At 44.9% G+C, this 144,179-nt stretch overlaps 1 protein-coding gene across 1 annotated transcript; it reads left to right on the top strand.

Moving 5' to 3' along the window:
* The first annotated feature begins 25,283 nt into the window (after positions 1–25,283).
* On the top strand, positions 25,284–119,185 carry LOC119394204 (uncharacterized). Its single transcript, XM_037661479.2, has 8 exons — positions 25,284–25,524; positions 99,498–99,529; positions 100,762–100,958; positions 103,362–103,489; positions 110,171–110,439; positions 114,355–114,421; positions 116,452–117,103; positions 118,063–119,185. The coding sequence occupies exons 1-7, from the start codon at positions 25,380–25,382 to the stop codon at positions 116,658–116,660; spliced, it is 1,047 nt and encodes a 348-aa protein (XP_037517407.1). The 5' UTR covers positions 25,284–25,379; the 3' UTR covers positions 116,661–117,103; positions 118,063–119,185.
* The last annotated feature ends 24,994 nt before the right edge of the window (positions 119,186–144,179 follow it).

Raw genomic sequence — 144,179 nt, 5'->3', positions numbered from 1 at the left:
GTTTCACTTTCGTGTTATACCGATTCCTTTGACAGAGCGATCAGCCATCTTTTTTTCGCAGCTTGGCGTTTAGATCGCGGTGCGGCTGAAAGCCCGAATAGATTGGCACAAAGCTGCAAATGCTCTACCAATTCAGTTACGGCGCCGTAGCTCAATTTGTAGAGTGTCGGGCGCGTTCGGTCCCTGCTTGCGGCAAGTTGTCTCTGCGTCCACATTCCTTTCCTGAAATTTATATCAGAATTACTACAGTACACTTAACGCAGTACAATTATTGTCCCCAACATCTTCCTTGGCCTCATTGTCTGCTGCTTTTCATTAAGTTTTATCATTATAACTGTTGTTTTAGAGAAAAAAATATGGCAGCATCGCGCTGCTGGTGCCAAACCTGAAAGAACAATGGAGCTGGGTGGCCTTCCTTTTTTCTATTTCCCTTTCTTTCCCTCTGTTTCTTATATTTGTTTTTTGTACCTGTTGCTTTTTATTTACATCTTTTTCTCTCTATTTATTTCTTTCTCTTTATTCCTCTTTCTATCTTAATTTTCCTTTTCTCTTTTTCTTTCTCACTTTCTGTGCTTGTTTGTCTCTCTCTCTCTTTTTTTTCTTTTTTTTTGTCTTTCCTTCTCTTTCGGTCTTGCTCCCTGTTTTTCTATCTCTTTTTCGTATCTGTTTCTTTCTTTCTTTTTCTCTCTCTTTCTGTCTTTCTATCTTTTTATGTCTTTATTCCCTCTTTATTTCTCTCTATTTTGCTCTTTCTCTTTTTTTATCGCTTTCTTTCGGTCTATTTCTTTCTTTCTCTCTTTCTTTCTCTCTCTTCCTTTCTCACTCACTCTTTCACGTGTTTTCCCGTGCTCCACTTCACCTAGCAGAACTCACGTTTAACGCTCGCACCTCCTGTACTCGGTAGGAGGGCTTGCCCAATTCCTTTGGTGCATACCCGCCCATGGTTTTCTGCGGACACCGAAGATTTTATGGCCGACTCACGAACAGCTCGCTGTTAATAACTTTTGAAGCTCCCCGTCCACGGCCATTGGGAACGTCAGTGAGGAAGATTGTCGTTTGACCAAATGGGGAGATACTTCCAACTTTAACTATCACAGATTTTTCAAGTTTGCCAGGCACTGTGCCAGGATAGATTTCTATAGTAAAAACAAAGCCGCTGAGCTCATGTACTCAACAAAAGATAATTAACGATTGGTATAATCATTTCCTTAAATGAAGGCTCGAGTTCCGAAGTCACTTCTCGGAAAACCACACGCTGCTTGTTCTTATCAGTTGAAGAAAACTGAAACCTTCTCCGCTGAATAAGTGTTGTCAGGCCTATTTGCATAACGGTTGAGTTGAGGAAGCTCAGGTCACAATTTATGTTTCTCACGTTTATATTCTTTTGTTGTTTGTCTGGAGAATTTCCCTCCCGTAGCAAAAAAGAAATGTGTTCTCTGCGTAGGCTCTCATTAATGACCTCGTTGCTACTGCTTACAAAACAGCGGGGAACTCGCTGCGGCCGCTACAGCTTTGAACGTGGCTTGGCCTGGTGCATTTCTTTCTATTTCTTGTTTTGCTGCTTCTTCTTCACTGTTCGACTATTCTGAGACATAAAAGAACGCTGATGGCGCATCTGGAGCGGATTGCTGTAGATTTGAAGTATTCCTTGGCAAGTTTCTGGCCCAGTTCGAGCGCTTTCTAAAAGAAAACAATGTTCAATGGATTAAAAAAGGAATATGGGTTGGCCCAGTTCGAGCGCTTTCTAAAAGAAAACAATGTTCAATGGATTAAAAAAGGAATATGGGTTGAATAGTGCGCAGCGACTTCGCACTGAAACTTTCGGGGGCTTCTTCGAGAGCAGACCCAGAAAGACAGAATATGCTTATGCAGACGCTGACGAGAAAAAATGCCAGAAAAATGCCTTAGGATATGCTTACATTTGCTGTTTTGTTTTATGTCGGGCTCCTTCGTTTTGAATTTGAGAACATGCCGTTCTTGCATTTATTACTAATAACAAAAACAATGATTTGAACTGTTCCGTGTTGACGCATGTAGTATTTGATAGATTTTCAGTTTTATTTATTTATTTATTTATTTATTTATTTATTTATTTATTTATTTATTTATTTATTTATTTATTATTTATTTATTTATTTATTTATTATTTATTTATTATGGACGTCTTGATCACTCTACTCTTGTGGGATATGTAAGATTGTCACAAGCAAAATGAAATTGTACTTCGCTTGAACCTTGGTCCCGTAATTATACGAGTGCGATTCTTGAATGCATAACATATCACTCGGGAATAGGAGATGCCGCTGTATTTGAAGAGTTGCGTAGCACCATCAAACTCGAACCTTTATGTGAAAAGCCTTTTCTACGCGTGTTTATCGGCGTTCATGAGGGACGATATTTGCTGTCTTTTTTTTAGCTTCCCTCACGCAAAAACATTTCTTATACGAGAAACATAGAACGTGCTTTGCAACTATCGCTGTGTGAATGTAAATCTCCGCAAAGGTACATTTTTTTTCTCTACTTTTTGATAGGGGAGTGACATTTCACCATCCGACCTAATCTATGTCTATCTTTTTTTTTCATTTCCGGGGTATGTAGCTAGGGAAATTCGCAAGTATATTTCTGTAGCTTATATTTTATCAGTTTTGGTCGTTATTCATTACATTTGTGTGTTTTCTACAACAAAATTATATTGTCAGCTTCAACTCGGTTACAACAAGTGAGCATCACGCCAAGCACACTCATAGAGACAGGTGCGCGAAAGGTATCTAGGACATTTAATTTATGACAGACTAATACTAATTCAATATTTAACTGCGGCCGCTAAAGTAAATACAGGAGATACACTGCATCATTTTTTCTTACGTCACACTTGCTACATTGAAAACGAGACGAATTCCCAGAATTGCGACAAAGCTGAAGCTTACTCTGTTAATTAAAATGGGTCTAGAAATTCCTCGTTTCATAAAAGAATCTGAATAGACGACACCACTCCGTGAGCAGTGCTGGCCTATTAGCGGCACTCTGTCCTATTCCTTCGTCCTTAGTTACGGAGATTGCCTGGACGTAGCATCGTGGCTATGTCAAGGCGAAGAAAAAGAGTGAGCAAAGTGGAATACCAGAACGCTCGTAAAGAATGCTAATGGCGCCTGCCTGCTCGACTCGCGTTGCCTCTGGCAACGAGAACAGAAATGATGGTGCTGACGGGATACCCTCATTCTCCGTTCATGGTGCTTTTTTCAACACCTTGGCGGTGATTTCAGGTGGGCATCGATGAGGTGGATCAGTTTTACTCTTTCCATGTCCTTATGTCTCGCTTTCCTTTCTAATATGTACGGAGCTGTGCACTGTTCAATATGATGCCATAATTTCAACAAATACACTGCACACTGATAGCATTTTCATAAGAGCACAGGACTGAACACCAGACTCTAGCGAAACCACTATGTTACGTGCTTAATGTATATACGCATATCTCTTTCCTCTCCCCATTATCACCCCTCATCACTCCTTTTTCCCCTTTCCATTTTCCCCTGTGCAGAGTAGAAGGCTAGAGCGCACTAGATCGCACTAGATCAGGCCGACCTCTCTGTCTTCAAATAAATTCTCTCTCTGTCTCTCTGTGTGCACACAACGCAGTTTTGACACGAAGACTTCTGTGATAACTTTGATAACAGCATAATATCTTACAACGAACCCTTCGTTTCCTGGGAGTATTCAATTTAAGGTATGTCCGCTACAATACTATTGGAAGGTTGCTCAAGCACTGCACCATTCCAGTCCATTAACTTTTCTCTCATCGGCACCATATCCCACGCATATACTTTCCTAAGTGTGTAGCCAAGCTACAAATCGCCGAATGCAGCGGGAGTTTCCATATGTGCTGTGCTGCGCCAAAATGGCACAACCGCATGCTGCTGCAACATCATTCGTCAAGTCCAGGTGCAACGCTATACCTTACGAATGGTGCTGAAGACTCGTTTATGACTAAACCCATCAAGCCAATTTGCCATATTCTTCAAGTCAAAGCTTTCTGCATCTAGATCAAAAGAAATATTCCACAATTTAATTTTCCCACTTAACGCTACTGCTTTGCCAAACATCTCACGAGCTGGAAGCACTCTTATCTTTACCAATTTACTTTCTGCTGGAATTTTTATTCACAGAACGACGCATTCATACAACAACAGGCAAACATATATGCGGCAATAAAAAGTATGTGGGTGATCACGAAAGCGCTTTAATTTAATTCGAAGTATCGTATGTGTCTACCTTTCCAGAGTTTCGTGTTAGGTGCGTCTGCTTAGTCGGTCTCTTGGCCGCGTGCAGGAAATCTGCGGGACGATACACACCATGAATTGTATTACAGCTATTTGCGCCAGGGTACATTGATTCAAAGCCATGCTGCGAGCCCTCACAACAGCGCTGCTGGCCAGCAGGCGCACTGCCCTCCTAATACAGATCTTCCATCCATCCCTCTTCCGCATTAACCTCTCAACTCACTGCGAGCCGTAAACATGTTCTCCGACAGGATACACGCGTTCTTATCCCACCGTGTGTCTGCCCCCTCCCCCTTCACCTGACTAGGGCGGAGGAAGCAGCGCTTAGGGGGCTTCGGGCACGGCTGGCCCTTACACCGGCTGTCACCTCAACGTGGAACAAGTCGCATTTACCGCTGTGTGCTACATGTCAGTACTCCTCTATTCCAGTGATAGCCAGTGATGTGCCAGTGACATGCCAAGGGTTGCAGTCGGAACGCTCTCATCACCTCCTACAAGCCGGTCTTCGCTACAGTGACACGACCAGTTATGACCGCTGGATACATACCACAATCTACAAGACCCTGCTTCACTTCATACACAACACCCGCCTAACGGTGCACATCTAATACACATATACACCCAAAATAATATGCATTCAGGGCAAGTCTATGCCGCAATAAAAAATGTTATGCAGTTTTCTGTAATAGCAGATACGCCGGATCTGACAGTTGTATATTCGGCACGAGTGGGTACCGCATATGTGCTTTAACTCACTGTATTTGTACAATTGGTTTGTCGCGCATCCATGTGAAGGTACTTGGCTTATTCTTCCGAACAGTACTTGCCTTGGTGTGTCGGCCTGAATACACGAAATGAATGAACCAATCGGAACCATAGTGTCCATTCATTAAGAAGCGGTCAGCTGCATTCAACTGATATGAGGGCTGGAAACGTTCACGCAGGTATGAAACGATGTTTCCCCTATAGGCTACTCCCATATATGCGCAGGATACAATTTTTCTTAGCAATTTTCATCCCACCTCATTTGCACCTAACGAGAGGCATGTGAGGTAAGACCACTGCAGCAGACGCAACCAGTACAAGCCGACTAAAATATACCGCCGTTTACAACGTGTCGAGTGAGTGTGTGAAACATCTGTATTGAAGGAACAAGCGGATTGAAACGTGGGCCTAAGGCGCACCAGGGGCGGTGGAGAGACCCTGACTCCCAGCCGCCTCTAGGACTCGCTGTATGGTCCATAGTTGTCATTGTAGATCTGAGCTTGGACGAATATTAATCATATCTTATGACTAGACATGGAGGTAGCACTCCTCTTTGATTCTCCGAGATTATCTTCGCTCTATGCCATACGCCTTGATTGTTGAAATAGCTTACATTCATTTTCCAGATTTACCATCAAAACAATTCAATCTTTCGCTGGAGTGATTTCGTCGGGTCCGACTTAAGTCACTAGATCCATGGGTTATTCTATCGCTCACTATTCTTCTGCGCGAATAAAACATGTTCGTGCATTACTCACACCATTCTATAGTCTGTTTAAGGGCAAGCTTTCGAAAATATAACCAACTTGATTGTCGCTTCGCTTGTGCTGCCATTACACCTGCCCGCGTGATATAGGCGTTCAATTCTCGCTAGTTTCTTTTTGTACAGCAGCTGGCTTTTTAAACGTTAGCTTAGATTTTCTTTTCGCTCTCTCCAACACCTACTTTTTTCCGGGAGGCCTTAAATACTGCCATTGTTGTATGGCTGAGAAATATCGCAACTTGTAGGAAGCGTAGATCCGTTATTTCGCGTCTTCCTTGTGTAGTCGAGTCGGTTCGAGTCGGTTCAGTGCTATTGACGAGACCTTCCGTTAATCCAAATGCTGTCAGTTCAATCCAAGTATAACTACAAATGACGCGAATTTTCAATTACTCTTACTTGACAATATGTAAACAACAATCTTGTAAGGTTCTCACATTTGTCCTGTTGTATTAGTGAAAAGATTTAATGAGCTGCGTGCGCTCGTCGTACGTTCGCAGTTTGTTCTTCGTGGTTCCTTAACTCCTGTGCGCATGCACTAACTGTCTTTTCTTCACTGATCATACAGCGAAACCCGCCCGACCGAGATTAGAGCACAAAGTCTTTCAGAGAATCCCTCTGCTTCGATGCGCCATGATTCTGTGTGCGTGCGTGTGTATGTGTGTCTGTTTCCAGCACGAAATATCAGAAAGACCGGGGTTTGCACAAGAAAAAAAGTTGGCTGAAATTATTAACAGCAGGATGATCATATTTCTCATCGCGTCATAGAAAGTGAGCGCGAAGTCTAACATTAACGTAACGAACAAAGTATTTAGCAACGCACCATAAGTGGGAGATATTTTTCGTGCGGAAACATTATCCTCATCTAATTAGTGCCTAACTAGAACACCAATTCCCATGAACAATGCTAAAATAATGACGAAGCTAATCTTGCTAGCGTCTTCTTTTTGGCTACCTTCTGTACATATTATCTCAGTGTTGCTCGTTTCTTGTTTAGTTTCTTTTCTCCCCTATATTTCCTGCCTTTCGACGAAGTCACGTCCTAATTAGGCCATACTGCGGCCCTCATGCACATCTGATAACATTCATTTCTGTTCTGTTTTCTTGGCCGCTTACTTCATTCAATGGAATCGTTTTTTCTGTTTTCTGCTGAGCCCGTATCGATTCTTATTAGCGCTATAATCACATTGAAAGACAGTGATGGCATGCTGCATGAGTGGTTATTACGCCCGGCTTAATAAATCCTCAGTGTGACATGAAGTAATAGTTCCGGTATTCACCAATGGAGTCAACAAAGAAAATGTCACGTACGAAACCTGCAATAAGGTTAGCAAAGAAACATAAAAAGACGCAAATATTATTTCTATTATTTGAACGATCAGTAGAGACTCAGCAAAGCTACAACCTCGTAATTGATATATTTTCTGTTATACTACAGCAAAAATTTCATCGTAGAAAAGGAACAGGTTTAGGACCATCGTAATGCACGACGCTGTCGATGTGGCTTGTGAGTATGACAATGTAGATATCGCGCGCGTATTGGCAAACGAATAAGATTTATTTGAAGTGTTCACTTAGCTTCCAAATCTATTCTTAGCCCTTTGTAGGCTTACCTATATTTTTGACACGATGATATAAAAACCGGCTGTGGTATATTCATATAAACTAAAAAGAAATGGTAGAAAACAAATTTTATCAAAATCAAGGCAGTATAGTTTACTGAACAAAGTCGGTTATATATGTCCCACTGACTCATGAGAATGTTTTCAAAAAGTGGGAAAACACTGTCCAACTGTCTCATGAAGGCACCATCTCGAGATTGCATCAACGGGTATTTGGGATGAAACGGCCGAAGCAAGTGGCACACAGTGCCACTTCTCAAGGTGTGCTGAGGAAAGCTGTGGGGATCTCATTCCACCAGTAGGAACACCACCTGTACCTGCGCCTTTTGTGAGCTGTCATAGCGCTGTGGTCTGTTCCTGTAAAGCTTACTTCACTCACCAACCATTTTTGTTGTCCAATTGCCTGTCCTTGCTTTGGCTGTCGACATTGCCGAGTACGGCTGTTATCCTTGAATATGCTTCTACTTTTCAAAAGGAATATGATATCAAGAAAAATATTTGCACGCACCAATATCCGCAATTGCGCTGAGGAATGTGCGAGGAAATATCGCAGGGGATTGTTTAGATGCATTTATCGGTCAAGTTATTCCGTAAATTTACAAAAGCTCGTGATTACTGGTAACTAAAATCACCTTTCAGAAAACCAGAACAAGACGAAATTATCCGGTATTTTGATTCTTAGGTTCATTCTATCTGAAGAAGAAAATTCAGAAGCTATCATAAAGAATTGGTCGAAATGCAACATCGCTGTAACACTACTTCCACCCTTCGAAAGTGTGGTAAAAGAATTTGCCTCGAGAATACGAAGACTTAGGTAAGTAATGAGTGGAATATCGTTGCGATAATTGCAGCGGGTCATGTGGGAGAAAATTTTTCCTGCAGACGGAAAAGTGGGACGCATGGGTCCCACTGTCGCACAAAGTGTCAATTAGGCCGACTTGGTAAGGCGATAACTGGACAGTGCCAGGAGAGGCACTATTACTGTGGTGATCATAAACTAATTAATGCCCATAGCAACGTCTACACTGCTGTTACCTTCTGTGCAGCTCATCTCAGTAGATATTGGACAGTCCCCTACTCTTGGCAAAAAGAATTATGTCCCATTCCAAAGCAGGTAACGCAACGTAACTAAATTCTGGTCAGTCGCTTTTCTTATTGCGATCTCTATATCTATCACCTTTAGAGAAATCACATCAAAGAGTCCTTATGGTCTTCTATTAGCATAATCGCAGAGAACCATTCCGACGGGCATTTTATTTCGCAACAGGTCTATTACGAATGCGAACCTAAACTTTCCTCGCTTAAGTATCCTCTCAAATTGTGTGGCTCTGGTTTCCTAACTTGGGCACTGCCAATATCTACTGCCGAATGGGTAATCCCACACATATGTATAAACGAAGCTTCAACTGTCAAATGCTTGATGCTATAAAATGTCTGTTGCGTATAAACACAAGTAAACTATGTTCATTTCGTTAAGGCAAGAAAATCTTAAAATAGTGGGCAGTGTGTCCGGTAATCCCGAATCCTTCACTTCATTTTTGAAAGCTTCAAGAGTTCATCGTCGAGATCCTTTAAAAAGGGCTCAGTTCATCTTGCATTCTTCCAATTGGCGTCACTTTTTTTTCCCTTTGACGGCAACATGTGGTCATGCTAGAAGTATATATAGATTACAAATTTACATGTCGAACAGAAAATAGCTGTGTGACAGCGTTTTCTACGTTGCTTTATTTTGCTTTAGCTTTATTGCTTTAGCTGCCTTTATTTGCTGGTTTTGTCGCTGGGTGCAAAAAAAGCAGTGTAGATTGGATGCATTCGACAACTTTCGCCGTCATCATTGGTTGCCTAAGCATCACTTTAGAAGATCATTCACACAGGGAAATTTTTTTCACCCAGAATAACAAAAAGAAGTATTTGGCTGACTTCATGGCTTTATAAGTAAACAATGCCTTATTTTCTGAAAGTCACAGTAGTCGTCCGCATGAATAGAAAATCACAATAAAGTGCATCCCCTTTCTCCTCGTAACCGCTCTCATGCATAAACAACCCGTCATCATCCTCGGAACGAAACTACAATATAGTTTATTACAATCTCTTTGCGAGGGTGCTAATCTCTGCCCTCTATGACATGCTTCATATAAATTTCAGGTGTCTGACGAATAATGTGTCCCTAACAAACACGCTTCACGAAGCACACAACGTTTCCAATTCCCTTTCTGCGATGCAGCTCGTGTACGCAACTGCACCGTGAAAGACGAACACTTGACGCTTGGGGGACACGTGTTACAAGTCTGTCACAGCCTTACTAATGCCTTCATATTTCTGCTGCCAACTTGACTCTCGATGGACGCCTTCGTGGGGAGCTCGAAACACAGTGATCTCTCTCTCTTGTTATTTTATTCTTCTTCATAGCATTCTATTGGAAAGGAAACGGTGTTTTAGAAGCAGTGTTAATTGATCATTGAAAAATATTTCCTGAGTTCAAACTGAGGAAAAGCCATGTACTAATATATTGTAGCACATACACTACCATATGAACTGGCAGTTGGGGTGAAATATACGTTAGAACTATAGTACAAAAAAGCTGCGTACCTTGTGTGATGCCTACCGTATTTACCCCAGAATATCGGCACTAACTTAAGTTGGCTTCTGTTCGCTGTGTAATATAACACAGTAATAAAATATTATTTGTCAAATACGATCCATCTGCCTCACTCCATTAAATCATCCCATTGGATGCTTCGCACACTACTACAGTAAGACAGATAATTTCTCCGCAATTTTTATCCCTTCTTTCTTTTTATCTCTTTACCTCCTATGCTGTGTACGTTAACGAACCTGACACAAGTCCTGTTTACCTTCTTGGCCTTCCTCGCAATGCGCCTTTTTTGTAGCGTTAGCTACACTTGCCTAGCGAGAGCCGATTTCGCGTGGGTCATCATGAGCCGTGCTGCGCGTGCGCGAGGATGAGTGCGGAGCCGGCATCTCACGCGCTCTCCGCCACCGCCGCGCGCGGCTCGCCGCTGCTGGTGGCGGAGAGCGGGAGAAGTGGCGTCGTAGCCGGGCAGACAGACTGGCGCCGGCGCGCGCGACTCGCCGTTGCTGCTCTGTGCATTCGAGAGGGGTGACGTCGTAGCTACGGCGCGCGCAGCTATTCGCCTTCGCTGTGCAGTCGCCTTCTGACAATGCGCTGGTGCCGCTTGATAACGCCTCTGACTGGCGTTTGCAGGTGGGTAACGCCATGGAGAAGGAGAGCTGCTCAACGGCACAGAAGAGCCGAGAAGCATATGTCATCGGATCCCGAAGTAGTTGCCTGGCAATTAGCGGTTCAGCGTACGAAGAATGAACAGGGGAAGGCTAAACGTGCTGCGGAGACACTGGAGGAAAGGGAGGAACGTCTAGCAAAGCGACGTCGCCAGGATGCTGAGCGAAGTGCCCGACCACCTCTGAAGCAGCAACAACAAGACGCCGTCGATGACGTCAAGGCTCGCCGATCGACTGCCTATACTTTGAAACAAGAACAAAATCGAGTTGTCGGACTCACCGTTGTGCGTTCAATGTAACGTCCTAGAAGACCTAAAACACGTTCTCTGCGAATGCAGGCGATACGCAACAGAAAGATCTCTGAAGGCGGCTTTGCACTTTCAACAGGACTCGTGCTTAGAACTGCGGCACATTCTGGGCCCATGGCAAAACACCACCTGTGCGCTACGTGCAACGAAAGCGCTGCCGACTTTCTTGCGGGCCACAAGCCTGACCGAAACTTTGTAAACAGTGTAGTCTATGTATGTATGTGTGGTTATCAGTGTATATATCATAATCATCACCCTGGAGCACCTGGAGTAGCATGTCAGGCGAATAGCCAGGCAAACATATCCAGCTTTTCAATAAAACATTTCTCTCTCTCTCTCTTAGCGAAAGCGCCAGTGCGACTCGGACCTTCGAGACGGACTTCGTAAACAATCCGTTTGGATACGTGTGCGACGTGTGTGAAAGACTATGGCACATGAGAGACTTAACGCTGCTAAGTAGTGCCATGCGTGAAACGTTGAGTTTAGTGGCGGCACCTGAGTTGGGTGAAACCGTGGCGCGTGTTTGTACAACGTGCAAGAACTTGATCGTTAAGCGGAACATTCCGCTCTTTAGCGTTACCAATGGGTATCGTTACCCGGCCATGCCGCCAGGTCTACCGGTTCTGAACGATGTGGCCGAATGTGTGTCATTGGAGCAGCAGTAAGCACGACAATCAATGTAATCCTAGACAATCTGCAAAGCTCAGAATAATTAGCTGAACCTTTGCTAACGCTACGTAAATCCTGGCATAGCCGAGCTACGCCACTGCATTTTTTTTTCTGAATGTCTGCTTATTATGTGCGCAAAAGATGTGTGACCGTACCGCGCTTCGATAGCGGCAACCTTGTCTATGCAGCCGTAGGCATTTAATATGAAAGGAAGCCTACCAATAGATGTCAAGAAAAAGGTACTTAGACTCGTTCTTTGCAGGCCTTGGAAGATAACTCTTCAGCTTCTAAACGCCTCTGTTCAAGAAAAGCATAGTCGCGCCTTCGTTTTCTTCGTATGACCTGTGTCGCCTGTACAGACCCGATGTCCTGATCTCAGAATAAGGCAGGTGTTTTTTGTTTTCAGTTACTTACAGACAGGGTCAGTTTAACGGTAGCAAATTATACTAATCTTCAATGTTTTTAGAGGTTGCGCGCAAGATCTCGGCTCTCGTTTGATCATGTGATAAGAAGTTATTGAAAATCTGTAAGATTCTCTTTAGCTTAGCTGCCAGTTACCTTTTATTTGTGTTAGCTGAATATTTAAATTAAGAAAAGTATACTATTAGCATTTTTTATTCATAACACAGAAAAACGGCTAAAAAACACAGGAAGACAGAGTAAGCAGACGAAGTATAGCACTGTGTGTTTCTAGACTTCGTGTGCTCGTCTCGCCTTAGTCAGCTTTCCGCGCTCTTTCCCTGCACGACCGTTGAAAGTTTTGAAAAAAGCATTTACTTTTTCTTCCTCAGGAAACCATCACCTTATTATTTTAATTTGATCGCACAGCGCGTAATGTATTACAATTCATGGACGTTATATCTGACAATTACCATTTTCCAGCGAATTAAAACCGGAGAGCTAAGTTACCAACTTCGAACGACGGCAAATGAGAGTAAAGCCGAAAGTATTTTTCTGCTCGACCTATTTCTGTATCAAGGCCAATGGTACACATGGTTCCAGGCATAAATGAAGTAAACAGCATAACAGGGCGAAAAAATAGATTGTACATATTCGCTTTTAGTTACGCACACAAAATGGAATACGTTTATTAACTGCTACAGCGAAGCGCTTTGATTGATATTTGTACATAAAGCTAGAGCTTGCAACAAGAGGCCCGAATCTCATTTATGCTAACCACGGCAATGATAACAGGGAACACAAGGAGTAACCTTCTTATGAAGTATACGCCATTCCTCTTCTGTACATACGTTTTGTATACGTCTGTTACATCAAAATATCGATAGAGAGCGCTCCAAGCTGTCAGTCTCATACAATGCTTTGCATGTTTGAATGTCCGAACCTCAATTTTCAACAGCTCGTTTGAAGTTGCGCGAAGCGCTTTTATTAACGATTTCACGAAAATATTTTGTTCCATCATTTCCGTGTTTTTTCTTCTGTGTGATTTTAACAGATGCATCTAACTCAGCCCCAAAACCAAAGTTCGGGAGAAAAGTCGTGTAAGGAGTAAAATGTACTAAAATGTAAATTGAGATTTTGTTTTCAGAAATTTCAGTTTCTAGTTTCGAGTTTTTAATGAGTATGCTTCCTTTGTACAAACAAATGGGGGGACGTCTTTCTTTACGAAGGCCTTGAGGAGAATTGCTCTTTATTTTTTCTTGTTTATTTAAACCTAATGAAGTAGTAGAGGTTGGTGCATTCCGCGGCGGGACTACTCTTTGTCGCTTAGCTTACAAAATGAAGAGAGACAAAAGCAACCATTCCTTCCTTTCCAGAGTCAGTGTTTTGTCTTCATCCTTGGTAGGTAAGCACGTTAGTCCAGAAAGCCACTCGACTTTGTTGTTGCCTGCGTCTTGTTGCTTCAGGACTTCCAGAATTTCAGTCGCAAGCACAGCCTCCCATAATCACTCCCAGTACTGTTCCTTCTTCTTTACTTCGTGTTCACAGGATGTTTGGCTCTGGCAGGAATGAAGTGTAAACCGTTTTCACAAACTAAGCATGCCACCCGGCAGCAGATATATAACACAGGGCACTCAGCACAGAAACACAAATCTTTGAGCTTAGTTGTTGCATACACTAGGTGGAGAAGACTACATTCTTTGTCCAGTGTTCCATGAAAAAACACACTCTTCCAGGTAAATTTACACTGAGTAAGCAAGCGGCCACAGCATAAATTATTTACAAAGAAAAATCATTCAGAGTAAAATCGTTATAGTGATACCTGTGTCGATGCGTACCCTACAGCATACAATCATCCTGTCAATGCAAAGTTAAAAGTTGTCATTAGCATATATATAATCTTATTCGCATGAATGTTCACGACCTGCTACCCCTAAATAACGCGTTGTATCCTTCGAACATTGCATCAATTCTTTGAAAACTCTTTACTGGGACCCCTACAGCAACTGTAGTGTGAAACTTCTCGTTTCAAAGATTCCTTCAACTCCGGGTGCCGCTACTCCTATGTACCTCCTCAAACGACACAGAAAAGCTGCGATGGTCTTGCGCGAACTTCGCAAACTCCCGGAGGAAAAGATTACAGGCTTTATCCACCAAAGAACATTAGCATACATTGAACTGACCTGAATTCCTCCCAACTGGGCACTGCTTACCATGCAACTCCGAAACGACCGAATTTCGTGACTAACTGTGTTTGGTTCTTTTTGTGTATCTCCATTTGAGTGCTTTTACTTCATTTCCTGCTTGCATTTGTTTGTTCGTTTTGCACATTATTGTTATAGTTTCACGTCACACATTGTGCAGAAACATTATATAGACTTGTAGACAGAAATTATTACCAGCAATATCTTCACGATCATGGTCATCATCGTGCGTATCAGCGCATCTATGTGCCGGTTGCCAGTCGATGGCCTCCGCTGGCCCTGCGAATCTCCTCATCATAAATTATCATTTGATTCTCTACCAATCTTGACAGCACTTTTTCGTCCTTGAGAACCGTTCTATCGCTCGTATGAGCCAACTATCTGCCCTACGCATTAGCGACTGTGTGCATGTCTTGCCTCCCCTAAATGTGAATTAGAATATCCGCTAGCCTTGTTCACTGTCTAATCACCTAGGTTGTCTTCTAAATGATACAATTTTCGACCATTTGGTTATACATACTACACAAAAGGAAAACAATGCAAAATTGACAGTACCATAAATGAGGCACTTGAGGACAACGACGGCCTTGTGTACAACCGTGTCATTTTTGTGTGGTTTTCCTTTATTCCAAGCAGCTGTTGTTGTTCTTTTTTTTTTGTTCCTTAACACTATGCCTACGACTTTGCATTCCATCCCTCGTTGCGTAGTTCCTAATGTCTTATGAGTTGTCTGGGGTAACATCCGTGTGCCATCTAGAACAGGTAGAATACAATTATTCAACAGTTTAGATCATGACAAAAATACCAACACATATGATGATTGTTTTCAAGCGCCGCAGTAGACGTGCGAATAATATATATGTGGTGCAACGCCATTCTTATCCGCTGCAACTTCCGTAATTCTGCCATAAATTTTCTTTTTTGTTATCTTGCCAATGTCCGTGCCTTGCCAATAAGTAAAAAAAGAAATAAAAAACCAAACGACCTATTGTGTCCAAACAGCCGAGATTTCAACATTCCAAGCATTCAAAACAACAGAAACAGCTTGAAATCAATATTTTCTTTCTTGCTTGTTGATGGACTGACTCGTAACGTCTAGCTATACCTCGGATTTTTGAAGAAAAACAGGAGCTGCCTGAAATAGACCGGCCTTTGGTGCCACTTGAACGTGCTGTATCGGAAGCTAGCAATCTATATGTTTATCAATGCTGCGAAATTTCAGCGAATTACCGATGAGTATAACGAATTCAGAGAATTCCATTAGATGACTTTCTGTCACCCTTCTTTAAAAAATTTGAAATCAGGGAACGTTAGCCGAAGGCGCCTCACGATTTATGAAAAACATGTGCTAAACTAGAAACGAGCAGTCGGTCGCGGGATCGAATCCCGGCCGCGGCTGCTGCATTTTCGATGGAGGCGAAAATGCTTGAGGCCCGTGTACTTAGATTTAAGTGCACGTTAAAGAACCCCAGGAGCCCTCCACTACGGCGTCTCTCATAACCATATCATGGTTTTGGGACGTTAAACCCCAGTTATTATTATTATTATTCTTAATTAGAAACGAGCAGTCAAGAGAAACGTGTTTGGGAATATTTTTATCAACACTGTTCTCTATGCATGTGCAAAGCAAATAGTGTAGACATCTTTTGGCGCCATATTGCACGAAGCATTTTAGAAAAATATCAAAAACTGTTATTCATTGGGAAAAAAAAACATGACACTATTGCTCTAGATGTACACCGTATGCACACGTTTTTTTTTTTTTGGTTTGTGCTATAATTATAAAGTGCATAACAATAATAAGTGTAGAGGTATGAAGTGTTTCTATGCTGTTCAACATGTGTTGCTTTATTTGTATGAAAGTTATGTACATGCATGTCCAATTGTTTGGGGGCTCTATTGTTTTATTTACATTGAAATTCATGTCGAATACGAATAGGAGTAAGAGCCCCTGTCAGGCACCATTGCCTTTAACTCTGACTCCGTTTTCTGTTTGGGAAAGGAAGACAATAAATATCAATCTGTTCTTGCAATTCTTTTCAAATAACGAGAAAAATGTTCATTATATACGGGGCCTATTATGTTGAACTAAAGCTTTTAAACTAAAAGATATTCCTGACTGCTTTTCACAGACTCTACTGAGAAAAACCAGTTCGCAGTATTTCCAGCACTTGTTAACGACCGCTACAGTAAATTTGGCGCAGGTATTGAGAACAGAATATGCACAGACGTGCGCTATAGTCCTGGCGAGAGGAGGAGGAGGAAAACATTTATTGAGCTATATACAGCGAGAGGTGTGGACGGGGTGAGCCGGATGGGCCCGCCCTTCACAAACACTAGGAGGGATCCCTAGTCCGGTATCCCTGTAGCTGCCGCGGCGGCCCGGGCTCTAGCCACCAATGCCTGTTGGGCTTGGAGGTCGGAGCAGCCGAGCAGGACAGCTTCCCAGTCCTCTCGGGTGGGGTGGGAGTGGGGTGGGTAGGCAGGGTTGGAGGGGCATGCCCACACCATGTGATAGGTGTCAGAAGACTCCTCCGCACAGTGCGGGCGCGCGCCCGAGAAGGCCGAATTGAAATGTTTTAATACTGCCGGGCACAGCACAGTATTGTGAAAAGGCGGAGAAGCCAGCGCTCCTGCGCCTTGGCGAGGCCTTTGCAAACGGGGGGATAGAGAGCTTGCAGAGCAATCTGTATACCTACCGGCAACTTGGTTGACATTGCCGCATTACTGCGTTACCGATAATTCCTATTTCATAACCCGAACAGTGAGATAACGTTCTTAGATTGAAAAGTCGTATTCAATGGCCGTCCTTCGTTAAAAGCATCCCGCTTCTTAGAATGCCATCCTCTGCAGCACCCAGTCGCGCGCCAGCGATTCCCCACTGAAACATACAGCGCTGGATCTCTCCCTCATTTAAACTTTTCACGAAAACGCAGCGTCATTTTGAAAGTCATGCACGAGCCGATAGTAGACTCACCGACCGCTAATGTGACCTGCTACGCTAAAGTCTACAATATACTAGTAAATCAAGAGTACTTATTTTCATTTGAAGGAATAGCTGTGTCCACCGACCTCGATGTTAATACACTTGGTTCACTCGTTTTCTACCAATAGACAGGGGTTATTATTTTTGCATGGCTCCACTTCACAAAGTTTACCCAAATAGGTGCGGGATACGCTGGCGAAATTATAATAATACTAGTAAATAATAATATTAATAATAATTATGGCTGGAGTTTAACATCCCAGAAGCACGAATGATTATGAGAGACTCCGTAGTGGAGGTCTCCTGAAATATCGACCACCTGGGGTCCTTTATTGTTCACCTAAATGTAAGTACACGGGCCTCCGGCATTTTCGCATCCAGCTGAAATTCTGGAAAACCGTGAGATGATCAGTAATGCGGTCGTCAGATAAGTCAGATATAACATATATGTGCTCGCATGATGACGGCCTGATAACTCTTATGGAAGGCAACTGACGACGAACGCAATATGTTCCGTTTGTTGTAAAATGGTTTGTTTAAAAAAAAAAGAACGAAAATTGGCAGAATAATAAATGTATTACTGGTGGCTTGAGGCTCTCGAATAAATTGTAAACGGACTCATTCATCCTAGTGCCGGAGGCAAAGTGGAAGAACGGTATTAACGTTGCTAGGTCTCCTGTTTGTCAACAACGAGTCCTCACGTAATATTTTAAGTTTAGATTTTTTCTATGCAAATTTCATGCCGTAAAGACAGAGTGCCTATACAAAGAAGCACATTTTCTTTTCCTAAAGTGGAATCATGCGTTATTTATAAGCGAATTGGCGTAACCGGTGGCCTACTGCTTCGAATATCTCAGCTGAACCCGTTTAGTTTACGCTTCTTATCACTTTGTATGAATTACTCAAATTGCTTTTTTTTTTCGTCTGAGAAAGTCACTCATGACGACAACATGGCAGATTCACAGGCCTCAGTCAATAATGACATTTATAGTAGCAGCGGCGAATCATCACTTAGAATCAAGTCACCACCTGCATCATCCGCGGTCTATGCTTGCGTATGCCGTAAGATTACTACTTCATTTGCCATCCGTTGTGACGGTTTAAGGAAGAAACATATGAGGCAGTTCGCGGCCCTTTTAGCATAGCAAAAATAAATTTACCCACACACCCCTCCCCCCAACTTCGATAACAAAGATTTACAGTTCTAACCGTTAACATTTTGTTGCTTTATTGTAATGGATACGCAGGTACGAGGAACTTCAGGGGGTGCAGTAAACAGCTAAGCAGTGATAGTTTATTTTTTTTATGGTACGGCGGAACAGTTTGATTACAGAAATCTACTTCCTGAAGTGACCATTTTTCTCACTTCAAGCACACCTAAACATGATAACTTGTGAGGGAATTGAGCCAACCGTGTATATACGCTACTTATTGTAATGACTGCTCTTAAATGAAAACGAAGCACAGGTTCCTCTATTCTTGCGACGACTAACTAGGCGCGCAATTATACTTAGGCGCTGCGGAGACCGGTAGCGAAAGTGCAAGAGGCTTTCTGTAAACGACCGCTGCGTGTTTTAACGAGATATTACCGAGCAGGTAGTGCTCGAAGCCATAAATATTCTGCTTCCGCTGCAAATGGTTGCACCATTCTCGCGAGGGTTTGTACTATAGCCTCACCTGCTCTTAGCGGATAGTTATGGTGCGTCTTCCAAGAAAGGGCTTCGTTATAAATCACCAAAGTATTAGGTCCACAAAAATGTTCGTGATGAGAAACACCGCAATCGCAATTTTCTAGCGACGCAGCGGTATATGTATACGGGAAAATTAATGAATCAGCCAGCTGCCATCAGGCTTAGTTTGGTGCGTTTCCTCTTTGTCGCTTTGTAGTTTTCTCTAATTCTTGTACAGCCCATATTAAGTACCGAACGACTCATGAAAGACCAAAGGTGGGATAAAACAGGATAATCTAACAGCTGAAAGCAGTGGAAATGCCCGAGTATGGTGCCTATAGCATCACAGAAAGCAGTAAGCTGTCCATAATGCCATCGCGGCCAATCTAAGGCTACTTGTCTAGCAAAAAATTCTGACCACTAACTGTACGATACTACTACTACTACTACTACTACTACTACTACTACTACTACTACTACTACTTATACTACTACTACGACTACTAACACTACTACTACTCTTACTACTTAGTACTACTACTACTGCTGCTACTACTGCTGCTACTACTACTACTACTACTACTACTACTACTACTACTACTACTACTGCTACTACCTACTACTACTACTACTACTACTACTACTACTACTACTACTACTACTACTACTACTACCACTACTACTACTATACTCTAGCAACCTAAAGATTCCGCGCGAGACTAGGATTCCCTACTGGTGGGCCAATTCAAACTTCAAATGTCCGTGAACTGCCACGCGTGCGCTTTCGGCGGAGCGCGTGCTGCCTTTGGTAGCGTCTCCACAATGTCCAACGTTTCTTCCTCATGCCGCAAGCTTGGTACACATTATTATTATACACTCTAAAAAAAAAGGGAGCGAGAATGGAGCAACGGGCTCCGTTCCTCCTTCGGAGCAGCGACTTTCTCCTTGCGGACGAGTTACTCGTCGCGCCCTCTTGCGGCAAGCGCCAGGGAGAAACGTTTTCTCACTCAACCACGTGACTTGCGCGCGCGCGCGCATGCGCACGCCGAGTTACATCGTGATTCCGTCTGCGGAGAGCGGACGCTTTTTCGCGCTCGCTCGGCATCTCAGACCAGATTATCCAGTGCTACCGATCTCGGCCAGTCGCGTGCAATTACTTGTACCTAGGATTGATGCGAGCAACACACGGGTGACGTTCATTGTTTTGGGTCTATGTGTTGAGTAACGTGTGTGGCGTTTTTTTTTTTCTTTTTTTATAGGCTCAGCGTGTGCGCGATGCGCCGCATACTTTCGTGTGTCTCGTGTTGTTTGTATACGTTTGGCGCACGATCTGCTTTTGTCATAATACAGTAAGTCCCGCTTCACCAAAACAGTCTGTTTAATGAACACCTTAGACTGTACACCAATAATTCAATTTTTTCGGCGTTAACATACTTGGCAAGGCACGCGTATTTAGTTTTACACAGCACTTATCAACAACAAGCAATATAAAGAAGCATGAAAGTTAATTTTTACAACATTTAGCAACGTGATACCACTGGACAGCGCATCGTGAAAAGTACGATGAACGTATAATTGCTGGAGTTTGACGTGTCGAAAACACCGTATGATATGAGCACGCCGTATGTGGGACACGGATTAATTTCAATCAACTGGGGTTCGTTAACGTGCACCGAACTAAGCACATGGGTGTTCTTGCCTTTCCGCCCCCATTGAAATGTGGCCGCCGTGGCCGCATTTTAAACGTTAACCTGCATCATAATTGCACATATCTGAAGAATAAGTCAATGACTTCTGCCAATTAAGATAAAATTCTCAATCACATGCGTTTTGGAATACGCATGCCATCACTGAGAATTAGGACGGACTTATGCACGCGTGCAGTATGTATCTCTCGTTCTCAGGATTTTGCTTTGGCGTGCGAAACTCAACACAAAATGCCTTCTAATGACAGCTGTGCACAGTAGGTAATCACTAACACTCTCACTCAACCTTTGTGAAAAGAGTATTCCAAATCCAACGCAAGACTAACCACCGCCACAACGACAACTACACAGTTGTCGCACAATGACCGCAATTTCACACGCCAGGCGAATACCGTGACGTAACAGTAGCAGAGCAGCATGTATGTAGAGCGTACTGAAATATTACAGAACAGGTATGAGGGTAGCGTTCTTTTCCATAATTCGCGCGGTGTAGCGCCAGTTTCTCTACTCAAGTAATCGAGCTGCCGCGGCGCCAAGAGCCACTGACAGCGCTCTCGAAGACCACCGTCCGGTGCGAAGCCATCTTGTCTTGTTCTTCGCCACGACCCGCGTTGTAATGTACGTATACACAATGAGACGGCCGTACCGCATCAGAAGCATTGTCACTGAAGGGCTACAGTTGAACGAATCCATGGTCCTCGTCATACTTGTGGTCAACGCTAAATAGAATGTGAACCCGATGTCAACACCAAACCACTCAACGAAGTCCACGCGACGGAGGCTGACCGGCATGTTGCTGATCTTGCGCCCTCCCACAGTAACTATTGAAATAAAGAAATGAGAGAGAGAAATTTCATCTGTGGCCGCTGTCGGAAGATGGCGCTACTTCAAATGTCATCGGAATGGTATGACGCGTCTCAATGTGGTCGTTTTCGCACTAACTTATTCAACTCTGTAATTATATCGTTCATTATTATGCGGCTTAGATTAACTGGTGCGCTTGGCTAAGCCATAGCTACTATTTAATAATGTCGGCGTATATTGTGACGCGCCATGGAATCGTAAAGAGTTGAATAAAAAATGACGCAACCTTTGTGCCACCATGGTCCACTGTAATTCAGTGACTATATAAGGGCCAGCGCTTCATAGAGGGGTATGTGTAAGCGTCTGTACGTATGCGTCTGTAGTGAATGGTTTTATACATGCGAATGAATTGTGTATGTATTGAATTCATTGTGTGTACTATGTATATGCCGAGTGAACGTGTGTGTATCAACTTTCCGGTGTCCTTGAGTAATCCATGAATGGCCCTACCTTCCCGAAATGCCGTGTGCAGTGTCAACGTACGCCGCCTCTGACAGAAACAACTTTTTTTAGTATTGTTTAATCCCTCTAGATGGCGCCAGCTACCACCTACTTCACGGCCGCGGCGCTCTCACAGCTCCACCTACTTATATGAAGTTGAACATCTATCTATCAAAACTATGCTCTGCTCAGCCGGGATTGTTTTGATGTTACAGAATGTACATTTTGAAGCCACAAACGCGTGGATAACGTCGCTACACCGTGTGACGCTTCGACAAATAAAGACAGCAAGCCTAACGTAGTCTCCGGATGAGAGCCCCTTTGCAATATCCGTCTCTTTTAAAGTGAACGCCGTCTCGCTGGCCGAGCGAAACGTACGAGTTCCATCGTTCCGTTTCGCGAGGTTTTCATCACTACAGGTTTGTCTCCTTGATTTTATTGTCATATCGTTCGATATTAAGCTCAGAGGGACCATTTTTTGTGAATGCCAGTGCCGCATACTCTTTATCAGTCGAGAATCGATGCACTCGCTAGGCCTAAATCTATTGCTCGCTTCGCTGGCTGGCGTCAGCCATCTTGATTTTGGACGGTTTCTCCATTGAAATGGAGGAACGGTTTCTCCATTTGAAGACGAAACATTGGGGACATCGCCGTTTCTCCCTTAAAGGAGAGAGGGTCACTCCATTTTTTTTAAGAGTGTATGGCTGAGTATCACTGCAGCCTTGAAAACGAAAAACTGGAGTGAGCCTGTGAAGCTGCTTCTTCAAGAAACTCGGGACGATTTCGCTCTGTGGAGGTGGGCGACCAGCGGAGCTGACGGGTGCACTCCAGTCTCTCTTCTCCACGGGCGTAGCCAGGGGGGGGGGGGGGGTTGGGGGGTTCAACCCCCCCCGAAATTTTTCAGTTTTGCTTGCGTATATATACAAACGCACGCACGAACATACATAAAGTATGGTTGAACCCCCCCCCCCCCCCGAAAAAAATTTCTGGCTACGCCCCTGCTGTTCTCATCCCAGTTCTTCATAAACGCGCTGCTCTTCGGCCGTTCACAAAACGCGCGGCCGCCCCATTCTTGATACGGACGACCTTGCCAACGCAGCGCCTCGACTAGATTGACGTGGTGAAAGACGTACTGGCTATTTTTTTTAACAGCACAGCTGTGTACGCTGGGTGTAAGGTGTAATCCCTGAATTGAAAGAACCTCCCCGAGCGAAGACGTCACTGCCAGAACATGTGCGCACGGTAACAGTTCCTGTGACGTCACACGGCGCAGCTGAACCGGCACGCGCTCTCTTCCGCCTCTTCTTCATCTCCTGCTTCCCTCCCAGAGCACGTGCGCCTATTTCTCCGGCGTGGGATGCAATAACCATGATGTGCGAGGCAACCAGTAGAGAGCGAGAGAAACAAAGAGGCGTAAATATTGAGAAAAAGAAAAATTCTAGGGGAAATATTATCTTCGAGCGGCGAGATTTGAAACCGCGTAGTCACGAATATTCGACTCGAATATTTCGGCATGCGAATCGATTTCGCAGGACGCTTTTACTATTCCAAAATATTCGAACACCACAAAACTTTATAAAAAGAACTAAAATCAGCACAAAGAATTGCGTACTTGTGCTAAATTTCGAAAAGTCTGTGCACAAATTGCCAATTTAGCTTCAGTTGCCACATTGCCCCCCCCCCCCTCCAGCCCCACACACGCACGCAAACGTAATTTATCTTCCACAACTGTTTGTTGAGGGACTCTGTATTCTACGAAGTTTGATCGTGATTTAACGCGGTTAAATGGAAAAATATTTCGTGCAATTTCAAGTTTCATTTGCTCAGCATCGCCTTCGTCTGTCTACTGTGTAGGGCGAAAGGAAAGTATTTACCCCGTAATGCGCTTCTGCAAATGTGCCAGTATTCAAGGGGGACCATTCCAAAATGAAAATTGTCTAAAAATGACGACACCCAGTACTATTCTTGGTCATCCTAAGATGCAACTGCAGTGAACATCCTGCCGATGAGCTGTCATCGCTGCTCCCAATTGGGAAAACATGCTTAGAGGAATAAATCGTGCCGACAAGATTAATACATGAGTTCTACTGTGTCTAGTGAACTCCATTTTTCTTTGTCTAGAGGAATGGTGACATGCACAACGGTGTCGCCGCTCTCTGAGCATATCAAGCAGCCATGCATCGTTCATGACAATCACATTTGACGGCTTATGTGGCAGTGTAGAGCAATAGTATTGCACAGTGCATAACTGACATGTACATTATTTGCTGTACAACAAGCTTACTTTTTCATGTCTGGATTGTGAAAAAACTTTACTTCTTACAAACGTCAGTCGTACTATTCGTATTCTGAAATATTTCAAAAGTTTCGGTTGGATTCGCACCTGGTTTCCTTTATTCTAATTGCTTTCGAAGTTAAAAATTGGATATTGGCACACCCATAAGTGTTAGATTTCTCCTCGGTGCGGTGTGAAGTGAACACGAGTGCGGCGTGCCTCTTTTGAGCATTGGATAATGTGTTTCCAAAACTATTGTTGAATACGCGTACCAGCATTAATGGAAGTGCTTTATGTCCATGTCTCAAAACAGATTGTGCTTGCAGGCATCATTTGCTCCGTAGCATGTGTATGAAAGGATGGGCACTCATCAGGGACCTACGAATTCCATTCCTGATGTTAATGTGGCTGCGTGCCGTTAAATAGATTATGATTCATTCTAGGTGGTTCGCGGTCAGACCGTCGGCGACCCAAATCACGTATGCTAGGATCATGACAGCCGCACGGTAATTAGTAAGAGGTCGTATTAGCTCGACCGAAGTGCCACACGTGAATGGGGGAACGGACTTATTCATTCAAATACGAATAGTTCCACTGCGCTCTCAGTGCACGAGTGGCATTGAGTGAGTGCAAAATACGAAGCAATCCAGGATCCAGAAAAGCACACACGAACTTTGTAATGACTAAATAGTCGAGAAATGTTAACCTATTTGCGTTTTAGCGTGTCACGTCATGGAGCATCAACGCGCGAATAAGCGCGGTCTCACATGCTTCCTGCGCAACTCGTGCCATTATGCGCCGACGATATTCTCTTGCCGAGTGGCCGCAGGCAGTGAGTGCGCGTAGACCCCCTCAGTCCTGCTTTCATCGGGGCGCCCACATCGACCAGTCCCGGACGTGACGTCAGGGACGAGAGGGAAGTGAACTTCCTGTTGCCTGAACGCTCGAAGCGTGCAGCACCGAGGCAAAGATCTTTAACGAAAAAAATCGAGGGAATGAGGAGGAGGAGGGTTGCCAGAGGAGGCGGGGCCAGACTGGGGCTCCGATCTTCTCGTGGTTCGGACTCCGACGCACAGAGTGCAGACCGGTGTCGGCGCGAGTGCACGGAGCCGCATCCTTCCGGTGCGGGAAGTGAGAACGCAACACGCGGAAACATCCGGAGAGTGGCAATGTCCGCTCCACGCTTTCCATCCTGGACTGTCCCGACGGCTACCACAATGTGGCGTGCTGTTTCCCGTCTCACACGTTGGGTCCTGTTACTCGTGTTTCTTGGCGCAGGCTTGGCAGATGCCCTAGCCGTCACACCTCCTACGGGTAAGCTAGTTTCTTTGTGCAATGCTCCTGCGATGCTTCGCGCTTGCCGGTGCGAGGATGCTGCCGTGTCACCGACGCGCAGCTCCTTGACGGTTATTAGATATGCGCGCCCGCGGACAACCTGACAGCATGAAGCGTCCTTTGCAATAACGCATACGGGAGCCGACAAGTGTGAAACCCACCGGGAACTTTAGGCTGCAAGAATTGCTCCGGACCTGTGGTGTATATTCCTATCTGCTCTAATTCGCCGCTGTTGCTCATTTTCTGTGCAGTTCGGCTGCTGAGCATGAGGTGGCGGTTCACTTCTATGCCCTGTGGGCTTATTCCTACGTTACTGTATGACGACAACAGTTGCCCGTCTTTATTATTACGAATGTTGAAGAACTTTATCCAGACGAGATTACTTCCGTCCTCCGTATATCTCTATCCCTTCCAAAGTCTGACTTTGACTCGTCAGACTTTAGTGCTGAATATGCTTTTGTCACCTTCATTTTATGTTAGAGTAGGCGTGCCTAGGAAATCTGACACATGCTAGTAGTGCAGAGGCCATTTTGACGAGCGGTGGAGAGCTTGATTGTGGAAAACGAGCCGTAGCTATACGTCGAATATTTAGAATGTATATGCATATAAAGAAAGGCGCAGTAGCCTGTCCTAATACATTTATCTTCATTTCTTTGTGTTTTAGACGCTGGCGGTGTACCTTCTTTTGCCCACTTTCCAACAGAGACAACACCAGACTCCTGATAACTCCTGCTGTTTATACATTCATAAGCTCGTACGTTGAGATGGAAAACTTACTTGGGAGAGTCAGAAACGGAATCTATTATGGAGAGAACCGTGCGCGTGCCGGTGTCAGTAAGACCTGTGCTGCGCGATACCATGAATTCTTTCACGCGTTCGCGGCAAGCTTTTGTGATGGCCCTAGGGAGGGAGAGAGCAAACTATTGTGGCTGGCTTCCCGCCGCACCTCAAAAGCTGTATCACGGCAAGTAGCAACCTTTTTGCCGGTAAAAGATTTTTCTTCTTCCTTGTAGGGCAGTCAGCTGAACAAGAGGCGCTCCGACTTGTTTGACGCACTTTGTTATTCTGAACGATGCAAACATTCCACTTCACTGTTCTAACCATGCATTGTATAGATGCGCAACGTGAAGTTAATGTCGAAAGCAACGTGTTGTCAGATTTCTGCTGTCCTGGTATAAACCACACACTTCGTTGCAGATGCCGACTTGGTACATTTTGTTCCTTCAAGCACAGTGACGACGCTTTGTAAGCTCTGGGCTTAGTTATTTCTATGTGAATCTGGGCAAATATTCCGTTTTTGAGATAATCTTACATGGCCAACGATGGCTTCATGTTGCAATATCTTCATGTTGCAATAGCGTCTTGGTGTTCTATAACGGAATATGCAAATTATTGTCAGTGAACTTTACAGTATTTGGTTTTGGTAAAGAAAGAGAATTAAATTTTAATCTACGACCGGGCGCGTGTTCTCTTCGCCCAGAGGTGGGTGACTTCGTTATTCCAGGTAGCCATGGAAGGGGGAAGTTACAATTTAATGTGGCCCACGCGTGCTCGAAATTTACGATGAAAGCGATATAGCACACATAGATTTGCATTATCGGAATCCTTAGGCTGCAAGTGTCAGAAATAGACTGAAGTTTCCAAACGTCGCAATAAGCGACACTTCCTGAATCGAATATCAACGATAACAAATTTCTCGCTTTGTCTTTTGGAACTCTTAACTGACTGCAAGAACGTCTTGTCGTATGTACATCAGGTTGACGCCATCAACAGGGTATATGTAGTTTCACGAAAGATAAATTACTTTAATTCCGTAGTTTACGCGCCAAAACGGCTACATGATCACGATGCAAGACACGACATCGAATATTCTCGGTCACCGTGCCCGTTCACGTAATCTAAGCGCCCAGGTGCTCTTGTATTTTACTCCCATCAAAATGCAGCCACCATTACTGGGTATTGGAGTGCCATTTCGCAGGCCTACTGATATTAATGCAGGCGCAAGAAAAAAAAAGTCAGTGCTATGACAAGGACGAATTAGACTAAACCATTTAGGCATCAGTTATACATACACCTTTTGCACACGTTGGCCTTGTCACAATTGCCAGATCTTCCCTACGCATTCATTTTATATGACATAAAGATAAGACCACCTGATCCCCCCTTTCTTTTAGTGTCACGGACGCTCCTGTTGCACACTTGTATGTGAGGTGTCACTTCATGGGCCCAGAATGTCTCGAAACTCATTATCAAAATAGGAATTAGCAAAACGAGAATGATGGTTTTCCCGCGTATCACGTGTAGTTAGCCTTGCCGCGTTTCATGTCGCAACCATTTTAGGAAGATACCAGCTCCCACATATTGCCGCTAGCTGATGTGTTGGCCCGTCTTGACGACAGACCCCTGTCGAAACAGTCAGTGCTGGAATGCCGACCCGAACTGTCTACACACCGAAATTCAATTAAGGCCTTACTGAACTTTTTGCGCGCCAGCGGCCTATTGAACAGGCTTTAGTACTCCCGCTCTACACCTTCCTTTTGTTTATTTGTTCTTTTTTTCGCGCGCCTTCTCTTCTCTCCGCTTTCCTTTCCATCTTTCATTCCCCCTCCCCTTGGTGTAGGGTAGCATGCCGGAAGCTACAATTCTGGTTGACATCCCTGACTTTCTCTCATTTTATTACCTCTCTCTCTCTACCAGCCCCGAACAGTGCAAAACAAAGCTTACCATCTGTGCCGAAATGAGCACTTGGATGGACGACATGTTCGATCAGTACTTGAGCAATGCGCATCTCTGCTGCACTTCAACAACTTTGTAGCCTTATAAAAAAATCCTCGAGGTACTTCGAGTGCATACCAGCATGTCACAGTGCGCAGTAAACTACACGTTTGAAACAGACGCGAGCAATATCAACGTTCCTTTTGAGAAACAAGATTGTACAAAGTAGCCGATGACGCGCAGTTGCCGAGTTCACAATTCGTAAAAAAATCGATGTTGCCTTGCCTAAAGCATAACAATCACATCGCACGAAGGCAATACCTCATATACGTATAAGCAAGCGATCACCTTTCAGTAGGAGGCCGTCGTGGTAACTCAATCAAATGAAATCAAATCAAATTTATTTCAACATACAAGTGATGTCGTGGATGTCAGTGGTCACGGTGCCTCGCTGCTGGCCTGAAGACGTGGGTTCGATCCCAGCCGCGGCGGTCGCAATTTGATGTAGGCGAAATGCGAGAAGTTCATCTACCGTGCGATGTCAGTACACGTGAAAGACCTCCAGGTGCTCGAATTTATCTGGAGCCGTCCACTAAGGCGTCTCTCATAATGTGAGTCGCATTGGGACGTCAAGATCCATAAAGCAACCAGCCAATATTCGAGGACGCTTCTCTTTTGCATTTAAGTCGGCGCTGATCACATGTAAATGTATAGATCATAACTTTTAGGTATGTGGTAATCACCTACGTTAAGTTAGGTTTTAAAGCACATTATCGCCTACTTACACTACAAAGGTGGTAGTATTACTACTCACAGGCGGCGAGTTGTTATTTTCGTCAACTTTAGCTCATCATTGCCGTTGTCTGACAAATGCTACATTTTCAATTATAAACTACAAATAGCATCCCCTGTGCTCTGCTTGGCTTCACTATCTGTTGGCTTCTTATGCTTGGGTCTAACAGAAACAAAAGAAAAAATCTGGATCCTTGATCCATTCCCTTTCTCTCGTCCGGTCGCCCGCTTAGAAATTTAGCGATACTAAATCCTAAGACATTATTTTTTCTTTCCTTGATATCCGTTTTCGTAGTTAGTATCATTCTATAACAACATTTTCTGCATCGTATACCTACTCCTAGAACGAAGATGATTTGTCCGCTCCAAGGAATGAAATTTTATCATCACCATCATCGTTCAGTACCACTAATTTCACGTCCAGTACCTATAGGTTGCTTTTATGCAAGCAACTTATATAACACTTTTAATTTATATAATTAACCACGCACTTTGACGTTTATTAACTCCTGATTTATCATACCATGAGAAAGAGATGCGTACACAGAACATACGGTTGTGGACATTGGCATTGAGGTGGTCACGTCCCAATTTAATATGCTCGGCTACATCATGTACGGTCAGCGTCATTATAACAGGCTTTTCCGTCACGCTACAAAACATAACAAAATTTGCAGCATTCTCAGTAACATATAGCACTGTAACTACAGCAGAAATATAAGCAGTGGACAGTGTGGTCGAAGCCGACAGGAAATGGGGCGATAATGAGAAAACAAAATGTGCCCTCGTTAAGCGGCCGCGTTCGTACAAGAAACAACAACAACAACAACAACTAGAGCATCAACAAGAATCAAACGCGCTCGCCGGTGTTTGCTGAGTGTCGGTGGCGCACCCGAATGGCCTTCGTGCGGAGAAACGCGTAGCATTTATCGGTTTTCCCGCGGAAAGCCCCTGCGGGGCAATTTCAGGCAACGCGCTTCCGGTAGAGAAAAGCCCGAACCGCCACTGCTCGATAATTCGGTAATCAAAAAGTGCGCTGAAAGCTTGCAGGTCTCTCAAGTTACCTGAAGAAAAATCCCAGTACTCCAAGAGCAATCAGGAAAGGAGACCGATCGCCACAGTTTAAAGATTTCTCTTTGAGTGTTAACACAAAGATGTTTTGTCAATGAGCATCAGCATTGTTGAAGCACTTCTGTGTTTTATCAGCGTGACGTAACTTTATCGCCTATCAGCGTGATCACTACGTGGTTGTAACTAAATAAGGAGAGTGAGAAGGGAGTAATCAGGGGCGCACCTTATTATTGTTAAAGTACTGAAGTTTACCTGCGTGCCCTCGATGTAAATCTTCTTTAAGCGCTTTCTATGAGGGTGCTCTGGGAACGGGTAGTGCAGTGATCTTCGCGAATCATAATTCATGCGTTAACGAGGCAAAAATATCAGTTCGAGCCACATCTTACGATGAAGATTTTATCACTGCTGCGAGGCCCATTTTTTTAAATATTTTTTTTTAACCTATGGGACGCATGCGATAGTCTTAATTTTTGTCACTTCTGCTGTTGCACTATATCTTAAACCTTGCATTACTTGTAGTCTTTGTGATCTGTGTTCATGTTCTTTCTTTGAACTTTAGTTCAATTCTTCCTGTCTTCCGCTTACGTCTATTCTCTCGTGCCGTTCGTGTAGAAAAGAGTTGCGCTATTTTTGCCCACTGGTGTCAGTCTGATAGTTCCTATTTTCCTATCTGTACTTTTTATGTTTTCTTTCGCAACAACAACAACAAGAACAAGAACACAACAACAACAACAACAACAATAATAATAATAATAATAATAATAATAATAATAATAATAAGAAGAAGAAGAAGAAGAAGAAGAAGAAGAAGAAGGATAGGGCTCCTACGCATTTGGAGAGGCCACACCAGGTAATGTTTACTGGCGTGTCGTGGGCCGCATTCCTTAGTTTGGTCTCTCCTTGTGTTACTTCCTCAAAGAAGTTTGGTCTAAAGTACTACAGATTTATTTTTTCGTCTTGCTGCTAATGCGCTGTATAGTTTCTTCTTTTCCTCATTTTTGCTGGATATGTTTTTCACCATTCTCGCATTTGCCGGATTCGGAGACGAGCGCATTCACTAACAGGGTCGCTATGCGTGCCCTAGAGTCTCGCGTGCCAAATGAGTGAAGAGACTGCAGTGTATACTGCCCGTCTCTCCTCAATCAGCCAGTCAGCGCTCACTGAAAGCTGCATTGTGGTGATGTCTTCAAAAGTGACCGCCTCTGTACACGGCCCCTGCTCAAGTTGTCTTATCCAACATTGCCAATCTAATTGCAAGCTAATAAAACAAACTGCAAGCATTTTAAGATTGTTGCGCTTGCTAGTACAACATGATTGTCACCTCTTTTAAGTGCGGAGCACTTTAGGGGCTCGGGCTGTCGTATGCTGTCGTCGTCGTCTCATGTCGCTTGGAGTAACGCAGGCAAAACCATGTGTATCATAGCTATCTATAGCATAGTCATGTATAGCAAGGGGCGGTAAAGAGAAGGGAGGCTGAGGAGCAGTGATGTGAGGGTGAGGAGGAGGGCAAGGAGTATCGGTGATCGTTTGGTGCCATCCTATGTCGCCGCTTGGCGTCACACAGGGAAAACCATGGATAGCATAGCCATGTATAGCAAGAGGGCGGGAAAGGGAAGTGATGGTGAGGAGGAAGGGAGAAGGTAAAGCATAGCATAGCCATGTATGGCGTCACACAGGCAAAACCATGCTTAACACAGCCATACATAGCATGACATAGTAAGGGTGCGGGAAAGGTAAGTGATGGCGAGGAAAATAGAAAGGAGGAGAGGAAAGGATAAAGCGTAACATAGCCATCTATGGCGTCACGCAGGCAAAATCATCTATAGCACAGCCTTCTATAAAATAGCCATGCATAGCAAGGGGTGGGAAAGAGAAGTGCGAGTGAGGAGGAGCAAAGGACGAGGGTAAAGAATAGCATAGTCATATATGGCGTCGCGCAGGCAACCCCATGTATAGCATGGCCATGTATAGTGTGGTATAGGAAAGGGGTGGGAAAGGGCAGTAAGGGTGAGGAGAAATAATGTGAGGGTGAGGTGGAGGACACAGAGCGCAACTGCATTCCAAATAAAGGTTTCCTTCCCGCCGTGGACGCCAAGCAGACTGCACGTTTGGAACGCCAGCACCCGCTTGCCCGTGAACGCGAGCGTCGCTGAAGGAAAGGCGAATCACGGCCCCGCATTGCCTGCAGCTTTCACATTGAGTGCAACTACATACTTTTTCGCCTGTTATATTTCCAACGCGTAAGTTTAAGAGGTTAGAAAACATGAACAAGAAAGGGATACTCTATTCTTCCTTTAAACGAACACTGCATAGCGGCTTATTTTGACGGCGTGGGAAGGTGGGCGAAAGTATGCTGTAATATCTCAAGGTATGTGTGGTACGGGAAGGTTCAGCAACGAATATACCTGCTCTACTATACCTTTTCAGAATTTGATTGCAAACGCCAATCGCGAAGCTTCCTTTTTTCGTCGCACGAAACTAAATGCGCGGATTTATTATCTAGACAAGATAACTTATGTAATTTACATGCGCCACTAGTTCGTTAGTTCTGCAGTTCTTCAATACGTTAACGTGATTAAGTGCACTGAAATGAATGTACTCTGTTGCTTTTCTGGTTGAACGAGGTAACAAAAACTTTAATTCTACAAGACAGCGGCCATGTCATCGGAAAGGCTCTTTTGCTTTTTTTCCCCCAGAAGGCTATGTTCGCCTGTCGAAGGCGTTACTAAATTCATTTACATTCCAGAGGACAGAAGTCCATCGATTTGATATAGTTTTTTTTTCATCATGATAAAGTTTATTTTTCTACTTTTCTGCCATGCGTAGTCATAAGAAACTTTAGGCACGTGTTTTAGCTACATTTATATTGAACGTTTCCCAACGTTCCCGAAATTAATGTCATTGTAATTCAAAGGCTTCGTGCAATTTGTTTAAGGTAGAATAGAATTTCACTTAAAATCTCTTCCTAGAATTTGCCTGCATAGAACTCCACTGACACCTCCCCGATATGCGTTGAGCCAATGGCCAGTAAGCTTTGCGACGACTTCTTTAACTCTAGCCTGTTTCTTCGCTCTACCGATTGCATATCTATCGTGGCCCCTCCTCCGTGCATCCCCTTTACGCACTTAATGGTCTCGCAGGCAGCTTGGTCGTTTCGTAAAGAATGGTTTTTCCGGTTTGTAAGCGCCGGACGCAATATTTCTTCGTTGACTCTTTCACCTCACAACGACGGAAGGCTGGCGTTTTGTGCGATAATTGTTTTCTCAACTATCGCTGCCCAACACAGCATTTGACGAAGTTCGCTTAACGCTGGCGCCTGTGACATCACTGGCAACTGATTGGTTTCTACTCGACGTGAACGTGAAGCGCAGCACCATGTATTGAGCACTGCTAGTTGTACAATTATGTTGTTTTTAATGTTTTCTATCCCAAAAGATGGTTGGGTTACAATTATTCAACACGTCTGGCGGTGTGCATACAGTGTGATGGTGATGATAATTAGCACTACAATAAGACCACCAAACCACACTGTGCGACTGCCAACAATTCGGCAAAGGTAGTTTATTTTAGAAATCTCAGTTTGTTTAGTCTAGATTGTTTCAAATAATTTAGTATGAATATGAACTCGTTCTTTTTGTCTTTCTATTTTCCTTCATTTTCTTCCTTTACCGTGTTCGTGTTTTTTTTTTTAATCTTCAGACTTTAACAATTCGTCGAAACTGCGCCCTTCTTCCTGACGGGATTATGTGTCAGCTCCGTTTGTTGGTTCGCTTACATAAAAAATTGGCCGCGTATCTGCGTGCTTCGCTGCAAATATCGTCTAAAGACGATAGAAGAGGCGCTGCGTGAGATACGGATGCCATCTGGCAATACGTCGGGAAACATTAGTGCTGTGTTGCGGGCTGGTAGTCCCAGCGCAGCAGCAGGCGAAGACCGGCGGTGACCAACGCGACCGGCGGCGACGACAGCCAGCCCGAACACGCGGTTTGGCGCGAAGCGCTAAAGCAGAAGAAACATCCGCACTCAACGAGTACTCTCCACACACTCTTTTATTTACACGTCACCTGGGTAAAACAGGAATGCCAGAGCGGCGCCCCGTGGCATTCGTACAGTGCAATACAGAACCGAAACCGAAACACAACAATGAGCTCGTGCAGAGGGCACGGAGCAAGGCAAGTTTCAGCGCAGTCGCATTTTCAGCGCAGCTTAAGAAACTAGGGTCTTTAGAATTAAGTATGTATGCATTTTCTATTAAAGGAACACACCACTTAATACTTACCTAGTGATGTTGCGCCTCAGATATGCGTAATGTTTACTTTTTGATCAACAATGTACACAAGTATGAACCTAGTCAGCCGTTCAAGATGGCTGGCCCTTGGGCAAGTGGCTTGGCCGAGTGGCTGAATCGAGGGACGTGCCGACAAACAGAAAGACAGACAGACCAAAATTTCTCCGTTTAAGTATCCCAAGAAAGACTATCGTCTTTAAAAAGTGCGACCCTTCACGGTCTTGAAGCCTGCTTGTTTTCGTTTAATTAAATGAATGCAGTTTTTTTTTTTTCACCATTTATTGGTGATGGCCACCTCTTTCCACATAATTGTTAAGATAAAAAGCGCCCGTATTGCGCTTGAATGATGGCTGTCAATTCACAATCCACGATATAAGTGAAGGCGACCATTATAACCAGTTGTGCACAGAGCTTATTTCTTTTAACCTCGAATTTCTGATGCGCTAGAACCAAACCACTCAAGGCTCAAGATTTCCTCTTAAATCGCCGGCCACTGCAACCTAAAGCGATGCTAAGAGAGCGGAGCCGTTAAAGCTCGAAAAGGTTGCCGAGACTCGAAAAGCATGGATAGAGTTAAACGCGAGCAGAGTGCATGGGTCATTCGCGACGAAGGAGTCACGAAAACCTGCCATGAACGAATATACACTTCCTTCAAAGATACATCATGACATTCAATAGCAGACAATGTTCAACTCATCGCGGTCGCCCCTGTGCTCGTGGTCCGCCAGCCCTCCATTCTTTGTGATTTTCGTTTTTCTTTCCAAGCTAATGGAATAACGGTGCACGCACTTTCAAGGCTTTAAACGTCCCCAGTTTCAGCGATGCGGCGCTCTCTTCCTGGGCAGCGCACACCAGAGCACGCCCTGCGCTGTCAGTGAATCGAACGCTTCTTCCCCGCCTGCCTGTCAGCTTTACGAGACCCGCTCAACGTGTCTTCCAAGCGCGCTTCATCGATCGCGAAGCCTCCGCGTGGTACGCTCTAACGCAGTTACCCGGCACCGCCACCGTTTGTCCGCTATTTGCCCAAGTATTGTGTCGTTTTCGCCGAGTTGAAAGCTAGAAAGCAACCTTTCTTTACTTTTCTTTTCTTTTCTTACTCAATCACTCAGCTAACGTCGTTTCTTTTCGCGTGAAACTATGTCTACGATAAAAATGAAGCAGGCGCGTTTACGCGCGAACGCGATGTCGCTGACAGAGCCGTCAGTAGCACTAATAAATTGTACCTGTGGGATTCCGCTCGGGGAGCTAAGGAAAAAAATGTACCTCCAGCAGTCTTTCGGAGGAATTCTTCAAAACCTTGTTGTCGGATTTCCGCGGTGAGTAATTAGTTACCTGCGTGTCGTCTGATCCCATCTTACTTCAGCATGAGAGAAGATTCATTTATACAAATACTGCTGCCTACTATGTCAGTAAAGGATTACGTTTAAGTGTATCCTTGCATAACTTTATTATTTCGGGCATTGTTAACTATTGCTAAAAATTAAATACACCACTAGATTACGCAAACCGAGTAACTTCACTATTCCTTTTGCTTACGTAATACATTCTGGCTAAAGGACACAGCTAAAAATCAAACTTATATACCTTTATTTCAAACTCAAAAGAAACACTAATTGCATTTGTACACTAGTTGGGTTCCAGACTATAATCACTAGTGACTAAAAGCGCAAATAAATGAATAAATATTGCTCTTGTATTCAACCAAATTTTCATTCGAGATATAATTGCTGCAATGCGTAGAGCTTTCGTTTGCCTTCTCGATTTTCTTTTAATTTCTACGCAGTACACTCGGTCAGTTTTGTTTGTTGTTGTGGTTGTTGTTTTTGTTGTTCGTACATGCAAGACGCAGCTACCAAATTTCGTGCCTCTATTTTGAAGATGCAATAACCAGAACCTATTAAAACATGTTGTTGGGCTCGTGTTAAAACATGCTGTTGTGCAAAATGATAACAACGCAACGCACGCCGAAGAGGCAAGGACAAGAAACACCGCGAACTTGCAAATACATTTATTTGACGAAGGCAGGACCTGTCCAGTATCGGCGTACCCTGAGAGCGCAAGAATACCGTCCCACGACACTTAACGGAGGGATATTTTATCACTGTGAAACATCGTGTCTTGCGTCAGTTATATAGACACCAGTCATACGTCAACAACCTTGCACTGAGCGGAATTTCAACGTTTTTAGAGTATGATTACATGCACATGTCGTTATATCAGATTACTCTGCGCGAATGTGCTTTCGTACCTGTCTGTATAATGTATGCAAGGGAACTTGCCTTGTTCACATAAATCTGTTTGCATGCTGATGATCATTCTGCTCCTTGTTTCTTCGCCTTGTGTTCCGTTTCTACCATTTTGCACGACCAGAAACAATCGTGAACGAATTGGTCTGTTGGTGGTGCTTCATTTCTCAGCAGTTCTGCGAGCAACCCTGCTTTGTCAAGGAGGAGGAATCAACTTTATTAACATATATAGGGTGGCTCCCCGTGGGCAGCGACCCTTTCGGCCCAGGCAGCGATAGCGAGCTGCGTTTCCTTAATGGGAGTTTTAATAAGCTCCTCCCACGCTGCCCGTGAGAGAGCTCGTTCTGGGGGTAGGAAAGCCTTCACTGCCCCACAATATGTGATGTTATGTGGCTAATTCTTGCGCGCTGCAATTTTTGGCAGATTGGTTTAACCGATCCGCATGTAATTAGCGCCAGCCGATGAGGACTAGGAAATGAGTAAGTTTGAATGCCGCGGAGGATCGTGGCCTGCGCTATCGCGAGGGTTTCATCGGGCGGAGGGTATACTCGCCGTTCACTTTTATAGATATTTGTTATATCATTAAAGGAAGTCGGTGCCTCACCAGGGTAGACCGGGTCCGAGAGACGCGCCTCCCGGTTTGTTGGACCTCGGGCTACGCGGTGCGCCTCCTCGTTCCCAGGGTTCCCAAGATGGGCAGGGACCCACACTAATTCAATAAGTTTGTCACGCTGACAGTTTCTTGTAATCCTCGCTGCTCGGATGTTTATGCTTCCTTTCGAGATATTAATGAAGGCTCTCTTCGAGTCACTTAAAATCATTCGAGCGGAGGCGCTCGTCATGGCGAAATCAATAGCGGTATCTTCAGCTTCTACGTCTGAGGGCACCTGTACCGAGGCGGTATTGATAATCTGTCCCCCTCCAGTCACCACACTTACGGTACACCATTGGTCACTTTGTTTGGCCAAGTTCACGTACGCCATGAATTGGTTGTTCTTGTATTTTTCGTAAAGGTATTTTGCTCTGGCGGACCGCCTTCCGTCATGTCTGTCGCCGATAGCATGTTCTTGGGAAGAGGCTTTACCACGAGCTGACGTCTGATTGCCTGTGGTAGAGAGATACACCCCGCCGAATCCATAACAGGATTTATGCCTAGTCTGTCCAGGACACCTCTACCTGCATCTGTACTGGAGAGACGGGATAGCTGCGCATTTTTGTGTGCCTCAATGAGTTAATCGAGGGTGTTATATATGCCTAATCGTAGTAATCGCTCAGAGTTTGCATATCTAGGGAACCCTAGGGCCGATTTGTATGCCATGCGAATTATACTATTTATTTTTTCTCTATCAGGAAGGCGGAGCTGATAGCATGGGAATCTTTCATTTTCTACTATAGAGTGAGGCCAAATCGGCGGTGATTTAGTTCTCGGAAATGATGTACCCATTCTGCCTTAAATGCATACAATATCGCGATTGGTGGACATGTGTTCTCACGACAGTTATCACGTGAGACAACATTTGCGAATTCGGATAGAGAGGCAGACTTGATGCCTTCAGGCGGTATGCGAGGGCTTATTGGGCAGCAGTCCGCTCGTTAAAAAATCGCGTGATGCGTGGCGCCAGCTGGCAAATCACAGACTGTTCCACTATCGGCGCCGTGGCTACGAGCGGCGCTGATCAGCACACCCAGGGTTTGCATACACGTAATACCCGATATAGGAGACGACAGGACGACTGCCGCCGTAGCTCAATTGGTAGAGCATCGGGCGCGGTTTCCGCAGGTTGCAGGTTTCATCCGTGCCGACGGCAAGTTGTCTTTTCTTCCACATTACTTTCTTCACATCTATATCACAAATACTGCAGTACACATAAAACAGTACAAATAACGTCCCCTACACCTTCCTTAGCTTCGTTATTTGCTGATTTTCATTAAGGTTGGGTCGGACAAAGAAACGTGGCCTTGAAAAAAAAATGTCCCTTCTTTCATGCTACGTGCACATTAATGCGCCAGTGACCCTGCTCAGCGCGGGGTTAAAATTTTGGCAGAGCTTCATTGCATAAGCATGTCTTTATCTCTGATTAATCTGCGGAAATGTAATCTCGCGCCAGGCTGTATTGTATATAAATGAACATGACTCCTTCAAATAAATATGTAGGTAAGTTGACGTTCTTTCCTGTACTTGTTTCTTCGCCACGTACTGCATTGTGACCATTTTGCGCAACGAAGTGCACGAACTACTTAGAACGACTTGGTGTGTTGTTTGAGCTTCATATGTGAGCGGTTCTGTGGGCAACTCTCCTTTGTCATTGTTTTCTTCTCTGCTTTCGAGTGAAGCCACATCGGCGGTGATTTAGTTCTGGTGAACTAAACATGTGGGAATGCGGATCGAGAGGCCCATTGTGCAGGGCCAAGCGTCCATAACTAGCAGCTGCGAAAAAATCCGAGAAGTCTCGCAAGTGGTGAAGCATAACATCATTGCTCACCTGTGCTACTTGTTCCTTTCCAAACACTGTTCGTTGTCGCGCGTTAGCTACAGGCTCTTGCTTCCAATCACCCGTCGTCATTACTGACGTGCTGCTATAACAGTCGGCGTCTTTTCTTATACTCGATCACCTAACGAGCTAGTCGAGCTAATCTCAGTATACTGCTGCCCATCTTTGGCGCCGTTGTGCATTTCGTCAAAGCTATTCTAAAGGAAGTTCGCACTTTCTGCAATGACGCAATCGGTATAGCGTTCTGTCGTAGTGCGAAAACTTATGTGTTCAACTTGAAAATAGTCTTCTGGATTTTACATGCTATAACCACGATATAACTATGACCCACGGCATAGCGGCAAGCTGTAGGATAATTTTGACCACCTGGAATTCAATAACGTGAGTCGAAGCCTAAGTACACGAGCGCATCGCGTTTCAACCATATCTAAATGCGACCGCCGTGGCAGTGGATTGAAACTGCATCCTCGACATTAGCAACACAACAACTCAGCTGCGAAGTTACCTCGGCGCGTACGTTCCATTTCCGGCTTTGAAGACAACATCTAGCTGGTGGTAAGTAAAATTTGCGTGCGTCTAGATTAAAGCTGAAGTTAAGGATGCTCAGGTTGACAGAATATATTGCCGAGCGCTGAAATGAGTCATCCGGCACAGCCAAGTATCGTTCTTACAGGGGCACTGGATCCCAGCAAATTGGGTGTGGAGAGTAAATGCTTAGCGACAAGTACGTTTAGAAACCTATCATTAAGCCCGGTGCCTAAAGAACTCAACCAAGGCTGTCGTTCACAATTTCATCGGCCCGAACATTTTACCAATTACTCCTGGCGTGGCCTTGTACGAATGACGTAGGTAACAAAGCACAGCAAACGATACGTAAGTCAAAACTTACCGGACATTCAATAAAACTAGAGAGCTCTGGTCGTGGCAACGATAAAGGAACGCGGTGTCGCGGTACATCGTCTACCAGCCCCTCTGGTACACTAGCGACCAGACTACCCTCTGAGCTTTTCAACGACGATTAACTATATTCAAATGGCTTTCTATAGAATCTTATCAGAAGGCTATCAATACATCTGTAGAAACGTGACAATTTTTTTTCAGCATTTAAGCACATCTCTCCACTTCCTCGTCTCACACTTCAACTCCGTAAGGAGACAGAGCACGATAAAGAGAAATATAGAAGCACAGGTACAAAAATCCATGACCGCGAATGTTAAAAAAAATGAAAGAGAGGAGTGGCTAAGCAGCTATTTTTATTTTATTTCTGTCCATCACACTGAGTGTGGCGGAACAACAAAGAGCCGGTTATGCACAAACTGAAGTCAGGCTTCACGCCTTAACACAAATTCAATGTCGCATTCCAGCACGCTATACCGTAACTTTACTTTTGCCGATGTTCTGTCTAATGCGCATATCCTTCGAATTCTTTGTTCCGCCTTTTCTTGCATTATAAAACTCCCTGAATCAGGTGGTGCCTTGCACGTATAGAATACAAAATAAAGTCAAACGAACTAAATTCGGGCAACGTTAAGTATGCTCCGGTCAGGCTCGCAAGCACAGGTGGGGATAGTCTTCGCTGCAACATTCGGCAAACTTCTTCAATTTCTCTTTTTGCTTTCGTGCTTCCCATGCTTTCACGCAAATGTAAATGGAACAGTCTCAATGATCGCACTCAGATAACGATGCATTGTCTCTGTCTCTAAGTACTGAGGGAACAGTGTCCTGTGTCGGCGTTGCGACAAAAAGGGTGCAACACCGTATAATCACACGACTAACGATATTCCCCTTGTTTGTGCTTTGCCCGTCTTTCAATCGCTGAATTTTGTTTCTCGTATCGTAGCGCTTATCTCGACCTCATTTGAAACTCTCTTATTTATTAAGTTCGCCTGTTTCCTGCGTTTATTTTATCCACGACGTACGCGTCCTATGTTTTATTACGTCCTTTTTTGACATATATTTATTCGCATGACCTTTACCAGGGTGTCTGAAGCCAGCAATCCCATTAAGAAAAGAAATAAATGAGAGAGAAAGAAACGCAGAGTATCCCGGAAATTCACCGCTGCTAGCAAGGTTAGCAGGCTGTGCCGCTTTCACTTCTTCGCACTTTGATGGAGCCCAGCGCGCGAGTTACACTGGCACGCCGTGTTCGCTGAAGCGGTGCCTTCCTAATTAATGTGGCGTCTCCTCTTTCTATTGTTCCGGCGCCGCCGCGGCTCGTCCCTTTGCTTCTCTTCTAGATTCCCGGTTTTATGTGCATCATTCGTTTATTTAGGTAAATCTTGATTTGATAGAACCAGATATGTATATTTGTTCTTTTTTTTTTCTCTTCAGATTAGTTTGCTTTTTGTTAAACAGCGGAAGTTGAACAAAACCGTACACCTATTAAACTTAAAAATAAGGCCTTATGTTTTAGTACGCAGACTGACCGAGTGGAAGAAGCAGGGAGGGGGAGGGGGGTTGGACACAGAGAAATAAAGGGAGAGAGTGAGAGCTTTGGCTGAAGAGGGGGAGAGGCGCAGGGTTGGTGTCAAGTTTACGGTAGGAGGTGAAATTCGCACACACGGCTTGCATGAATTAATTATCTGGCGTACTGTGGCACTTTTTCCTAAATTGTATTTTTATGCATCAGCACACTGGCGCATGCTCATACGCGAGCGCAGATCATTTTACATCGAAAGCTGTTATGAGATTACAACAACGGCCGTTGTTGGCGCCGTAGCTGTCCGCCGCCGCCGGTTTCCATAACCGCTATCGCGCGATATAAGAAAAAAAAAACCAAATAGGATAAATTTCCCGGGTGGAACGGTATTTGAACCTGGGCCCTCTGCGCGGCAGCCCAGTATTCCAACACAGAACCATGCCGGTTTTTTTTCTTTATTGCCTCACACATGTATTTTCACACACTAATCGTAAACCAGGGAACAGTACAATGATACAGCACCAGCTGTTAGCTGACTGCATGTTAAAACTTTGGCATGTGTAACAACGATTCCACTCTGGAAACCCACTCCGGTACATCCATCTGCACTTTCTGCATTTCGACAAAACGAGACACACATTCGCGAAAGTAATCGCGAACAGGTCTGACTTCCACATCGTTTACTTTGAAATTAAGTACACATACAATGCCTTCTTTACGCAGTCATATGTGATATCTTTAGACTTGACAGTTCGGCGTATCAAATGGGGTACAGCTGCTTGCATCTTAATTATAACAAGTTAGGAAGGGAAAGTTTAAGTATGCAACGTGGCTTTGCGACCTCGCCATAGTCTGCCCTCGCATAGTTCTTATATTTCCTCTTGAGCGATCACGCGAACATTACGAATGCTTTCGGAATTCTTCCGCGTTTTCATGGTAACGTCAACTAAACTGCTGCGGGTCTTGATCGAAACGACAGTAAGCGTCGCAGTGCCGTTGCTCATTGCGCGCAGGAAGCGCTTATTTCGTAGCGCTCTGAAAACCTCGTTTTGTCGAGTCTATGAAAGCAGCTGTAATAAAATTAAAAGAGACCAATGGAAATAAGATAATAAAAGTCAAAATTAGTGACCATTTTGTTACAGTGCACACACAACTCGTCGCAGCATATTTGCTTTTTCGCTGCTCCGCGTCGAGAAGTACGCTCCCAAGCGTAAAGGTTATGAATGCTCCGAGAGGGTGCTTCAGCATTTCCCCGGCTACCAGTTCAGCAAAAGCAAGGCGAAGCTAAAAAGGGGCACAGGCTGGAGATGTGTGAAACTTCGCAAAGCAATAACACCAAGAGGCCGGCGCTTACTCATATGGTTCTTGAGTGCAGTGCACGAAACGAAACGCGAATAAAAGTTAATAAAAAGAGAGCCCGCAAAGCTGTTCCACGAAGGAGGGAGGCACTCTTCAACTGAGCAGCAGACGCAGCTTCTTCTCGTCGCTTTTTAAAGAGACATCTTTTTTTTATTTAATATTTGCATTTTTACGCAACATGGCGGCCTTTGTACTCGTCTGTTCCCTATTTCCTTTTCGAATGAAAGAAACACGGCCATGAAGCGCACCCGCGTCGAGACTTCGGTGCCGAAATGGGACAGTGGTGACACGTCGAACCATAAGGCGGGCGTCGTATACGTCGTTGTGGCGATGTCTTGCCGAAATTAAAGCAATGATTATGAGTTTGTTCTGGTCCCGATCACGCCCCTCTGCTGCCTTCCAGCGGTTAAATCAATCGTAACATCTTTCATACAGCTGTTACGTCTCCCCTACTAATAACATGCAGAAGGCATCACGGTGAGGCAACCGGCATTTTTTTTTTCACACTGTCATTCTCCGCATGGTTAGCCCACACTATCACACGGAAAGAGCTTGAAGTTCGAGCCACTGACCATCGCTGTGTAGCTCGTTGTGTATGTTGAGGGCACAACTGCTTCAGTGCTGTATTGGTACTCGTCCATGGCCTACGTACGCAACGAAGTGGGATCAAAAAACGCTGCTTGCTAAGTATACCCATAGAAAAAGAAATATGAACAGGACAAATGAAAAGCTTACACACGTAACAAAAGTATAATTCTGCATAGTTGTGCGATTCCTCAGTTTCTCAAGAAGCTGCGACATCTCGTGCCAGAAGCAGGAGGTGATCACAATGCACATCGCATAGCGGGAGACTCCATTTAGGGACCCAGGTGTTTTTTATTGCGACAGCAATTATACGGACACTCGAGGTGCATATCTGCAATCGCCGTTGCTGTCATGTTTCGTATAAAGTCCAAATCGGTTACATCTTCCCGTGCGTCGTATATTCTATGTGCAAGCGAAAGCTTGCAAAGGCTGCAGGTGGGCGCTGCTCAAGCAGAGATGAAGCGCCCCAGCCGGCTTCGTTGGGCAAAGGAGCATGAATGTGGGCAGGTGGAAGGCTGCGTGACTTGGGCAGCAACTGCGAACTTTTATCAAAAAGGCGCGGTCGCGCTCGCTATCTCGACATATATCAGTAGACGGCTCCTACCCTTGTGCGTGCAGTGCTCTCGCTTCTTACTTCGCGTGGACGATACAGACAGCACGAAAACCGCTTTGCTCCCTGGAGCGGCCATACTCCCTTATGCCAGCGTTTTGTAGAGTTGTGTCCTAATGGAGTTGGATGCTAGCCTTACTTCATATAAAATTCCAAGCAGGGATGCAACAGCTGCGCCAATTGCGCCAATTTGATACAATCCCTTATTTTTGCGCCAAGCTGAGCCAAAACCGTGAAATTTGTTAAAATTGCGCCACACTGCGCCAAAATGCCCGACCAGCTTAAAATTTTCTCAGTTGCGCAAATTTGAGCGAGAAATGGAGGCCGCGTTGGTCATCTGCAGTGTGGGCATCGTCATTCAATAAAGACCCGCAGACCCTAACCCTAGCCCCCCGCGAAAGTAAAGAAAAAAGTCAGTTTCACCAAAAGGACGAAGCAATGAATGCAATAGCAACAAATTGTAATGCTATACGAAGTGAGGCTGGCAGCAAACTCTTTTGCATCCGATCTCGCGTAACTCTACAAAACGTTGGTGTAAGAGAATACGGCATTTCCAGCGGAAAAGGCTCTTTCTGCACAGTGCCTTCGCATTGAGAGCGCAGCACGTAGCAGGATATACTTGCCGCCCGCTGACGGCTGCCGAGATAGCGCGCGCACCAGCGATCGCGATGGCGCCCTTAGAATCAAAGCTCAAAAGTTATTGCTCGAGCGACAGCCCCCTCCCCCCCGCCCCCCTCTCGCGTCTTTTCATACTCGTTCAAGACGGGCGGGGCGTTTCGTCTATGCTTCGATGGCAGGCTTCCCGAGCGGAGTGGTGTATCGCATGCGCCCTCCGAGCGACGGAGATGGGCTGGCTCGTTTGATATCTGCTTCAGCCGCGTTCGTCGCACGCACTCGCGCGGTTTTACCCACGGTAGAACATACTATGCAAAGGGATATGTTATCAATTTGGATTTTATACGGGAGATGACGGTAAAAACTCGTCGAGAGTGTCCATATAGTTGCTATCGCAATAGAAAAGGACAGTAGTTCTCAAATTTCCGTATGCTTGTTTTATTGCGTGCAGAACGCTTTTTAAGCCACTTTTGCCGCAGTACACTGTTATCCCACGGAAAAGCATACTAATATTTAGAAGGGGTTATTAGTACTAGCTGTCAGGGACACAACACATTTTGTTCCTTAATTTCTCATTCGTGCACGCGTCGTGTATTTACGAGTCCTAGTATGATCGCTGACATGTAAAAAATTATTGGCAATCATTTGGAGCATCTGTGCATGGCGTTTCTGCGGCCTTGAGAAACAACAGACAAAAGCGTATGGCAGTTTTCTTTTTTTCGCTACCCCCACTTGCTCCTGCTTTACGAATCTCCCAAATTTCCAGGTTGCCGGGTTCGCAGGTCCACATTAGCATTTCCAGTGCCTGTGAACTTATTTGACAGGTCCTGCAAATGCTAATGTGGAATTAGTCATTGTTCGCACTGTGGAACACACTGCTTTTATTGAAATAGCAGTGTTCACATGCACTGTGCACGAAATGGCTGATGTTGAATGTTTTTTATGTATTTTTGTTTTCTTTTCTAAAAGTGAGCCTTCTTTGTTATACTGCCCCATATTTGGAATTTCGGGCTAAAAGATTCAGTTTTTTTTTCGCAACCTGCTCCAAATTAGGACTTTTGTGCTCCAAGAGCAACATTTTGCTGCTCCAAAAGTTGCTTCAAATCCTATTTCGGCTTTTGCACTCCTGAATTAGCTGCTATTGCATTTATTGCGCCGCCTTTTCGGGGAGAAAAAGACAGCTTTTTCTGCATATCGCTCGTTTAAATGCGGCCGCCTGGCCATAAATCGTACCCGCGTCCTCGAAGTTAGCAGCGTAACGCCTTAGCCTTCTGACTATCACGGCGGACTCAGCATGCATTCGGTTGGAGTGGAAGTCGACATAATGCCGCATCATTTCCTTCTCCGTTGTACTACACGTTAACGACCACGGTGACGCCAAAGTATCATCAAGGTGACACCATTTTTCTTCATCACCATCCTCTGCAATGTGGCAGGGAACCGTAATAAACAAATAATATAAGATACGCAAGGAATTCCTTTTATAGCTGTGCATTTACACGTGCGGATATTTCTTCCACGTACATATTAACGTGCTTGAGAATTGAATTTGAGATGTAGTTACAGTTTCTGTAACCCTTGGTCCGGTGAAAAACGAGCAGTAAATGAAATGGCTGTGCTTTCCTTCATATTTAATCAGGTTCCCCCCAGGAGACGGCGTGTTTTAATCTCGCCATAACATGAAATGGTCGCATTATTTTCTTTCTTGCAAAGTCACTAAATAAATGTTCATTACGTTCTCTGTATTTTCTTTCTAATCTCGACGGGAATTGTGTCCTTCGTGATCACCTAGTATGCTTTGTGTTTTGAGTTACTCGAACCCATGCACATTTTTATTGCTAACGCTTAAAAGCAATTCAGCACTTGCATATGGGAAATAGGCGACTCTGGGGCGACTTGAAATTTCTGAATTCAAAACGGTGCGCTTATGCCTTCTGAACCAGCTTGCCTATTTTTCATGAAACTAAGTGCAACAGTTCTTGTAAGAGAGTGTGTGTGTGTGTGTTTTGTTGTTAAGAAATAATCTTGGCTAAAACAACTCTCGCTTGTTTCATGCCTATCACACAGCATTATTCGCACAACAACCCCTATGGTTATAGTTGTGAGTGTACCATCTTTACTTTCTTTTTCAGTTAATATTCAATGTATTTTTGAACAGTGAGGAAATCTCGCGTACTTGATGAGAAAAGGAAGGTTACAAAGGAGCAGTGTATCACTTAGGAAAACGATTTGCAGGTCGCAATAAAATCAACAAGTTGGTTGAACACGATGAACTTTTCTTTCGAGACATCGGCCACAGAAACTAGGAGCAATGGAAAAATGTTTATTTGGCGCGACGCTTCCATTAAAATTTCTGTTTCGTGCACCTTCAGAGATTTACGTTCTTACAAAATGATGTGAGAGAGATACAGAAGGTTAATCAGCGTATGCGAAGAAGGCACAAACTTCGAAAGAAAAAACAAAACAGAAACAAAATTGTAAAAATTCTTCCGAAAGTCGATTTAGGGGATTCTAGAAGTGTCATGTACAAATTTGGCCAATGTGTCTCAACAAAGGGATCAGTTTGGGATGTTTACTAATGTACATGGCGAGGTTGGCGCTTACTCTACAAGTCGCAGCATTACGTAGGCAATATCAACATCTGGAGCGTGTTCGAGTTGACAGTGAGAACAAAGGCCGCATCAGGCTTCACATAACATCATGCTCTCTCTTTCAACTTTCATTTCTTTTTTAAGAAAAAGTGGTTTCATGAACTTTAAAACGAGGCACAGCAAGGAAAAAAAAGCCGCCACATCCCACGCATTGTGGGAATCGATGTAATGCGAAGCAGCCAGCAAAGAGCTGCATACATCGTCTTGTATGTCATTGAGGAAAATGCGTGTCATGGTTTTCATGTTAACTCCTATTATTTATGTTCGTGACACAGTAACGTCGCGCAATACCAATTTCGGGGTAGATCAAGCTAGCGAAGCCGCCGCCAGCGCCCCATGAGCGTGGCACGTAAGTCATGGTGTGCATGACATGCGAGTCATGATTGTCATGTTAACTCGTGTTTTTATGTTCGTCACACAGTCACGTCACAAGATACCAATTTTGGTGTATATCAAGCTAGCGAAACGGCCGCCAGCACCCCATAATCGTGGCACGTAAGTCATGCTGTACATGACATGCGTGTCATGATTTTCATGTTAACTCGTGTTTTTATGTTCGTCACACAGTCACGTCGCGCAATACCAATTTCTGGGTAGATCGAGCTAGCGAAACGACCGCCAGCGCCCCATGAGCGTGGCACGTAAGTCATGCTGTACATGACATGCGTGTCATGATTTTGATGTTAACTTCTGTTATTTATGTTCATTACACAGTCACGTCACAAGATACCAATTTTGGTGTATATCAAGCTAGCGAAACTGCCGCCAGCGCTCCATGAGCGTGGCACGTAAGTCATGCTGTACATGACATGCGTGTCATGATTTTCATGTTATCTCGTGTTATTTATGTTCGTTACACGGTCACGTCGCAAGATACCAATTTTGGTGTATATCAAACTAGCGAAACGACCGCCAGCGCACCATGAGCGTAGCATGTAAATCATGCTGTACATGACATGCGTGTCATGATTTTCATGTTATGACTTGTCATTTATGTTCGTCATACAGTCATGTTACGCCATGCCAATTTTGGTGCATATTCGATGAACCAAGCGACCAGGAGAGCACAAAGTCATAGGCGGCTAGATAGATAGATAGATAGATAGATAGATAGATAGATAGATAGATAGATAGATAGATAGATAGATAGATAGATAGATAGATAGATAGATAGATAGATAGATAGATAGATAGATAGATAGATAGATAGATAGATAGATAGATAGATAGATAGATAGATAGATAGATAGATAGATAGATAGATAGATAGATAGATAGATAGATAGATAGATAGATAGATACGCTCAAAGTCGCAGAAGTTCGCTAAGAAATGCTTCGCATTTAAAAAAGTCGCCTTGTCGCACTTTTATTCACCCGGTCTCTCAGGATTGATCTGTCCAGGACCTGTTCCTGTGACTCTTTTCTCCTGTTTAATTTGGCCTAATCAGTACATTATTTGCGTAATAATTATGGCTGAATGTGCAGCGTGGCACAGACGAAGGCCGAAGAGGACAACGAGCGCAATTCTTCGTCACTAGTCTGTGCCCTACCGCATATTCAACCAGTTATGTTAAAGTACCAACTCTCCCAACTTGTCGCGTTAATCGCGTTATAAATCCCATCTGTTAAATTCGGTTATTCATACTTCAAGTATGTCAGCGGGAACGGTAGGCTAAGATAAACGAAGATTGGCAGTCTCTAGTGGTACTTCGATTCTTTTAACTCAATTACAAGGGGTCATTACCCATGCATCGTTTTTTTGTTTTTTTTTCATGCCTAATGCGTTTGCCGGTCTCCTTTTCTAGTTGGGTCATCTCAATCGTTTTTAAACAGCACGCGTCCCACTTGCTTCACACTGGCTTTCGGCCCTTTTTTATACTCTACTTGTCGATGCGGATGCCTGCCTGCGGCTCTCTGCTCGATTCGAGAACTGGCGCCTTTCTTTTTTCTTTGCGACAATGCTGCACTAATTGCGGGAGCCACCCTGAAGCATTCTTGTTCTCTTGACACGAGGGTCCTTACAATGGGATTAACTAGGAACACTCGCCGACAAGTCGTTCACGCGAGGCGGCACAGGACAAATGTGCGCCTGGTTTTGGGTAAGGGTCCTTTCTGGAAAGGCAGACATTCACACTCCTTTATGGACCGTGAATCTTACGTGTGCATCTCTTGGATAGCTCAGGCCTACCATTTTGACCCAAACATCGGAAAACGAAAACCAAATCATTCATTCACGACTGTAGATAACAATAGCAACAAAATATATGGGACAAAGTACCACAATTCTGGGCTGTAGGTAATTGAGCTGACAAAGAAGAACGGCACTTCAAAAAAATAAAGTACGCGCAATTAAGTTTAGGGCTACGTTTCAGACATTTTTCTGGCAGCAAACTTTTGCGGCGGTGGATATTATTGAATCGCCACAACACTTACTCCAATTGAGATTGTCGTTTTTGCATCATACCTGGCTTTAACCGCTCTGTTCATGGTTTCACTCACATGTGGCTTTACTGGCAGCACAGTCCACTCGCTCCTAATTGCGCCACGGTTTGGAAGTAGCATGCATATTTCTGTGATAGCAAATATGCAGACATGTTTGCATTTCGTGGCGCCGTCGTCGTGATGTTCACAATAAACGTGAATGATTCTTCAAAGGGACCCGCTAATCAGCTTTATTTCGACAGAGTTCACATGCCAGGTTCGTTTTTGAATAGCGGTCTCTCCGGATCCAGAGATTCATACACCCTCTGATGTGTCCAGATCACCTTGATTAGATGCTGGACGGTCCCTGAGCACTGAGTAAACGTGTGTGTGTGTGTGTGTGTGTGTGTGTGTGTGTGTGTGTGTGTGTGTGTGTGTGTGTGTGTGTGTGTGTGTGTGTGTGTGTGTGTGTGTGTGTGTGTGTCTTAAACATCAACATCAGGGAACTTACGCAATGACCTGGTGCCTTCATATAGTCGAACCCACATGCACATAAGCCACAATCGACCTTTATCGACGTTAAGCGATTACTTCAGGCACGCATAGCGAACCAACTGCGCTTCGAAAGGACGAGATTGAAGCAGGCAACTCGTTCGTTGAGCGTCAGATCCAATGGCGTTGGGTAGATATACCATTTAATTACGTTAAATAGGCGCAGGGGCTTCGTATAGGTAATCTGCTCACTGATCCATACATAGCGCTGGCTCACGTATTTGTATATGCCTGACGGGTGGCCGATCGAAGATTCAGTGACACATAGCAGTCCTCGAGAGGCCACGTACCCGGACCGTGGTAAAAGTCGATTTCGAAACCAGCGATACCGGGGTTTTCACCCAGACTTACTGAGAAGTAAACAAGTGGGATGACGAAAATCGAATTGTAAGTTGGCATTCAGACATGCCTCTATGGTCAGCCAGTGCTGAAACTTCGCGGGGGACCAGCATGCAAGGTTTTAACACGTAGCCTAATGCTAGCAGATAAAGCTATGCAGAGTAGAAGAAGCAGCCGACTGAATGCTTATCTCTATAATGTCAGATTATTTCAGCTTCTGGCGTAACAATGCAGCGGCATGCCGGAACAGCGGGGCACATACGTTCTTCACAACGCTCATAGCTATATACAAGGTGCCGTAGCTAACTTTATGGCCCGAGGTTACGCTGACCCACTCTCCGACGGCGCAACCAAATGCATCTTGGAGACTATTGCGCGCAGTAACTCATACCTTTTTGTGTTCTGCTTAATTGCTTAATCAGGCAACTACTGAAGCAATGAAGCTGAGCAAAAGCTTTTGATGAGAAAGTTGTACATTACTCTGAAAAGTGTGTGATTAGACAGTTTTAAAATTTCTATCTATTAACTATCAGTGTTTTTCTGCTTACTCAGCTGACCGCGCAATACAAATATATACCACGTGACGTGCCCGTTTTCACGCGTCACCAATACGAAGACAGAGTTTTATGCTCTTTTTGGTACACATACATACGAATACAAATGATTACGTCACAGTTACCAAAATCTGGCGCGACAAGGGCCACGCAACTTTTTGATGACATAGAGAGAAACCTCTTCCAACTCTGTGTACGTTTGGTGCAAATGTGATAAGATCGTCGCATCATTATTGAGCTCTTCATTTCTTTAAGAGTCGCTTATCTGATTACATTGACAATGATAAGTGAAAAATCTTGCGGTCATTGAACAGTACCTAACAGGCGTACAAATATATTCAATTATTTCTTTAAATCGGGAATGAATGTTCTGGTAGCGTTGTAATCTCGCACAGTGATATCATGCTTTTTTTTCATTATTTAAACCGGTTAATTTTTTTTATTAATATTAACAGCGATAACAGTAATATGTCACTTCTCTAATTATTAGTTTGGCAAAGATATGACGTCTGCCTTATGTTATGCGTAATGGTATACTTTTGTTAAAGTAATCTCCCGAGCAGCACTTACAAATATCGTGGTCTGTGCCAGTGTTGCGAAATGATTATTTGTTCATAGAAATGACGGCTGCCCCGGCACCGCAGTGCCTTCTTGCAAGGTTGTTGTCTAATAAGCAGTCCTGATCGGGATTCTCATCAAGCCGGCCGAACACGTAAGCGTCAATTGATACCCTCGCCTGCAACAGAGAAGCAACACAGTCGACTATAGTTGAGAGGCGTGTGTTGGGGGGGGGGGGGGCTAATTGGTAAGACATATTATGTAAACTTAAACACAGTTGTTGTATAAATCACTTGTTAGTCTGCGTCTGTCCTGTCTGCTTCTACTCTGGTGTCTCGTCCTAAGCGCAGTTTAAGTTTCCATAACACGATTATAGTTGGATGCCTATCAGGGTACGAGGTGTGCCCACAGCAAAGCACAAGCCCACTAAACCACGTTGGTGGCTCATGAATATTCGTGACCTGCGAGACAGCTAGGCTATGCCGCTAGCACGCGAATGATTTGCCTGCCTCGGCCTGGCTGCATGAGATTACTCTCAGCTTTCGCCTCAATACGTCATACTAGAGGAAACAGAGGGGGGGGGGGAGGAGGCAGTTAAAGCTTTAGCGAGACATGAACAGCAATGAACAAAGGCTATAGTGAATGGCAGAGACGGCAGGGACAGGGAATCGAATGTGCTTGACAAGGAGTCACGATACTGTGGTGTATTGCGCCGCACTTCGCTCACATTGCGTAGGTTGTAATCAAAGTCGCAAATAAAAAACCACGATCATGGCCATACACTGTTGTTGGCCTGCATTCCATTAAGGAACTACTCACCAGTTAATTGCACGCGCCTCTTGGGCCACACTTAATTTTATCTTTGAGATATTTTAGCTGTTTAACTAGGGTGACATTAGTAGCTAGTTTTGAAGTTGATATAACTTTGTAAAAAGGGTGGACGTTTGCTTTCAGACTACCAAGTTATATTATCCTGTACTTTGTTGAGCTTTGTTGTGTAATGGCGTTACAGCTCGTAAAAACGGGCTAATTGGAGGCCCTGCTCAACTTAAGGTTCTCGGCGCCTTGTCCCTTTCTTCAGCCTATACGGTTGGCACAATGGTTACTCTAAACCTGTCTTTTCCCTCTCTCTTCTTCCCTTTGCAACATTGAATCAAGCAAAATGAAGGCGACGTGAAAGGCCCGCAGGAAAATCCCTCTGCTTTCTACCTAAAGATTATCAAATCTTTTTTTTTTTCTGAAATTCTCTATCGCTTTGTGCTGCCATATCGCTTAATCCTCCGTCCGGCTCTAGCCTTAGATGGTATAACGTGGGAAAACCGTTTGACCTACGCAGTTCCCGGTGGACAGATGGGCACAAAGCTAAGGTTTATTGCTTTGGGTTTAGATTTTCGTTCGGCTTCCTCTGTTTACTTCCGCTGGTCCCTCCCTTCTATCATTCCATTCGAAAAGATTGTATTTTATTCCTGCGTTCTCCGCGGTACCAAGGAATGTTTCAAAAACAAAATATTGTAAAACCCAAGCCATAAATGTGTTTTCCGTTTCTCGAGTAAATGTGTTTTCCGTTCTCGATTTCTCGGACTGAGATTCCAAGTTCCTCTCGATGAGTGCGCGTAAAAACGTGCCGTTGGCTCGGAAGTGGCACCGGCGAAATGCTCTTACATTCCGTTCAAATCGTTTTAGGCTCGCGGGCATCATATACTCAAATCGTGTTGAGCGGCTTCATTTTTGTTGTATGTGGTTAAGACTTTCTGTTCTCCGTCGTCTGGCGTCCTTTCAAATGAGGAGTCGTTTTGCTTTCATTTCAATGTGTTATGTGCCGTAGCAATTGCATTCCACTGTCAATGGAGCTATTGGAATTGTCGGAGTTTATTTATACTACATGTCGGCCCATGATGTCGCGATTGCATGAGTAAGCCAGTTTCCCTTCTCAACCTGTCGTGGTTTTAGTGGGTAGGGCACGGTTTTCCGTTGCTCATAACGTGGGCGTGAAATAGATCCCAGTCGTGGAGCCCGCTTTTTTACGGGGGCATTCGTGTAAAGCGATAGGGTGCACGTGAAAGAACCACATGTTATTAAAGCCAATCAGGAGTCATATGCCGTAATGCATCATATAATCGCGATATTGCCGGGTAAAACATTCCAAATAGTTCTATAGGTTCACATACCTTTCTTTCATGGGCATATTGTACAAATAATGGCATAGGATACGGAACACTTATTCGTGTGTGCAATCGAAAGAAATATACTCGTTCATGATAAAAAACGCTGGGAATAGCGGACCTTTGTTATTTGGGAAAAGAACCCTATCGTACGCTATCTTAGGACAAAAGCCATAAGTGTCTCATCAGAAACCAGCATCGAAAATTGGGCGCGCGGTGCAGAAAGTGTTGCTGCGTGCGAGGTCGGCGAGAAGGAAGGCGGTGCTTAGTTGACTTCAGTAAAGTTGAAAGTTGGATGAGTTGGTGACAGTTCGTTTTTACGTGGAAGCAGCGCCTGGAGACAAGGCACAGAAGGAAGACACGAAACGAAAGGATAGCCGCAGCGGTTGTCCTGTCTTCCTTTGTGCCTTCCTTTTATGCCTTGTGTCCGGGTGTTTCTTCACACGTAAAAAAAAAAATTAGTTGACATTATTACGGCATCATATGACGTCATCTTGACGTCATAAATAGCCGAAATTTCTAACGTTATCATGGCACACGATAACGTCATCACATGACACCGTCTCTTGGTCAAGTGTGGGCCGATGGCGGAGGCAGTGCTACACTACGTGACGTGCGCAAAAAGCTTGAGCGAGGAGCAGGATTACTACAATTCACTGAGAAGAAGGAGAAAAGAAGTGTAAAAGGTTAAAAATAATAATGAAGAAGCAAATCAAGATTCAAGTAAGGGTCCTGTGAAAGCGCAAGAAAGATGAAAAGGCTTTCGCCGCCTTAATGTCTTTCACCAACGACCTAAGCACACCGGCAATTCTTTTAGCCGAGCATTTTTATTGCGCTGTAATCGCATAATTTAGTACACAGAGTTTAATTTCTGACTTACAGAAGATGCCGCTGAGAGCCAAGTTAGGTATTCAGTATTCTCTTTCAACTTCATGAAAGGCTAAGGCTAGCTGGACAGCTTCCTTATAATGACATCCGCAGTGCTTACTTCGATGCTCACTTCTATTTCTAGAGTGAAGAAACTTCGCAGCATAAAATATTCGGTTTGTATTAGGTAGAGAGAACAACGTTTCTTAACAGAATAACGTAAACAAAGCGTCACTCTCCCCTTCAAGTTCTGAGTTGACGCGGATCACTGCAGATAGGTGTACCGATGATAATATTATGAAAGCCTCTTAGCTAAACCCCTCATTAGCCCAAAACCCTGCGCCAGTGATTGTTCATTGCCTCACGGCAGAGCAGTTGAGTCCCCGGTTCTGAAATCGCTGCGTATTTGTGTGATTAACGTAGTTAATCTATAATCATAGTTTTTTTCTCTGCCTTTCTCTTCCGCTCCTTAGCCCCCCAAGCCGTCGCTTAAAGTATAAAAGTCAAGTATCTTTTGCTAACTTCATTGCCTTCACCGTCATCTACAGCTCTGTTACGGTGGTAATAGTCCACACGGATCAACTTGTCAATGAGAGATTATAGCGCACAGCGTCTCGAAATTCGGCTCCTTCCGCGGAAATGGCCACATAAACTAGGGCACACCACCTGACGAACAGATCAGGAATAAAAACAAAAAAAGCGCCTTAAATTTCTACAGAAGTTTAATGCAAAGGTCTACAAGATGTGTCTGCAAGCCTGCCTGTCTCTACCCACGGTAACCTCAGTTTGTTGTTTGAATAAAATGTTTAATCCACCTCCTTCTTTCAAAGTGGCAGAAAGGTATATGACCCCAGCTAAACCTCACGCCATTTCAACCCTGAAGAAGGAGCCGGTTGGGCTCTGGAACGTTGGGGTATTGAAATCAATTTTGATTGGTGGTTTTGTTCTCTTTAACTTTACATAAACAGTTCGTAAGTTGACCATAGATGGGACGTCACACTAAAGAAACTTTTCATTCGAATTTGACTGATCATCAGGGCCACTCAAAGTATGTACTCGCGCTTCTTCTTTACAGGTATTTAAAGCGCTAGCAGGAACACCCCTTTCTTTTCCTTGTGTCAGTGTCTTCTAGCTGCAGAAGTGAATGAAAGATGCGGAATGGATGGAGAGCTGCAGAAGAATTGATGCCTGGGCAAGTTGGAATTGGTTATGCATGTTCGAAACGGGCGGCGCAAAAACAAGGGACAAAGGAAAGACTACACACCACAGAGGCGCTCTGTGGTGTGTAGTCTTTCCTTTGTCCCTTGTTTTTGCGCCGCCCGTTTCGAACATGGATGGAGAGGCCAGTATTCTTCTAGACACAACGACATGAAAGGAACATATAATGAAGCAAAAAGAATCATGGGGAAATTCTAACACGTCTAATTGGTGTCTTGAAGTAGGGCATGAGAGAGTTTCTTGGTCACCTGTCAGCGCATGAAGAACACGTGCTTCCGGCACAATCTGGCAACAAGAATGTTTCAAGTGGACTGGGCGCTGGGCGAGTTGGTACTTCATTACTACGAAAAACTGCGCGAAATAAATAGGGACAAGGAAGCCACACGCACAAGCGCAGACTAGTCTGCGCTTGTGCGTGTGTCTTCTTTGTCCCTATTTATTTCGTGCAGTTTTTCGTAGTAAGGGAAATAATGCTTCAGCGTTCCTATCATTGCTTGAGTGACACAGCCAGTTACAGGGGTTACACAGGGGTTACTCCTGAGCATCCGCACATAATTACCGAAGAACGTAGACGGAGAAACAGTTGCCGCCGTTGCACAACTAGTGCATAGTGCGCGTTAAGCGAACGTTGTGTATTTGGTACCCAACGAGAGCATCGTGTTGTTACTGCCAGATTCATTTCCTACTTATGTCATAACTATCGCACTTCAATTGGAAACTGCAAAGTAATAGTCCTATGCTCTCATTTGCCTATATACCCTTATACTTATAAAAAATGATTTTCCCGACGCACAATGTGCCATGCTTGGACCTAGTAGATTAGTCGCAATCATGCGCCATTTGTCTTGCCGAGAATTTTTAAAAACTTGGGTGCACCAGAACTGTGTGCGACGGCGTAAATTTAACGCAAGTTTTCTATTTATTTGTTGCGCAATGAAAGCCACTGCACCAATATATACAGTCGGCAACATCCTTATCTCGCAGATGGATGCACAAAAATGGCAACAGAGTCCATCTCCCGTTGGCAAAAATGTACCAGCGAAGGAAGAGCTCAGAGTAAATCGATGTCTCGTGCCGCTTCATGGCGTGCAATGGTCGCCGGACAGCTGCCATTTGTCAAGACTTTCCGCGCCGTTGATCTGATGTTCATCGCTTAGCGGCAAAACTGCCCCGACTACAGAGGCAGCAAAAGAGAACTCACGGGGCTTCGCTTTTGTAACTTCCGGATAGTTCTCTTTTATGCTCATCTCTGGTGGTTTTCGTTGACGTCACGCAGCTGTTTCCAAGTGTCGTATCATCTATAAAGTGTTGATTAAAGCGGCTGGAACTTCCTGGCTGTCTACTCATTCATCTCGCCCCGCAAGACCATCGCTTCAAAAGCACGTACTCTTCTTATAATGGCATCGTTGTGCTTTTCACTGCATACCACTTCATCAGGACTTTCTGTTGACAGAACTTGCCAAAGATTTTCGTTAAAAGAGCCGAATGTAGGACTTCAGAAAAGCCATCGTAAGAACGTTTTTTGCGCTACTTCTACATCGTGGAGACAAAAAAGAAAAAAAGAAAACCCTGTAACATACAATCAAAGGCGAGTTTCATTTCCGGCTCTGGTTTCGTCTCTTAGATCGCGGCAAAGTGCACAGGAAAAAAACGGGATAGAGAGAAAAGTCAGGGATGTTAACCAGTTCAGAATAACCGGTATGTTAGAGGGGAAAGGAGTGGGGAACATTGAAGATCTCCCTTTTTAATGTTTAGGTGCTTTTTAAAACACCACAGACATAAAACATTATACAGGATTCCCCCTCTAAATAGTCCCTTATTCGAACCCAATTAGGCAGTATAACCAAAGACGTTAGGTCTTTTTTAACAGACGCACAAGCTCAAACTCGCGTCAGATTGGTGTGATGACTGCTTGATCGGCGAGGTATATCTTTATAAGCGTGCTGAACGATACACTGTGTCACAAAAACGTACCGCTTAGAATGTCACACGAATTAGAATGTCACACGAAGAACGGCAAGCAGCTCGATATTTGCAGCGCGCCCCTCAAGCGCAAAGGACGCAGGAAAAGAACGCAAACAGGACGAGCACGAACTAACAACGGCCACAGCTGGACACTTGCACCGCGCTCTTCAAACACAAGGAAGGACGCTCGACAGTAACAGTTTCGCCTCAAGAGCGTAGCAATGAATGCGATAGCAACAAATTAGAACACACAGGTATATAGAAGGCGACAGAAAACAAACAACTGCCACAGTTGTTACTTGTTTGTGTTTGAGCGGCGCGCCACAACCCAGCGCTCTTAGATATTTTGTTTTCTTAAAAAGTGTGGTGCGTGGAGTGACCCCTCCGCGCCTCCTGCCGCGCAGAGGCGTTCGACGCTGGTGTTCCACATCCCGAGTGGGTACAGAAATAGGCCACTTTTTAGTGCGCGTCTGAACGGCAGTTTTCACGCTGAAGCAAAATCTAGGAGCGTTGCTTTAAAGCGCGCCCATCAGACAATCTCGTGGTGATACTGCACACGTCGAAGCACCTCCGAGCTTAGTATTCCAAAGAACGTATGGCACGTGGCCTAGTTGTCCAACGCGCTGCGCTGCGGAGCGAGAGGTCGCAGGTTCGAATGCAGGTGGCGCGTTTTAGAATTTTCTTCTGATTTATTTTTCCTTCTTGCCTTATATATATACATGTACATATACGTGACATACGGCGACGGCGACGGCAAAACCCCGCCGAGAGTACCCATATAATTGCTATCGCAATAAAGAAAAGTATTACGTCAACAGTGGCATAAGCAGGGTAGGGGACAATCTTTCGGTCACCCTACTCTTGCGTATTTGTTGAGCATTTCTGGGGCGTGCATGCTGGAGTTCGTGCTGCGCTCATCTTTTCCTTTCAATAAATTCGGTTTACGCACTGTGGCGGCTCTCGATGATGTGATTCTAAAGAGAGGTGGTTTAGGTATTCAGCAATTTCGAGTGCAGGTGTTTTATTAATTAATGCCATTGTGTGCGGCTTTTACAGCGAAAGCTGTTATGAGAACATTTCACGAGCCGTTTTTGGTGCCGTAGTTGTCCTCCGCCGCCGCCGCCGCCGGAGTCCGTAACCAGTATCGCTCGAAATAAGAAAAAAAACGAAATAAGAAAAAAATTCCAGCATGGAACGAAGTTCGAACCTGGACCCTCTGCGTGGGAGCCCAGTATTCAACCTCTGAGCCATGCCGATGCTTGAAACTGCTTTGCAAAAAGGTCCTATACAGACTTCATGTCGGGAGGGAACCACATTAGCATATGCAATATAGCGTGGTAGAAGAGTAAAATAAGCATCAAGCGTCGCACAACGCGAATTCTGTAACCAGGCGTCACACAATGCGAATTGCACAACGAGTAGGTTGTTGAATGCTTCCAACCCATTACAAAGGGCTCTGCCATAATTCTTCGCCGTCATCAGGCACAGCATCAACAAAGTGCGCATAATGCCCTACATGGATTTAGCAGGTACCACGGCTCCCCGTAGAGTGACGAAAAATGGCACAGTGCCTGCTGCCCTACTTCTAAAAAATTACAATGATTTATAGCGTAGTGGGTACCTCGCAAGTGTACTTGTATTGGTTCTTCGCCCCCCCCCCCGTCTCTCTCCCACGTCAACGTATGTTATACAGCATGACGGGAGAGGGAAATAGCGACCGGGCGTCACCCAATGCAAATTACATAACTGGTGGGCCATTTAAAGATTCCAACCCATTACAAAGAGCGGAGCCATAATTCTTCATCGTCATCAGTCGTCGCGTCAACAAAGTGCACATAATGGCTTACCGACGTGTAGCTGGTGCCTCGCTTCTCCGCAGAATGACAAATAATGGCTTAGTAGGTGCTTCCCAACTTCACAAAAATTGTGATTTATGGCGTAGTGGGTACGTTACTAGTGTACTTGTATTGTAGCCCCAAGAGAGCTTACAACGGGCTCTAGAAACGCCGCTCTTCCAGCTTTCGCTGTGACTGTGCTGCGGTTTCAGCGCAGGCCTGGCGTTTTTTTTCTTCAAGATGCCTTTACGTGTTCTTCACGTAATTTGTCTTAAATGTGGTAGAACATTCTACCTTCAGCCTTGTCTCTGCCGAAATTACTCAAGAAAGATATAACGTACACAAGGGTCAATTTTTCGCGTTATTTTATTCTAAGCATACCTCATCTCCTTTGCCTGATAGGTCAGAGGGAGAGATTAGACCCAGTCGATGTTATTTCCTCCACAAATATTTTGGAAACACGATGCACTTAAAAATATGAATCTATCGACTTTAAAAATAATAATGTACCGACTTTCTTAGGTTCTTCAATTGCATGCAATAAACTCACAGTCTAAGATTAAAAAATATTTGTAAACAACATATAGGTTTCAAGAAATATGTCCGAAAATTCTCAAAAATCATGAAAATGCCATATTTGCTCGCTGCCTTCACAACAGCTTTTTCAGTAGCGGCAGGCATCTTAGATGCTTAAAGGCATCATTTGGGACAGCAATTACGAAAATTGAATTAATGAACTTTTTACTAGGTGCAGTTAGGTGGTTAGGGCAAATGGTAGAATAATAGATCGTCATGCTAGGAATCCATTGCGAGGATTCATTGCCAGAACCCACGCGAAAAACGTATTATGATAGCGTCCAATGTCTCGTATCTGCAAGAACAAAAAAAAAAAAATCCTGCGCATGCAGAACGGACCATCTTTCCGGCTTCCCCCAGAAGCGCGTCCGAGGATTGATTGCGACTTTGTAAAGAAGCCACCGATGAATAAGCCCCATTGTGAAGGAGCTTTCAAGGTATGAATTATTTGCGCTGATACATGAGTCATCGCGGAAGTTGCGACGCTGGGTAAAGATGCGGTGCTTGCGTCCCGCCATTGAAATGGTGACCGAAGTGTGGCAAAATAAATGACATGACATAAATAATGCAGCTCAGGCTCTTTGTACAAGCACAACCGCCTCTGACTGCTATTCTATGGGAAGGTAATAGTGGCGCAATGAAGCGTGTTTTTTTTTTCTCCAGCTCGCCAAGCTGTATACCAGTTTGTGCATTGTGCGTTTGAGCAAATTTATTAAAAGATAGAATAGCCGCCGTGGTAGGCTAGCTGCAAAGCTGTTGCGATGCTATTTTCAGGAACCTTGAGGAACTTCAGTGCTATGCTTCCGGCCGCGGTGGTCTATTTCGTCCACCGCAGGCCGCACTTTCCATGGGCGAGAAGTGCACGCACACCAGTGTACTTGCATTTATGCGCATGTTAGAGAATCCCTGGTGGTGAAAAATTAAACCACAGTCCTCAACTACGGCGTACCTCATAATTTGTAGTTTTGAAGCATAAAACTCCAAAAATATTTTTCAATAACGAAGTACAAGATAAGGACAGCAAACACAAAAGGAGCGATAGTGCACGTTTTAGCCTGCACTGTAACGCCTGCATTTGCGAGCCGTGCTCTGCAAGTGTTCAGATTATAGGCAGGGGTGGCTACAAAAACAGCGCGTGAGCTTATGTAGGCTTCTTTTTTTTTTTCAAAAAGAAGGAGCGAACATGTGTCGTCAGAAATTCCACAGAGATTGACTTGTTAAAGACCAGTTTCTAGCTTTGTCATCTGGTGGTGTGACGACATCATGCGCATCCTGTGTTACGCATGCTCGAAAAGTTGAACCTCTGAATGTTCTAGTCTTTGAATCTTTAGTTTAGTTAGTATTTGGCACTTGGTGCTTGTGGTTTTCTTCTTTTTGCGCGCCTTAACTTAGCATCCGCAAGCAATGCCTAACCGACTGCACGAACTAGCGCAAGACGTCCTATTGAATCATAACGGTCGTACATTTCCTGGATGCGATTTCTCTATTTCGTTCAGTGGTTCTCCGGCCCAAGAAGATTGCCTGTCTCCGCGCATTGACTGTAAAAATGAGAGAAAAAGCAGGCAGGGTATCTGTACGTAGGGTAAAGAAAAGCCTGAACGTAGGGTGAAGAAAATATAAAAGAAAACAAAAAGAAAAAAAATTCGGAGAAGTAGTGTGCGCGTATCAAGAAACAAATGTTCGCTCTATGCAAAATGCAAACATTATCATGTACAACAATCGCCTTCATTACATTAGCATCTTGGTGGCACTGCGCCATGCGGCAAAGTTCTTTTATTTCATGCGGTATCACGGGATTTTCGTCTTCGACTGTTTGATGTCTATAAGTGGTGGAGTACGAAGAGAATTACGCTGCTAGTAAAAGAAAGAATGGGGCGGGGGTGAGGGGGTGGCTCAGGAAGTGGTTGTTGGTGCAGGAAAAAAAGGCAGCGTTATCGTCTGCAGCCCATTAGGATATACGGCTCAGCGCACTGAAACGGCATAGAGGAAATAAGAGATAGAAGAGAAAATAAATTCGCAATGTTGCACAAGGGGTGGAGCAGTCGTACTGTGACCTCCATCCACTAAGCAAGGAAAGCCTTGGGTTATGTGCTCTATCATTCCACGTATTTAAGGTAGCAAAGTGTGACAACGTTTATTTAATCTCCCTTACTTTCTCTCATTCGCTCTATCTTGCTCAACTGTTTTCATTACAAACACTCTGAAAAAAAAAAACAAACACTGCATCCATCACCGCTCTGCATGCAGTGAAGGATGAATAGTTCACAAATAAAGCATTCGTTGAACACGACGCTCAATCATATGTGACATACTATATATAATGAAATCTCTTAAAACGCGATTACTGCAAAGCTGGTAGCTTATGTTCACGCTTCGCATCGCACAGAAACATCATCAAAATGGGCACTGAAGATAGACGTAAACAAGTGTCGTCTCAGTCAAGTATGTTGTAGTTGACAGAAAAGGACGTCCGACAGTATCCTCTGTTAGTCCTGTGTAATCTCGCGCTGTATACCTTCATATTTCTCGAAGAAAGAAGAAAGGAGTAGAAAATAAACTTTATTTTCGCAAACTAGTCCGGCAACTTTCCTTCAGAACGAAACGGGCGAAACGAGGGGTTAACCCCTGTCCCGTCCATGACGGATGGTTGTTGTGGTGCCTCAGGTGACGGATCGAAGTCCTTGGACACGGGCGAGAGCTTCAGCTTGCCGGACGGTTCAAGGCCGGTTGGTCAGCTCGTCGCCGGTGAAAGATAATTTTTTGTTGAACTTAGTCGAATCACACACACAAAAAAAATTTAGAAGACACGGGAACACGTAAACTAAAGTAAACAAAAGAAAAATGGTGTAATCTTGGCACAGTGAAGGCTCCCTCATTCCATTAATCAATACCAGCAGATGCAGCAGAAGAAAAACAAAAAAATGGCTGAAAGCGAAAGAGTAAACGAATGTCCGGGACGCGAATACAGGTTGGGCGCCTTCTCTCACAGCAGCCTATAACGTATAATCACCGTGCCATTTCTTAACCTCCTAACCTTTCCCCTACATCAAGCCTCTTCTGTTCTATTTTGCTTCAGAGGTCCTTGTAGCCTTAGCCGACGGATTAGCGAGCAGCGTCTGCTACAAGGAGCGGTATATTGGCTCCTGGGATTTCGAGTAGCGTTAAGGATAAGTAATCCAGGCAATAAGAGAACAGTGAGAGCCCCTGGCTTTGTCCAGTCTGCTCCACTATCGGCTTTGCTTTACTTCGAATGGAGAAAGAAGAGGATCTGCGGAGGAACTAAACGACCTCACGGAAGCGCGCTTTGTTTTTCTGCGTGCACACTTGTACCCTCGTAGCCGAGCCAGATTTTCAGCGACGTAATGGAGTTATCACGACCTGTTATAATGATCGTTAGGGTTCAAAGTTTCAAAACTACCATATCGTTATGTGAGACGCCGTAATGCAGGGCTTCGAAAATTTCGACCACCTAGGGTTCTTTAACCTGCACCTAATCTAGACACACGGGCATCGAGCATTTTCGCGTCCAGCGAAACTGACCCGCGACCTGCGGTTCAGTATTCGAGCATCATAACCACTAGACCACCGCGGCGGGTGATCACGAGCTACTGTTCACAGCAGCCGCGTTACCAATAAAATGGTGTCACGTTTCAATCCGTGAGTACTGCACTATGTCAATTTTCTAACGCATTCTCCTCGGATTTCTGTCGAAAATTCTTTGCTCATTATTAAAATCTCGCCCTCATAACTTTATTTCTTCGGAAGTAGGTTTACATAGAGGTAGATAGAAAACCAAAAACGAGAAATTGAAATAAATTATATGTTTTCGAAGAACAATTAGTCATTACAGTTCCCAGTCAGCATGTTTCTGCAGGTCTTTCACTGAATGTATAATGCACCAGAGCAAAATGCGTTTTTGATAACATCCTCAAGTCATCCCCGCCCATTTCAGAGCCGAGGCACATTTATGTTATACGCAACAACAACAACAGCAGCTGCAACGACAACATCGCGCATGCTAACCTTGGTTCCGGTCTACTGCACCACACTTTGCCGAATCCAGAATAGAATATAGAAAAACGAATGAATAAATGATAGATCAACACAGGTAAGAAGAAAAACGCAACTTTGTGCCATCAACAAAAGCACGAAGCTACGTTTCTGCACGCTTCGCTGAAGCGAAGTGAGCGAGTCGTGTTAATGCACTGAATTCGCTGGTGCGTATGCAACGTAATTAATTTCCCGTGCCTGTTTTCGCTTTGCTATCTCTTCATGTCACTGAGCCCGGTCACAGTTTTATTGCACTTCGTGAACATTGGCTTTTTTTTTTACTTTTTCTTTTAGCATTATAATCAACCTATTCGTTAAGGGTATGGTTAGGTTGGGCTTACACATGTCACGCATATCATATCTATTGAGGCACTATTTAGTAAAATTCAAAAGCGCACCGGTAAAAAAAGTAAACATATGCATCAAACAGCAGCAAAGCGCAATGGGGAACTGCAATGAAAATTTTGTTTATCACATTCCTCTCAGATCAAGCTGCTTTTATGTTGTATAAACGGGCCATTCTGTATTCAACAGCACACTAACGACGTGAAAAATAGGGCGGTTGGGTAGCTGGCACTTCATCCCTATCATGGCGGCTCTAGTCACTTTGACAATTGTACAGTCATGGCAAAATTGCAACAACAATGCAATGAGACGCCTCATTATTGAGGCTCATCATATCAAAAGTCTAACAAATAACAAGTGATAGTATGGCCTCCATATAGCTTCATCAGACAGGTAAATGATGGATCGTAGTTTCACTCCACGTGTGTAGTTTACGTTTTTTTTTTTTGGCGTGGTTCAGTTATTGCTGTCATGCGCAACGTTGTCAGTGGCAAGCTATAAATAATGTCACGTTGTTCTTGACGTTAATATGTTAACAGTTGTATGTGTCACTGTGTTCCTTCTTAAGTCACTGTCATTCTACGCCGACATACGTCCATGATCAAATACCAACAAGCCCATGTGGAAGCCTCATAAACATTGACATTTTATGTGTGCAACTTCAGCGCTGCAGGCGAACGTCCGAGCTCCACTCTCACAATTTTGCCTGGAGCGCAAAGTCGAAAGACACTTTCACTGTATATCCAACGCTGAAGGGCTTCTTTTGCTGCCGCGTATATTGCTAAAATGGCTATGAAACCTTCTTTTCCACGTTTGAAACAACCTAAGCAATGGACTGGAATGGGCGTAGTGCCTTACAAGTAATAGAGAGAGAGAGAGAAATGTTAAGTGAAAGGCAGGGAGGTTCACCAGAAGTTTTTCGGTTTGCTACCCTGCACTGGGGAAGGGTTAAGGGGGGGATAGAAAGGTAAAGAAGGAAAAAAAGAGTAACGAAAAAGAAAAAAGCACACACACTCAAGCACGGGAGCATCATAGTCGTTTAGCGAGGTTGGTTGAACGGAGAAGCTTCAGCAGCGCCTTCGTCTCTTTCTGGTTGGAAGCTAGAACGTTCCGGCACTCCAAAATTGATTGTTCAGAAAGCGGCTGGTCGTCGAGACAACAGTCCTCCACCGCCTGTGGCTTGGAGTGTCTTTCACGAACAGCTTTGCTTACCGAATCTGAATGGCAGACAGTGCTGCCTGTGCTCACTGTGGCAGCGAGGAAACTACTGCGCACATCCTATGTCACTGTCCTCACTATTGCTCCCAAAGACAACTCTCAGCAACGCTAGCACGCTTACAAATAATAGATTCCAAAGTAATCATTGAAAAGGACTGAGTACGAACGCGCGCTTAAATCGCTTATCGTTTACTGCATTTTAACTCATTAGTTCACCTCCGTTTACCACAATCATGTGAAAACTTTACTGTACGAGAGGCGATTTAAGCGACGTCCGGGCAATTACCCAGGTTCCATCCCAACAAATTATCCCAAAGCTTCTAAAGCACGTCTACAGAATATGTAGGTTAAGGTCACCAAAGTTTTTGTTTCATCCAGTACAAGGACACTGATAACACTTGAGTCCATACATCACAGCGTTTCTGTCCTTCATCCGTGCGCATGGACTATTGACGTGTTACATAGAACGCGCTCACGGAGGACGTCACAAAAAGCCTAAGGCTATATGCCAGACAGAACAAAAGAATAGAGAGATTGCGCGATTTAGTTTTGCTCCTTCACATTTGATGAGGCAAACTGGAGTAACTGTGGCCTATATAGCTTTATAGACGTTATTGGCGGGGTATTCTAAATATCGGTTAGCCCACGCACACACGTATTATCAGGCATCTTGGTATTGACGCACGAAATCATACAAAATGCATGTAGTTTGGAAGTCATACGTTCCAGTCTCGCCTGTCAGGACCTTTGCAATGTGACAAGCTGGCATTTATTTATTTATTTATTTATTTATTTATTTATTTATTTATTTATTTATTTATTTATTTATTTATTTATTTATTTATTTATTTATTTTTTGTTTATTTATTATCACGTCAACTATTATCAAGCTTTTGATGTAGTTGGAGTACATGAGTAAATTACATTTTTCTCATTACCGTATTTTACCAACAGTCGTTATTCGACGACAGCGCATATTTGATTTCGTGAACACCAAAGTGAATGAGAGACGAAGGCTTCAACGCAACTCCAGAAAGTCTTATAAATCATACAAATTTCAGAAAACTCATTTACTCAAAGTTCCCAGGACACCACCGTATCTGTTTATACATTCCAGTACTCGGCGCAAGTATATCGGAATATTATGGTTCTCATAAGTCCTTTAGATATACTCTCTGTCTGCATTGTGCAGTAGGGCTAACTAAGCTTGTGTTTTTTTGCTTTTTTTCGCTACCATTTCCGTTATTCTTTTATGTACCCTGAAGCGCAAGATAAATTTTACTTCGTTTACGGTGCCAGTCTTTTGTTTGATATATATACTTTGCCAACTCCACTGAGAGATAAATGAGTTTTCCGTTTTCGATTTCCGAAAGCGGAGTTTCAAAGTTACTGATGCCTGCCTTCTTGGGTCGACGCACTCACATGAGCTCTTTTCATCCCGAAATGCGTTTAAGCCCCTGAACGTCGTAATGCTGCTTCTATCTTTGTTTCCTGTGGCATAACTGCCATATTTTCATAGGCTTATAACACCGCGTTTGTTGTGGTTCTTTTAGCAGTGGGGCTGCTTGAGCCGACCATCAGTCCGTGCAGAGCGAACACAAAACTATCGTCATCATGAACCGGCATGTACCCTCTTCGTCCTCTCCTTCATCTTTGCTCTGCTCCCAGAATACGTGCGACAATTTTTCCAGCATGGGATGCAATATCTCTGATGGGCGAGAGAACGAGTACACAGAGACAGAGAGTAAGAGAGAAAAAAGAGATCGTAAGAGAGGAAAAAAGAGAAATAGAGAGAAAGAAATGGAAGATAGAAAAAGATAGAAAAACTGGGAAGAAATAGACAGAGAGAAAACATATAAAAGAAAAAACTAAAAAAGCCAGAAAAAAAAGAGAGTGGAAGACAGAACGAGAAATCAAGAAATAGAGATAGAAAGAGAGAAAGAAATAGGAAACCATGAATAGATTGAGAGAGAGAGAAAAAAAAATCACACCATCTCCCGCTAAAGGGGACCACGAGGCGATGCGAAGCAGCGTTTCGGCATGTAGAGCCCGCGTTTCAGAGGGGGAGTGGACAGGGGAGGAGAGAGAGGTAAAGGGGAGAAGGGAAGTGGAGAAGGGGTGGGAGAGGAGGAGGAGAGATGGAAAGGGGAGCGGAAAGGGGAAGTGTAGAGGGTGAGAGGGAATGGGGTGAGGGTGAAAGGGTTGAGGGGAGGGGAGAGGTGACGTGGAGAGGGGGAGGGAAGTGGAGAGGGAGAGGAGGTGTGTGGAGAGGGCTTGCGAATGCGCAGTAAGGGTGGTCACGCCGCACACCACCACCACCACCGGATGGAACTCCGCTATAAGATGCTTCACATCTAAAACGAACAAATAGAATGAAAGATACAACGTCAGTTGCATGGCTACAAAATTAGCTCTGCTTGCGCTAGTGGCGCAAAGCTAGAGAAAGAGCAGAGCTGATTCGCACCTAGCAGGTCCCCGCCTAATAGCTGAGCATCACTAGCGATTACCCGGTAACATTTGGCTAAACCCACCAACCCGGCCCTTTGATGCGGAGGCACCTACCGTGACTGAAGTCGAGTGTAGCCTAATGCAATAAAGCGTAAGTTAGCTTAAGATGATATAAAGCATAAGTTACTACATAGGAGGGACTTGGTTATGCCTCGCAAGAAAGTTAGCAAAAACAAGCATCACTTTGCAAAACAAAGCAAAACCAAACGTTACTTCGCGAAAATTAGCGAAACCAAGCATCACCTAACAAAACTTACCAAAAGCAAACATAACCTCGTAAAAATTAGCAAAACCAAGACTAGCATCGTAAAGCTTAGCAAAACCGAGGATAATCTTGTAAACGCCAGGACGAGCTTGGTGTGGATCAGCTGCGTTGTTTCTCTGGCCTTGCGCCACTAGTGCAAGCTACGCCAAATTTTTTTGCCTGCTTACGATGGTACATACATTTCTTGACAACAATCTCGCCGTCAAAGATCTTCTTATTGGCCTTGCATGAATTGTATTTGAAAATGTGAATGCTGATTTCTGTGGCACTTCATTGAGTTGGCAGTACGGCATGTAAGTGTTTTTCATGCGTAATTTCATGGGTAAAGCACAATCATGCCTAAAGCACAACAGAAGGGCGTCACACCTTAAAAAACGTATGTACTTTTTGCGCCAAAACACCTAATTCAGGATGCTTTGAAATCAGATCGAGCAAAATGCTAAGATTATATACCTATAATGTTCAGCCCAGCGTTGTCTACTGAATACCAGCCATCGTAGGTTATCCCCAGTACAGGCTTGAGATGCTTCTATCAGATTAACTATGCACAAAAGATATTGGCCGCCACCCCGCCATGCGAACGCGAATGTCAAGCGAAACTGTGGCGAACACCACACATGCTGATGGGGGAGGGGGTACGTTTTTTTTTTTTACATTAGAGTAATGGTAGTGATAATCGCTTTCTGGTCAATGTGGTAGACCATGATTGGTTCCGCGATCATTTTTAGCATGACAAGTCGTTTCTTTTGTCGAGCATCGTATTCACGCTGTTCTTCTGGTTTCTTATTTCCGTGGTCTACCCATGGCAATCTTGGAATGAACTCAATCAGTTGCTAAAAGGGTCGCCATTTTATATATGACAGTGGGAAACACACGCGGGGGGGGGGGGGGGGGAGGAAGGGCCGTTTACATCATTCGAAGCCCTGGCGTGAAGCGCAAAGCAGCTGCAATCTAATCTTTACCGGGAACGCGCGGGAGGGCGTTCCCATCGTTCACAGGCGCCATATCATTCATAATGTGGTTTTGATGTTTTTTTGTGTTTTTTTTTAAACGATTAGTGAGCCCTATGCTGTACGCCTCATTGCAATGAAAGATTTGCCGTTTGCCTTCAATTGTTGAAGGCCTCCGAAACCACGCAGAGGTCGACATTTAGTTGTGGCGTTGCAGTTGTGCAAGAGTCTACAGCAAACGCTAGCGGAGTTACACGCGTTTGCTCGTTTCGCTCTTTCCTTCGCTACATTGCGTTCGTTGGCTTCTCTGTCCATCTCTCCGAACGCCCATCCTCAACGTCCGAGGTGAAAACGCAAGGAGCGTGCGCATCTGCCAACAGAGGAGCACGCGAGCGTCTGTGGGGAGTAGTGTTATTGGCCCAATCTCCGCGGCACATGTGCGCTATGGAAGTTTTGTGCTGACGCTACAAAATTTTCAGACCAACGAGACGTATACAGCTTCGATGTAAAGTTCTTGGAACAAGCAAGCTAGTATTGTTAGTAGGAAACAATTTGCTTTTTAAAAATTATGCCTAAGGTGGATTTCTCTCTTTTAGAAAAAGAAAACCTCCACAAATGTAAAATGTAGAAAAGTTTTTCAACGCATAAAAGTAGACGCTGGCTGTCTGTGCATACTCCATGTAGACCAAAAATAGCATCCTTCCACGCTCACATTTCGCTTCAAAACACTAGCGGCTTTTCCATATCTGAATGCTTTGTGCGAAGGGCTTTGTGCACACATTTGCGAGGACTTCATCCTCATAACTCTGCGTAATCTCGAAATAACAAGCAGCCTTTCGCTGAGACAGTCCTTATAGTCAACCACGAGCTGCTTGTGGAAGTGGCCCTAAGAACCAACACATCTTCGTAAATGAAAAATCAGGGCCCAGACGAAATGAACAAAACAAAAACTGCCTGGTTTTTCGAAACACTCAAAGAAGCACAAACGACATTTTTAGTGCAAGGAAAAGAGGGAAGAAGCGAGTGCACGGGCAAGCACTAAACAATAACTGCTTTATATCAGGAAATGCCAGAGATAGTAGACACCATAGGCGCATGCGTGCAGCAGCTACGACACTAACAATGCATCAGATCAGGAAAGTTTTACTCACTTTTGCATAATATATTGATATCTCACTAATACACTCCGTGCCCTTCATCTTAACATGATGACAGGGTTTCATCAGTTTTCGTCTTAAATAAATCAGTTGATGTTTAGCGCTCATCATGTGCACTGCCTTTTTCTTCTTTTTTTAACATCTATTGATTTTCTCCTTTCGCTAATGGAGGAAGTCCATAAAATGTTGTACGTGAGTCACCACCATCTCGGCCAATAGCGCCTTATTGAACTCTAAGAAACCTTTGTTCAGTGCGCCTTCATGAAGTTTCGAAAAAAAACGGAGCCAAGTGGCATAAAGGTCACTGTAGGTCTCTGTATGGCCCCAAACCCACACACACGGCGATTTGGGCGTGTGAGATCTGATGCACGTGCTCTTGTGTGTGCGTTTATGTGTGTGTGCTAATCGTCTTCCATCTAAAGATATTTTGCAGAACTTATTTGCAATATTTGCTCTCCCTACACTTCATGTTGTAGGATAATTCAGTCACGCCCCGCATTCTTCCATGGTCTGATAGTTGGGATGGTAGATTCGAGCCACCGTTTTTAGTCTTGGTCTTGGACTGGATTTAAACCATAGAAAATATTCGTCTCCTCAGGTGCACGGTATTGAGGGAGCGAGCGTCGGAGCTTCCTTTGTCCTTCCGTTGCACAAAAGCGTGGTGGCAATTATCCTTTCCGCTAATATACTTCCGCCTTCGGTCATTCCGAATAACAGACTTTCTACACACATGATCTAAACCTCATTCTATTTGAATGAAGAGCAAACTACGCCTTTGGAACAACCGCTCGCTTTAGAGATAATTCCGGCACGTTGACATTGTGCCTGACGACGTGGCTAGCGCTTGCAGATGTTGCTTATACGCCGATGCTGCAAAAGTGGGCGCGTTGATTGCTGTAACGCCGCTTCGTCCGGAGCAGCTGTTCTGCCCTAATGAGATTTCGTAAGTAGCTTTGATTACGAGTGTGCGCCTTAGCCCATTTTTTTTGTTAGCTAATGATTAGTGTGGTGCCTCATTTTTCACCCTTTATCTAGACTAACGAGCCCTACTTGTGGCCAGGCAATCATCTCCTTTCTCTAATGGCGTCTTTGGCTGGTCGTTTCCAACCGTACTCACAGATATAGAGGCCGTTCTGAGTTGCTTAAAAAGAAGCGGCTGGCTGATAGGTTTGCGGGAATTTCCGAGCAAGTTATGTGCGACAAACATTTTCCGCTGCAGTTCTATGACCTATCTAAGGAAGGCTTTTTGAGACATGGCTGAAATTGATCCCTGCACAGAAAGTCACTTCACTTTTTAAGAGAATTGTCTGGGGTGGAATTGCAGATAGTTTGATGGGTCGATTTCAGGCAAATAGTCGTTCTTTGAAAAGTCGCAACGGTTCAGTTCAGTTTATTTCGCCATCAAAACAAAACATTATAGCCGAGTAGCCCGCGGTAAAAGATATCTTTCGATAGCTTGACAGCGCCGTGGACACGTACAACAAACAAACACACTGGCGGTGTCGCAGCTGCGTGAAAAAACGGCATAAAGAACGTTTCACTTGGTGGAATCGGTGATACAAAAAATTGGGGGACCCTTAAGCTTCGCCTTTAAGAGTTGAACGCGATAGCGAAATCCGGCCCCTAGTGCGCACTTCAACCACTAAGTGCATACTTATTAATGTGTATTGTTACACACACACGCACACAGACACACACGCGCGTGCGCGCGCGCGAATGGTACAAGTTTTTGATCTAAAGCACGAGTCGCATGGCCTCCAAGATATGCGCCGCGCGTCGGCCATCTCGGAGGCCACAGAGTTGAGACATATTTCTCACGATGCCTCACAGATGGCAGCACATTACCTAGCGTTTGCTGTTTTCTTGATCAACGCCTCCTCTAGAAACTGGCGTTGGCTTGAAATGTTTTCCGCTAGATGGACATAGTTGTCCATCTTTAGAGCTGTTTGAAAGTTCGTGTGTGTTTTTAGCGGCGATGGCTGCACTATCCCGGCCTTTTTCGACGTAGTTTGATGGCCTCGGCTCTGCACCTACAAATCGCTGAATGGGCTCGTTTTCGTCGTGACACCTGCCGAACAAAATGCGTTAAGGAAACTCCTTCCACTACATGACATTCATGTAGTGTTTTTTTCCGAAGCAGCTGCAAGTTACATGTTGGCTTTGTGGTAGGACACCTGCTTGCCACGCGAACGGCCCGTGTTCGATCCTCAGTGGAACCGCAGATTTGGTTGTTTGTTTTATTTGCTTCTGTCTCGATTTTTCGGTCACGGACGATTTTTCGCTCACAACCAACGGTGCCGACGCCGACACCGGAATTTCTGCGACACGAGCTCTCTAACGCTATCGCGTTAATATAAACTGAATAAGACAAGGAAATGCATCAATAAGCAGTAAAGAAAGGTCATTATAATACAAATCCGTCATTTATTTCGCTGGCACAAAATTAATGAAAGCAAAATGTATTATCGTGTACAACGTAATTAGAGTGCATGGTCATCATGTTATAGAAATATAGCCTAATACATTAGGTTAATATTTTAATCAAACAAGAAATGGTGCATTTATGTAGTAATAATAAACATCTTGGTAAAGGAAATGTTCAAAAATTACTTTAACAGTGTCTTCTGGAACGCTGTTCCTTCTACAGAAATTATTTAGAATTCGTGGCAATTCATTTTCTAATAAATGCCAACCATATTGTTTTTTTATACGTTAGAATAAGCCATTCATCAGTTTCCCGAGTTGTGTTGGTGCGTTCGAGTTTTGATAAATAGAAACCTGTCTCAAGGAGAATGTGTTTTGGGTAATTTCGCGTTTGTGGGCTACAGATCAACAATATTCATATAATGTTTCAACCGGAAGTGCTTTATATTTGTGGAAAAGCTATCTGGTATGTTGCCTAGTAGCACGAAATGTTGTCACAACGTTGAAGTAAGTTTCTTAATGAGGCGGCAACGTTGTGTGAACATTTGGTGCTACTAGGGCAGGGGCGTAGCCAGAAATTTTTTTCGGGGGGGGGGGGGGTTCAACCATACTTTATGTATGTTCGTGCGTGCGTTTGTATGTGTGCGTGCCTATGTACGCAAGCAAAACTGAAAATTTTCGAGGGGCGGGGGTTTGAACCCCCCCAACCCCCCCCCTTGGCTACGCCCCTATACTAGGGTTACAATATTGGGACGTTTGCTACAATTCTAATATTTTAAATGCGAAGCATTTCTTAGCGAACCTTTGGCACTTTGAGCGTTTCTATCTACGTATCTATCTATCTATCTATCTAGCCGCCTACGTCTGGGTGCTCTCATGATTGCCTCCTTCACTTGGTGCAGACCAAAATTTGCATGGGAGGGTAAGAGGATTTGATGAATATGATCGCGTACGTCGTCAAACCCTTTCCACTAGACACGTGTGGCACATACCCGCTTACCACGGGCCGCGGTGTACGGGTATGCGCCACAGGTGATTGACAGTTTATGTCGACCCAGGAACGGCGAGAACAGACATTGGTAACTTAAATGCTAGAACGTTAAGGAAAACCATCATCGGCAGCGTTGACTCAACGAATGGAAAGAATGAAAACTAGGATCCCAGCTGGAATCGAACCCAAGCATTCTGCGTGGCAATCAGGTATTCTACCACTGAGCCACGCCAGGTCTATAAACTGGTTTGGAAAAACAGCCTACGCAGGCGTATTATCGGTGCAACGTCAATTGTGGTTGTGGTGCTGGCTATCTAATTTTGCAAGAAAGCAAAAAACACTACATGCTACTCCTACGATGTGTACTCCTACGATACAGGCGTCATATCAGGTTAACGTGTGTAGTTCCAGTGTTGGCTCCGCTTTTATAGCAGTCTGTTAAATATTATGTTTCTATTTCTATGATTCAGCAAGCTATATAAGCATTGCTCGACCCTGGAGGAATACATTAACGAAAGTTACATATGATATTCACATCACCGCACCTTAAGGTGCACTTCGTCCGCCAGAACGACGCAATGTCCTCTTCATTTCTTACGAGGCTGGGCGATGGCCTCATGCTGAACGAGGAAGTTGCCAAATTGATTGACAGCCGCTTTGTAGACTAGGCTGCGTAGGCCACATACGCCCAGGTAGTCTGCGAATACGACAAACATCCACTGTTGTTGGTCTACGTAGCACTATCCAGGCCTACCAGCCTCGACGGCCTATCCCTCACCAACGCGAAGGGTGGCTTCAGGTTCCGACATGTCGCCGGCTCTGTCGACAGACAATTTGTCGACGAAATGACCGAGGCATCCACGAATTCCAACAGCTCTACTATACCACATACTTCGCTACACATGGACCCCTCGTCACCACGATCACGACCGGATCCTATCACAAGTCATGACGAGCTGCTGGTGCTCACTGATCACGGTGATGATGCTCTTGTTCAAGAACTCTCAAGAACTTCTTGCACACATGCACACTGGTTCGTGAAACGTGCGTGCGTTCTCGGGACCCGTATAAGCACTACAAATCAGCTTACCGCTTCTGGTGTTTGGTAGTACCCACGTTGCCATTGGCAGCGTTACCCAGCCGTAAACTGGTTATATAACACATATGCGGCTCTTCAACATATATATATATATATATATATATATATATATATATATATATATATATATATATATATATATATAGTGTGTGTGTGTTGTGTGTGTGTGCGCGTGTGTGTGTGTGTGTGTCTGTGCGTATAAAATTTATACAAATCTTTAGCCCCATTTTCTAACATGTCGCTAAGTAAAAATATAATTACGCCACAGTCGCCTACCCGCCGCATGCTTCGCATAACATCGACTCCCACGGTACGTGGCATCTGCCTAATTTTTTTTGCAAAAAAAGCTAACATTTTTAAAGTTTAGATTCATCTGTTACCTCTAATTAGGTTGCAGTAGTTAGGTCGCATCTGAAAAAGCGAGCAATATAACAACATCATGATGCTTGAGGGAAGAACTTGCTGATTGCGGAAAAGAACACCAATTATATGGGAGATTTGGCGATGACGTGACTAACGTGGTCATTCCAAGACATCGATTCATTAAACAGGACACCCAAACTTCCAAATGTAGGAACAATTTCTAATAGGGTGTAGTGAAAGGTAATTTGTTTAGATGGTTGAATATTTTTATTCCTTGCTTTTAGTATAGGAACTCTTGTTTTCACAACACTCACACGTAATCTGTTTCTTTCGCTCCATTCATACAGTTTCTATAGTGGTGATTTTCAGTCTCTATTAAGATACCTAAATTTTTGTCACAGGAGAACATGCTCGTGTCGTCGGCATATATTATGAATTTCGCAAATGAAGTATGTTCTATTCCATTAATAAAAAAATGTTAAGAAAAGGGCCGAATATACTTCCTTGAGGGACTCCGCATTTAACTTTGTGCATCTCTGATGTGAAGCGTTATTGTTGACTGCCTGCCTCCGATTTTTAGGTAGTATTTCAGAATATCTTCCGCCTCTCCACGAAAACCATACCAGTGTAGTGTTTTAATAAATAGAGCGTGATCAAGAAGATCGAATGCTTTTGTAAAATGTAAGACAATACCAATTATTGTTTTATTTTCTTCAAGTTGTTTCAACATATAATATTTTTGTTCTAAGAGCGCATATTCTGTTGAAAGATATTTTTGAAAACCGCAGTGAGCATTTCTCAAGATATTGGCAAGTAATGTTTTCTCTCAAGTTTACTTAACCAGCGGTCAATAATATTTTCAAACATTTTAGAAATACAGCAAAACCTTGGTGATACGAATCTCGCGGGGTTGCGAAAAATATTCGTATCATCCGAAATTCGTATCACCAGAAAACATGGAAATTTAGTATGCGGCAAAAGAAAATTGGTATACGTTTGATTTAGTGTGTTCAGGGCGCAGCGACGTCATGCACAGCTCTGAATGAGTGCCAGTAAAGTTTTTAGACGTAACATCATACTTTAACTCGTAAAATACGGTGCATGCGCACGTGTGTAATTATGAACCAGATAGATGTGTTGTGACGCGTGACCGCTAGTAGCCCCTTCCTAATCTTGCTACGCTTTTCTGCTTGACACCAGAGTACTTCGGCAAAAGTGACTTAAGAAGCGCTTTGCACACGATAGATAAGAGGCAAGCTCCTTCGCCAGACACGTTCAGGGACTTCATGACGACCGCAGCCCACGCAGTAAGTTCGTAAACGTCTGTATTTCGCGGGGCGTGGCTGCATCGACGTGGCAGGAAAGTGTTAACACAGTACAAAGAGTGCTCCTCAAGACCGGAGCACGCGCGTCAACGCGTCAAAAAAATATAAATAAATAAAAAGCTCGACGTCAACGTCATCTGTAATCTAAACGCTAAGGCGCATAAACGCCTCGAAAATTCGCGCGCGCTATTTCGGAGGCAACGACGCACCGCTTATGGTCGCGCCGCGCGCATGTCCGCGCCCGCGCGTGACTACCGCGTCTTCCGCGACAACACGGGGCGCACCTGTTCGTACCTGTGCGCTAGCGTACGTTCGTATCAAACGTCGCGGGGTGCAAATCGGTTCGCAATAACCATGCTCTAATACATTGCAGGCTAATAGGCCTTTGCCGGGACCACAGAAAAATTCGTATCACCCCGAAATTCGTACGAGCCGTGATCGTATCACCGAGGTTTTACTGTAACTGGGATTACAGCTATGGGCCTATAGTTGCCGAGGTCGTTCTTGTCACCTTTTTTGTAAATTACAGAAAGGTGATCAATTCGCATTCTAGAAGGGAAAGCAGGTTTAGCAACGCACAAATTGGAGATGCATGTTAAATAGCAGAGAATAATGTCGAAAACAGATTTGATAGGGTTCATTTGAAGACCATCAATGTGTATTCAGTTGTTGCAAATATGTATAACATCACTGTCATTTACTGGATCAAAAAAGTGGTCTCTTCTACTGGTGCGATATCCCTAAGGTTATACGTGCTTAGAATACCAGAAAGGTTAACAAAGTGCGCTTTAATTTATTAGTTGAAGCTTGCTCCGATGCTTCTACACCATCTTTTTTTTTTATAGAGTTAAGCTCAGGACAGTCTTTACGTGCAATGAGATGGTTTAAAATTTTCCACATGATATCCGCACGTCCATTAGTAGAAGCAAACTGCTTATTATAGTAATTCCGTCTAGCGTTTTGAATGTCTTTGCTCAAACAGTTTCGAAACGTTTTAATAACTTTTCGTTCTTTATGTCTTTTCTGTTAATTAGGTGATGGTATAGCTTGGTTCTCTAGCTTATTTTGGTGAATAGGTCATGTGTAATGTATGGTTTCAATGTACGTTGTTTGTGTTTTATTGATTTTGCAGGAAATCTCATATGTTGTAATTTGAAGTAAATGTTTCCAAGAAGGGGCATTCGAGGGCTCTGTTTGGGTCCTTTCGATTGAATACATCGCTCCAACAGATTTTTTGAAGTGTGTTCCGGAATTCCAGAATATTTTGTTCAGTTATCGACCGCACGATATGAAATGAACTTTTTTTTGTTTACTATGCATTTTAAACATATAATAATCGCTAGATGGTCGCTGAAATCGAAAAGAAAAAGCCTTGCTTTAAGGGTCCCTTTGTCAGTATTTGTTATGAAGAGGTCTAGAAGTGTCGACGTATGAGCAGTAATAAGTGTTGGTCTTTTCTATAACGCTGCATAGTTCATTTGCTTCCAGCAGGAAATCAAATTTTTTACAGTGAGGTCTTTGTTAAGGATGTTTATATTTAGATCACCACCGAATATGAGGCTTAGCTGACGGTTTTGAGCAAAATGTATCAATGACTCAAACAGATCAAAAATATTTCAATACAACCACTTCGAGGGCAATAGCATACAACATGAAGACAACTTTCTCAGAAATACAAAACATTTCATAGTCATTTGTGAACACAGTGTGGTCTGGTATTAATTCGGACAGATATTTTTTATAGAGCAGCGTACAAACGCCACCACCACTTCGGCCAGTGGCGTGATTACGAAAGTATGTTGGTAATCGGGTAACTGACAAACATCAGTTTCATTGGTGCTCCAAGTTTCAGTTGTCTTTACAGTATCTGCCATCACATCTATATTTTACAAGAATGCGCCTAATTGTACTTCCTTATTACGGATTGATTGGGCATTTAAGTGTATGCAATTGAAGGATTTTCTAAAGTCTGAAATGTGATTTTTGAAGTTGTTTGGTAGTACATATGGTGTATTACATACGCTATCAAAAGCAGTATCCATATTGAAGAGTGATTCAGTAAAAAGGAACAAAATATACCTTAGGGTATTTGTTTAAGAGTCGAAGCTCACTCACATGGTTTACAGCTTTTACCGGAGAGCCATCAGATTTTCTGAGCAGAATTTTTCCATTACTGTGCCATACATATTTGAAGTTCTGCGTCTTTGCCCTTTCTAGTTTCCTTCAGCAGCGCCCATTTCCTTTTGGTCAATTTTGCGGAAATATGAACTTCTTTATCTGCCTGTTTGAAATTCTTCCTATTTGTCCACCGCAGATCTCTAGTGTTTAGCTTTGCAAATCTACAGATGATCGCAGCAATCTTATCTCGTGCTCACGGTAGTCTGTGTCTTACGGCCACGTCGCTCTCAGTGAGTTGTGCCAAAGCAATTTTTTGCACATTCATTTTATCCAGAAGTCTCACATTTTCGATTTTTTATAGCATGAATATCTGGATTTGACCCTCGATTTTGCCATTCCAACTCATCGATTTCCTGCTCAAGTGCCTCAGTATTCAAATCCTTCATCTTTAGATTTCCAATCCTAGTTATGATTTCTTTAATGTCGTGCTCGTTTCCTTCTACGCGTTTGAACAAGTCACGTATCTGGTCTGACATGAACTGTCCAGAACTGTGAATGTCATCAATTGTCTCTTTTAGGGGCGTCAAATGTCAAGCTTTGGTTAATCGTGAGCATCATTAGGCACATATCTTGTAGATTCAGGTTCGGTGGGCCGTTCTGGCGTCACGCCTTCGTTACGGTTCCTCGATCGTGTACATTTTGAACACTTCCAGGTTTTCCTGTGTAATTCTTTTTTTGGCCATAGGGCGTGTTTCGAGATCACAGCGCAACTGACTGTGTGGCACTTGGCATTGCACATTGTACAGGTTAAACGGTCATCTAAATTCTACACCGGTTGCTTGCACTAGGCATGCTAAAATGCTATCTAAGAGAACCACTAGGCATGCTAACAGTTTTGGGAGCTTTGGTAGTAGCAGCGGCAAGACTTAAACGGGTAGCGCTCTAACACCCCAAGAGACACCAACCTGCAAATAGAGCGAAGTCAATGAAAGGTCTGTTTCCGCGACCGCTGCCGCCACCAAAGTGCTTTCCAGTGGTGCACGGCGTAGCCTTATAGTCCGGGCAACCGCTGAGGCCACGAAAACGACACTAAATCCAAGCAGTCGAAGTGGGTTGGGCCTCGCTGGCATTGATTCTTCTAGCTGTCGCTAGACACCATCGCATTTCAGGTCTCGCCTCGGGCGCTGTGCTTCATGCTTAGAACAAGTTCTGCACCAGTCAGCTCCTGCGGTATGAGGAGCGTAGCGAACAGCTGAAGTCATCAGAAATCAACGTCACTAACCAGTTTTTTAAAGACATTCTATTCTGTGCAGCAGATTATGACGATTATGACGAAAATAAGCCCTTTTAGCAAATGAAATGCTTTTTTTCACTACATTTTCTGTATAGTATGCAGAAGCTACACCTCCTACATAGGCAGCTGGTTTGGAGCTAAACCGTGAAGTTAAGGTATCATGTTCTGTTTCATACTTCTTCTACAGCTAAAACACTAGCATTTCACGAGATTCGCTTCGTGACTCAGCGAACAAAAGCAGATTTAGTGAGCTCCTTTTCGCATGAAGATATGTTTTTCTTTTAGTACTGGCAGTAAACTTGGAAAGTAAATATGTACCGTAACATAAACCACTTGCAAGTAATTTTGATGGTCTGCTTAATATCTGTTATTTTAACAATAACACTTGCATTTGGCTCATCACAGACTTTCCAGGCGATATAAAAGCCATGAGAATAGTTTTTCTCTTGTTCTCATAATTCAACTCTCTGTACAATTATGTCGCTAGTGTCTGGAGGTATTTCCTGAAGACTATCTATCGGCCTCACTCTTCCCAAACCTTTCTTATATGCCGAAAAACTTTACAATACATTCATCGCCGCTTTTGTTCTGTATGTACATTTTTTGATCAGCAATAATCTCCTTTCGCAGTCGATACCACGAACGGCACCTCGGAGTGTAAATGCACTAGGGACCTAATGCACCGGCGCACTTTAGAACTTCGCCAGCTGCCATTTCGGGGCTACTTGTTTCAGCTTTCAAGAGAAACGCAGCACCGCAAGCACGTACTTAGAGAGTGCGAAGTTTCCAGGAGGAACGAGCAAAAGACGCGAGTGCGTTTGCGATTCTTGACAACTCCTGCGTAAAGCGCCCCCAAGTGCTGAGTGAAGAGTAAAAAACAACATCCCGGCTTTTAGGGGTTCCACTAGAGGTGGCTCTGATCCGCTTACGCAGAGCGTAGAGGCCTCTTTCTAAACTCTTTTGTTGTGTGTGTATGTGTGGGCTCGTGTGTGTGAGCGCGGCGCGCATTATATAGCACGAAAAAACAATACTGTCTTCTCTTTAATCTGCTCTCTTACTGTATTTTTTCAAGCTTCTTTCCAGCACACTCGAAAAGCGTTTTCCTATTTGACTGCGACAACGTCGACGCGTCAGGACACCCGCAATCGTCACTGTTACCACCCCGCACTCGAAAAATCTTCTTCACCCCACGGGAATACTTACGTGCGTAGCTTGATTTACCCGCACCGTATACCTTTCGCTTCCATCTGGCATTTCTTATTCGAGCCGCTTCTTTCCTTTTCACGAACCTTCTCTCGCTGATTGGTTTACGACGATGCATCTGTCACCTGTTTTGTATTGGACAGCAGTCTCTTGCGCAGGAGCTTTTGTTACGTATGTAGCCATTCAATGGGGTGGCCTGAATTTCAACTCATTCTGTAATGTTCAGTCACTTCGTCTGATGTCATGGACTCGAGAAGCGGTCGCAGTAGCCACATTCCGATGAGGACAATTCAGGAACACTCCTAAATGATACATTAAGCCGCATGCTTGTTAAACCCTGCAGGGTGTGCAAATTAGCAGGCTCCTCACAACGCCAGCTTCGAGGGGCGAGGGGCATCGAAAAATGTTCTACGCGTCCTGCCTTGTCCGCGGATGCGATCAGCCGGAACCTAGCCATATAAAGTTTCCTTGTAATAGAGTTAGTCAGAGTGAGTCCTTACTCACTCTGATTATTCTTCGTGTGGTATTGGGAGGGTCTCTATTAATTTTGTGCAGTTGTTTCCAATTACTATACTGCGACACAGCGGTAATATGGCTCGAATGTAGGTCATTTCCAAAAATCTTTATGCAAAGAACTTTCCCATTCGCATGCTGCAACTGCTACGTCGGCTTCAATTACCGAGATTCCGTCGGGCCTTGGTGTTTTGTTGCACAACCCTTTTATCCCGGTCTTCCTCTATTATTAGCACATTTTTTAAAAAAGTCAAAATAAATTTAGTAGTATAACATACTAAAGTACACACGCAACGTGCAGCAGCCGTCAAGTAAAAAGACCGCGTTCTTGGTGTTGTTGCCAATGGTTTTTTTTTTTTTAAGATGTCCGCAAAAATCATCCCACAAAACTTCCGGCAGGTTGAGCAGTATCGCGCAAACGCAGTTTCGCTCCTTATTTTCATCCCAAGTTTCATTCAGCATGTCCTGCAAACATAAGTGCCAGACAGAATATCCATAATCAAAGCAAGGAGAGTGCCTTATATTACATGCCACCGGCCCTGAGGCAAGAAAAAAAGAACCTGCTCCAAATATTGAACGTGCCGAAAGAACTTGCCGGAATGATATTTTGAATCCCTTGGTGTGCTCGCTATTTTGTATGTGGAGACTTCAGATCCGAAATTGATAAGGAGTTTCGTCACTGCTGCAAAATTCATTTCTTTTTCATACTTTTAAAGTTGAGGTAGAAAAGGACAATGCGTGAGTTGATGCTCCCATGGCGTGCTCAGTAAATCACCCGGAAGCAAATATTGTCGATGAAAAATAACATATTGAAAAACAGGCTGGCATGTACCTGCGCATGAAGATGCTTGCAAATAAACGGAAAACCTACACTGGAGCCCATCGCACAAAATGGAGAACATTGCCGAAGGCAGCGAGACATCTTTGTGGCTTCGCAAATTGCCGTGAGCGATTCGGCGCTGATGTCGCAGTCATAGTAATTCGGAAGAAATTCGAAACAGGAACTCAATCAGGACATAAATTGTTCTGTTCGTTTTGATTCCGACATCCATCGCACGATGATCATGTAGCATCCTAATGCATTGCCACGGACAAAGCATGACTACGCGAGCGCTATCACAATACCAGGCTATCACTTTCTGGTAACGACGTCAACTTCGCACGCGCGGTAATGAGGGCTGAAGTTAACAACAGGCGGCTGCATTCGTGCGCCCATTCAACGAGGGGGTTAAAGCAAATTAGTTCACCAATATAGTGTCTGCTGAGTCTTGTCTACCAGATGCCATGCAGGCTGTTGCCTTGTCTTTTACGCATGCGCAGGCGGTGCTAATGCTTCTGCAGCCTCCCCTCCCGACCCTTTCACAGCGTGTACCACAGCCTGTTCACACTGCATCTTGGGCCTAACCAAGAGCTAACAATCCTCGGAGAATGTCTAACAATCGTCCTTCTTGTTTTGCCTGCTGCACTCCCGCACCCGTCGCCCACAAACACCGCCTTTGCCCTCAAACATGTCTCATCGCTGCCCGCCCGTAACAGTACAGCAGCCAGCCCTTCCCTCAATACCATTCTCGTTGCCTAGTGAGATGCGCATGCCGCATCCAGGAGTACGATATTCGCGTTCTACACGTACGGCGGACACAAGCACTCTGACGTAGAAACCCTGTTCCATTCACCTTTGCCTCCAGACTCGTCATGCGTAACCTCTCGCGCTCTCCCTTTGTCATCTCTTGATCTGGACTCGACTGCAACCGAACAACGTCGTGACCCATGCATTGCATCTCTTTTTGATGATCTGTCGTTGACCTGTTGAAGCAACGTGGAATGATCAGGCATGATGTCAAGATTGCACAACGAGTCGCCGATTCGTGGTGGCTTGCGAGTCAGGGCGCGTTGCTTTTCTTACTCGTTGTGTCTTTGACAAAAGTTGACTACTTCAGAAACCGTGCGCGGATTCCTAGTAAGAACCATCTGAAACACGCCGTTATCAATACCTTTGAGAATTTGCTGGCTCTTGTCAACTTGGGGCATGGTGACGTTGACATGTCTACAAAGTTTGAGGACGTCTTCATTAAAACTTGTGAAAGTTTCCTCAGTTTGATGGGCTCGACCGCGCATGCGCTGGTAAGCGCGCAGCCTGCGCATGGTCCACTGACATCACACTTCAGGGAAGAACGTCGTGGATATTGTCCATGTCGGGATGCCATGTTCGTGAATGGGGTGCCCCAATTCAGCGACGCCAGTAAGATAAAATATGACATCGCCTAACTTGTCGGGGTTATACCACTTGTTATATGACCTCGCCCGTTTGTAAGAATTAGCCAGTCTTCCACGTCGGTTTCATCTGCGCCGCTGAAAGCCTTTGGGTCCCTTAGCCGAGGAACCCCGGTGCGGGTGGCAGACTGGGGCGATGCAGGTAGTGGGTTTCCGTTGGCGGTCATGATGCGCGGAAGCGTTCGGGATCGCAGCTCCAGGGTGTAGTGACAGGAAACTTCATTACCTCCACCAGCTGCGAAGATGTTTATTAGCGATTCAATGATGCTATGATTATGAATAGCGAGGCAGTGTGAGGCAGCGTCCATCAAGGCAGCAGCAACCGCCTGCGCGAGCAGGCGGTTGCTGCTGCCTTGATGTTCGCGATGCTTCAGGACGGAGGCGCGCCTTCTTCTTCGCAGTTATTGCGGCAAAAGCCTTAGATGCCTCATCAAGCGCTAAATTGACCATCGGCGCCGGCGTCAACACGAGTGGTGCCAAGAATCATAATCGCGTGAGGACGTCACCATATGACGTCATTATGACATCACAGATTGCCATGGAATGACATCGTGGCTTCGTGAAGCTTTACTGATTACGGAAGCAGTGCGAAACCAGGTGAGGTGCAGAAAGCTTGCAATGCCTCCAATCCTGGAGGCACTGCAAAGCCTCGTTCGGTGCAGAAAGTTTGTGGGGGGAGTCAGGGGCAGGCACTACATACATCGACGGAGAATAAAACGAAGACAGCTTTCGCCCTCGAGTCGTCTTAGGCGAATGTATTGGGGACACTCTTAGTTTGTACAATGCACAAGTAAATTTTTATGGGTAGGCTAAGATCAACGTAGGTGGTTCAGTTGCGGCTTTTCTAAATATCTCATTCATATAAGCAAGCACTGCGGGATGTTATGAAACTAGATTTATGAGCGTTTCGAACTTCTCTTTGACCCTAGTAGAACTACTTCCGAGCTCAAGTTTAACGAAAGTAAGGGGTGACCCTTTACATACGACAACTTTTTGTGGGAGCGTACTACCTGCGTGTGGATACTGCGCATGTGCGTTCCCACGGAAACATGTACTGTATGTTTCCTTCCTATATATATGCTATCTTTGTACTGAACTTCTTAACTGCCCAAAGGGGTCATAATCTCATTACGAAATATGCTCCCTAATTACAAATATAACTGTTAGTCAAAGATAGAGGCTCATTTAAGTACGTTGAAGAGCGTTGATGTTATCTCTCTGTGAGTGAACGAAACGTCACCATTTCTCCTCCATTTAGCTGCTTTCCAAATATTTGTTGAAGCTTCGAGTACCCTTGTCTCGCTCTTTCGAATATGTATGATATCAGATTCGTGGCATATTAGAATCGTGGCCCGGTGTCCTCGATTACCTTATCAGATGACTGATAACCTGACCCGATGCATTGATGAAGTATGTGATTTATTAACAGCGATGCAGTTCAGGGTCGAGCCTTCGATGTCCGTGATCCGTGGTAATGCTTGTGGGCATCATAAACGGGTATGCGCCACAGACATTGAGTAAATCGCACTAGTCTCCACTGGACCACTAGAATTAAGGCAACAGTTAGCCTAACAAACAAGTATGTGAAACAGAAATCTGTGCGGCGTATCAAAAAAAATTACACCATCTCCCGCTAAAGGGGACCATGAGGCGATGCGAAGCCGGAGCACTTGCACGATCGCGTTCCGTTGGCGTTTGTTGGGCATGCTACCGACCTCGCGTCGTGGAACACGAAGAGGGACACTACGCGCGTCGTATCTTCCATCTGGCCTGGCCGTTAATTCTCACAGGGCGAGCGGGGAACGCGGTCGACAGGCGGACGAGAGGGGGGCAGCGTAGGAGAGGAGAGAGAAGGGGAGGGGATGCGCATGCGCTCAAGGGGAGCTCATCGCGGCGTTGCGCAAGAGAGAATTTCGGCGTGTCTAGCCCGCGTTTCAGAGGAAGAGTGGAAAGGGGGAGGTGAGAGGAGTATGGGAGAGGGGAAGGGGAGAGGGAAAGTGGAAATGGAAAGTGAAGAGGGAAAGGGGAGGGGGAAAGTGGAAATGGACAGTGGAGAGGGGAAGGGGAGAGGGAAAGTGGAGAGGGGAAGGGAGTGGGTGAGTAGAGAGGGTATGCGCATGCGCAGTAAGGGTGGTCACGCCGCACACCACCACCACCGGATTGAGCTCCGCTTTAAGATACTTCGCATCTAAAACTGTCGTCATCATAAACGCGTATGTGCCACAGAAATTGGGCATATCTTACTACACACAACTTCCACTAAAAAAGAAGGCAACAGTTAGCCCAACAAATGACATGCGCGTTAACACAGTCAGGCCACTGTCACGTGATACTTTGTGGCTATAAAGCTGGCGGCTACACTAGCAACTCAAAGCTCAACAAAGAGTATTTAGTAAAGAGCAGTGATACAACATAAAGGAGCATCTTAAGCGAAGGCTTCTCTGTAAACCTGTGTGTAAGAGTCGTATGGTCAAGATGCAATAAAACTATACTATCACCTCAAAGCTTAACAAAGAGTATTTTAATAAAGAGCAACTGCTATATGTTGCTAGTGTATCACTAGTGATACAACATATCTGAAAGACTTCCAGAGCATAGAAATGCGTTAGCCTGACGAAGGGAGCGCCACCAGCTTGGCTGTTTCATCGGTGTCCCGAAAGCGAAGCTGGTTGAATTTTTACAAGGAAATGAAAATAGCATTCCAATTGTTATAAAGAAAGAGCAGGGCTGAAGTTGTGTTGTAATTTTTCAACAGCGAAAAAACGCTCCGGCCGCAATGCCCCCATTGTGTCCGGAGCGACCGCTCTGGACACAATGTGACTCTGCAGTTGTTAAGGCCGGAATACATGCGGCTTTTATCGGCGTCCGAGCGACGAACCTTCGTCCGATGGCGAACGCCCGATGCACCGTGGCATTTGGTGCATCTATCGCTACACAGCGAAGATCCTGCGAGGCGAGTGCACGCTCGCGTTTACTTTGCGTGGACGGCAGTGGTAAACGCAGCGGTAGTGCCACAGCGACACCACGGTAGTTCGACGGGACGTGGAAACAGCTGCATTGCCAAGATCGTAAGAAGGAACGCCTGCGCGTATCTCCAGTCCGGCTGTGGCTAAAGATGGCTATTCCATAGACAGTTTTTCCTGTGTGACGCAATGCATTTCAATGCTATCTTTTACCCCCTCCCTTTCTTCACTCTCTGTGCTCCTCACCCTTACTCCTTTTCCCACAACCTTGCTATATTATACTATACATGGCTATGTAATAAATGGCTATGCATACACGGTTCTACCTGCGTGACACCAAGCGACGACATGGGACGACAGGTGACAGCAGACATGAGAAATAAGGTCACAGCCCGGTCACCTAAAGTGTTCCGCACTTGAAATGCGTTGCTATTTCTTTTGTGCCTAAGAGCACTAGGGATCTTTTCAACAAAACTGCAGATTTAGCATGCATTTCAGTGCGTTTGATGAAAATAACTTAAAAGATATGAACGAAGAATGAAGTATATTGTACTTAATCGTTACTTTATGCTTGCTTCAAAATCCGTAGTTTATGTACAGGCCGTAGCTGCTGTGCAACCTGAGCTAGCACCGAGGCCTTTCACGATAGTGTACTCTATGAAATGGTGGTACATTCGGCTTCTTGCACGGTTGTTCGCGGGTTCCATGTACCAAGGCAGCTTATGGCTCTCCCACAGTTGAGTGCATAAAGTACTTTAAAGCGTTCACGATTCATTCTAAACACATCTTATGCTTTGCTGTGTGCACCTTACGGCCTATCCACCTCTGGGTGGCTTTCCGTACTCGTTAGTGCGCATGGCCACGGCCAACCGTTTTATAGAGAGACCGTGGTAGGACTTACCACTACAAGAAACAAAGTACTTAGCACACATTTGCGTACCTGCTGGGGTGGTTAGGCAGTTGTACGAAGAATGTATACAGTATGCATGTATTTATTATTTTTGTATTCCAATATGCCCGTATGCATGTGGGTTCTTCTATACACACATCTCATGCTTATCACTTATATAATATTGTAAACTGTATGCGCCATGATATCAGTTATATATACCCTTCTTGTGTTCGTATCTTTCGATACTCATGCATCACTTCCTTTTTGTGAGCTCTGTATCAATTTTTGTTACTAGTATTATTTGTTCCCGATATTCCGTAGAGATGACCATTCTCTATCAAAAAATACATCATGTGTAGAGTGCTCAGCTCTTCCTATACCTTCTTGTCCTAACGGTATTATGCCATCACTGTGCCTCAATGCTCAGAGAGTCATATGTTGGACTGTGCCTTTCAAATGCGAAGAATTCCTTTGCGAACCAAAGCACTTTGGGCGTTTCTATCTATCTATTCTATCTATCTAATCTATCTATCTATCTATCTATCATCTATCATATCTATCTAATCTATCTATCATATCTATCTATCTATCTATCTATCTATCTATCTATCTATCTATCTATCTATCTATCTATCTATCTATCTATCTATCTATCTATCTATCTATCTATCTATCTATCTATCTATCTATCTATCTATCTATCTATCTATCTATCTATCTATCTATCTATCCGCTTATGGCGGGGCACTCTCCTGGTGTCCTCCTTAACTTGGTATATACCAAAATTAGCGTAGGAGAAAAGGAGTGTATAACGAACACGACAAATGGGCATAACATGAAAAAGCGATATGCCTGGCGCGTGCGTCATAAAATCCATCTCCACAGTCACGTGTGACGAGCAAACCGGCATGAAACTGCCCGGAGAATGCGGGTATGCGCTACCGGTGATCCCCAGCCTATATCAACCCAGGAGCGGCGAGAGCATATGCTTTAGAAATATTTGACCAGCCGGCCACCATCGGAATAGCTGTCCAATCCAGACGACGCCCCGACAGAACCACTTAACTGCAACGCGACGCTGAGTACTACCGAGAGAGCCGTTACACATATCCTCCCCCTCATCCCTCACTTAACAGAGCAGATGCTGTCGCTTGGCGGCAGCTGCAGACAAACTCATTTCCTTGCCTCTACATGCTAAATCTATTTCATCCAATTCTGTACCCCCCCCCCTACTGCTCCTTCTGCGGATCCGTACCAACAATGTACCATTCCACGTGGGAGTGCCCTGGCCCACTGGGCGTTCCTCCCATCCCCAATCCCACCCCTTCCTCTTGGGAGTCTGCACTGCTCAGCTTACGCCGGCAGGAACAGCAGCAACTTGTCCAGCTGGCTCGCAGGGTCGCGCCACGCAATGGAGCCCTGGACTTAGTGCCCCACCCAACGATGGTTTTCTTTAAATTCAATGATAATAAAAGTTTATTCTCGCTCTTTTACTCTGATAGTGCTAAAGAGTCCATGTCGCAGTAAATCCGTTGCAGGTGTCAATGGCGTTCTCGGCAAACCGAAAGTTTCGATGGACGCAAAGAAAAAAAAAAAAGACACCGCTCAAGGTGGATTTGAACCCCGACATTCCACGTGGCAGTAAAGTATTCTACCACAACGCCGCACTACAGCTAGAAATTACTTGGGAAAAAGACCTTACACATGCGTCATTTCAGGGCGACGTCATTTGTTCATCAACAAAATCGTTTCCCTAGGTTCGCAGATGACGGAAATTTGACTGTATTTTGATCTTGCAATACACTATTCATAGAGAACTTACTGCTATCTCACATCAGAGTACATAAGTTTAAATCGTACCCTTGTCGTCTGAACAATGGTTTAGCTCGGTGTCGTATGATATTCATAAACTTAGCAGGTTTAGTTTGATAGCGCTAACAATTACACACACACACAAAGCGCGACTGTATTCACCGGTGCCGGATTCTTGCATTATTGCAGTATCGACAACTCATGCGTGGTTCGCTCTTGATGCTTCAAGAGGTCTGCGGACACGCCAGGGGCGCTTTAAATATTTAAAAATGTAAGGCTGAAGTAGTTGAGGTTGTTTTCTGTCAATATGCGAAAACATCCTCTATGTTATTGACGAGAATGTAGCGGTTGAAAAAGCGGGTAGCCGACATTTGCCGGCAGTAGCACTTATGATCAGTTATGAACATCACGAGCCCGTATTAACAATTATTCAGCCATATTTAGCCAACACATGTTCGTCAACTGTAGCTGATGTTAGTCTTTATTTGGCCGATGCGCACGTGTTCGAAGTTTGACGTTTATTTTCCTAATTTTGCAACTTCACATGTGCGAGCGCTGTGTGTGCATGTGGGTGTGTGTGTCCGTGTGTTTCTGTGTGTGCGTTTTTTTTTATCTTTCCGTAAGTACATGAGGGAGTATTAGAAGTACTTCCCCTACGTTGGTAACATAAACATCTAGAAGTCATGCGCAGTTAGAGCAGAAAAAATCACAGCATATCCACGGAGTGAATGATGATGAGTGGGCGAAGCTGCGGAGGTTCATCGGTAAACCGTGAATCTTCCGTGATTTCTGCCCAGTACATCATCACCGACGTGAGATCGGGCGCGTTTATACTAAAGGTTCGATGAGTTATGACGACTTGCAGCTCACTTTAATTTTACATGTACGCTGTGAATTTTCATTGTTTAGAAAACCATTGCTTTAGAAAACATCTGGCGTCTTTCGTTAAGCAGCTGGCGGCTTTTCGTTTTGCTTTAGAAACATCTGGCGTTCTTTCGTTTTGCGTTTACAAAACATCTGGCGTCTTTCGTTGGTTTATTTCATCAATCAACGGCGTTTTGAACAAAATTTTTATTGTTTAATGACGCACAGGAGAAATCTCACCAGGCACTACCTTGGAGGCAAACAATGGCTGCTAATGGGAATGAGAGACAGAAGAAGTCGGCTTTTAGCTAACACTTACACTTCTACTTGTACTAACGTTTCCTAGTGGAACATGCCAATGGCTGCTAATGGGGGAATGAGAGACAGAAGAATTCGGCTTTTAGTTAACGCGCACGCTGCGAATTTTTTCTTGTTCAACAACGCACAGGAAAAATCTCCCACCGGCGCCACCTTGGAGGTCGAAGCGTAAGACTGGTTACGCACTACGACTACTATGACTACGACTACGAGGGACGAATGGGTGCCGCCTTAAGGAGCTTCGCCCCTAAAAACAAAGTTGGAAAAAGCTGCCCGTTGAGCGACGTTGGTACATTGTAGTTAAGTACTACGAAAGTAGACTGGCCTAAGTTGCTTGCCATATTTATTGTCAAATACCAAGGGGCATTAAAAAAGAGCCTTAACTCATATGAAGCAAATATCTCGGAATTATTGAGGATGAATGTTCGAACTCCAATGCACCAAGAAAAAATTGGCGAAGCTTGCATTAGGCCGCGCAATGTTTGAAACAGAGAAATTGAACGAAATTTGAAGACTAATCTCGTTGCTCCTAGGTTGTTTCTAGGCCTTTGCTAGGTGATGCAGGTCGTTTCTAGGTTGCTTATAGGTCATTGCTATTCTTTACCTAGGTGATACTAAGTTGTTTCTACGTTGATTCTACGTTGATTCTCAGCGCATACAGGACCGAGTTAAACCACAGACAGTCACAGACACGACACGGATGTCCGAACTCCAGAGACATAACCTCGTGGAAGGGAAGAAACAGAGAAAAAGATAGATCGCGAGAGACAGACTACAGAGAGAGAGAGAGAGAGAAAGAAAGGCATTTAAGGAAACAGAAAGAGAAAAATATAGAGATAGAAAGGGAAGAATGGGAGAAAAAGATAGAAAGAAAGCGACAGAAATCGACTGAGAGATAAAAAGACAGAAACAAACAGGCACAAAAAAGATTGAAAAAGAAAGCAAGCATAGACATGTATTGTATAGCATAGCAAAGGGTGGGAAGGAGAGCTTAGACGGTAAAAGCCTAGCCATGGCAGGGCGAGCTAGGTGCCCCCTAGCTCTGGTGTTGCACAGCCCTGCGCGACTTAGTGCAAGCTGCGCTAACATTTTTTTTAAGGAAAATGAACAGGATAGTACAGCGCGTGGCTCGGTAGAATAGGGGTGTTGCGGCCGCAGGTGCGTTACAATACAAAATTAACGATTTCATACTAGACAGTTGAAACATGATTATTTCGCAGATGTTAAATTTGGTACTTTAGGAAAATTACGCACTGCTACGCTTAGTTTATTGCTTCTCGCGTTTCATTACGTAGCTTAGCTAGTATGCTCCAATGTTTTTTCCAACTAACGAATAATACGCGCGTTTTTTTTTTTGTTTTAAGTTGGCTTCATCCATCTACAACACTGTATAGCAGGCAAAACACGCTTTACAGGGAAACTAAAGCTAAAGGTGTAGAGCTGTGCGAATAGCAAAATTTCGGGTGCGAAGCGAATTCGAATATTGAAGTGTGAGTGCGAATCGACTCGAATATTTTTCGAATATTTCTCGAATATGTCTCGAATATTTTTCTAATACTTCGAAGCGAAATTGCAGAAAAAAAAGTTGGAGAGGATGCCTAAGTATATTCTTATGAGGTAGCAACATGAAAGTGTTTCTTTTTGCAAGGTTGATGAAGCTCTGGTGGGGTGGTGTTTCATAGTTGTCTTATCAAGAATGAGGCGATGAAAGAGGCTGAATTGTATTTATGTGCATGATTTAGTGCAACCAAAGTGTTGCCGACAACACCTTACACGTGATAGGCAAAGATGTCATTTCCTCAGCCTCTCCTTCTCTTTCAACGTCTGTGGAAGCCCAACTGATGTTGCGGACAAGGGCGTGCTCCCTTCAAGTCCGGAGTTCCAACTCTGCCTCGTAGACGTCGATACACAAAACATATGAAAATTTGGATGCTAAAAATCTCCGGCGTCCAATTTTTCGGACTCCTTGCCCAAATTTTAGGTCTTAAACAGCAATAATTGAGCCCCCACTTCTGCTACATCTTTCATCTCGATGTTAGAACAAGCGTTTTTTTTTAGGTAATACATTTGCGACCGTAGCAGAGCTTGAAAGACAGCTTTGCCGCAGTACTGCGGTATAATGAGGTGAAGGATATTAAAAATCTGAAGGGATCACTTTCAATCGGACGTTGACTGTATTTGTCTTTGGGAAGTTCGAATTGTTCGAACAGTAAAATTCCACTGCGAATCGAATCGAATAGCAAACACTATTCGAAAAATGTTCGATATTTTGAATATTCGCACACCCCTATAAAGCACAGTTTCGGAAAGAATATAGGAAAATATAACATCGATTTCACATCACTGAAATCAGAGCCGTCCACTTAAAAGAATCTTCTATAAAGCTAGCACATTTTCAACTGGAGCAAGATGCATCTAATCGCATCAGTTGAACAGAATACCGAAAGTGTTTGAAGGTTGATACTTTGGTGCGCATGGTTATTTTTCCTGCTTGTGTCTCCCCATTCCACAAATCCCATCACATGATTTGCAGGGCACTACCTCGAAGAGGCTAGTGTTTCTGGCATGAATATTCATTACCGGTGGCACAAGGCGCGGTGCGAAGGGATATGTATAACCTGTATGATCGCCGATATGGCTGGCGTCTTCGAAGAGAAATTGGCGTCGCTGTCTCATTACCTCCAGAAGGAGATAAAAGGAGACGCTGTAAGTAATTGCGGAAAGTTTAGAAGAGCGGGACGCTGTGTTGGCCAAGACAAAGGAAGGGAATGTCCTTGGCCAAGAGTCGTGACACCGTGGGCTATTTCGCAGCGCTCGGTCCACCGCGAGTAGGCTTTAATCAACGCTGACGAATGAGGGTGAAACTGGTGGTTGCCCGCCGTTGAGCTACCCCGTTCCGCCCATATTAAGCAGTTTCTCGGTGGAAAATTAGACCCTACGCCCCAGTTTTCTCTTTTGTTTTCTTGTCTTTTTAACTCAACGCATCTTATGAAATTCCTTAAGTGGATGTGTCCCCGACGCACATTTTTGTTGGTTCCTTTACATATTTTCTTCAACTGTTGTTTCGACACCTTGTTCATCGTTTTACTCGAAGCGTTATAAGTTGCTAGGAGCCTGCAAGTCACATAAGAATAACTTCCGTTGGTACTAAGGCGCACAAACTGATCTGCCATTGTGGGGATCGCAACTCCATTGTTTCTTTGTGATAAGATCATTTCAGCAACATAATACATGCTTGCAACAAAATGCAGCCAACATTATGTGTGCTCAGATATGCGTCCCTCCCAGGGGGAAGCTCGAGCCTCTCTCTCCCATGGAGGAGCTGTGGAAGAAAGCGTAGAGCCCCTCACCCCACCCTTCGTCGGTCTTGACTAAAGGAACGCTCCTGAATGCGTTGCACTTGAGAGATCACGTATACGTTGTTTGTAGAGTGTTTCGACTTTCGTAACATTGAAGGCTGCACAGCACTGTTTTCGCCAGCATATGTTCCCAAATTTCTGCAGAACCAATCACCTGCCCAACAGGGCCTGCTAGGTGGTGTGCCGTTAGAGAGGTAATTATATTGCGCAATGCACAGTTCCGCCGCTCCTGCATTCATTTACGTAGTTGCACAAACCTGCGAGTATAATACAGCAAAGGAGTCCTCGAACTGAAGCATGCATTGAAGACGGAGAAGGTAGGGGGAGGCAGCACGATTTTACGAAGAAGCGGCGTAGAACGGGAGCGGAGATCTGTTGAACTTCTGCGGTTCGCGGTTAGGTCATTAGAAGTGATTGATGCCTGCGCTCAAAACCACTTGCCTCGTGGCCCCTATAGAATTTGAATATCCTCGAAGGCCCACGAATTCCCACAAAGATTTTTTTTTCGATTGAGAGAAAGGATGAAAATGACTCGTGCTCATTGTGTCTATGAAGCATTGTGACGTTTCCAAAAGGGTTGCCTTCATTACACGCGTGTAATTTAAACCCTCGCTGCCCAGCTCAATCAGACCGGAATTTCTGGCAACTTTGCAGCCCTTCCCAATCTTCTCATCATCTTTTTAGTGCCGTTCTTGTTTTGTGGCTTGCCTATTTTAACAGTGAAGTTGTTTAACTGTCGGTAACTTGTGCTTCGTCGCAAAAAACTATCACGATCATGAACTATCACGCGTTCTCTTCGTTCTCTGTACATTGAAGATGTTTAAGCTATCGATAAATTATGCTCGGTCGTGCAAAACTCCCCAGGTTGGTATGTGCCACAGCAATTGGGCAAGCCCCACAACCGTCCACACGAAAACGGACACGCAAAAAAAAAGAAATTGAAATACAGCAATAGAAGCAATGAGGTATAAAACAGAGATTAAGAAAGAGAGGAAGAAAGAGAGAGAGAGAAAGAAAGCGATAGAACTAAAGAGGAAGAGAAAAATACTGAGAAAGAAAGCGAATACGCACATCAAAAAATATAAAGGCTGAGAATTACATAAAAAGACAGAGAAAGATATTGAGTAGAACAGACACAAAATATAGGTAGCAAAAAACAGAGAGCGAGACAGAAAGAGAAAAAAAGAGAAAAATAAAGCAAAACAAAGAAAGAGAGAGAAAGATGCAGAGATAGAGAGAACGAAAGGGAAGCAAAGGAAATAAAGATTGAAACAGGGAGAAAATAAAGAAATAGAGAGAAAGAGAAAGAAATGGAAAGAAAGAAATGGAAGTAAACACATATACAGAACAGAGATACAAGTAACAGAGAGAAATAGAAATAAAGAGAAGAAAGAAATAAAAAAAAATACAGAGTAACAAGAAAGGCCTCCGAGCTGCACTCGTTCTTCAAGCTTGGCACCATTAGGGCGAAGCTGCGATGATTTTTTTGAATTAATAGCTATGTCGTCTTATATTTTTCATCTTTAGAGTAGGGTTGTCTGTTACTTGTGTTGTGAAGATGCGTTTCAGCGAAGGGCCATGACAGAATTCGCAACAGCACCGCTTTATTTAGCCTGAGCCGCGTTTCATCAATATCAGAGGATCAAAAGCAGCTCGACGCACCAATATTCTGTTATCCCTATTACCCGTGCTTCCTGTAAGCACTAATATCGAGTTGGCAGATCACGCGGCAGAGTTTCATAGATTGAAGCGGCTTCCAAAAGTAAATTGTTCAATCTGAACAAGATTTACTATTTTAATCAAGGCAAGGAAATGAAAGTGAAATGCACTCATATCTAACGTAAGGAACCGCTCGAAGAGAAAAATTGTCTTTAGCCGATTTGAATTTTGCGTTACATTTTAGGAAGAAAGACAAATTCGCAGCGATTCCAGGAAGAAAGCTTTTGAATTTTTTAGTTGGGATCTAACTCTGCACTAATTTTCAAAATCTCGGTGTTTCAAAGAAAAGCGGAAATTTTAGAAATGTCTCATTTTGTGTAGAAAACTAACACCATCGCTCTGTAAACGTCATCGTTTGGAACATTAAAACCACAGAAACGTCATACAGTGATTCGGCAGCTTTCTCCTAGTTCTTGAAATGTTTACAATGGTCTTCTGAAGGCCCTCATCAAGTGACAGTGAAATCGGTAATTCAGATCGGTTTCTCTAGTGGGGGAACTTTCTCTACTGGAATGCATTACTTGGAACAGTTGACATATTTCGTATTATTTTTACAGGCGGTTGTGCGGATTTTTGAACTACATTTTTTTCCATATACATTGAAATTTTCTGAATTTTTAATCGATAACGTAAGCAGGAATCTGCATGTGTCCAGCATTCATATTATTAAGAATCCAAGTTTCCTCTAACACAAACGAATCTTCTTCAATACCGTGCAATCGTTGTCAAGAGAAAGTATCTCTTTGTTCCCGATTATTTTAAATCCCACGAGCTAAAACTTACTATTCGTGCTTTTTCCACTACCAGGGAATATTATCGTTCTCCTTTCTCTCAACGGCAGGGAAGGACAAAAAAAGGAGCTTTCATTTACAATGTCCCTGTCTTTTATAGTCGTATCTGCATACAGAGTAAGATTTCTAGAGTTTATAAGAACGAATTATTACTTTTTGGTTCTCTTCCATCTGAGACGTGATCACTGCTCCAATAAGCTCCTACATGTATCAGGAACAGGAAGCTAAGCATGACCAAAATGGGTGCCAAGAAAGAATCCAAAGCGCGACAGCGGAAAAGGACAACACAGCGTGATTTTCGTTTCCTTGCTATTCCTTATTCAAGTTTGAAAAACAAAAGAAGACGTTGGATAGCTTCTTGCTGGACTACGCAAACTTCACGATAGTGAACAAAAAAGACAGGCTAGGAGTGCACTGAAGCGTTCCGAGACGTGATTCTGAATGCACGAAAAGGATTTCACTGCTCAAGGGTGGACAAAACTACGTGCTTGAGAGCCGCTTTCAGAGATCTCCGTGGGTTTAGAAGAACCATGAACGATGTTCAGTTTGCGAGACGTTTTACCCTTCAGCTGTTATCTTAAACTCTATTTCGCGGTCCAAGAGACTATACTACAGTTTATCCTTAGTGGAAAGAGAAATAAAGGATTGTCTTACACGGGGACAACGAATAAAATGATTGATTGATTGAATAATGGGTTTTTGTGGCGCAAGGGCCAGGGTTTGCCAAAGAGCGCCATGTCTTTTGATATGGTGTTAGCAGTGACCAATGTATTTTTTTATTTAAATGATGGGGTGTCACATGGCTGTATAGAGTCCCTAAAATCCAGCGCTATATGGAAGCGTGAAATGTGTATATATATATACATATATATATATATATATATATATATATATATATATATATATATATATATATAATATATATATATATATATATATATATATATATATATATATATATATATATATATATGGGTATAATACAATAGAGGCGTTGTCAACAGTGATATAAATATTTATTTCCCAACAGTTTCGGGAGGGGCCGGAACTGTTGGGAAATAAATATTTATATCACTGGTGACAACGCCTCCGTTGTATTATACCCATTACTCGAGAAGAACTGGCCCATTGAACCATATCTACACTTATATATATATATATCTATATATATATATATCTATATATATATATATATATATATTTAGTGTAAAATAATGACAGTGATACGTGTGGTATTACTGGTATAAACAAGTGAAAAGAGGATGTAATGAGCACAGCTGCCTCTCAGGCCTTTGAGCCCAAAGGCCGCGAGACAGGTGCTGTAAAAGGATTGGTGCTGTAGCTATTTATGTTTATCGAAGTAGAGGAAAGAGAGGCCAACGCGTGCTTTGATCTGTAACAACCGATAATAAGAATAGTATAGTAGTTATTCTGGCACACGGAGGTAGCCTCTGAAAGGAAAACCTGTATTGAGACCTAAGACTACACTAGTAAATATCTTTCCAGAAAAAGGCGACGTTTGACTTGCGGCAATGCTCGTAAGGAATGGGATTACAACGGGTCTGAGTGATCTTCAGCGTGTTAATGTATTCCGCACAAAACTAGAAGCCACAAGTACATGCCAAAGCCGAGTAGTGCTGAAGGCAATGCCTCCATTCCCTTTGGAGGTGGTGTCGACTACGCGAGGAAAGTGGAACTAGTAACGAGAAATTTTATTCCCCAAGAAGTTAGCTTGACAAAAACAATTTTGGTTCGAGAGAGTGACGCTACTGCGCGTAATTCGTATAACACAACGCAAAACAAACTTTACTATGCAGTACTGCCTTAATTGTGTCGTCATCAAGCTTGGAAGTTATATAAACCTCTCCTCTTAGAATTCTTCTTCGCCATTTCTACGATGCGATGTTTGCATTATCTTACGTCATATACTATTCTTATGCAAGGTAAAAGGCAGAAAACAACAAATTCGTGAGGAGGTCGTGCTTGTTTATTTTTTGGCGGATGATAAAATATGCAAACAGCAATATCGCAAACATATGGCTATTCGAATTCCTATTCTGTTCGATCTATAAGCGTCACTTTGCGGACAGTTTTTGTATTCGTTGATCTCGAGCAAGTAATGTTTAATAACCAGGTTACTGGACGCTATTAATCAGTAGAAGAGTATTAGTAACTGAATATTTCCGTGTTTATCTCTCTCTTCTTTCTACCACCTGCACTGCCTGAAGCAGACTTTTCTTTCTTTTCTAGACTACACAAGAAGCCTAAAGGACACGGACATGGTGAGTAGCACTAACAGCACTTCGTACCTAATGTTGCATCAGCCTTAGATTCAATGCTGAATGAGTATTCAATGTAAATTTTTCTTGAATATTTGTCGTTATTCTTGGGTAGTTTATGCTATTCCTTGTCAGAAAGCTGTACTCTTAGGTATGGCGAAGGTGGTAAGAAAGGCTTTTCGACTAATTTTAAATATGTTGTTTTTCAATAATTCATCTCAGTATGGGTTACTGAGCAATTTTTGTGTTCTTAAGTAATCGTCATACGTTGCAACGTCCTCCTTTCAGTCTCCCTGCATAGCTATCAGCTTACAGATGCACATAGATGGCGGTTATACATGCATAGACGTACCGCTTCTTCGAGGAAGGCTCCCCTCGATCTTCAGCCTTGTGTGCCACGGCAGAATCCGCTTTCCGAAAGGTTGAGATCAACACCATAACAAAAAGGCACAGCGTCGCCGCAAGCGCGAAGCAATAAGTGCGATAGCAAATCAAAATGCTATAAGTAAGGCTAGCAGCTCGCTTCATTAGGAAACGTGGCAGCTGCTGCGACCAAAGTGACGTTCGAGCTGTCTGTGGCGTCAACACAAACACTGCGATGAGAGCACAAGAGGTACAAAGCTATGAGACATCTGCAGGTCACCCTAGATGTACGCGTGCGACCATCGGCCACCACGCCCTGTAGGTCAAAGTATGCATTCCCTCCCGGAGGCGGGCAATCCCCCCCCTCCTTCTTTTATATCGATGTTCCTTTCGCGCGACGAATGACGGGAGGGGCCTTTCCTATCTGCTTTGGCAGCGATCGGCGGCAGCCCTCGCATTCTTTGCCTAACTCGCACATAGAGCTTGTGACGCACGATACGATTTTATCAATGTGGTCTTTATACGTAAAATCACGGCGACGACTGCGGGCGAAGGCGAAAACCCACCGAAAGTGTCCATATAATTGCTATCGCAATAAAAAGTAAACTAAAGAAGTGATCTCACTAGACCTGAAGAATTCTACCGTCTGTTCGACGGATGGGATCTCGATAGCCTGAAGAATATCGGTGCTAGACACGGTGTTACCGCGTTTCTTATCTGCCGACTTGTCACAGTTGTGCATCCCCATCATTTGTGCATAATGAAATGAGCGAGTTTGTAAACGCATCCCAAACTACGGTGTAATCACTCCCCATAAACTGATGCTCCAGAGTTCTTTTGCACTGCTGTGCGTGCCTATTGATTTTCTGCAGGAAGAAGCATCCATGTCGAAAGACGAATGGCGAGGCTATTCAACGCTCTTCGCTCAGAGGACGTCCTCTCTTTTGAGCGAAGCCAGGCAGATGCTTCCGCGAACCAAGGATGTCCAAGAGCGCCGGTGGCTTCAGGCGTTTGTGCACAGACTGGCGCAACTGGCCATGGACCTTGAGCGAAACACGTTTTCGCCAAGGTAAGCCACTTCACTTTACAGTTGATGCGATTAGCAAGGTCGTAGTGCTGTAAACCAGTATAAATAACCCAGGGTGTGAAAAAACCCCACGTTGCTGCTATTATGGGACAAAATGTGGCAGAAATTTCGGTCGCACTTCATACTCCAGAAAGGAACTGCATCAATTCCTGTGCACTGTAAATTAGCGTTCTCATAAGTCGATTTTCTTTAAAAATGGGATAGTCATATAAAATGAATTCTTGTGAATACTGAATATTGAAAATGATATAACACCATCAGCGGCGACATTGCATCAAATTTTGCCAGAAGCTTGACTGTACCCAACCTGAAAGCTCTCAGAAAATTCACGTAGCTTTTGGTGACGACGCCATACGAGCACCTCCCAGACAAAGAAGTGATACGACCGCTTCAGTGATGGACGCACGCTATGCGTTTAGGCAGACCCACAACATGCCGAAATGAGAACGTCATTGAATTAATGCGGGCTTTGGTGAAGGAGGGCCGATGCGTCACAATCCGAGAACTTACTAACAAGAAAAAGGCACGCATTGTATCGATTTCTTTAATTTTGACGGATGATTTAGGCACAAAAAGAGTGTCCGCAAAATTTTAACCCAGTCTGCTACGAATCGAGCAGATGATAATCAGCCTCAAAACAGTTTTAAATGCGAAGCATTTCTCAGCGAACTTTCGCGCCTTTGAGCGTATCTATCTATCTATCTATCTATCTATCTATCTATCTATCTATCTATCTATCTATCTATCTATCTATCTATCTATCTATCTATCTATCTATCTATCTATCTATCTATCTATCTATCTATCTATCTATCTATCTATCTATCTATCTATCTATCTATCTATCTATCTAGCCGCCTTTACGCTCTCCTGGCCGTTTCGTTAATAGGATTTACACCAAAATTGGTATGTCGAAAATGACTTTATGGCGAACATAAATGACAGGTCAGAACATGAAAATCATGATATCCATGTCATGAACGACATGATTTACATGCCACTGTTTTGGTGCTCTTGCGGCCGTTTCGTTAGTTTGCTATATACCAAAATTGGTATGGCGTGACAAGAGTGTATTACGAACATATGTGATAGGTCCTAACGTGCAAGTCATGACACGCATGTCATGCACAGCATAACTTACGTGCCACGCTCATGGTGCGCTAGCGGCCGTTTCGCTAGCCTGATATACACTAAAATTGGCATCGCGCGACGTGACTGTGTGACGAACAGAAATAACAGGTGTAACATGAAAATCATGACACGCATGTCATGCACAGCATGACTTACGTGCCACGCTCACGGTGCGCCAGCGGCCGTTTCGCTAGCTTGATATACACCAAAATTGATATCTCGTGACGTGACTTTGTCACAAATCTAAATAACAGGAGTTAACATGAAAATCATGACGCGCATGTCATGCACAGTATGACTTACGTGCCCCGCTCATGGTGCATTGGCGGCCGTTTCGCTAGCTTGATATAGACCAAAATTGGTATTGCGCGACGTCTGTGTGGCGAATATAAATAACAGGTGTTAACACGAAAATCATGACAAGCATGTCATGTAGGTGTGATTTAGACGCCACGCTCATGGTGCCCTCGCGGCCATTTGTGTTAACTGGATATATACCTAAATTGGTATGGCATGACAGGAGTGCCGAACATAAATAGCAGGTCACGCATCGTATTTATGAAGCAGAATATATGTTTCATTAGCATGGCATATACCAGATTGTACACGCATGCATGTATGATAATCTCGCGATATATAGCGAACTAGATGTCACGACATGAATGACTTCATTAGCCTCAATGACAAACAAGGTGATGTATGCAGCTCTTTGCTGGCTGCTTCGCATTACATCAATTCCCACACTGCGTGGGATCTGCCGACTTTTTATGACTCGTCAGGCACCCTACTCCTTCTCCATAGCTTCGTGCGACTTCTGGATATTTCTCAAGCTGAAAATGGCCCTAAAATTAAATCGATTTGAATCAAAAGATGACGTCATGCGGAATGCGATGGCCCGGTTGATCACCATTCCTGAAGATTCCTTCTGGAAACGTTCCGAACAACGACGGGGGCGCCGGGAAAAGTGTGTGCATTATCGAGAGGAATACCTTGAAAGCAATTAGGGTTGTGTGCCTCCTAATCAATAAATGTATGTCTACTAACCAAACGTTCGGTTTTGTTTGATTACACCTCGTATTTATTTAGCCCGTCGGCGATGGCATGTCCCGATCCTCCTGAATAATAAAGTGGGCTCTCTTTGGAATTGCACGCTTTTACTCGCAAGTGTTCTAACATTTCCAACCCGTCTCGCCAGCCTTTTCTATATTGCCGATATGCAACCGCTGTCGATGTGGTTTCGATGCTGTATTTCAGGATGCCCCCAGTGTTCTCTTCTGTGCACGAGTCTTCGCATCAGCAAGAGCAAACAGTTCCCACGACGGGTCAGATCAGCCCACCTCCGTCCCCTGTACTTGCACACGGAACGAAAACGACGACGCCAGGTACGTAATGGTGGCTCTTCATTTATGAAGTTCAGCAGTTCGAATGCCGCCTATTCTTTTTCATTTTGGTTTTTTTTATGTTTTTCTTTGTTGAATAATGACCAGGACTTCATTCAGCTCAATGAAAGGATGGGCACGTTACAATTTCTAAACCTGTTTTGTAGAGCTGACCTGGAGAGTGCACCTTCATTAAGATGCCGGAAGGCACCCGTGCACATAAATCGCTCCGAACATTCGCCCTTAAGAACGACCTTCTTTTTTTTCAGCGTAAGTAATCGTTGAATGGCGTCGAAGAAATAATAAGTTAGCGCAGCTTCCACACTGTCGTGCAAGGCGGGGTCGCAGCAAAGTTGGTGGACTAGAAAGAGAAGAGGAAGGAGGCGAAAAAGATAACGAAGAGAGCGCGTATCGGTTCATGATGATTATAGTGTTTCTACGCCACAGGGCAAGCTATACTTGCTCTACTGTACTATACATGGCTAAGCTTCCTCTCTTTCTTTCTAACTTATTTTTTGTATGTTGCTCTATATCCCTTTCTTTCGTTTTTTCCCTCTTCGTTCAATTTCTCTTGTTTCTCTATATCTATCTGTATACAGTCAATCTCTCGCCTTGTATTTTTGTCTTAGTTTATCTCTTGCTTTCTTACTCTTTCTCTCTATTCTTTTTCTATTTCTCCTTTTTAATATCTATCTATCTATCTATCTATCTATCTATCTATCTATCTATCTATCTATCTATCTATCTATCTATCTATCTATCTATCTATCTATCTATCTATCTATCTATCTATCTATCTATATTGCTCTATCTCCCCCCCCCCTCTCTCTCTCTCTCTCTCTGTACTCGTTCTCTCATCTTCCTTTCCCTCCTCCTAATCGTCACGTCTCTCTTCCTCACCCTCAGTTTCCCTTCCCACCACCTTGCTGTACTGTACTATTCAAGGCAATTTTCTAGTCCACCAGCGTGCCTGGATAGCCGAGTGGTTAGCACGCTCGCATTCGGATCGTGGGTACGCGAATTCGAATCTCACCGCAGCGCAAAAAACATATATCCGCCGAGAAATTCTCTCTTCCTCTTTCCTTCTATCTCTCTCTCGCACTTTCTTTCTCCCTCTGTGTACTCACTCTCTCGCCCATCAAGTTATTGCATCCCTCACCGGACAATTCTGCGCACGTCTTCTGGAAGCGAAGCAAAAGAGGAAGAAGAGGAAGGTGACGATGAAGAGGAGGAAGGTGGCTCGTTCCGGTTCATGAAGATGATAATTTTCTTTCTTCGACACACGGCCAACCTCCACCTTAGCAGCTCCACTTGTCATTACATATTCAGCTGTGTTTTTGAACGTACAGTTGAATGTATTTTACGCGATAGATATCACTCTGCTTGGGTTACCAACCCGACAACTACACACGCACGCTCGCAATGTCGTCGGTTCGGAGTGTAACCGCATGAACGTGTTCGGCTAGAAATGTATCAATGTGCGTATGCGCATGCGTCCCGGAGAGTGCTGTCCCCTTCTTTAGCCTGGTCGTGCCTGAGCAATTTACAGGGGGTGCGAATAGTTGAGAACTTCGAATATCGAGCAGAGTAGCCGGTACGAGTCTTTGAAATTGCTGTCTTTGAAGCACTTAAGCCGATTTTAAGCCGTCCTAAAAGGCATTGCTTCCTCCCCTTATTCTTCACAAATCTCTCAAGCAGCGTCTGTGGCTTTGACACCTCGGCTGCACGAAAAAAGCAGGTACCTCAATGCTCGTTGTTGTCGAGCTCACGCTGCATTATAATCATCTGAAAAGAACAAGAACAGCATTAAAAAAAACACATTATTTTGTAGCGCCCAAAATTCTGTATCCAATAACATATATTGCATTTCCAACGCACTTTTTTTGCCCGCAAAATGTTCACTTGAAAAAACGCCGTCTTTCGGGCTAACCCACTAAGATCAGAGATACATGATTATGAATTGTACGCAGTGGAACGTCACGTGTTCATTGACTGGCTTCCTGCGTCTTAGATATCATCCATAGTTCGCTGCTGGGATATATGTCTTGTCAGTAGGGGTGTTCGAATATCAAATTTTTCGAATACGAATATCCACCTTCGAATATCGAATCGAATGTCGAATATCAAAGGAAAAATGCCTCCACAGTAACAATATTTTATTTAACATGTAGCTATTTGAAAAAAATTCACCGCCATATCCACGAAGTGAATGATGTTACAGGAGCTTGCTCGAAGATGATCGGGTAACCCGCGAATGCTCCGTGCACATTCCTCTACCATCATACGAGGGCGGTCCGATAAGTACTTAGCCTTCAAAAGAAAAACGAAAATTTTGGAATGGTGTCGATTTATTTCTCAACATAGTCCCCTTTCAACTCTATACACTTGATCCAGCGATCCTCCAACTTCTTGATCCCGTCAGAAAAATACGTTTTCTCCTGAGCTGCAAAGTAGGCTTCTGTGGCGGCGATAACTTCTTCATTCGACTCAAATTTTTGTCCGGCGAGTGATTTTTTCAAGTTGGGAAACAAGAAGAAATCACTCGGGGCCAAATATGGAAAATACGCTGGATGGGGCACCATTTCGTAGCCTAGTTCGACCAACTTAGCCATGGCGACGGCGCAGGTGTGAGCTGGCGCATTGTCATGGTGGAAGAGCACCTTTTTCTTCACCAAATGTCGCCGTTTTTTTCGTAATTCGGCGTCGAATTGGCCCAGTAATTCAGCGTCGCATTGACTGTCGCATTGCCTTTCCGGCCAATGCGACAGTCTTCGCCTTCTTCGGAGCAGCTTTTCCGTGTGCAGTCCACTGTTTCGACTGTTCTTTGGTCTCTGGTGTGTACCAGTGGATCCATGTGTCGTCGACGCTCACAAAACAACCCAAGAACTCCTTCGGATTATGCTTAAACAGCTTCAAACACTGCTCTGAAGTGGTCTCACTGGACACGCTTGTTGTCCGGAGTGAGCAAATGCGGCACCCATCGCGCCGACAGCTTTCTCATGCCCAAACTTTCATGCAGGATATGACCCATGCGGTCTTTTGAGATGCGTACTGTCTCAGCTATCTCGCGCACCTTCAGTCGGCGGTCTGCCAATAAGAGGTCGTGGATTTTTGCCACGTTATCGGCCGTGGTAGCCGTTTGCGCGGCCCCTGGGCGAGGCTCATCAAAAACCGACGTGCGACCATGTTTAAACTCATCGAACCAATTTTTTACGGTTGCCATCGAAGGAGAAGGCTCGCCGTAGACGGCATCCAGTTGCTCTTTGATTTCGCTGCACGATTTTCCTTCCAAAAACAAAAATTAAATCACCGACAGATATTACTCTTTTTCCATTTTTAACGGACACACGAACAACACCTGCTTCCTCAAGCGGCCAAAACAAAACCGCGAGCCCGATTCGACTGAAACTTCGCATGTGTCCCTCTAAGAGAGCGTACTTAACGTCAGTATATGTCTCATGCGATAGAGTCGCGCCCTCGCGGTGAGGCTAAGTACTTATCGGACCGCCCTCGTATATAGACGTGACAACGTTGTTATACGTACATTACATCCACAATGTTTTTTTTTGTTTTTTTACGGTTGGATGCACTATATACATTTTGATGAAGTATATATACATTTGGATGAACTATAACATTATATATACACAAGAGATGTTGTTTTACCAAGTTCAAGAATGGCGTCCCTCGATGAGTTCGGGGACTGGTTTCCCTTTAAAGATGATTGCTTTATGATGGTTGAACTATATGCATTACATATACACAAGAGATGTTCTTTTACAAAGTACAAGAAGGGCGTCCCTTGATGATCTTGGGGACTCGTTTCCCTTTAAAGATGATTGCTTTATGATCAGTAAAGTATGTTGCCAAGGGGTCATCGATGATGGGACGCAATGAAAAGTTCGAGAAGGCAACATCGATACAAGTGCCCCTAATGGTGGTGGGACGTTTGCAGTCGTACGATACGCATCGGAGAGCGTAACGTGACATCATGTGTGTTGGCTGGTTATTGGCAAGGCGAGATCTTCCCGAGCTGCTGCTGCGTTGCGAGCCCGTCTGCGCCGAGCATGGTGTGTGCCGCCTTGAGCGGCGGCGCCATCTAGTGAGCATTCTTGAAATCACCGGAGAGAGCGCAGCTGCGCCAAGCGTGGTGTGTGCCGCCGCGCCGACGGTCACAGAGGTGAGGACAAGGCGCGAGCATAAGAAGCTTGGCGAGCAAGCTCCTAAAAAACACATTAACAGCCTGACTGGCAACACAACATACACTGCTATCTCCAGAACACAATGTCCAGGCTAGCACAATGCACATCACAACACAAGCAAATATCACGGTACAATGAAAGTAATGACTAGATGTTATCATGAAGAAATATGAGTTGTTCCACATGATCAGGCAGCAGGCGCTGCCTTCTAACAGAGACACCCCCCCCCTGCCACTGAAAAGGCATGCTCGCTTGGAACAGAAGTGGCTGGTATAGAGAGGTACATGGGGCAAAGCTTTGCCAGACTGGGGTAGCTGAAGGTGACTACAGTCCGCCACCAGTCACATGGGTCACTGTCATTCTTCAGAAGTGGCCCCGCATAGTGAACGAGTGGTAGAGAGGCACGTTACGGCCGCATAATATTGAAAATGTACGGTTACATGATCGCCAACAGCCCTGCACGTCGGAGATGCACCAGCACTAAATCATACGTATTGGGGCGCTCGTCGCAGGCAGATATCGTGCCTCCGTGTACTTACGATGTTTATAGCTCCTCTCGGCAACGTTTTAAGCTATACGAACGCAGCAGAAATGTGGAAGACGAGTTATTTTATGCTTGATAATTGAATCGCATATTCGATTTTTCGAATATTCGAAGTTATTCGAATATTCGAAACTTTTCGAATACACGAATTTCGAATCGAATACGAAATTTGGAATGTAATGTTTGACGAGTATTCGAAACTTTCGAATATTCGCACACCCCTACTTGTCAGTCTTCAATGTGCTGGCTATTCCGCCGTCTCAATTAAAACAGAATTATCATGTTGCCTTCAGAGTCATGCTTGGCTTACCAGGCACAACCTGTTTAATTAGTCGCTGACGTACACCGGTTGCCCCTGGGGATGCAATCTGACCAGAGAGCTTTACACCATATAGAGCGTTTGCACCGAGCACCAGATGGCAAAGCATTTATTAATCGGCTAATTCAGCGGCCGTTCTCTCGCATGGGGTAAATGGCGGCATTGTATATCACGACCGTCGGCAAGTCGGACGGTACTGCATTCACAACTTCGAAAGAGCACAACAAGCACATCCTCCCATTTGACTTTCGGTTCCAGAAATGCCCCAAAAGTTTGAGGAGGTTGGTTCGTTACTATTCCGGTTAGCCCAGTTGCCATTATTTGAAAAAAAATGACGGACTATCTTAAAGTATTCTCGGACGCATCTGTACGCAGCGACGCTTTATTTAGCCCTCGACTGATATCAGAAGATTATTTATAATACCTCATTCATGCTTATCAACAAATGTGCAACTGGAAGTGATTTGCGTTGTTCTGAACTATGCGCATGAACAAATAAGAACGTGGAAATTCGACATTCTTACCGACTCCCGTGCTGCGCTTAGAAACTGCTGAGAAAAGAAATCGACGGTCCGGTTCTATGGAGTGTCACAAAATCGGCAAGCAAAATTATCATCGGGCATCCGTCAATCAATGCCCAGTGGAAACCTTAGCACATAGGTCTTGCTACAAGTGAAAAGATTGATCGCCTCGCTTCAACTTGTGCGCACAACTTTGACTGCCCCGAAATTTCGCGTACGTTTGACAACACGCGATTGCTGATCCGGCGACACCTCCTGAAGTACCACACAGACCAACGTGTTGCGAACGGATCGTTCCCTGCCCGTGCTTGTCGTTGCTAGTCTCCTCGTGCTACAGCCCTCTTCCACAAGCTGACATTTGGCTCTGTGTTGGTGCGCGAACACTTAGACAGTCAATAATGTATGGACAGTCCGTCGCGCACGTCCTGTGGCTCATTTGAGACACTTGAACATCTTATCTTAGGGTGTCCAGCTTTCGTTACGCAGCTGGCACTGCTAATTAAGGAGTACATGCTCTTGGACTGCGCTTGCTGCAACTACCTTAACGCAACAAACGTCGCACTTAACATTAAAGAACAAGTTCTTCTCGTTCACAGCGTATACGCTTTGCTAGCTGTGCGGTTATCCAACCTTTGACTGCTGACTCAGAAGACATCTGGGTCACTTGATATTTTACATTTGTCTCGCTCTCGTGTCCATAGAGTACTGTATTGCATAGAATGGTTTTATGCAAAAGCAGCTGCTGACATTTTTTTAATGCATTCGTGCAACACAATGAATTAATCACACGCAATTCATTTGTGAATGAAAAAAACTGGACGCAAGATATGAACAAAAAATAATACTTTTTTGCTCTTTAATAGCGAGGTTATGAAATGGTGCGAGCTTTTAAATACTTAACTTCGCCGTTAATGTAGCATGATTAGTTATCAGTTACATCCCTCCCAAATGCCCCCATTGGCTTTGAGGGTGACGTAAATAGCTGTTCACACAGTCAGTTAATAAAAATATTAAATGAGCGCGAGTGGCGATAAAGATAGAGCAGAAACAACATGCTTGGTGGCGTTCATTTTCTCAGTCACCTGCTCAATTTTACAGGGCCTGCATTAAATGAGGAGCACGGCATGATCAAGTCCGAAGTTGTCACGGTCCCCAGCATTCTCACCGACGATGACGACAACGACATCTTGGCCTGGCAACTCCACGGCCAGCGGCCTCGGCAAAAGTTTTCAGCGGGGACACTGCGATCAACGCCTGAAGGCGTTCGTGCTACGACAGAGACATACAGCCTAGATTCTGGCAGACACGTCTCACTTCGGCCGACTACACCACTTGCTGCTCGAGATACGCCTACCATTGGGAGCAAGGTGGTACATTAGTTCAGTTTGTGTTTTCACAGTGTGTATTACCGAACTAGCATCGATAGCTCGACACGAATGATTGTCGAATGCCGAACGCTCTATTTTAATTATCTGATGAAGTATCGGATATAATTTCTGTAATATGCATTGCAATGTGGAATATAGCAAAATCTCAATGATATTTTGGCGGAGTAGGGATAATTGTTTGTTAACACGAAAGTGTTCTATTGCAACGTTCACCAGGACTTCACTGTCGTCATTTCCGTCACGGAAGGGACGTCGGTAAAATGTACCACGAGTTGATGAGAAATAAAAACCAGAAGGAAAAGTTTTGTTGATTAGGATGACCTAGGTGTCGAACCCACAACCTCTCGGTCCGCGACGATAGGTACGGATGTTCTATTAACTGCGCTACCGACGCAGATCCACGAGTGTTCACAAACGCGCCTTATATCTCACACCTTCTAACTCTCACACAGTTGGCGAGGTTGGTGTCGCCTTCTGGAGAAGTAAAGCGAACTAGCATCGGCGTTTGTGGTGTCCTGACTTCTTTCTTGTGTCCGTGTTTGCACGCCCTGTCTTTTTAGAAGTAAAGCGAAGTAGTGCATCATGACACTAACGAGCGCCGACAGGGAGCGTTTCGGTAGCTTCAGCGCAACGGAGTCTCTCGGTGCATTAAGTTGTACGAAACTCTACGGTCGGTCACCGTGGTGATTCAGTCGGTCACCGTGGTGATTCAGACAGAACGTGCTTTGCCTTTAGCGTCGTGTTAGCATGTGACGCCTTGTCGCCTGAGTAGTGAAGCTTCAACATGCACCAACGCTGCTTCTCCACCGCCTACTGGCTCGAGGGCGATAGCATCAACTAAACTGCTGTAATAAGCTGCACAGAAAGACGATGGCGTCGAAGGGCGAATGTCGCACAGTGAGTGCTTTGGTGCAGCGAAAGACAAGGCAACGGGAATCGGAACGCCTTCTCGCGTTCAGGGTTCAAGGTACGAACTCTACATCTCGCGTTCCCGAAGCGAGGTGTGGTAGCACAGTCATAGGCTACCATATTGCTGAGAAGCGCGCACCTTGGCGTTTCTCTCACTAAATGACGACGCTTTGAATGAGTGCATATCGAGAACCAGTGTTGATGTGCTTATTCATGCCACCTTTGCAAGGGATTCACCTTATGCTGTGTCCCCGTGTACGTAAACTACTTCACCTACTACAACGATTAAATCACCATCATGGACTTCAGTCGACGGGATGCAGATGTGCCACTAGGCGCCAACATAGGGGCATCCCCGTCAAGCTATTGCTGCGGAACACCAATAGACATTGTGCAAGGTTTGATCTATCACTGTACAGTAAACAATCAACCACTGCTGTGAAGACATGGCACACTTATACCGGTTAATATGACGGAGGGATGAACCATGTTTTTTTAACACGAAAGTGTTTTCTGCCGGTGTCCACCACGGCTCCACTGACACATTTTCGTCACCGATATGACATTGTAAAATACAGAGACTATATATGTCAAAGAAAAAACTAGAAAAAAACAACATGGTTGATCCCTCCGGCATAGGAATCCGAATAACACGAAAGTAAAGCGTGCCCTTACAGAAGTAACTGAATGTTTACTGTACATTGATATAAGAGAATTTGCAAAATGTATATTGATGTCTGGCAGCTATAGCACCGTTTAACGTGGATGTACCCACTTTGATCATTGCTGGTACATCTCCATCCCGACGACTAACGTCCATGCTAAATGATTAAACAAACCCCTTGTGGTAGGTGTAGTAGTTCACGGTGAAAGCGTAATCAGAGAACGAGGTGTGATAGACAGAAGAGCGTCGCATATATTGGACGCAGAACTTGGTCGCCATCCCGCGGCATGTTAAAATGTGATTGAACACCACGGCCAGACTAGAGGGAAACGCAAGGCGCGTCGTGCCGTCCCGCTAGCCCGGCCGCGATTTTTCTCGTGGCGAGCGCGTGAGTGGGGGACGCGTTGTTACACCCTTTACAGCCACGTGAGGTAGGCGCGCGTCGCAGAGCAATTTTTGATTAGCGTGATGCTATGAGCGAGGCCGACGCTCTTACGACGCTTGCGCTAAGGTCGCGACCTCGCGGTGTGTTAAGGCATTGACAAAATTGCACTTCTATTGAAAACGCGCAGAATGGGACGAACGTGCAACGCGTTGCAGGTACTAATCGCGGAGGCCACAGTAATGATGAATTACTTTACGTTGCCGAGAGCAACAGAGAGCAACACCACCACGCCGAGCGGGAGGGTGGTAGATATAGAAGGCGCGTTTGTAAATGCTCTACAGTCTGTGACTGTGGCGCAGTGGATAACGCGCCCGGCATCTGTTGTTGCGGACCGAGCCGTCGTGGGTTCGATGCCCGTTGTCGGAAATTTTCTTCTTTGCCATCTGATCGTGTATATTTTTTCGACATCATTTCCCTGACAGAAATACGCCACTGAAATCTTGGTGGACCCCGGCATAAAGCACTTCGTGTTAAAATTACACCGTTGGCGTTCGTTGGGCATGCTACCGACCTCGGGCATGCTACCGACCTCGCGGCATGGAACGCGAAGAGGAACACTACGCGCGTCGTGTTTTCCATCTAGCTTGGCCGTTAATTCTCACAGGGCGAGCGGGGAACGCGGTCGACAGGCGCACGAGGGGGTAGCAGCGTTGGAGAGGAGAGAAAGGGGGAGGGGACGCGCATGCGCTGGCGCTCATCACGGCGTTGCGCAGGAGAGAATTTCGGCATGTCGAGCCCGCATTTCAGAGGAGTCAACCGAAACAATCGCTGCACTGAACGCGCGCAGCGCTCTAGCCGCTTTATATTCACACTTCAAGGAGATGACACTAGAGGAGGAGAGTAGCGCATGCACCGCGAGAGCAGAAGCGAGAGCGCAGGAGAAGCGCAAGCAGGTGCTGGGAGAGAAGTGGAGAGAGTGACGCGCAGCTGTTGGAGAGGAAAAAAGAGGGGAGTTGCGCATGCGTAGTGTGAATGCGGACGCCAACGCCAACGCCGCGGCACATACCCCCGAGCAAGAGATGCTTCGCATCTAAAAGTTCCGTCACCGGGAGTCAAACTTACGACCCCTCGATCCCCAGCGCGCAGCGCGAAACGACTCCGCCGCAAACGGCACGTTCTTCGTGATACCATAGAGGGACTATGGTCATACTAACGGCGTGCTATTTATATACACCATTGCCGGGGGCGGTATTCAGAGATCGGTGGTACATCAGCGTGTTTTCGTTACCACTAGCGAGATGGCGCGAAGGGCTCGAAGGGCTCGCTTGAAAGGTCGTCGCCTCACGCGTTGAGATGAGCGTGCTCCTCTACAGGGCGTGGTCGCTCGTGCGCGCGTGCTTATTTTGTACGTCTCTCACCGCAAGTTTGCGTTGAAGTTAGACAGCACGGAGGTCACTTCGCTCACTGCAGCGGCCGCTTTTGTGAAAGGAGCACGCTGCTCACAAACGAGTAAGTTATAACTGTGACAGTTCGCGCTCATCCTGTGGATACTTGTGCATTCGTTGCGTGCGTCTGCTTTTGAATTTTGCCAGGGCGCTTTAACTGTCGAGCTGCGACAGTTGTTAGTTCGCGCTCATCCTGTGCATGCTCGTTCCGTGCGTCCTTTCTGCTTGAGCAGCGCGTTGCAAGTTTCGGGCTGCTTGCCGTTCTTCGCGTAACATTACAACTCGTTGCTATAATTCATTCATTCGCCCTCTGGGCGAAACAATGCACACCATACGCTCAGCTATGTTTGTGAAGACACGTTTTACTTTCGTGTTATACCGATTCCTATGACAGAGGGATAAGCCATGTTTTTTTTCCTGTTCGGTCTTGAACACAATGTTCTTGCTCTTGGAGGCAGCCTGGTCTGATACCTTATACGTTAAAAATGCAGGCAAAGCGTCAGACAGGATTCGCCTCGTCAGCAGACAACGTGCAGAAGACATTCGACCAACAGAATGGTACAACATCTTTCCTTCTTCTTTCTCTCTCTCTTTCTCGATTTCGCACGCTCTCTCTTGCGTTATACTTGCGAGGCATTGAGTGTGCACAGCCGCCCAAATCTTCAACTATCGTTCGCGAGCGGCAATAGTTTCTGTAAACCTTCCCCATATGACTGAATTGAGTTCCAGAAAGGGTGAGAGAAAGTGCATGCCTACAAAGCACATGCCCGCAGAACAATTTCTAGCTACCTCGTTCAGTCATACGGCGCTGACACACAAAAAGTTGCCGCTAGGCACGATAGTTAAAGATTTGGTCGGCTGTACGATGCGATCACAGCAGACTTTCTTTTTTCGCATTATCACAAGACGGTCGGTTTGCCTAACAATCACTGATTCACAGACTCTAATGATATTCACGATTATCACGCAAAAAATATCGACCCCGCCAAGCTGCTTTCACAAAAAAAAAATCACTGTACCCAGAGAAAAGCTTCCTTGGAGAATCCACCGGATGCAATGAACTCGAGAGGTGTGGCAGGAGGCTGGCCTTGCGAGAAAATTGGGAACTTCTGTAGCACCACCCAGTTCAGCGTCAGTACGGTTACTTTTGGGTGCTCCCTCGTACGCGACCTTAGCCTCACGACAACATGCATTTATTCGAGGAGGATACCGGCTGACGCACCTTTCCGAATGCTTTCCTATCGTTGGGCATTGGTCCGTCACATTTGCACAAATTGTTCAGACCTTTGCCCTAGGTACTAGAGACGAGAACAAATCATTTGTTTTAGTCGTTTAAAGCTCCGTAGGTTTAAAGCTCCGTTGAGACTATTATAAATAGGTTACCACTAGCCTTGGTTTCTCAGTGGCGTCGGCGTCATTCTTCAGTGCGTAGTGGGGACGGTTAGAGCCCGGCCGCCGAAGCCGCAGCCCTTAAATGGTTATGGCATGCTACCGCTTCCACCACCAGGCTCTAAAATGGTTATGACGTGGAGCCTCGAATGTCCAAGCGGCATGGGAGCTTCCATGTCCCGACCGCCTTCGAGCCACCCACGCAGGAGTGCGCTAGCGGCAAAACAATGTCACGGTGGGGTGTCGCTACGTTACAGTTCTAGATTTCGGAGCAACAGAAATGTGTTCCTCGGTTTTATGGACTTCCCGGCTTAACGAAAAAATTCTACCGTCGTCGTATCGCTTCGTTCAATTGAGTTTTAACAGTATGAGGTAACCTTACAGTGTCCGTGAAGCCTCAGGTACACCTTGGCTACACAGCGACGAAGAAAGGCAGCGGCGTACCGCCGCATATTACTCTAATGGTTCAGCACCAATGTGTCCTGTTAATCCGATGTTTAGAGACCAACCAGTTTCCAGAGGAGCGGACGGAGCGAGTTTTTCTTTTTCTTTTCAACTAAAGTAGTTCCTCACTCAGTGTTTTTGGTCAGTGACCTTTATTTTGAAAGAAAGGCATATACGTTTGAAAAATTTGGCGCACATTTAGCGAGGTCATGATTTAGCATATTATAGCCCCAAGGTACGCACAGGACGCTCAGTTGAGAGAAAGCCCGGTTTTGACGTTCAGTGTATAGTAATTCAACGCCGACGTGTCACCACATCTAACCCGTAAGACTGCTCTGCACAGGGAGTTTCCAAAGACGGTGGTTGAAGACTCCTAGTGGTTGAACACTCCTAGTGACTCAAGGGCCGGCGCTAGTTCAAGTGGTGGAATTTCAGTCCTAATCGTAATTTTCGCAGGTTTCCAATAGCATATTAGATATTTAGCCTCTGAATTAACAACGCTGTACAATATAGAAATGCGGGGGACAAAAAGTCATTATTTCGCGTTGGACGCCTGCTCTTTCTTTGTTTTTGTTTTTACTTTCTCGTAAAAACGTCCACAAAGTTCACCGCTGTAGCAGATGACGCGAAACTAGTTAACGGTTTTCTAATCTGGAGATGCATCTGCTTCTACGCAATATTATAGTATTTTTTTTTTCTTTACCCAGCCGAATCCTGCGTAGCCCGAAATAAAAAAGGGACCTCTTTCTATGCAGTTCACGCATCTGTCGTCGGTGCCGAGACTTCCTCTGCCAGAAGGCCAGATAAGACGTTCACCGTGAGGCCGAGCACGCTGGGATCCAGTGCTGCATTTGCGACGTGGGCCAGCGGCTCTGGAAAATCGGCCGCGGCCGACGAAAGCAGCTCCAGCGCGGATGATTTGGTCAGCCAGCTGGAACGGGGGAAGTTTCCGCCCGACCGGTAGTCCGCCAGCTGGCGGCGCCGGAACTGGCCGAAGGGACAGAAAACAACATAAAAAGTGCTGTTTGTTGGGCTTAGCAGTCGGGTCCTGTACCAGCGCCCGGATTCGTGGTGCGTTCGCGCTGGAATCGATTCGACATCTCACTGACATGGCCCCCCGCTGGTATGAACTGAAAAGCGCGCCAGAAGACTGTGTAATTGGAAATCACAGGTCTCGAACGTCGACAGTGTTTCCCGTCATTCTTCTTCTTCCTTGTCTTCCTGGCACCCTCAATTTCCTTTCGCGTGCCCTTCCCGTCACACATGTAGAGAAAAGCCTTCCGTGCCAGCGCCTCTCTCAGAGGGGCCGGTCATGGCCTGTTCGAAAAATTGATGACCAGAATTCAACGCCAACCTTTCGTGGCCCCGTGTCGGTGCTCATCAGATTGGACAAGACTTTGCAGACAGGTGGGTGTACCGCCAGTCAATCACATACGAGCTGCCAAGGAAAGTTTGCTTCGTGGTTAATGAGACTCACAACCTTTAAGGCAGATGTAAGCGCGAGCTCGTATTGAAACGAATGTACACGTGATTTGGAAACAGTTAGCGAGGCTCTCGTGATCCAAGGTATCTAAACATCAATACAGAGCAAAAGTAAATAGGTGTCGCCATAATAGAGCGATCATATTGCAATGATATTCGCTTGGGAGCTTCGTTAATGGTCTGGCTTAATAGTCTAATAAACATTCACCAGCACCAGGCGACATTAGCCAATAGTGCGAGTTTATAAGGTACTTCTCATGGCGTGCATGTCCTGTCATGTCATTTATTTTATACCTGTTTTCAAACCACAGTTTAACAAACGCCATGAATCTTGTCCTTAATCCATAATGCTTTCTTTAGCGCAAAAAACGACACCACAAGAAAGAAGATAGAACACAGCGCTATTCTCAACTTACCTGTGTTCTGTCTTCTTTCTTGTGGTGTCGTTTTTCGCGCTAAAAAAAGCGCTGTGGATCTCACCAACTGGCCCGCCAGCGCATTCCGTTGAACTATATATATCTTGCCCTTAATGTCATTCGTGCCATGACATGTCATTCATCTTTGTCACATATTCACGTCGAACCGTGCCGTTCTCATATATATCTCCAATTAACTAAAGAGTGAATGAAGTGACCTCGACGGTATTAGAACGTATGTATGTAGAGAGAGAGAGAATTTATTTACAGAAAGGCAGAGAGGTCGGCCTGAGATATAGTTTGCTCTGATTGATTGATTGATTGATTGATTGATTGATTGATTGATTGATTGATTGATTGATTGATTGATTGATTGATTGATTGATTGATTGATTGATTGATTGATTGATTGAAATTACGTTGTTCGATCGAATACGCTACCAATTTTCTGGCATTTTTGTTTTTCAGTGACTACATCGGGCGGTAATGCTTTGGTGACTTCCTCACAGCGCTGCACATTATTGCATGGACGCTTTCTGGAAATCTGTCAGGGTCTCTGCTGCCATGTGGTCAGTGATAACAGCGGGTAGATTCTTGCGGCCACTTGCTTTCATCCGGAGTGCTGGCGTCAGGGTCATCGATTTATCCCACCCTTGTGTGACATTCTGCTTCGCAGAAAATGAAGATTGTGCTTTCATCTTTCCGAGTGACGTGTGCGTGTGTGTTAGTCGCTTCTGTGGTGTTCGTAGCGTTCGTACTGAGTGCGGAGAGAGTACCACTTTTGGTACTTGCCCTTTCAGCCTGCAGTGACCTTCAATCCCTGTTCTTCATTCGTCGTGCTTCGAGAAATTACAACCCAGACTTTAATTCTTCACTCCTTTTCGTCATGAATGGGGTCATGATTGAGACAAAAAACGATCGTTCTACCGACTGAATGTATATAGGTGCCATTATGCAGTGCGGTGCGCCACGGTAATTTGTGGCACATAGTTGACCTTTGACAGCGGTGGACGTGCTGCAAGATGAAGTGAGAGCACCAGAACTGCATCAGCTCGTACTTTATTGTTCCTACATGAGCTATGTATATGATGTGATGCTCACTGGGGTTAAACTTGGGAACGTGGCTGAGGTGCAGTTGCGTTTTGAAGCCACATTTGAAGAGCGTTGTAGCTGAAGCGTGCGGGAGGCCTGTACAGCTCTCGGGACATTTGTCGGTCGATCATTGTCCGAAGACTTGTGGCGTACCTTTCTTCGTGACATGCCGAATTTGTCGAGTCGTACATTTAATGTAGCCACGCGAGCGTTTGTCCGTCAGCTCTGCTTTTGTTCGTTACCATGTTGCGAGTACGATCGCCTTACCAACCTTTGTAAGCGATGTACAATTTCCCGATTGAAAAGCTGCGACTCAGTAGTGCCGTTGAAGGAGTTGCAGTAGCACGAGTTTGGAGCAAAATATTCGTTGTGAATAAAAACCTTACATGGATGACTGGGTACAGTCATGATATAAACAGTGACGTCTGTGTGTTTGTTGTTCGACTGCTGCCGACCGTAAAAGCCTTTCTCAATTCGTTCATATGCTTTCAACGGCAACATTTCTACGTAGTGCTATTTGCATATCTGCACTTATTCTCTGAGTTATGCGCAATAATAAAACCGATAAAGCTCTGTAAATGGGGCATACTCTTTCAGGAGCACATGGTAAGTTACCGTGATTTTTCTGCACTGCACCAAAGGGGAAACAAAGAACGTGTCGGGATAGAAATGGGAACACTCAACCGCTACGTAGAAATGCAACGTATACATGGTCATGTAACTCGGTTTGTGTCGACATTGTATCGTTCAACAGGGTCGCTCGCCACGACCAACACTGTGGATGAAGAAACTGGAAAAAAGATCCCGTAGACAACCTGAAGATTCCAATGCTGACAAAATGAAGGGTTACCTATGTGATGTGAGAAACGAGCGACGTGAAACGTGCGGCTTAATATTTACATAAGCTGCTGCTCTAGATGCCTATGGCATATTTGATTACGAAGTAAAGGAAACGTGACAGCCTGAAAATGTGGCAACTTGCCGGTCAATTTGCCGTAATATTTACGTTATTAATCACCATAAATGTTAATCAAAGCGGAGAAAAGGATTACTAAGCTGTTGATGTAAGTGAAATTTGTGAACTACACGCTGTCATCTGTGCGCAAGCAAATCAGCTAAGGTTAAAAAATACACGGCGCTGTTAGTGGCGAAATTACCTTTAAAACACGTACATGTGTTCATTATATAGATCAGTGGTTCTCAAATTGGGCTCCACGAAGCCATTTCTGTGGCTCCGCAAAAACCATCCTCGAAAAAAAAAAAACGCGTTTTTTTTCAAGGCACACTATGTCCAGTGACAGCGGCCCCTTCTGGTTTTTGGTATGCTTCACCACATAACATCTTGCATTGCTGCCGAGCTGACTTGTGTTTCCCTTTTTCATTAGCGTTTGTTGCAGTTTTTTACGACGTATGCACGCGAGCATGCTTTTTCTAGGCTTCCATGTTTGAAAAGCAAGCAAACATAGCTAGAAATAGATTGAATGTGGCTACGCCACACAACCTATTGACAAGCTGTAGAGATCGAAATGGCACTTTAGTTGGGCCGTTCTTTGCCCGGTAAAAATAAGTCACCGATTTCACACTGCATGTTCTGTTAAGTTACGACACCCCCCCCCCCTCCTGTTTCTTTTTTTCTCACTACATGGGGTCCCTCATCACTTCCACCGGTGCACAAGGGGTCATCGAAACATCCATGGCTGAAAACCACTGACGTAGATAATGAACAAGTTCCTGTCAGGAAACTTCGTAATCATAAGGCTGATGACGTAGAAATATAATGTACTGCGCAGAAAGCAAGTTAACTAAATTCAACGGTCGCATTAAGATAACTTCTTGCATTAGAAATTTTCGAGATTATAGCTGTTTCTAGATGCTAGCTTTAAGCGTGTTCCAGCCATAATTTTTATCCCCAATTTACAACTTTTATTATGCTTCACTTGCTAGCCGCAGTAAGCGCTACTTAGAACATCGAGTTACTTAGTCAGTTGGCAATTGGCCCGTAATATTTTCATATAACTGTTACTAATAGAACCTCTGTCCCAGCGTCGTCGTTATGCATAGATGACTTTTCACTCCGTTTTAAAGCACACCATTTCGTAATATTCCTTACATGAGTACGCGCTACCTAAAGAAGTCTTGCTCATTGCATTGAATAAATGTTTCCCCATAAGAAATCGTTTGATGTAATTGGAACTAGAGTGAAAGAATGATACTCGTGATTCACCGAATTACTTATTTATTATTCACTAACAGAAACTGCAGGTCTAATAAAGCCACCGCAGGAATACGAATGGAAATATACAATATGACACTTATGCAAAACTCTACGATACATAAATTTATATCGAAATCTGCTTACAGGGAGTATTCAATATAAATGACAAATTCATTCCGTGAAAAGCACTGGGTCGTACAAGGCAGATCATTCTAGTGTTCAGCAGTCCTAGATAAAAACTGTATGTGAAGGTACTAGTGCGTGATAAAAAGGCAGATAAGCTTAACTGATTACTGTTTCTTGTGACTAAGCTCTTTGCACGTAAAAGGTGTACGTTAGAGGCAGAATAACGCGGTGAGTAGAACATCGACAGCGCAAGAATGTCGGAGAATCAATCTGCCGACGGTGAGAAGAGTGCTTAAACCGAGTTTTCCAACATAAGATAAGCGCGAGAAGTTTCTCTCAGAGCAGCGGAATATGAAGCCAACGATCTTCGGAGCATATCATAATTTATTATTGTTGGATATTTTCTAATAATAATGTTTCTGTGTGTATTACACCGGATCATGCAAAGCGCGGCTGGAAAGACGACTTTCTAAGAATACCATGGCCAATAATCCTTAGCTTCGAAACCTCTAGCTACTTTTTTTACAAACATGCATCACGCTTCTATTCACCCTCACCACAGGCACGTGCACTGGCGGGCAGGGAGCGTGCCACCCCCCCCCCCCCCCCGAATTATGGAAGAAGGGCTATGCCGGCCCCATACATTCCTCAGGTCCTCATTTAATGCTCACTGTTATGACCATGCAAGATTTCGGCGATAATGGTCCCTTATGCTGCATTGCAATAACTTTACGTACCCCCTTTAGCCCAGGAAAGCCGGGAATCAAATTAAGGCATTTGTGAAAAGCACGCCATCGCTTCATTTTCGTATTTGCCTGTTCTGCGAAGCTTGTTTTCTTTCGAATTCGACCAAATGTGTGTGTGTCTGTGAGGGGGGGGGGGGGTCGCTGCGGTAAAACTTTGCCCTCCTCCCTGATAATGAAGAACCTCACGTGGCCCTATGGCCCTCACTCTGACCCAATTCTCATGCCACCCATATTCCCATCCAAGCCCGATGGCAGCTTCAAGAACGCCCGAATGACACTGGCGTCAGACATTCCCTCGAAGTAGGCGGCGCCCAACCCCTGTGCATCCCTTCGGGTGCGTTGTGGAGCGCCTTTCGGCAAGACGTAATGAGATTCGGTTTCTGACTGCCAGAGTGGGCAAACAGCGCGGTAGACGAGCGTGGCAGGCAACGAAGGCCAGTGGTAAACAGTTCCACCATGCGCACAGCTGCGAGATATGTCCCACGCTCTTCGCAAGCCCCGCCAGCGTGTGCTCACCTCCCTTATTGGCAGGCCGCTGATGGAATGCGGTTTGCTCTGTGTCGACCGAGCGGAAACGAAGCAGGCCCTGCGGCAACAACCGAAGCGGCAAAATTACGCAACTCATCTGTAACGTGTTTGCAGCTTCGGGAAATCTGCTTGCTGGTTGTGCTGAGAGCGCAATGGGGCTTTGCCGGAAATGCATTGCACCTGCCGTTAAATACGAGATTATGCTCCACACGTTCATTCGCGCGTAGGAATGGTAATCAGAATAAGAACTTCATTTCCAACAATTTCTTGGGGGGCCTGCAGGCGAAAAGTCGTTCCAAAAAGCTTGAACGTGACCGAAGGTTATTCGCGATAGCACGAAGCTCAGCGTGCAAGAAAAGAAAGTGAATACACTAGTGTGAATTTTACATGGTCATTAAACGGCGTTATAGTTAGTTGCTGTTAACAAAATATTACTAAATGTGTATAGTTAAGAAGTGGTAAAGAGCTATGGGCTTTACCATTCCTGAGAGCAGCAGTACTATCACACGCGCATTAAATAAACCAAGGAACGGGCGGTCTAGTGTACTAGTACTATAGTAATACTAATTTTAAACGCGGAGCAATTCTTAGCTAACTCAAGGCACATTGAGCGTTTCTATCTATCTATCTATCTATCTATCTATCTATCTATCTATCTATCTATCTATCTATCTATCTATCTATCTATCTATCTATCTATCTATCTATCTATCTATCTATCTATCTATCTATCTATCTATCTATCTATCTATCTATCTATCTATCTATCTATTATCTATCCAAAATTGGCATGGGAGGGTAAGAGGATTTGACGAATATGATTGTGTGGTAATCACATGCATAACATGGAAATCCTGTCGCGTACATTCTCAAACCCTTTCCTTCAGACACGCGTGGCACATACCCGTTTAGCACAGGCCACGGTATGGGGGTATGCGCCACAGCTGACTGACAGGTTATGTCTACCCTGGAACGGCGAGAACAGACATTGGCAATTTAAATGCGAGAGTGTTCAGAAAAACCCGCATCGGCAGCGCGGACTCGACGAATGCAACTAATAAATCTTAGAATCCCAGCAGGAATCGAACCCAAGCATTTGCGTGACACTCAGGTATTCTACCACAGAACCCCGCCTGGTATGAAAACTGCTTGCGAAAAACACTCTATGCAGGCGTAATATCGGTGCAACGTCAATTGTGGTAGTGGTGCTGGCTATCTAATTTGATAACAAAGCAAAAAACGCTGCTTATGCACTCCAACGAAATCGGCGTCATGTCATCTTAACTTATGTGGTTCCAGTGTTGGCTCCGCTTTCACAGCAGTTTAATAATTATATTATCTGGGGTTTTACGTCCCGAAAGCACAATATGACTTTGAGACGCCGCTGTGGAGGGTTCCGCAAATTCCGACCGTATGAGGCTCTTTAACGTGCACTGACAACACACAGAACACGGGCCTCTAGCATTACGCCTCCACCGGAAATACGACTGCGGCTGCCGGGATCGAACCCGTGTCCTTCGGGTGAGCAGCCGAGCAGCATAAGCACTGCTCCACCGCATCGAACTTTATAGCAGTCTAATAAACATTACATTTGTATCGCTATGATTCGGCAAGCTATATCCAAGCGTTGCTCGACCAACGAAAGTTGCGTATGATATTCACATTATCGCACCGTAAAGTGTCTTTCGATAATACTGACGTTACCTCAGACCGTAGTGCTGACGTTACCTCAGACCGTAAGTTACCCTTTGAACGCCAGTGTTCTCGACGTGCCCGGTAAGCCCACGATGTGCACACAACTACTTAACTTACAAAAACAAGTCGATCCACAACGTAACGCTTCGCTCAAAGCCAAAAAAAAATACGCCAGGTCTGCGCGGAAAGCGCAGCACAGTCACAGCGAAAGCTCGAAGAGCGGCATTTCTGGAGCCCATTATAAACTCTCTTGTGACTGCTAATGCAAATGCACTAGCAACGTACCCACTACGCCGCAAACCATAATTTTTGTGAAGTTGGGAAGCACCCACCAAGACATTACTCGTCATTCTGCGGAGAAGCGAGGTACCATCTGTAAGGCATTGATGCGAGGAGTTTCTTGATGAGTTTCTTCTTGATGAGTTTCTTGACGAGTTTCTCAACGAGTTTCTTGATGCGACGGCTGATGACGATGAAGAATTATGACTGAGTCTTTTGTAGTGGGTTGGAAGCTTTAAAGGACCCACTAGTTACGTAATTCGCATTGTGTGACGCCCGGTCGTTAATGAGACAATATTAATTAGAACTAACAGACAATAACGCCAAGGAAAGTATAGGGGGTGTTATCTGTAGTATTTAGAATATACATGTGAAGAAAGTAAAGTGGACGAAAAGATGACTTGCCGCCGGCAGGGACCGAACCTGCGACCTTCGAATAACGCGTCCGATGCTCTACCACTGAGCTACGGCGGCGGTCATCCTCCCGTCCACTTTATGGGGTATATATGTGCATTTTAAACCTTGGAGTGTTAGTCAGCGCCAATCGCAGCCATGGCGGCGAGTGTGGAACACTCTTTTTCTGCCTTTCTGGCGTCACCATGCGTGCACCACGCTTTATAACATACGCTAACATGAGAAAGAGATAGAGAAAGAGAATTAACTTTATTGAGACCCTGAGGAAATGGATCATGGGAGCCTTATGGGCTTCCTTGGCAACCAACAGAAGTGCACTTGCGAGGAACCCACTACGCTATAAATTATCATAATTTGTGTGAAGTAGGGAAGCAGCCACTATGCAATTTTTCGTCATTCTGCGAAGAACTGTGGTACTTGCTAAACACCTGTAAGGCATCATTATGTGCACTTTGTTGATGCAGTGGCAGATGACGATGAAGAATTATGGCAGAGCTCCTTGTAATGGCTGGAAGCATTCAATAACCCACTCGTTGCGCAATTCGCATTGTGTTGACGCCTGGTTACAGAATGCGCGTTGTGTGACGCTTGGTTGTTATATTACTCTTCTACCACGCTACATTACATATGTTAATGTGGTTCCTTCCCGACATGAAGCCTGTATAGGGTGTTTTTGCAAAGCAGTTTCAAGCACCGGCATGGCTCTGAGGTACAATGCGGGGCTCCCACGCAGAGGGCCTAGGTTGGAACCTCGTTCCATCCTAGAAATGTTTTATTTCGTTTTTCTTTCTTATTTCGAGCGATAGTGGTTACGGACACCGGCGGCGGCTGCGGACAACATCGGCAACAAACACGGCCCTTGTTATGATCTCATAACAGCTTTCGCTTTAAAATGCAGCATAGAACTACTCGCTGACTGCCTAGCATGAAACCGATTCCCAGTATACTGGGAATCGGCAGGTCCCACGCACGCCTATAGGCGTGCGTGGGACCTGCCGCATTTTGGTTGGAACTTAACAATGTCAAGATTCGTTAATTGTTGTAAAAAGCACAAATATATGCATTCACCGGTATATGTGAGGTCCGATCATCAAAAGCTTTCTTACGTCACAATTTTTACTGCGCTTACGTATACTGTTCGTAGACGAAATGTGGGTCGGAAGAAAAAGAGGGGGGGGGGGGGAGGGCAGAAGTGGACGACGTGAAAGGAAAGTGGTGGCGGCGCAAGATTTTGAAAGACTATGGAATGTCCTCTCGTGTATCACTTCAGCCAGCCTGCAAATAGGATGGCGAGAAAGCGTGCATAACGTGAAGCTCGCTGCTTCAACAAAGAGAGTATTAATGCATGGGGCATCTTTCACATAGCCGGTTGCAAACTGCAAGAATAAAAGAACGCTGCTGACGCCTTCGCTAAAGACATGTTCGACGACAAAGAGAACCGCCTCGCCCGAAAGATTAATTGCCCAAGGAAGCCAGCACCGCTGTCAATGATTAATGGTTGCGGCAACTACATAGGCGTTGCGGTCAACAATACCTGAACGTATGACAAAGAAGTTCTGGCGCGCAAAGAACACGTGTCAATGGCGCTGAGATTATTCGTGCCTAGTATTCTCTCTATTTCTTCACCGCGTGTTTTGTTTTTTCCTACGCAACCAACCTTCTTATTTTTTGCAACATATTGCTATCAGACGCGCGCTGTACACCGTTTCTGTACAACAAACGTAGTGGCAACATTATAGACGTTTTGGTAAGGCAATTCTTTTTTGCACGATGTCTGTCGTTTCCTTTGGGTGATAAGCGCTATTCCTGCTCAGTCTTCCTAGATCGCTTCGTTCATTTATGTATTTATTCACTTAGTCAGCCAGTCAGTCTGTCAGTTGTTCGGTCGGTCAGTTAATTAGTATGTTTGTTTATTAGTTTGTTTGTTGGTTAGTTAGCAAGTTTGCTATTTAAATTGTCTGTTTGTTAAACAGCGGCCCTTTCACAGGGCTAGAGCAGAAGTGGGAGGGAGCTAACAGTGTTTTGTTGGCTTGGTTTATAGGTTTAATGTCCCATACCGACTCAGGCTATGAGAGAGGCCGTAGACGATGGCTCCGTATAATTTCTACCACCAGGAGTTCTTTAACGCGCCCTGACCTCGCACAGTACACGGGCCTCCGGCAATTCGCCTCCATCGAAACGCGACCGCCGTGGCAGGGAGCGAACCCGCGTCTTTCAGGTCCGCAGCCGAGGACCGTAGCTCTGCGCCACCGCAGCGGTGACGAGTGGGCAACACTAAATTAGCGTAACTAAGATAAACCCTACTAAATAAATTAATCTAAAATTTACGTAACATATTGTGTAAGCACACATACACCAAAATCAAAGATGTGTGTGTATCAAATCAAAGCATGCTGACATCAATGTTAGAGATGTCAGCATGCTATTACTCAAAAAAGGCTCAAGCAATAAAACCTATAAAGATGACTAATTTTTCTAGTGTTGTGCGGCTGCGGTGGTAGATACGAGATACTGATTTAATGATTACATTCATAGCAAAGCATATTCATTATGATAACGCTGAAACCCACGTTAAAAATTTCGAAACTGCAGTGATTATGCTGGAAAAAAAAACTGCGAATATAGTTAAAAGAGATGTAACTAAGAAATTGTGTGCGCAGAATCAAGCGAAACAATTTTAATGCCACTCGTGACGGTACAAAATTAGGGAAATATATTCAGAGACTCGAACAAATTCGATATTTATGACCACGCGGTTGAGCTAGGATTACGTGGGGTATTAGTTATGTTTGGTGCAAGTAACCTAGTTATCCAAGGAATTCCTTGTGTACGCTTTCAAATCAATACTCAATATTTCTTTAGGCCTACTTATGTGTAAGACTCTGAGGGTACAATTTGTACATTATAGAGGGAACGGGAGAGAATACATTGTCAGAGTGGACCGTACGGGACTAGTTCTAGCAATTTACAGTGACGGGGACAACATTACGTGGTATTCATTAGATACGCTTCATTAAAGAGGCAATCTAAACACTACGTAACAGTAATTAAATCCACGCAAAGTACGCCTTAGCTAACCCGCCGTGTCCAATGTTAAGTGTGTAATTACAGCGTCTAGTGACATTCATTAATACATGTTGATTAGTGCTTTCTTAAAACGAAGGCAGTCGCTGATGCTTACTAATGATTCAGGAAGGTTATTCTAGTCAATCGAAGTACTAGGCAGGAATGATAGTGAGCACGCCACGGTGTTATGACGGTGTACGTTAATTTTATGTTCGTGGCTGCAGTACGAGCAGAATAATAATGTATTGTTCAGCTGAACACTTACGTATTCCACTACTGCGTCCGTCATAATTATATCATGGTTTTCAAACCTTAAGCCCTAACAATTATTATTAAAATTACGTATTAATAAGCTCCAGGGCAAGCTTCTGAACCATTCAACTCGCATCATACCCTCCTGTGACTGTTTTTTTTTTTTCAGAAAACAAGGGCCTAGTAAAAATTGAGTAAATAATGTGAAATGGCCTAGAGTTCTTCCACGACGTAGTTGGCAGAAGACACGCGTTGTTTTGGGTCAGGGTGTCAAACACAAGACCCACATGCCGCACGTGGCTCGCAGACCTTTTGCTAGCGGCCCTGCCCACAAATGACTGTCCCCGTGCCATATACATAAGCTACACAGAAACATAACGCTGGAACAAAAGCTATATATTTGATAATTGGCTCCTATATTTCAGTTATTCTGGAGATCGATGTCGATATGTTTGTCGAGTCCTGACGCCAAATCCACTTCAGAAATGGCTCATATTGTCACGTGGTCGTGACGTTGACCAAGACGACAGCCGGCGTGTTCAAAATGAAACTTTATTTGGCCGAACTTGTGGCCGGGAAATGAAAACTCAAACTACAGCAATACACCCTGTACACTGATAGCGGCGAACTGGGCGTCGGTCCGTCGATAATCTGCTCATGGCTGGGACGCGCCGTCTCTTATATATCACACATCGAACTTTCCCGTCTTATCACTGGTGGTCGCGCAAGCTCTAGAATAATCTAGACAATTTGCGTCCTGCGAGCAATCTTAACCAAGTGATCTACTACAATCGCGAAGCCGCTCGAACACTGCGGCATGGTCAGCGCCGAGCGTTGGTAACCGTCCTTGTTGGTCAAACCCGAATACATCAAAATAAAACAAGAAGCGGGCGTGGCAATTATGTGAGTTATGGGGAAGGCCTTCTTTCAAATGGCAAGGTTAGCGGACATTTTATTTTGTTTAAATCATGCCCCCCTCTCCGTCTCCCCGCTTACTCCAATTTTCTTTTCCTTATCGTCCCGGCCCTTGCGAGAGACTAAATTTCGTGACTGGGTGAGCTTGAGACCCCTTTTTTAGGCAAAAGCAAAAATACCCCTTTCCACCTTGAGTGACGTAGCAACGCCCCCTATCTGGCAGTCATTGAGCAATGCCTTTTAATCGGTTTTTGTTTACAATAGTTTACACCGATTTTAATGTTAACGACGCTTATTTGTTTATGGGGCTTCATGAGCTAAAGAAACGTCGGGGTATCTACAGCGGCGGGGACACAGTTGTAGAGGATAGCGGAACAATGTCGACGTTGTGGGTCTCTTTAATGTCTTTATAAACATAAGTAAGCGAGGAGTTAGGCATTGAGGCCCTGTCTAAATGCGAATGCCACGGCGCCGCCAGTTTACCCTCGACGACATGAACAGCAGAATAATGTAATAGCTGCCGATCTTCCATGGTGCGTTTAACATGAATGTCAACCAAGTGCATCACCAAAAAAAAAATTAAAGCCTGTTCCACGCCTGCGAAATCTTAGTAAAGAGCTGAGCTAATAAGCGAGCGCCACCAGCTGGTGAACGCAGATGGAGTTTTTTCTTCAGCTTCTTCTTTCTTTTTTGTTTTATCTTTTCTACATCTTTTTTATTTTTTTTTCATCTTTCTTTCTTTCTTTGTTTCGTTCTTTCTTTCTTTATCTCTTTCTATGTTGTCCTCTATACTCATTTCCCTCCTCCTAACCCTCACATCACTCCTCCTCAGACCCTCTTCCCTTTCCCACTCCCTCGTTATGCTACACTACGCATTTCTATGCTCTGCTAGGAGCCCCTTCACACGTACCCACTGTCTATGGCGCATAAACTATACTATACAAGGCTATACCATGCATCACGCCCGTCTCACCTTCTTTCCTTTCCTTCCTCTTCAACCTCACTTCCCTTTCCCACCTCCTTGCTAAGAAGAAGAAAACTTTATTTGCGCAAGACTTCGTTGCCTCTACAACAAGGCAACGCCGTGTGGTCGTGCCCCTATACCAAGGCACCGATGGCCCTCGCCATACTTTCGGTACTCCGGACCAGTCTGAGCTGGCCCCCGAGGGCAGGGCTGGGCAGCAGTGCCTCCCACCTCAATCTGTTATTATCCTCCTCTTGCTCTTCGGTGTGATCCGTGCATTCCCATGTGATCTGGTAGAGCGTCGGTGTGCTCCCACACTATATTACTTTTAATGGCTATGCTGTACTAGGAGCTGCTTGGCACATACCCGCTATCCTGTGGCTCATACCCGCCGAGTTTTGTGAGTTCTAAAAAGTTATTCTCACTCGCTGAGTTTATTCTCTGGCTCTGCATATAATTTCGGGTTTTGGTTATTGCCTACTAGAAAGGAGAAGTCTTGTCTGGGTCACATCATTTTTTATAGTTAGCTATCTCCTTTTCCCCAACCACGAGCCACCATATGTGTAAAGGGGAGTGGGGGGTACGCACAAATATTGACGATTTCTGCATGTTGCGCGGTTTGACTCGCCAAGGAACAGGCTTAGTGCCGCATCTCGAAATCCTTACGCTCCTATCTTGCCTACGCCAATAATGTCTAATGACTGTAGTTCACTAGGAAAATAATAGACAGGTCCTCAATTATTACAACTTGAACTTGCGGCCGAGGACTGGCGAGAAATAAGTTAATAAGCTGCTATGACGTGCCGGGAAACGAAATCTCAGATATTGAAGACGGCCTTCGAGAAAGTATTAAGGCTGTAGTCTAGTATTTTACCGCACGTTTTTCAAACCAACGCTTTTAGGGTGACCCTCATCCGGGGCAATATGTATGTTAGCATAACCGCGTGCGGTTTTCGGTAAATTGTAAACTAAAGCTTCGAGTTAGTTTAAACTATACCCGCTAAATAGCAACGTTGCTTGGTTTAGAGTTTCATTATTTCAAAGTCCTAACCAGTTGCACGACAACTATGTGTTTCGGGACACCTCGACATGAAGCTGTGTTCATCGTTTAATCCCCTTCACATCGCCTAAAGTGTCTGACAGTTCCCACAGTCGTGTGAATGTTCTCGTTTTAAACAATATATCGACCGCTGATTTCGCTTAACACGGAAATATTATTATGCACAGGACGTACCTGTGATGACGAGCATACCTAGCGCTTTCACCTTAAAGCAGTGTTCTGGCATTTACGCTGTCCGGCCCCCCAGAACACATTTACAATTTGGCTCTTATCTATAGGATTTCCAACTAATTTCTTTTAGTGCATGAATCATCGCGATGAAGCTCGCCGTCGGGACTGAAAAGTCTTCCGACAACTGCGAGCGTGCACCATCGCTCACGCAAGTAGTTCACTGCAGATAACGAGAGCTGCATGCAGCTGTTTGCCTTCGTGTTGCCACTGTTTCGGCGACGAAGGTTTCGGTGATTCGGGCATGTCATAGTTTGGCGCTGGGCGTATCGATATGGGCAGTGTGGCCAGCGTGGCCGCGCACGGCATACCACATTCCGCGACGAAACTTTTACCTCAGGAAACTCTCGGCGCTCCCGGCAATCACGTGACCTCCCTGTCGTTTTCTTTTTTGCCAGCGATTTTGCCCTTCGTTCCGGCCACGATATGTTGCGCCACGCCATTCGCTGCTTTTGAACAATTTTTCACTGTTGTGAGCCTGATTGGACTCAGTGGACTGGCGTCGATCGTGCAAATGCGAAAGCGCCGGCAAAAGACCCAGAAGTTCCGAAGCTGTGGCGTCTTCTGGATCAAAAGCTGCCGTGTAAAGAGCAATCATGACTTCCTAAGTCGGCGAGGGCGTTTTCACAGCAAAACAGGTTAGATGCTTTTCATATATGGCGTTATAATTAGTACTGCTGATAGAACAGTTCCTCGTCTATTGTACGCCTCGAGCTGATCCCGCTGGCTAAAACAAAGACTGTGTGGAACCGATGTCTTCTATGAGCTCCATATATCGCGAAAATTCATTCAGTATGATTATCGATCGCTGTGTGGTTCGAGAACCTTCCTATACTGCATACTTTTGTCCCAAATTGAGTGCAACGCTAAACAGTTTGCTCTTGTTGTTCTTGCGCCGCTTATTCCTATGGTTGCTTGGTAAAACGACCGTCCTGTTTACAGCTCTTCCTTGTCCGTGTTTTTTAGCGCAGTCGTACATTATGTACCAGGTATACACCAACTAGCCCGAACGAAAACGTTACTGGTAAAACGCGCCTTCTGAAGCGCGGGAAAACTTAGCTTGTATACATTTCAGTGGCGTATGCAGCTCTAGGTGAAAAGCTATCATTCATATGTTGCCTTTCTAAAGCAGACAGAGCTGCAGCTGCGCACTGGTAACCTGCTGGATTTGTAGATTCACACCGAAGCATGACTAATACTGAACGTTCTTCATGTGCTTTGTGGTTAGAACAACACCTGCAAGAAAATTACTCAAATACATTTGCCTCAGCTGTTCTTTTTTTTTTGTCGACCTTATTTACGCCAACATTTTTTTCCAACCATGAAATGTTAATGAGCTGCAGAACATGAATGCATCGGCAGGCAGAAAGCCTGTTTAATTGGTTTCTAGCTTGCTGCTTTTAGGTCAGAAAGAACAATGACAGAAATGCGATTCTTATCGCTAACGGTCTGCGCGCTGGGGATTTGCTTTTTTTTTTCTTTTTTACTTTTGTACCACGCCTTTGAAGCGCCTGTACAGGCGCGCGCAGAACAATTCCGAACACCGGAGGGCGGCCACTCGCCGGAAATGCGTGCCGGCGGGAAAATAGGGTTGTGGTATTTGCGTTAGCGGCATTCATAACAGACAAGCCTGTGTTTCGTTGCCACGCCGGAACCACAGCTCAGCAGTAAGCTGGTGACGCCATTATTTCTAGTTTCAAATAACGAGCAAAGGTTCCTGTGCGATGACTCGCAGTTGACGCGATCACCACGGGTTTGGTGTCAGCGCAATCCGACTGCCCGAAAGAAACCATTCCGCATTTCGATGGAGGCGAAATGGTTGAGGCCCGTGTACTTAGATTTAGGTGCACGTTAAAGAACACCAGGTGGTCGAAATTTCCGGAGCCCTCCACTACGGCGTCTTTGATAATTATATTGTGGTTTTGGGACGTAATACCCCAGATATCATTATTATTATTATTGTGAAAGAAACCATTCCTCCTCGCTCAAGGCCCCCGTTCTTCACTTCTCTCTTATAGGTGCGATTGAAATTGGAGTAAGAGCGAAGTTGAAATAGAAAAGTGAATAAGATTGAAGTGAACAAGGGTAAATCCCTGGAGGTCACTGTACTACGGTTCGTAGCATTTTCGGGACACATTTCATTGGTATTCAAGAGCACGCAGAAGCCGATGTTACTAAAAACTTCACAAAACTACTTATTAATTTATCGACATCATCACTAGGTGTTGCACAAGACACGTTTCCCACTCGAAGTAGAAAAAAAAGTCACAGTTTCACCGCAAGGGCGAAGCAACGAATGTGATAGCAACAAATTGTAGTGTTACACGAAGCGAGGCTGGAAGCTAACTGTTTTGTATCCGATCTCGCGTAACTACAAAACGCTGGTGAAAGATAACACGGCCGCTCCAGAGAGAGATGCTCTCCGCACAGTCGCTTGGCGTTCAGAGCGCAGAACGTAGAAGGGTATACGAGCCGCCCGCTGTGATGGCGTTCAAGATAGTGCGCGCCAGCGATCGCGACCGCGCCCTTATATTCAAAGTTCAAAGTGGTTGCTCGCGCGACAACCACCCCCCGCCCCCCACCTCGTGTCTTTTTATGGTCGTTAAAGACGGGCAGGGCGTTTCCTGTCTGCTTTTACGACAGGCCTCCCGAGCGGGGTGATGTTATCGCATGCACTCTCCGAGCGACGGAAATGGGCCGGCTCGTCCGATCTCTGCTTCGGCCGCGTTCGTCGCCCCCGCTCGCGCGCTTTCACCCGCCGTAGAACATACAATTCGCGGGGGGATCTTATTAATCTGGACTTCATACCGGAAGGACATGACGGTGACGGCGACGGCGACGGGCACGGCAAAAACCCGTCGAGACTGTTCATATATTTGCTATCGCAATGAAAATGTTGAGTTTATGCTGGCTTGAACAATACTGTCCTCTTTCTCCTACGTGGGGTCAACCCTGTACATTCCGCCCAGATAGTAGCGATGGATGTTTGCGTTATGCGTAACAATGTGTACTGTTAAAAATTTGTCTTACTCAAAGCCATTTTTATGTAAGCCCGCGAAAATATTCATTCCAAAAATAAGTTTCGGAACAGCTCGAGTTCGGCGATCCACTAGTCACCTTTCACGAGATTACCTCGCACTACAGGGGGATTAGACGGGTGTTTTCATACCCTCACCACAAACTTGGTAGAGCACAATCTATCACGCTGAGAATGCTCCAAACGGATTCGTATCCTTCAAGGAGCTTCATGAGTAGGATACATGCAGAGATAGATCCAACATGCCCAGACTGCGGTGACGTTAGCTCATTGAAACACGTGCTCTGGCAATGCCCTGCATTGCAGGACTACAGTCAAGAACCCTGGTGGACCGCTGCTATCAACGACCGCAGCTACGACGTCCTTCTCCTCGCTGTCCGGAAGGCCCGTTAGAGGGCGGAGAGGTTCGGCCTCCCCGTCCCGACATGGGACTAGCCATGAGTTGGATGTGCAAACATCTCATACTCTTTCCTCCGGACCAAATAAATGTCTTTCTCTCCCTCTCTCTCCAAGAATACGTTGCCTGTACACTGGCCACATCTTCGGATGGGTGCGATATTGCGTTGTACGTCGTCACGTAATCTCGTTTGTTGGATTTCACCACTGCAATATGGAAGTTTTTTCACTACAGCCTTTTTTTATGCTACATGACACAATTGATAACGTTCGTGCAGTTTTCGTGTGCAGCAAAACATGTTATGTGCACAAGAAGGGAAGCTTGGGCGAGTTGACGGTAATTCATTTTTGAACAGCTTACAGCTCACTTGGATAACTCTGCTGCCACGCAGCGTCACTTGTTTGGGGCGTGGTTGGCCTTTGTATATATTCGTGTCACCTTCTAATTCACTGTAGTCGTGAGTCAGCGCTCATAGTGGTTACTTTTTTTTTTCTTCATCCTCGTCTCTTCGGCGGTGTAAGCTGCTCAAGCATGTTGTATGTTTTCATACATCGAGCTATGTTGGTGTAAACCCTTTAAGGCTTTGAGGTTCAAAATGTCGTATTCTGCTCCATACAGCTATAGAGAACTGCTGCTGCAGCTAGGGCTTTCGTATCTATTCAACTCTGACCGCAAAGTTATCAGGTTTTAAAAAAAATGTTTTGTTTATGGAAGCTTTCGTCTCAATATTGTGTTCATTTATTAGACCCTTCTTCATTATCTCTCCATGATCATGATCACATGGGGTTCTTAGCCTTCGTCGCTTGTGGGGACTTATCTTTAGCCTTCTCTCAAAAATTCATAGCTGTTCTTGGGGACGTACTTATTATATGACACTCTTTCGCGTATAAAAGCGAAGCCCTCGCAGTGAGACCGATGATAGGTACGTCAAGACCAACGCCATGCGAAAGCGTCTCACTCGGGCAATAAGTGCGAAAGGCAAATGCGTCGCCTGCTATTATCTCGCCACGCAATAGAGGCCTTATCTCGCGCGCCCTAAGCTAAACAACGTAGGCACGCTATTTAGCCGCCCCCTGTATTGCTGCCTAGGCGACCTTCGAGTAAGCACAGGTGAGCCTCAGATGACAAAGCCTAAGTCAGCGCATGGCATGGCATTGGGAACAAAGCGTCGACATCAGGGAAAGTCGAGAAAACACGTTTATCGAACGCCGCCAGCATCACAAAAACAACCGCCGGGAATGCTATCCTTGCTTGGAAACCCGAAATACGCGGTCGGAACCCGCGGTACACAAAAAAAAAACCCTTTCATGTTCGTGGCAATACAGGCAACGAACGCAAATGTTTGGCCGCTTAGATATCGCTGTTCTTACTCTCTGTGTCCCTTGCCGCTTGAGCTACGGTTCCGAGGCCGGGAAACAAATAAGACTCGCTGATCGAGGCAACGTGGCGGCCCTATACGGCGTATCCCGGAGCGGCCGAAAAGATTACGACGTATGGAGGGAATCGATACCGTGCACAGGGGAAGTCACCGATCGCAACGTTTCCTGGATCTCGCTCGGACAGGAAGACAGAAAGTCGAACAAATGTATGTAGCGGATAAATATATGTATAACGCTGAGGCGTGCGGGAAAGCCGAGGACGTCGGTTATTGCAGCTGCCCGGCGCTTATTATGTTACCGTTCTCGACACTTGCGCGGTATCCAGCTCCCTTTGGCGATACCTTGTTGAGACCACCGAATTGATAGCGGCGCGAAAGCGCGTGCGCGTTCAGCGTGGCCATGGCTAATCTAATAATTGGAAGAAACTGAATTGCGTTGGAATCGAACAAGAGTTTGGTATACCATACCACCAAACTGTCTGTTTCGTGTTCGCCGAAGTTTTCGCTGGATCCTGACATTCGGAAAACGTCATTTACTGCTGCTGATCAATCAGTTTATATACCTTGAGATAAGATTACGTGCGCTGCTGACCCATCAATTTATTGCACACTCCTTCTTTTTTTCTGAAGGTCATATCGTGCGATAAGTATGATTTAGCCCTAAACTCGACTCGTGCCGCAATTTTAGGAACATACTGCACGAAACGGCGTCTCAAATGTTTATGCTTCTTGCAGAAAAATATACGGTCTTTTTATTGTTACAAAAGCGTATTTCGAATGTTGATGGCAGGAAAAGAACTTTTCGCCATTAGGGCAGAGGGCATTATATTAAATGGTTTACTCTGAGGTATTCGTGGTAGCCATGTTGGCGTACTAGCACATTGGAGCAGCTGCCTTGAGAAGAAGAGTCCCAGTATGACACCACAGTAGAGGTGACTAGAACCGGATTACATATTAATAAAAGTAACAACGTACTCAAAAATGACCAACAGGGAACAAAATATCTGACGAATAAGCTCGTGGTGACACGTCGCACTAAATCCGTTGTCTTCGCCATATTTCGGTAATAGAACAATAAAAACAGCTTCCTTGACCTCGCGTGATAACTACCTACACCCTAATTCTCGTATAAAAATATTGGGGAGCGGCGAAGCATGTAGTAAACGGTGTTTCAGCTCCACTAACGTGCAACCTGTGGAGGGGCGAAGCATGCAGTGTGCGCCGGTGTTTCCCACAGCAAAATCACGGCTAATGAATCATGAGAGACAGAACGAAAATTAGACACAGAGACCCGCAGTCCGCTTTTAGTTAACGTGTACGCTGCGAATCTTTATTGTTCAACTACGCGCAAGAAAAAAAATCAGAGCATATCCACGGAGTGAATGATGATGAGTGGGCGAAGCTGCCGAGGTTCATCGGTAAACCGTGAATCTTCCGTGAATTCTGCCCAGTACATCATGCCCCGCCACGGTGGTCTAGTAGTTATGGCGCTCGACTGCTGACCCGAAGGTCGCGGGATCGAATCCCGGCCGCGGCGGCTGCATTTTCGATGAAGGCGAAAATGTTTGAGGCCCGTGTACATAGATTTAGGTGCACGTTAAAGAACCCCAGGTGGTCGAAATTTCCGGAGCCCTTCACTACGGCGTCTCTCATAATCATATCTTGGTTTTGGGACGTTAAACCCCAGATATTATTATTATTATTGCCCAGTACATCATCACCGACGTGAGATCGGGCGCGTTTATACTAAAGGTTCGATGAGTTATGACGACTTGCAGCTCACTTTAATTTTACATGTACGCTGTGAATTTTCATTGTTTAGAAAACCATCGCTTTAGAAAACATCTGGCGTCTTTTCGTTTTGCTTTAGAAACATCTGGTGTTCTTTCGTTTTGCTTTTAGAAAACATCTGGCGTCATTCGTTGGTTTATTTCATCAATCAATAGCGTTTTGAACAAAAGTTTTATTGTTTAATCACGCACAGGAGAAATCTCACCAGGCACTACCTTGGAGGTAAACAATGGCTGCTAATGGGAATGAGAGACAGAAGAAGTCGGCTTTTAGCTAACACTTACACTTCTAGTTCTACTAACGTTTCCTACTGGAACATGCCAATGGCTGCTAATGGGAAATGAGAGACAGAAGAATTCGGCTTTTAGTTAACGCGCACGCTGCGAATTTTTTATTGTTCAACAACGCACAGGAAAAATCTCCCACCGGCAGCACCTTGGAGGTCAAGATCTGGTACTAGCGTTACGACTGGTTACGCACTACGACTACGACAACTACGAGGGACGAACGGGTGCCGCCTTAAGGAGCTTCGCCCCTAAAATCTCTCACCGGCATTACCTTGCAGGTCAACATCCAGTGTCTATGTATACGGGGTGGCCGGTGAACGCTTGTGCAGCGCGAGTATTCGGTTTTTAAAGGCGATAGTCTTTCTTGGGATATTTAAACGGAGAAGTTTTGGTATGTCTGTCCGTCTTTCTGTTTGACGGCACGTCACTCGATTCAGCCACTCGGCCAAAGTTGAACCACTTGCCCAAGGGCCAGCCATCTTAAACGGCTGACTAGGTTCATACTTGTGTACCTTGTCGATCAAAAAGCAAATATTACGCATATCTGAGGCGCAACATCACTAGGTAAGTATTAGGTGGTGTGTTCCTTTAATAGAAAATGCATACATACGTAATTCTAAAGACCCTAGTTTCTTAAGCTGCGCTGAAAATGCGACTGCGCTGAAACTTGCCTTCCTCCGTGCCCTCTGCACGAGCTCATTGTTGTGTTTCGGTTTCGGTTCTGTATTGCACTGTACGAATGCCATGGGTCTCCGCTCTGGCATTCCTGTTTTACCCAGGCGACGTGTAAATAAAAGAGTGTGTGGAGAGTACTCGTTGAGTGCGAACGTTTCTTCTGCTTCGGCGCTTCGCGCCAAACCGCGTGTTCGGGCTGGCTGGCGTCCCCGCCTGTCGCGTCGGTCACCGCCGGTCTTCGCCTGCTGCTGCGCCGGGACTACCAGCCCGCAACACAGCACTCATGTTTCCCGACGTATTGCCAGATGGCGTCCATATCTCCCGCAGCGCCTCTTCTATCGTCTTTAGACGACATTTGCAGCGAAGCACGCAGATACGCGGCCAATTTTTTCAATCAAGAAACTCCCAAGAGGCGCTGTCTGCGTCGGCGTTGTCTCTCGCGGGCGAGGGCGCGTTCTCGTTCCTCGTGAGCTGGTAGTTCAGCGTCCATCGCAGAAAGAGCGTTTCCATCGTCAACGCGCACCGTTCGCTCTCTCACCAGACGGCGAGCGCTGAGGCGGTGGCGCCCTCTTGCGCTCAAGCAAATGGAGCAGACGATGATGCACACGCAACAGCAGACGACGATTGCACGATGCACGCAGACACGTCGACACCCCAAGTTCCTTCGCCCCTAATAGGCAAAATTATTTTGCGCTGAACGCGAAACTTCTGTAGTATGTATTCGTGTTAAATATGGATTGCCAAAATTTTATTTAGTTATTCTTTACGACTTCGCAATTTTTTACAAACTGTCGCTAATACGGTAGTTCGACAGCTCACAAACCGGGCGCCATCAGAAGAGCTGTCCAATCCAGACGATGCACCAACAGAACCACTCAACTACACTGAAACGCTACAACATTACCGTATGTATTTCCCATAAGCCGTATGTACTTCCCACCACCACACAAATCACTCAACCGAGAGGACGCTGTTGCTGCGGTAGCTTCAGACGAATTCATTCCCCTGCGTTAACATCCTTCATCTCTTCCACCCCACACAATATCTCTCATACTGCCCCTATTGTGGAGCGAAGCCCACGGTGTATCACTGCACCTGGAAATGTCCACAACCACCAGGCTGCCGCCCTATTCCTTCACCCTCACAATCCTCCTGGGAGTCTGCGCTGACCAGCTCAGAGCCGCAGAAGCAGCGTCGGCTGATCCAGCGGGCACTTGGTGTGGCGCGATCCAACGGCTGAACTAAGGGCTCCACCCAACCTGGACGATCCTTGAGGCCTGCATAAATAAATGTTTTCTCTCTCTCTCTCGGTTTGCATGTCAGCAGTGAGTCACACCATTATTCTATTTCTAATGTCTTACAGGCTAAGAAAATGAGCAATGCGTCAACTTCGAGTTGGAAAGGCCAACCTACGGCGGGCAGCCACTGCAAGCCCGACGGAGTTCACATGCTAATGATAGCTGTGTGTCTAAGAGGCACCACCATTTTAGAGGACGTGGGTTGTATTCTCGGATGTCAAGTTATGTGGATTATATCGAGCGTGAAATGACTGCACATGGCGGGTTCATAGTATTTATAGAGACAGAGACAGAAGGAGAAGATTTAAGGAAGAGAATAGAGGCGTGGTTGGTCTGAAGAACCTGTCTCTTGCCCAATACTCCTCACCGGGACCAGGGATAATGGGAGAGATGTACAGAGAGGTATGATGACAGTTGGCTATGTACATATAGCACAATTACTTAGTGCACACATGCGTCATTACCTTGCACGCTGCCACGTTGTCCTACACACTACATGCAGGAGTCTTCACGCAGCATATTCTGCAAGACGAGAATCTAAGCCCATCTCGTGTAAGAAGTTCAACATGGTTTTTAATGTGCATTGGGCATGGTCAAAACATCGCTGTGCATTCAAAGAGAGACAGTCATGTAAAACGTAAAAGCGTCTGGTCGCTTAGTTTGAAATGCGATGAATGTGAGCACGCATGGGCAAAGCACGAAGCTGTCATAGGTGCTCGCGCAAGCCAGCTACCGCAAAGCGCGAAAGCAGCCTCACTGCCTTCTGGGATGATGACCAACGTGCAAGGTTTCCATGCAGTGTCCGTACAGTCTGTGTATCATCCAGTGGAGTGACACAATTGGTGATCCACGTTTTCCGCGCTCCTGCGGACGGCGTATGCAGTACTGCCATCTATTCAAGTTAGTGCACAGTGAGCTGTCCTGAAGCACGTCCCAGCCACAGAGGGAAAAAAAACATGGCTGATCCCTCCGTCATAGGAATCGGTATAACACGAAAGTGGAACGTGTCTTCACAGAAGTAGTGCTTATTGTGTTGAGATATATGAGAGCTTGTACAATGTCTATTTGTGTTTGGCCGCTACAGCACCGTTTTGACGTGGATGCGCCCATGTTGACGGCACGTCTCTATCGCGACGACTAACACCGATGAGCATGATTAAACCGTTGTGGTAGCTGACGTAGCTGACGTTGTGAACATATATTTGGACACAGCGAATCGTGAATCCCGCGTAAGGATGATATCAACTAGCTCATAATCAACACTGGTATCCGGTATGCACTCCTTCAAAGCGTCGTCAATTAAGGAGAGAAACGGCACGGTGTGCGCTTTCTAGTAATGGGTAGCCGACGCCTGTGCTCATGCATACATAACACACACTGCGCTTCAGCAACACGGGAGGTAGAGGTTCATAGCCTGAGCCGCAAACGCGTGCGTCCCGCTGGCCTCTGTCTCGCAGGCGCTGCTCTCGCTCCACCAAGGCACGACATTCGCCCGTCGAAATCGCGTCCTTTCTACAACGCATATTGCAGCACTTTTGTTAGTCGGTGCTCTCGCAATTGAAGCAGTCGGCGGCGGAGAAATCCCGTTGCTGCACGTGGAAGCTGCACTACTTCGATGAGCCGACGCACGCTAACACGAAGCCAAAGGCAAAGAACGTTAAGTGCGTCAAGGGTGTCTGGCGACGCCAGCGCGGCCAGTCTACCGTTCTGGTATCGAGACGCTTTAACCATGACCTCCGATATCGCGTGCAATCTGGGAGTAAGCGCTAGTAAGTGTCGATCGCGAAGCATTACTTCTTTTCACATCTCACAGACGGCGGCACCGCTCCGCTCCGCCCGCTGCGAAAGAGAATGTGTGAAAGATATAAGGCGCGTTCGCGCCGTGTCTAGCATCTCCCGAGTTAGCTTAGTCGGTAGGGCGTCGGGCGCTTGCCGTCGTGGCCGCAGCATCGCGGGTTCGATTCCTAGCGGGGTATCTTTTTCTTGGTTTTCTTCTTTCTCACCCGTTGGCGTCCATTTTTTTCAACGTCATATTCGTGACGGATGTACTTGGTGAACCCCGGCATAAAACACTTTCGTGTTAAAAGAAATACAGGCCTTGAGACACGGCAGCCTGTCCAAGTTCTACTCAGCTAACGAGAAGGTCTCGATTGCTTTAGCCTAACCATGACTGAAGCAACCTAATGCGCGTATAGTCCCCATAAATTCATTTTCTTATATAGAGGCAGACACCTGCCTATGCATAACACGTTCTATGCGTCACAAGATCGACCAGTGAAACATACATGCAAAAAAGCACTGCTAAGCCGAGCGCAGCGCTCAGGAAAACCATCCGCCTAATATAACATCTACCGAGATTACAGTCCAGGCTTTCTCTGTTGTTACTGCGTAGCGTGTAATCTCTCTGGAATGAAGCGGGCTGATTTTTCGTCCCACTCATTACAGTGCGACGTCTCGGTTGAGTATTTCGTGGTAGAATAAGAAATGGACACTCTAACTGCTCATTAGGGAGTGCGCATAGCGAGATGGTGAATCCAGTGAGGCCTGGAGGGACGGTGCCAGAGGCAACCCACGCGACTGGAACTTTGTCCAAGCCAACGCCTACTCGACAGACCTGCATAAAGTCGATTTTTATGCCAGCGCACTTAATGAGGGAGCGGCGGAATTAATGAGCACGTGCGTACACAAATTCGCGTTTTCTTGATAAGCAGAGAGCCATGCTGAATAGACTCGGTGCAGAATAGACACGGGCACATACGGAGGAAGTAAACGATAGAGGGAAAGTATTCAAAAAGGTTCCATAGATAGTTCTACTGTACGCCGATGTTGCACGCACGAGGGAATTCTGATATAGGAAGCTGCCTTGGGGCCTCCTTAGGCTAACGTAGACAATTCGATAGTCGAGATAGCGGACGCCGTGTGCGCGTTGGGGCGACGCTATGTTAATTGCTAATCTATTCCACGCATGAGGGGAAAACATTGGTGGGACTTTTCACGCTTATCAAATTTACTTCTGCATTGTGTGGCGCGCTGTTTCATCTAATTTTCGCAAAGCTTACAGCGCTTAATCAACTAGAGCGAAACCCTGCGAAAAAATGCCGAGCTATACACAAGAGTAAGACGTGACAGGACCAGCAATCGTGCTCGTTCTCTGCTTCGTCCCTTTTATGGGTTCTTTCGCTGCTTTCGTCTGTGTACATTACGTACTTTGTTTTCAGAACCGTCAGGCTAAGACGTAAAATTGAGGAAGAAACAAGTTCTAGAGCTTGTTCACTTCCTTTTTTCCCAACGCCTGCGCATACTACGCTCAGTTATCTATGCGGTTCTCCAATTTGACGCTGAGACCTCAACTTCCCAGAAGTAAAGTCCCAGCATCAAGGAACCACTAAACGTTAGGAACTAGGTCTGTATTTTTAGTGCATCGGCCCAGTTCCAGACAGCAGCGGTAAACCTCTTATTTTGGCGCCGATACATTAATAGTTTACCGTACATATTACACTGGGTGCCGTTTCAAACAGTCAAAGTTCTAAGTTCGCTGTTTCATGGTTCTTCGTGCCAAGTTATTCTTAGTGTTATAGAGTCACTGCCTTGTCAGCTGTGTGTCATTGTGAGGGCGTCCACCATCTCACTGCATATTGTGGTGAGGACAGGAAAGTTTCTTATGCCAACGTCGACACCGTTGTGCTGTTATTTTCTTGTCGTTGTGAGAGTCATTCACTGGTCTGCGTGTCCCGGCTGTTGTCATGTCGTTCGTGGTCATGTCACCGCCACCGTCGTTGTCCTGTTTGCTTTTTTTTTGCTAATGAAAGGGTTATGGGCAGTATACGAAGGAATGCCCAACTCTTATACAAAGTTAAGGATGTACTGAAATAAAGCAGTTAAACTTTTTTTTTTGCAGCTGTACAGAAGGATTGGCCTAGTAACTGCCTAATCTCAGAGCTGACGGAGTCGCTGAAGTTTGTTGCGTATCGTGACAGCTGCTCAGATGTTTTACAACGAAAGCTGTTATGAGATCACAACAAGCGCCGTTTTTGGCGCCGTAGTTGTCCGCCGCCGCCGGTATCCGTAACCACTATCGCTCGAAATAAGGAAAAAAACGAAATAAAAAAATTTCCAGGATGGAACGAGGTTCGCACCTGGGC

The sequence above is a fragment of the Rhipicephalus sanguineus genome, chromosome 5 (genome assembly GCF_013339695.2).
Source record: "Rhipicephalus sanguineus isolate Rsan-2018 chromosome 5, BIME_Rsan_1.4, whole genome shotgun sequence".
In the NCBI taxonomy this organism is placed as follows: Eukaryota; Metazoa; Arthropoda; class Arachnida; order Ixodida; family Ixodidae; genus Rhipicephalus; species Rhipicephalus sanguineus.
Note: the sequence above shows the minus strand (reverse complement) of the source record. Positions and strands in the feature narration are given on the sequence as shown.

What these genes read in the sequence shown, in the direction of transcription:
- LOC119394204 (XM_037661479.2), top strand. Translation starts at nt 25,380, where the DNA reads ATGTCCGCTCCACGCTTTCCATCCTGGACTGTCCCGACGGCTACCACA. An exon ending in CGCCTACCATTGGGAGCAAG is followed by an intron (nt 110,440 to 114,354) that starts GTGGTACATTAG and finishes TTAAAAATGCAG; the next exon opens with GCAAAGCGTCAGACAGGATT. An exon ending in GACATTCGACCAACAGAATG is followed by an intron (nt 114,422 to 116,451) that starts GTACAACATCTT and finishes CTTTCTATGCAG; the next exon opens with TTCACGCATCTGTCGTCGGT.